The 143038-nt window shown below is 44.6% G+C and overlaps 8 protein-coding genes and 1 pseudogene across 11 annotated transcripts; 3 read left to right on the plus strand and 6 right to left on the minus strand.

Moving 5' to 3' along the window:
- Positions 1 to 6345: 6345 nt before the first annotated feature.
- On the minus strand, positions 6346 to 10101 carry mab21l3 (mab-21-like 3). Its single transcript, XM_041883392.2, has 8 exons — positions 9705 to 10101; positions 9479 to 9619; positions 9310 to 9381; positions 9036 to 9227; positions 7801 to 7900; positions 7318 to 7499; positions 7040 to 7234; positions 6346 to 6864 (listed from the first exon to the last, which is right to left on the minus strand). Exons 1-8 carry the CDS (start codon positions 9750 to 9752, stop codon positions 6631 to 6633), a joined length of 1164 nt encoding a protein of 387 aa, XP_041739326.1. The 5' UTR covers positions 9753 to 10101; the 3' UTR covers positions 6346 to 6630.
- Positions 10102 to 10336: 235 nt separating this feature from the next.
- On the minus strand, positions 10337 to 18068 carry LOC123482226 (serine/arginine repetitive matrix protein 2-like). The gene is made up of 4 exons (XM_045209173.1): positions 15480 to 18068; positions 11776 to 12437; positions 11358 to 11465; positions 10337 to 11257 (listed from the first exon to the last, which is right to left on the minus strand). The coding sequence occupies exons 1-4, from the start codon at positions 17833 to 17835 to the stop codon at positions 11255 to 11257; spliced, it is 3129 nt and encodes a 1042-aa protein (XP_045065108.1). The 5' UTR covers positions 17836 to 18068; the 3' UTR covers positions 10337 to 11254.
- A 2-nt stretch (positions 18069 to 18070) lies between these two features.
- On the minus strand, positions 18071 to 21412 carry LOC121571738 (peptidyl-prolyl cis-trans isomerase CYP95; the record flags this gene model as incomplete). The annotated part of the gene is made up of 5 exons (XM_041883393.2): positions 21310 to 21412; positions 20540 to 20648; positions 19736 to 19943; positions 19120 to 19196; positions 18071 to 19017 (listed from the first exon to the last, which is right to left on the minus strand). Coding segments are annotated over exons 2-5 (1260 nt in total), but the record flags the coding sequence as incomplete, so codon positions are not given.
- A 46320-nt stretch (positions 21413 to 67732) lies between these two features.
- On the plus strand, positions 67733 to 95551 carry LOC121571741 (WD repeat and FYVE domain-containing protein 2). Of its 3 annotated transcripts, none has more exons than XM_041883396.2 (13): positions 67733 to 68008; positions 69434 to 69501; positions 75375 to 75448; positions 76078 to 76132; positions 76480 to 76630; positions 78134 to 78246; positions 79080 to 79206; positions 81512 to 81617; positions 82302 to 82403; positions 83053 to 83183; positions 83311 to 83419; positions 84685 to 84762; positions 95476 to 95551. In XM_041883396.2, exons 1-12 carry the CDS (start codon positions 67872 to 67874, stop codon positions 84712 to 84714), a joined length of 1203 nt encoding a protein of 400 aa, XP_041739330.2. In that variant the 5' UTR covers positions 67733 to 67871; the 3' UTR covers positions 84715 to 84762; positions 95476 to 95551. The 3 variants fall into 3 exon arrangements, with proteins under 3 accessions (XP_041739330.2, XP_041739329.2, XP_045065111.1); XM_041883395.2 differs by lacking the exon at positions 95476 to 95551 and adding an exon at positions 93126 to 93209; XM_045209176.1 differs by lacking the exon at positions 95476 to 95551 and adding an exon at positions 93129 to 93208.
- Positions 89813 to 97654, minus strand: LOC121571740 (guanylate-binding protein 1-like). 2 transcript variants are annotated; one of them, XM_045209174.1, is made up of 11 exons: positions 97166 to 97653; positions 96657 to 96880; positions 96377 to 96504; positions 96132 to 96241; positions 95460 to 95674; positions 94715 to 94957; positions 94324 to 94604; positions 94002 to 94214; positions 93619 to 93721; positions 90795 to 90919; positions 89813 to 90624 (listed from the first exon to the last, which is right to left on the minus strand). In XM_045209174.1, the coding sequence occupies exons 2-11, from the start codon at positions 96826 to 96828 to the stop codon at positions 90130 to 90132; spliced, it is 2085 nt and encodes a 694-aa protein (XP_045065109.1). In that variant the 5' UTR covers positions 96829 to 96880; positions 97166 to 97653; the 3' UTR covers positions 89813 to 90129. The 2 variants fall into 2 exon arrangements, with proteins under 2 accessions (XP_045065109.1, XP_045065110.1); XM_045209175.1 differs by lacking the exons at positions 89813 to 90624; positions 90795 to 90919 and adding an exon at positions 92505 to 93334 and having other exon boundaries at positions 97166 to 97654.
- A 3389-nt stretch (positions 97655 to 101043) lies between these two features.
- Positions 101044 to 104849, plus strand: LOC121572534 (WD repeat and FYVE domain-containing protein 2-like). The gene is made up of 4 exons (XM_045208968.1): positions 101044 to 101073; positions 103173 to 103278; positions 103963 to 104064; positions 104715 to 104849. The coding sequence occupies exons 2-4, from the start codon at positions 103258 to 103260 to the stop codon at positions 104847 to 104849; spliced, it is 258 nt and encodes an 85-aa protein (XP_045064903.1). The 5' UTR covers positions 101044 to 101073; positions 103173 to 103257.
- Positions 104850 to 106006: 1157 nt separating this feature from the next.
- Positions 106007 to 113029, minus strand: LOC123481192 (guanylate-binding protein 1-like). The gene is made up of 10 exons (XM_045208969.1): positions 112910 to 113029; positions 112656 to 112765; positions 111985 to 112196; positions 111250 to 111492; positions 110859 to 111139; positions 110537 to 110749; positions 110156 to 110258; positions 107351 to 107449; positions 106696 to 106721; positions 106007 to 106525 (listed from the first exon to the last, which is right to left on the minus strand). Exons 1-10 carry the CDS (start codon positions 112988 to 112990, stop codon positions 106007 to 106009), a joined length of 1887 nt encoding a protein of 628 aa, XP_045064904.1. The 5' UTR covers positions 112991 to 113029.
- A 7800-nt stretch (positions 113030 to 120829) lies between these two features.
- LOC123482184 (WD repeat and FYVE domain-containing protein 2-like) lies at positions 120830 to 128083 on the plus strand. Its single transcript, XM_045208970.1, has 7 exons — positions 120830 to 120836; positions 122592 to 122718; positions 124934 to 125039; positions 125721 to 125822; positions 126472 to 126602; positions 126730 to 126838; positions 128054 to 128083. The coding sequence occupies exons 1-7, from the start codon at positions 120830 to 120832 to the stop codon at positions 128081 to 128083; spliced, it is 612 nt and encodes a 203-aa protein (XP_045064905.1).
- A 5075-nt stretch (positions 128084 to 133158) lies between these two features.
- On the minus strand, positions 133159 to 137996 carry LOC121571739 (annotated as a pseudogene).
- Positions 137997 to 143038: the final 5042 nt, after the last annotated feature.

A 143038-nucleotide genomic window follows, 5' to 3' on the forward strand; every position in this document is an offset into this window, starting at 1 on the left:
GTTCTACAAGCAGTTGTTACAACAACAAGAAAATGGCTTCAAGTGTTTTGTCCAAATACTGGTGGATTCAACTAATAAAAGAATGGACAACCTGACCAGAGAGGTCCAGGACCTGAAGAACAGTTTGCAGTTCTCCCAGTGTCAACTCGATGAGTTGAAACAGGAGAACGGCAAGATGACAGCAATCTGTAAGTCATTGAGAGAGGACATCAGTTCTGTGTGTGAATCCATGATAACAATGACGGATAAATCAGACTCTCGAGGGAAAATCAAGGTGGAACAACATGGTTGTGGACGGAATTGCAGAATCTCCACATGAGACCTGGACGGAATCTGAGGACAAAGTGAGGGAAATGATATCTGAGAAATTGAAGATGGACCACAGGAAGATTGAGGTGGAGCACACCCACAGGACTGGAAAACCCACCACCGGCCCAGGTGACAGGCCCAGGCCGATAGTGGTCAAGTTCCTGAGGTTCAAGGACAAGGTAGCTGTTCTGGAAAGAGCCAAGAACTTGAGAGGAACGTATATCTTCCTCAACGAGGACTATCCTGAAGCTGTGCGCCAGAAGAGGAAAGAACTTGTCCCAGCCATGAAAGCTGCCAGAGCGCGTGAGGACATTGCTTACTTCCGCTATGACAGGCTCATTGTCCACCCTCCCTCCCAGAAGCCTGGAAGGGATGAGAGAGCCAAGCCTATGGATCCTTAGTTTCAACCCCACAGCACACACCCACACCAATTAATTAATGGACTGCTGAATGTATATTTTTTTCATATTATGTCTATCTCTGATAAGATACCCATGAAAGGGCTGAAAATAGCCCATATTAATAAATGTAGCCTTAGAAATAAGGTTCATGAAATCAATAACTTGCTAACATCAGATAACATTCATATATTAGCCATTTCTGAGAGTCACTTAGATAAATCATTTGATGATACAGCAGTTGTAATACAAGGATATAACATCTATAGAAAATACAGAAATGCTTATGGGGGAGGTGTTGCTGTATATATTCAGAGCCATATCCCTGTAATGCTTAGAGAAGATCTTATGTCAAGTGTTATTGAAGTGTTGTGGTTGCAGGTTCCCTTGGCACATCTAAAGCCTTTTCTTTTGGGGTGTTGCTATAGGCCACCAAGTGCTAACAGTCAGCATCTAAATAATATGTGTGAAATGATTGATATAGTATGTGATGTAAACAGAGAGGTCTACTGTTTTGGGGACCTGAATATTGACTGGTTTTCATCAAGCTGTCCGCTCAAGAGGAAGCTTCGCACTGTAACCTACCAGGGTGTTTACAAACACTACAGGAACAAGATCATCCACATGTATAGATCACATTTTTGCTAATACTGTAGAACTTTGTTCTAAAGCTGTATCCATACCCATTGGATGCAGTGATCACAATATAGTGGCTTTATCCAGGAAAGCCAAAGTTCCAAAAGCTGGGCCTAAAATAGTGTATAAGAGATCATACAAAATATTTTGCTGTGACTCTTATGTGGATGATATTAAAAATATTTGTTGGTCTGATGTGATTAAAAAGGAGCATCCAGACGCTGCACTTCATGAATTTATTAAATTGCTTCTTCCAGTTATTGATAAACATGCACCTGTTAAGAAACTGACTGTTAGAACTGTTAAGGCTCCATGGATTGATGAGGAATTGAAAACATTTATGGTTGAAAGAGATGGGGCAAAAGGAGTGGCTAATAAGTCTGGCTGCACATCTGGCTGGCTGACTTACTGCAAATTGAGAAATTACGTGACTAAACTCAACAAAAAGGAGAAGAAACTGTATTATGAAGCCAAGATAAATGATATAAAGAATGATGGAAAAAAACTTTGGAGTACTTTAAATGAAATTATATTTATAGAATCAGATGGCTTATTCATCACAAAACCATTTGATGTTGCCAATTATTTGAATGATTACTTCATTGACAAAGTGGGCAAACTAAGGCAGGAAATGCCAACAAAGAACAGTGAGCCATCGTATTCATGCATAAAAAAACAAATAATGAAAGAAAAGCATTGCAAGTTTGAATTTTGTAAAGTTAGTGAGAGAGAGGTGGAAAAATTATTTTTGTCGATCAGTAATGTCAAACCTCCTGGCATTGACAACTTAGATGGAATGCTACTGAGGATGGTAGCTGACTCTATAGCCACTCCTATCTGTCATATCTTTAATCTGAGCCTAGAGGAAAGTCTTTGTCCTCAGGCCTGGAGGGAAGCAAAAGTAATTCCGCTACCCAAGAGTGGTAAAGCGGCCTTTACTGGTTCTAACAGCAGACCTATCAGTTTGCTGCCAGCTCTTAGCAAACTGTTGGAAAAAATGGTGTTTGACCAAATACAATGCTATTTCTCTGTAAACAAATTAACAACAGACTTTCAGCATGCTTATAGAGAAGGGCACTAAACATGTACTGCACTTACACAAATGACTGATGATTGGCTGAGAGAAATTGATGATAAAAAGATTGTGGGGGTTATTTTGTTAGACTTCAGTGCGGCTTTTGACATTATCGATTATAGTCTGCTGCTGGAAAAACGTATGTGTTATGGCTTTACACCCCCTGCTATATTGTGTATAAAGAGTTACCTGTCTAACAGAACACAGAGGGTGTTCTTTAATGGAAGCCTCTCCAACATAATCCCCTTTTTTCAATCTTTACTAACGACATGCCACTGGCTTTGAGTAAAGCCAGTGTGTCTATGTATGCAGATGACTCAACACTATACACGTCAGCTACTACAGCAACTGAAATGACTGCAACATTTAACAAAGAACTGCAGTTAGTTTCAGAATGGGTGGCAAGGAATAAGTTAGTCCTACATATTTTACAAAGCTAAAAGCATTGTATTTGGGACAAATCATTCACTAAACCCTAAACCTCAACTACATCTATATGTAGTAATAAAGAATGTGGAAATTGAGCAAGTTGAGGTTACTAAACTGCTTGGAGTAACCCTGGATTGTAAACTGTCATGGTCAAAACATATTGATACAACAGTAGCTAAAATGGGGAGAAGTCTGTCTATAATAAAGCGCTGTTCTAACTTCTTAACAGCACTATCAACAAGACAGGTCCTACAGGCTCTAGTTTTGTCGCACCTGGACTACTGTTCAGTCGTTTGGTCAAAGAGGACATAGGAAAATTGTATTTGGCTCAGAACAGGACAGCACGGCTGGCCCTTGGATGTACACAGAGAGCAATCTCTCCTGGCTCAAAGTAGGCTCACTACTTGTATTTGTGAGAGGTATTGACATGTTGAAAGCACGAGCTGTCTGTTTAAATTACTAGCACACAGCTCAGACACCCATGCATACCCCACCAGAGGTCTCTTCACAGTCCCCAAGTCCAGCACTGACTATGGGAGGCGCACAGTACTACATAGAGTCAGAATCTGCAACACCACTAAGCAAGCGGCACCATGAAGACCAAGGAGCTCTCCAAACAGGTCAGGGACAAAGTTGTGGAGAAGTACAGATCAGGGTTGGGTTATAAACAAATATCTGAAACTTTTAACATCCCTTGGAGCACCATTAAATCCATTATTAAAAAAATGGAAAGAATATGGCACAACAACAAACCTGCCAAGAGGTGAGGCAACAAAGAGACCAAAGATAACCCTGAAGGAGCTACAAAGCTCCACAGTGGAGATTGGAGTATCTGTCCATAGGACCACTTTATGCCTACACTCCACAGAGATGGGCTTTATGGAAGAGTGGCCAGAAAAAAGCCATTGCTTAAAGAAAAAAATAAGCAAACACGTTTGGTGTTCGCCAAAAGGCATGTTGGAGACTCTCCAAACATATGGATGAAGGTACTCTGGTCAGATGAGACTAAAATTGACCTTTTTGGCCATCAAGGAAAACGTTATGTCTGGCGCAAACCCAACACCTCTCATCATCCCGAGAACACCATCCCCACAGTATAGAATGGTGGTGCCAGCATCATGCTGTGGGATGTTTTTCATTGGCAGGGACTGGGAAACTGGTCAGAATTGAAGGAATGATGGATGGCGCTAAATACAGGGAAATTCTTGAGGGAAACCTGTTTCAGTCTTCCAGAGATTTGAGACTGAGACTGAGGTTCACCTTCCAGCAGGACAATGACCCTAAGCATACTGCTAAAGCAACACTTGAGTGGTTTAAGGGGAAACATTTAAATGTATTGGAATGGCCTAGTCAAAGCCCAGACCTCAATCCAATTGAGAATCTGTGGTATGACTTAAAGATTGCCGTACACCAGTGGAACCCATCCAACTTGAAGGAGCTGGAGCAGTTTTGCCTTGAAGAATGGGCAGCTGTAATTGCTGCAAAAGGTGGCTCTACAAAGTATTGACTTTGGGGGGTGAATAGTTATGCACGCTCAAGTTTTTGTTTTTTTTGTCTTATTTCTTGTTTGTTTCACAAACCCCTCAAAAATCCATTTTAATTCCAGGTTGTAAGGCAACAAAATAGGAAAAATGCCAAGGGGGGTGAATACTTTCGCAAGCCACTGTATGTGGTAGTGGAGTATGGGCCTGAGGGCACACACTTAGTGTGTTGTGAATTCTGTAATGTTGAGACTAATTTACTTGGCGTTACCTTAGATTGTAAACTGTCATGGTCAAAACATGTAGATTCAATGGTTGTGAAGATGGGGAGAGGTCTGTCCGTAATAAAGAGATGCTCTGCTTTTTTGACACCACACTCCAAAAAGTCCTGCAGGCTCTAGTTTAGTCTTATCTTGATTATTGTCCAGTCGTGTGGTCGAGTACTGCAAGGAAAGACCTAGTTAAGCTGCAGCTGGCCCAGAACAGAGCGGCACGTCTTGCTCTTCATTGTAATCAGAGGGCTGATATAAATACTATGCATGCCAGTCTCTCTTGGCTAAGAGTTGAGGAGAGACTGACTGCATCACTTCTTCTTTTTATAAGAAACATGAATGTGTTGAAAATCCCACATTGTTTGCATAGTCAACTTACACACAGCTCTGACACACACACTTACCCCACCAGACATGCCACCAGGGGTCTTTTCAGTCCCCAAATCCCGAACAAATTCAAGAAAGTGTACAGTATATATAGTACCATTATTGCATGGAACTCTGTTCAATCTCATATTGCTCAAATGAACAACAAACCTGGTTTCAAAAAACAGATAAAGCAACACCTCACAACGCCTCCCCCCAATTTGACTTAGATAGTTTGTGTGTATGTATTGATATGTAGGTTACGTGTGCCTTTAAAAAAATGTATAATAATTGATGTAGTTCTGTCCTTGAGCTGTTCTTGTCTATTAATGTTCTGTATTTTGTCATGTTTTGTGTGGACCCCAGGAAGAGTAGCTGCTGCTTTTGCAACATGTAATGGGAATCCTAATAAAATACAAAATATGTTGGCCAAGCCTTATTAGCGTAAAATAAATATGCTGTAGGCTATGCAGAGCCGTGGTCGGGTCCATTCGGGTCGATCAGCTGTAGTTACATAGACCCGAGAACCGATGACAATCAAACAGGACCGGACCCGGACCCGAGGGAAAAGTTAGAATGTTGGACAAGGTCCCGCTCAAGTCCCAGTTATTCGGGTGGACCCGTAAAGACCTCTACTCTGCAGTCATTCTGTCAGTGTGTTTAGGAACATTCATCACGTCAACTGGCAGCTACAGACACATTTATTTTCCTCCACAAGTTACCTCCATCCTCTCAGGAAAACAAAACAAAAACTGGATATGCATACATCAGCCCAATACATTACAGTGCATGAGGGTAAATTTATAAATCCACAAATCCCTAAAACAGGTACCTAGGAGGACAGTGCAGCCCTTGCCATTCAGTCAGATACTGTATGCCTTCCAAAATAAAGCATGCATCAGGTGTCTGCTGTGAGTAGGGTTGCAAAGCTACCGGTAATTTACCAAAGTTACCAGAACTTTGTAATTGTGTTAATTAACAGTTAATCTCTGGTATCTTTTTTTTTTATATGATAAGGCCACACAGAGGGCCAGCGATAATTAGACACCTGTGATAATCTGAAGTAACCTAAAAAGGCCACTAGATGTCATGCGATAGAATCCCCCCCAAAAACGTAAAAGTTACCCAAATTCTGGTAGTTTACTGGTAAACGTAAAAAGTTACCAGTAATAAACCCTCCCTTTGCAACCCTACCTGTGAAGCACTGTGAAGTCTAGCTCCCTCCTGTGGTCTTTTTAGACACACACAAACACACACAGGGAGTGGAGCGATGCTGCCCTCTGCTGGATCATAAACGTAGAGGCAGTTGTTCTAAATGTGTTTTATGGAAATAACCTATAACCCGTTTTAACCACAATTTCAACAGAAGCAACAATGTATGCAATATAATAAACAACTTTATTTAGGTACAGAATAAAAAACACTTGTTCATTACCTGATGCAAAATGCTTTGCTATGCTGTGAATCAGAATCATCTTTATTCACCATAGACATTTTCATGTACAGGAATTTGACTCAGTAAAATCGTACTGCTACAAATGTTTTGGTATGCTGTGCCCTACAGAACACAACCTTGTATTGGTTTTATGTTTGCGACATTAGGATAGACAAGTATAATAGTAATAAAAGCATCACGCTAGAAGAGTAGTGTTAATAATCAGTGTTTAGTGGACATAGAGGCTGGGGTTGGCTATAAAGTCATTGATCTTCTGGGCTGTGTGGTCTAACTCTGTGGTGTTACTGTACTTCAGCAGGTTGTAGGAGCGGACAAAGTAGTGTCTCAGGTAGCGTTGGCTCACACACTTCAACAGCTTCCTGGCTACACGCAGCACACACTCCTTTATACAGTGCCAGTCACGCCCACATGGAAACTTCTCACAGCACCAGAACAACAGAGTCTGCAGAGGGAGAGAGGGGGGGACAGAGAGACACAGAGAGAGATGACTATGTACACCACAAATATATAATATAACTTCTGAACATCTGAAAGGGTGAGAGTTGATTGGTTAACTGAGGCTGTATGATGAGGAGGGGGCAGTCCTTTGGCAGAGACGCTGTGTTGTGATTGGGTACCTGCAGGTGGAAGGCTGTGATGACAGGCTTGGTGCCGGGACACCAGGCGTCCTCCTTCAGCTGTCTGACAACACGGTAACACTTCCTACGGCAACCACCGTCCTCGTCAACGCCCACTAGCAACGCCTGCTCCGCCCGAGAGAACGACAACAGCCAGTGGTAGTTAGACGTTGCCATGAGGTTAAACCCAAACGACTGGAGAGAGGGAGAGATAGAGAGAAAGTAAGTTAGGGTGTAGAATGTTATAGGGGTTAGAAAGCATGATTCCCAGCTGAGACCTTGATGCAGCGAGCTCTCTCTGTGGTTGGCCAGCGCTGCAGAAGGCGGGGCCAGCGGGCCTTCTTCGGCCAATAGTTGATCAGCTCCACTGTGGGAACAAGTTCTGCCTCCATCACACCCTCCGCCGTCTCTATGGCAACACGCACTACAGAACCCACAGACTCCAAGATGCTGACCTTACCTGCGCGCACACACACACACACACACACAGGATCAGGTTAGAATGTGTGCGTGTGCACTTTTGCTACGAGGGAAGCCTTTGACCTCAGTGTCCGTGTGGCCTGGTCAGTATATAGATTTTACTCTGGCCCAACACCTATCATTAACACTGTGGCCAGTGTGTGTGTGTGTGTGAGTGTATGTTGCTTGTGGCGGTAGAGGTATTCGATGTGACTGAAAGCTTTTCCAGTGTGTGGGAGGTCTGATCAGTCTAATGCCCGGCCTGCCCTGCCCCATTCCGTCCCGTCCCGCCACACACTCACCACTGAAGCTGCATGTCAGTATGGCGGTCTCTAGTTGTTCTCTGAAGAGACTGACCACCTTGGCCGGTACAATGTCTCCCTCCACACACACTTTGGCATCCTGTAAAACAGTGGTCACCAACCTTAGAGTGAAGATCACTTTCTCAGTCAAAAAGCAAACTGAGATCTACTGCTCAGATTTTAAACAAGCCTATGCAACATTAACCTAATAAAAAGTTTGGTAGGAATGAGGTTTGTGCAGTAGGCCTAATACATCATCACAGCATATTGGCATATGCTTGGCCTGCCAATATTGATCTTCTCAGACCATATTATATTTCAAAACTCGAGCTTTGATAAGAAAATAGATCAGTTGGTATATCACTTGCGAGGAACAACTGAGCATAAATTGAAATAATTTGCTTTTTTATATGACTGGACTGATTGTACCTGCATCTGATGGTCAGTCTCAGCAGAGAGAGGGAGGGAGAGAGCAGCAGAGGGTCCGCCTCTCAAGGTCCATGCTCTTTCCTTTCCTCTAGTGAGACTGACCAGAGAAAGGGGAACACCGTCTTCCACCTGATTGGGAAACTCGAGTCGCACCGCATCTGCCTCATGCACAAATTCATGTTGTTCCTATGACCAGAACATATGAAAAATTCCTCGATATTAAAATAGACATGACGAACTGCTAATTATAAAAATGCAGCACATTCGATACACTCGGCTACTCATTCATTGCAGCTGCAGTGCGAGAGGAAGTAGGGAGAAGCAGGTTTTATGTTTTGTAAAAGTGTTGAATAAAAACTTAAACATTAACTCACTCATAAAAACAGCAGCTCTTTGATGTGTTCTTCGACAGTCTCTCTCTGGTCATAGATTTAAAAGTTACAAAATCTCACGTAGGCTAGTATCAAACTTTGCTGTGAGGTCGTCAGGTAGGCGGGGTTTGTCCCTTCAGACAAATGAAATGGTTCAAAATGGGAACACTTGCCTACCCACTGCGCAGGGCTTCTGAATCAAGTGCATCTACCACCAACCGCGCAAGACAAATAATTGTATTTAAAAAGGAGTGCAAGCCTTTGTCGTTGGCTTTTCTACAGAAATGTTTGGTGATCGACTAGGAATACCTTGAAGATCGACTAGTGACCACTGCTGTAAAAGACATACACACACACACACAAAATATTGCATTATTTAAGAATATTTAGAACATTTAACTGGCTAACTATTTGCACTGCTCTATGACGTCCCACCTGCCAGTCCTGGGCGGGGCTTGTGAAGCTATCCAGCTCCAGCCATTGGTGGAGTTTCTCTGGCTCGCGGACAGGAGTGGGGAGAATGGAGCCAGTCAGAGAATAGTATCTCCACTGACGAGTCACATGCTCATGATATCCAATCAACCCCCTCACCGGAACACTCACCAAAACCAGGCTGGGAGTCAGGACCTACACACAAATGCACATACAACCATCAGATCCCTCACAGACACACACAGAATATTAATACACCGAGCACAGTGGGCCTTACCTGGATGGCTGGGTTGAAGGAACATCTGCCTCTCAGGAGGGCTGCCCATTTAGACACCATGGCAGGCTGGTCCTGTACACACACACACTGAGCTGGGATCCCATAATTCTGTAGATTGACAGACATACTGAATACCCATCTGTGTAAGAAATGAAAGTCGTTGTGTTACCTTGAGGTTCTCGTTGTTGACTCCAGCGTGGGCGATGGACTGGAAGCGTCCGTCTTTCTTGCTGACCTCATCGGTCAGATCTCTGACCACCATCAGAACCTCCTCAACACGCCTGCCGACTGTACGGTGCCGCAGGTCCACCTAACACACAACCACAATTCCACACATACATGATAATCAACACGATAACCACGACACACACTACGTAGCAGCATATGATCCTCACTTGATTCAGTAGGTAGTGGTCCAGCCCTTCCTCAGAAAAGTCTGGCATTTTCTCTCTTTCTACTTTTCAACTGAAACCAGTTCAGCTCTGATCTCTCCACCAGAACTCAGCGGATAGACTAAGGAGTGTGTGACCCCTTTTCCTAGCACTATGGTCAGGCTGTCAAAAACATTCCACCATCGATCTCCCATCATTGATTTCCGATGCTAAAGAGCTCCCATGAGCCTTTGGGCCACCATGGTCCAAACAACATGATCATAGCTGGCACAGCTCTGAACGTGCAGTCTGAAAAGCCCAAATAAGGGACAGTAACAATCAACTGTGGGATCTTTAGGACCCAGCAAAGTGCCAGGCAGCAGGAGCTCCAGTGCCTCAGGACCCATTAGCAGTAGATCCCTGGCTGAGGTCAATAGGGTTCTGTCCATGTGGAATGAATGGGAGAGAGGTTAAACTTAGTCACACGGCTCATAGCTAGTCATATAGCTGTAAGAGGCCAGAGAGAAGTCTCACCTGGTGTCCCAGGTCTGATCCAGTCTCTGATTAGAATGAAATAATATACATCATCAGTACTTCTATTAAGAATCTGAAAAAACGGGACATTAACGGCTCCTACATAAAGAACACAAGACAGGTAATTTTCTGGTTTCCTTTAATAATCGTCAATACATTATGTACAAAGCCAGCCAAATAATATCCTACTGACCAAGGAAATCCTAAAATGTATTTTAAGTCATTAAAATAGCTAAAGATTACATTAGGAATTTAACAGAAAAACACCAGAGAAATACTAGAAGTGACAAAACATTAAGAGTGGATCCTCCAAAGCCCTGATCAGTTTGTCTTCTCAATGGAGACACCTGGTCGGTCTGCCCGTCACTACAGACACAGCTGACCATCATATTACTGAAATCTGTGTGTGCGAGCGCCGAGGGCAGTCCTAGCAGTTCACTCAATTACAGGTTAAAATGTCACTAAAGGAACCGTGAGCTGGTAATTTAATCACTGAACACAAAAAATAAACAGAAAAGTTTAACATTAGAAAGGGTCGACAAAACTTTGAAAGTGTGTTCCTTCTTTCATTTATCTTCAGTCATTGTCCAGAGCTCTGTCTGACCAACGTGTAGAAGCTAGGAGTAACCACACTGTACACTCCAATCTGTCATCACTAGCATCCATAGCCTCAAAGTCATAATTATGGCTAAACCCCACCCATTTATACAATTGATCTTCGTAAAATGTTAACTGAAACCTATTCCTAACCTTAACCACACTGCTAACCTTATGCCTAACCCTAAATGAAGACCAAAAAGCTAATTCTTGTAGCCAATTTTGACTTTGTAGCTGTGGAATCTGACTGTGGCTTTGGAAGCTAGTGGAAACCCAGACAGCTAGAGCACTGATGCTGGGGGAGGGAATGATTGTCCAGGGAAAAGGGGCTGGCAGTATCTGATACTGTTCCTTCTCTGTAACCACAACAACCCGCACTTCAGTCCGCCGGTGATGTTTCTATGGGGAGCCTCTCGCCTCATGTGATGCGCCCCAAATAGAAGTTACTGCAGAAGAGAGAAAAGTCAAAGTTACAATGTCATCACTGTACTCTTCATCATGCCACGAATGTGTGTGAATGTTAGGATGAAGGTTGTGAGTTCTTACACTGAGGAAGCTCTTGCCGCGAGGCTTCCTGTCCTCATCCTCGTCATCAGACACGTGTGGCTTCGCTATGGCCATCTCCTCTTTACTCGCTGCGATCATCTTACATTTCTAAACACATATACACACACATAGATTGATTTTTAAAACATACACAAATCATTGTAAAGTGAACAGTCAGAGTAATACAAGAGAACGCCCCAAACAACACAGTAGTCTTGTATTTCTAACCTCAAATACACAACTACATAAAACAAAGACTAGGTGTCTGAGCTAAAGTTTGATGCTTGCTGTAATCCATATGGGGAGTCTACAGTTTGATGCTTGCAGGAATCCATATGGGGGGGGTCTACATCCACAATGCATTAAGTAGATCTTTGTTATTACATACATTGCAAGTGAAGTCTCTTGTATTTCTTACCTCAGTGAGCTCCTTGATGCTGTAGATGTTGGCCTGCTGAGTCACCTTCCTCTTCACCTCCTCTATGTGGTCCAGGTTGAGGGGGGGAAGGGTTGTTTGGGGAGCCTGGCTAGGAGGGGGCTTGTTGGTGATGGTGGGGAGGGGGGCCATCTGGGGCTTGTTGGTGATGGTGGGGAGGGGGGCCATCTGGGGCATGTTTGACATCTGGGCCATGTTGGTGAGGGCTGCAGTCATGGTGGCAGCTGTCATACTGGCCATGGCAGCACTCATGGCCATATTGGACATATTGCCCATATTGGACATATTAATATTGGACATATTAATATTGGGCATATTCATATTGGGCATATGCATGTTCATGTTGGGCATGTTCATGTTGGGCATGTTCATGTTGGGCATGTTCATGTTGGGCATGTGCATGTTGGGCATGTGCATGTTGGGCATGTGCATGTTGTGCATGTTGGGCATATTGGGCATGCCCATGCCGGGCATGTTGAGAGGCAACGGCAGGGGAAGAGGCAGATTCAGGGGAGTTGGGGCTGGGTTGGGCAGGGGCAGCTGGAGGATGGCCTTGGGTCTCAGACTCTCTGGGATGGGCACACCTGCTTTAGCACACATGGCTGCTGCATTGGCCTTCGCTATCTCCAGGAGCTGGTCTTTGTCTGTGAATAGAGAAAGGAGAGAGGAAAGAGAAAGGAGGGAACAGACATCTGTCAACAGTGGAATTTCGGACGACATCCTCACACCTAATCTGTTCTAAGGTGCCTAGAACAGCCACCATTAAACTGAGGGTACTAAACAATAACAGTACATTGGATATTATACCCAGGGTTGGGTAGTAACTGATTACATGTAACTTGGATTACGTAATCTGATTACAAAAATGAAGTAACTAATCAATTCGGATTAATTTTGAAAAGCGTGTAATCGGATTACAGTTACATTCTTAAAAAAGAGCTGATTACTTTTGGGATTATGTCATCTAATATCAAGAGGAAAATTTGATAAAACTGTCATCATCGCTGTCATTTAGCACAACATCAAGACTTCTCACATGCTCTCAGAGATTCTATTGATCGCCCATCAAGGGTGGATGGCTTCCTTTTTGATTGAATTAATAGATAAGGCTTCCAAAACATTTACAACTGGCCCACTGGTCAATCACACAGTCATCTGGACCAGAGTTTCCCAAAATCGGTCCTGGGGCACCCCCTGGGTGCACATTTTGGTTTTTGCTCTAGCACTACACACAGCTGAACCAAATAACCAACTCATCATCAAGCTTTGATTATTTCAATCAGCTGTGTAGTGCTAGGGCAAAAACCTGGACTAGAGTTCCTGATTGCTGCTTTGAAACAGTGCAGTTTCACTCTCTCCCTCGTGAAATGCTTTCTGATTGCACAATATAAAAAAATGTAGGTCTAATCGAGGGGAAAACACAGTATTGACAGCACCGTTGTTAATGTTGAAGAGAAAAGGGTCCCAGATTTCTAGTCTGAATTGTATTTAATATTGAACAAAGGGCACTCACGCCGGCCATTCAAGGTGGGTGCCTAGATCTATGCATTAAATGTACTGTTATACAGCCCCTTCAGAAAGTATTTACAACTCGACTTTTTCCACAAAGTGGGATTTAAATGGATTTAATTGTCTTTTTTTTTTGTCATCAATCTACACAAAATACGCTGTAATTTCAGTGGAAGAAAAATTATAACATTTGTAAAAAATAAATGTATGAAAAATAAAACACTAATATATCTTGATTAGATAAGCATTCAACCTCCAGAGTCAATACATGTTAGAATCACCTTTGGCAGCGATTATAGTTGTGAGTCTTTCTGGGTAAATGTAAGAGTTTTGTACATCTGGACTGTAAAAAATGTGCACATTCTTTTTTAAATTCTTCAAGCTTTGGTTGGTTGTTGATCATTGCTAGACAGCCCTTTTCAAGTCTTGCCATAGATTTTCAAGCCAGAACTGTAACTAGGCCACTCAGGAACATTCAATGTCGCCTTGGTGAGCAACTCCAGTGTAGATTTGGCCTTGTGTTTTAGGTTATTGTCCTGCTGAAAGGTGAATTTGTCTCCCAGTGTCTGTTGGAAAGCAGACTGAACCAGGGTTTCCCTCTAGAATTTGCCTGTGCGTAGCTCTATTCCATTCCTTTTTATCCAAAACAGCGTCCTAGTCCTTGCCAATGACAAGCATAACCAGAACATGATGCAGCCACCACCATGCGTGAAAATATGAAGAGTGATACTCAGTGATGTGTTGGATTTGCCTCAAACATAACGCTTTGTAATCAGGACAAAGGTAATTTCTTTGCCACATTTTTTGCAGTTTTACTTTAGTGCCTTATCGCAAACTGGATACATGTTTTGGAATATTTTTATTCTGTAAAGCCTTCTTTTCACTCTGTCATTTAAGTTAGTATTGTGGAGTAACTACCATGTTGTTATTCCATCCTCTGTTCTACCACAGCCATTAAACTCTAACTGTTTTAAAGTCACCATTGGCCTCACTGACCACGTTTACATGCGCACCAATATCCTGTTATTATTCGGGATATTCAAGTATTCTGTTTTTGAGTTGACGCATATAAAAACGTCATTTCCCGTTTACATTTACATGTGTCATTTAGCAGACACTCTACTTTATAAGACGACGATCGAAACTGAAATGTTTTATATGGAGCCCTGTGACTATGCTCTTACACATAAAATAGAACATGTGAATTATAGGTTTTTTAAGCTATGCTCCCACACTAGTTCCCATTTGGAAATACTCATGTTACTAAATGAAAAAATGCTATATTAGATTTAACTTTTAACTTTTTTAAATATGTCTTGGTGTTTAGGGCCCTATTAAATCTGCGTTGTGGAAAACACGGACGGAATCCAGACATTAAAATGCATTGAACTTAGTAGGAAATCAACTAAATGTATTGAACTTATTCTAAAATTCATTTATTTGCCCAAGTTAATCATAAGACATTAACAAAATGTATCAGTGATTCGTATTATCCTGCAACTTTCTGAAATGGCACAGGAATGCACGTCTGTGTGTGTTGTGTGATGCGTGCATGTGTAGTCTACACTTTGTGTTGCCGTTAGCGATAATGCTAATGATAACAGTCTACTGGTAAATGGAAAGGCTTTCCCAAAAACCTTCTCAATTAAAATGTTAACTACAAAGTAGCCTATGCCTACCTGGCAGAATGATATGATTATTTGCATAAATCGAGTTATCATTTATTTAGCCAACTCTGCAATCACATGAGCACTACAGAAACACTGCTAACCAAACAATTGTCTCTGGCTGGTGCACTTGCATTAAAGGATAACTACACCCACAATGAAAACATTTCTAAAAAATGTCCCAGACCTCAAAAGTGGTCCCCTGATGTGGTTTAAGCATTGTTGTGGACTTAGAACATCCAATTTAGATTTTTTGTCTTTTACAAAATAAGTGTGATTTTGAGAGCAAAAACCTGAAAAAATGTAAACTTGGAAAAGCTAAACGAATACCAATTTTATAGGGCCCTAGGTGTTAGAAGTGAAAGTAATCCAAATGTAAATCGATTATGTTACTAATTTTGAGTAATCCAAATTATTACTTAATTTTTCATGCAACTAATTGGTAACGGATTACATGTTTCAATTAATCCACACAATACTGATTATACCATAGGTGTAGTGTAGTCTTACCCAGCTCAGTGAGACGAGGAGGGGTCTTGCTGGCACTGCGGCGGCCTCGAGATGTGGAACGGCGCTTGCGGAGGATGAGGATTGGCGAGTGGCTTGGTTCCCGTTTCCATCGGTCGCGTCGGTCAAACGAGCGATTCCGCATGACGGGCCGGCGCCGCCGCGACCCGGAGCGGGACCTTCTCCTCCGGCCTGGAGAACGAGACTTGGAGCGTTTGCTCCTGTCTGCTGACTTGGACCTCTTCCTTCTTGCCGGAGAGCGGGACTTTGAGCGCTTGGTCCTGGTTCTGGACTTGGAACGTGACTTCCTGCGCCGTGCCGGTGACTTAGAGCGTGATCTCCTGCGCCGGGCAGGACTTCTGGACTTAGACCTCTTCTTCCGTCTGGCAGGCGGGGAGACAGACTTCCTTTTTCTGGCTGGGGACTTGGAACGTCTCCTTCTGGAGGCAGACTTGGACTGAGAGGGAGAGATGGACTTGGACCGGGAGCGCCTCCGTGAGGGAGAGGTGGACATCTTCCTGCCGGCAGGTGATCGGGACTTCCTGGTAGGAGACGCTGACGTTGAGGACTGCCGTTGTTTTGGGGATGTCTTCTTAATGGGAGATTTAGAAGGTGAGGACCTGGAGCGGCGATCAGCAGGAACGGTCTCTGGTGAAACAGACCTGGAGGTAGCATGCTCATCTGGCTCTTCTTCAGAGGAGCTTGTTGGGCTTCTTTCCCCCTTTGGCTCTTCTGCTGCTGAGTCATGGTCTTCAGATGGAATCTCAGAGCTGCTCTCTTCAGCCTGCCCAGCCACTGGCTTGCCCTGTGTGGTAGATTTGGAGGCAGCAGCCAAAGCGAGGGGCTTCCAGGGCTCTGCTGCAGCTGCTGCTACAGCTTCCGCAACAGGCTTAGTAGACGCTTCATTATTCACAGTCGTGTCTGTAGTATGCTTGTCAGCCATTTTCGGAGACTTTATGTCCTTGGCAGTAGACCTGGATCTTGAGCGTTCTGGGGATACGCTCTCAGATTGCCTGTCGCTTGAGACAGACTTGGATTTGTCACTGATGGGCGATTTTGACATTGAACGCTTGTTTCTTTTCTGGGATTTGGATTTAGGAGTATGAGACTTGGACCGGTTACGTGGCGATAGTGATCGTGATGTTGATGGTTTACTGAGTCCTGGGGATCTGGACTTTGTCCTGCTCTGCTTCGGTGATCTAGAACGTATTTTCTTAACTGGTGACCTGGATATCCTGTGGCTCCTGGAGCGGGACTTGTTGTCCTTGCCCCGTGGGGATTTGGACCGTGAGCCTTTCCTGTTCCTCTTCAGGATCACGACGGAGCGGGAGCGAGTCCGCCTGCCTCTCCTGACCGGAGACCGGGACCGTCGTGTCCTTGGGGGGGACCTCTTCCTGCGAGACAGGGAGCTGCTCTGGGAACGCCGGCCTCTCCTCAGCGACCGGGAGCGATGGAGCCGTCTAGATCTAGAGCGTGAGCGGCAAGTCGGCCTCACAGGAGAGCGGGACCACGGACGTCTACCACGACGAGGAGGAGGGGTTCTGGTCCTCGACCTCCTGACAGAGCCACGTGGCCTGGACTCAGACCGCCGCCCTCGTCTGGGAGACGGAGACGGTTTGCGTCCTCTCCTAGGGGACAGAGGAGACGGTTTGCGTCCTCTCCTAGGGGACAGAGGAGATGACTTGCGTCCTCTCCTAGGGGACAGAGGAGATGACTTGCGTCCTCTCCTAGGGGACAGAGGAGATGACTTGCGTCCTCTCCTAGGGGACAGAGGAGATGACTTGCGTCCTCTCCTAGGGGACAGAGGAGAGGACTTGCGTCCTCTCCTAGGGGACAGAGGAGAGGACTTGCGTCCTCTCCTAGGGGACAGAGGAGATGACTTGCGTCCTCTCCTAGGGGACAGAGGAGATGACTTGCGTCCTCTCCTAGGGGACAGAGACGGGGACGACTTGCGTCCTCTCCTAGGGGACAGAGACGGGGACAACTTGCGTCCTCTCCTAGGGGACAGAGACGGGGACAACTTGCGTCCTCTCCTAGGGGACAGAGAAGGGGACAACTTTCGTCCTCTCCTAGGGGACAGAGAAGGGGACAACTTGCGTCCTCTTCTAGGGGACAGAGAAGGGGACAACTTGCGTCCTCTTCTAGGGGACAAAGGAGACAACTTGCGTCCTCTTCTAGGGGACAAAGGAGACAACTTGCGTCCTCTTCTAGGGGACAAAGGAGACAACTTGCGTCCTCTTCTAGGGGACAAAGGAGACAATTTGCGTCTTCTTCTAGGGGACACAGAAGGAGACTTGCATCCTCTCCAAGGGGACAAAGGAGACTTGTGTCCTCTCCTGGGGGACAGAGAAGGAGACATACGTCGTCTCTTAGGGGACAGAGAAGGGGAATTATGTCCTCTCTTAGGGGACTTGCATCCTCTCTTGGGAGATAGAGAAGGGGACTTCCGTCCCCTCTTGGGGGACAGAGAAGGAGACTTGCGTCCTCTTCTGGGGGACAGAGAAGGAGACTTGCGTCCTCTTCTGGGGGACAGAGAAGGAGACTTGCGTCCTCTTCTGGGGGACAGAGAAGGAGACTTGCGTCCTCTTCTGGGGGGACAGAGAAGGAGACTTGCGTCCTCTTCTGGGGGACAGAGAAGGAGACTTGCGTCCTCTTCTGGGGGACAGAGAAGGAGACTTGCGTCCTCTTCTGGGGGACAGAGAAGGAGACTTGCGTCCTCTTCTGGGGGACAGAGAAGGAGACTTGCGTCCTCTTCTAGGGGACAGAGAAGGGGACTTGCATCCTCTCCTAGGGGACAAAGGAGATTTACGTCTTGTCCTTTTGGGGGACTTGGACTGCTTCCTCTTGGGAGTCATGCTTTTTGAGCCGGATCGAGACCTGCCCCTGCCAGACACAGGCTGACCAGACAATCGCGTGGGGCTTTGTGAACGACTGCGGCTTGATCTGGACTGCTTGGGGCTTGGTGAACGACTAAGACTTGATCTAGCGGTTTTAGTGTCTGTCAGCGACCGTGACCTTGACCTGGAGGGAGCCTGGTTCTTCACCTTTGACCTCTGCCCTGCGTTGGTTTCCTCCTTCTGGCCATCCTGCTTGGGGATGATGTCAGGAAGTTCCTGGGTGTGGCTGAAGCTCCCCTCGCTCCGTGGATCTTCTGCCTTTATGACAGAGACGGTTTGGTCCTCCCTGTTAGCAGGGGGCGCCTTCTCTTCTGCCTTCCCTCCTTCATCCACAGACTCATCATCTGAGGGTTGACACATCATTTTCAGAGATTCCTCTTTTTGGGCCAGAGTTTTGCATAGGGAGGGCACTCTCTCCACTTGCCTGGCCTTAGACGGCATGGGAACAGCCTGCACTACCATGCCAGCTGGCTTCCCCTCAGACTCAGAATCTGTCCCTGACATAGATTCGCTCTCTGATAGGGAGTGTGAAGAAGAGTTCTTCTCCTGCTTTTCTTCCCCTTTTCTCCTCCTTTTTCTCTTCTTTTTCCCAGCATGTCTTTTGTGTTTTCTGGCTTTAGCGTCACCTTCTACCTCAGGTTTATCTGTGTGGACAGGTACACAAGCATCAGTAACAAATCACTTCGCATCTGTTCCGTTTCCTACACCCTAACCACTACACCCCACCCCAGAGCCACACCCCTTACCTGTGATCAAGTCCTTTGTTGCCTCCTCTTTCGTGTCTGCTCCTGCATCAGAGGCCACTGGGCCAGCACTCCTCAAGCTAAAAACAGCAGCAAATATATTGATTATAGCAGCAAATATAATGAATACTATATTCACAATTGCCCAAACGGTATAGAGCCAAACAAACAAGAGCCTGTTGGCTGAACATTTCTGCTGCTTTATCTCCTAAATTCCAGTGTGGAAACCATCTAGAGGTGACCAAGCAACACCCTGTTCTGTCTATTCAGTACATACAAACGTAATAGAACATTCAATTGAACGGAAACGGTGCTGTACTGAACGTCAGTTAAAAAATGGGGAGGGGTTGGGTTGTGGCATCAAAATGCACCTCTTCCCTATAAATACATCAGTCATTGCTTCAAGCCACACCCACCGAACGGAGCAAACATACCACAGAGTCTGTTCAAGAAGTTTTGGGGAAATGTGTTGTTCAGTACAAGCCATTCCGCAACATAGCAAACGTTCAAGCGAACTGAACGCACCCCTGGTCTGGTTGTAATGGGCGGAATCTAGCAGAGTTATGGTTCTCATGGGACGAGTCAAACAATGTTCTGGTTCTAATGGGAGGAGCCTCACCCTGCTCTGGTTCTGATTGGCGGCTTTTCTACGTCGGACTCTGGGGCCGACTCTGAGCTGGTCTCTCGCTCTCCCTTGCCACGTTTCTTCTTCTTCTTCTTGCTCTTGTGTTTTTTGTGCTTCTTGTTCTTCTTCTGCGGCGTCACACTTCCTTCCTTTGCAGACGTTTCCTCCAGAGTGTGCTCTCGCTCTACTGCCTCGTCCCCGCCTGCACAGATTAATCAATCACATTACTCATTTAAAGATTAGCCAACCACATTCTTTAGTCACAGATTAACCAATCACATTTCTTTGTTATGCTAGATTCGGAGTATGGGGAGTTCTCATCAGCAACGTGTGACATCAATTCTTAACGAAAGGGTGGCCAGGAAGAGGAATGGCAACCTCTGGTGTGTGTGTCGTTGGCATATCATGATCTAGCCAATCCAGTATGAACCTCCAGCGGCATAGCTATAGCTAGTTTATGTTTGAGGTCGAGCCGATGGTCTATTTAAAGCACGGTAAAAAGTATGCTGGTGAAATTGATAAGAATATCCCCAAAAATATTTTATCCACAAAAAGAGGGCTTAATATCTTTCTGAATATTTCCTTGTTTTTCAGAGTTCCACCAGCAACCAATAACAGGAGTTTATAAGTCGCTGGTACCTTCCAAATGATAATTAAGGAAGTATCAACAAGTAAAGGTCGGTTGAACATTTATTGGTCCATGAATTTCCCATAATTTCCCAAATGTAGGTATAACCCTATGTGAGAATAACCATCCTTCACATTACAGGGATGTTTCTGCAAATCATGATCACAAACCTGGCTGAGTGTCAACTGCACACTCCATTTTATCAGCTCTGTTGGGGTGAGTGATGGCCTAAAAACCGCTGGCCCTGGCACAGTCCACCGTTCACTTGGCCCCCTGTCACTATTTGGAAAAACAGAGCAGTTACTCCAGGGCACTCAACAAGTTGTTTCAGAATGTCAAGACAATACAGATTAATTACATTAACTACTAACGACGTTAACGTTAAACAAACAGCCATGAGTGTCCACAGGGTTACACTAAGTCTACGAACACAACAAAAATAAAAACACACTCTCTGCAGCAGCATTACATAACCAATGACCCACTTACAGAGACAGGCAACAGTTTTGTAATCGTCCATCTCAACTGGCAATAACACTTGATAGATAACCAGGCAGATCACTGGCTACGAATTAGCTTAGCTAACTACATAGCAACCAAAGTAGCTAAGTAACGTCACCTCGCTAGTGCTACCTAGTTAACTTCATATAGCTTGCGTAGCTCGCTAATGATCACTAGTTATCAACGAGGGTGCAACAAGTTAGCTAGCTTTAGCTTAACTACTTGTAATACTTGTGTGAAAATTAAAATGCTAGCTAGCCACTTCAGGTTAGCTAACAAAGACACGCCGTAATCAGCACACGGCCTCACTCGACTAACGTTAGCCAGCTTGCTAGCAGTCGGTAGATTATTTGTCTCGACTCGTCGCAAAAATATATATATATATATCTGTAGACAACCGATTGTTGTTGTACAACACACATTTACACCGTTTTCTTACCTAGCTATGTCTCCAATTCCTCGAATTTAAATGGTTAGATACTCCAGGAAAGCCTGCTGAATGGCAGTCGCCATCTTCCTAGGACGCCATGACAGTTTGGGGGACCCAGTAATCCCAGAATGCCCTGCTGGGCGGCAATTGCGAGCGGAAATTATCTCCATGGAAACTCAAAGGTGACAAGCCCTCTGCATTAACCATAAAAATCATACATTTGGGGCCATAGAAATGTCAACTTTACCTAAACACTTTAGCTGAGACAAGTAGTAAGGTTTTTTTTCTCCACAACCCCAAGGGTTAACGTTAGTGCTATCACATATCCTTGGGACGTTCCTACCCTAAACCCTTGATTCAACCCTTACCTAACTCCAACCTTAACCCTTATGTAACCATTTTACATTTAAACTTCAATTGGGTAGGGATGTCCCAAGGATCTCTGATAGCAAGGACCCAGCTTGTAGTCCTAAAAAACGGAAATAATTGAGTTTTGGGATAAACGCTGAATAAAAGCTCTGAGGTTAATTTAGATTTAGGAGATCTTATACGGTTTGATCAATGAGATAATATCAGTCAGTTAACATGACCTTTATGAATTATGAAGCCTTAATGTGCTTTTTTAAATTACATAAATGCTTCAAATTTCACATAAGGTGACGTTAGCTGATTAAGCTTATTTTCTGCGTTTATCGAAAAACCCTACAAAATATCCATTCCTTTCCCCATATAGGCTTTGTCCAACGAACCAGTTAGTGCCTACAAAAAGATGCCATTACTGTTGCTTTCTATTGCATTGGGGCAGGGGGCAGAGTAAAAAGCTACGCAGCAGGTCGTGCTATACAGTCCCCCTCAAAAAGGAAATATTTGGTTAGTAGAGTAGAGACCCTACTGAGTATTCCACCCCACTTTGGCTGGGAAAGAAAGTACGTTTTTTTTCTCGACAGCAACGTTCATTGGGGGCAATGGAGGGGGCTGGGTAAAAAGCCAGCAGCAGGCGGTGCAACACAGCCCTCCTAAAAACAAAACATACAGTGCCTTCAGAAAGTATTCACACCCCTTGAATTTTTCCACATGTTGTTGTGCTACAGCCTGAATTTAAAATAGATTACATTGAGTTTTTTTCCACTGGCCTACACACAATACCACATAATGTCAAAGTGGAATAAGGTTTTTAGAATGTTTTACAAATTGATAAAAAATGCAAAGCTGAAATGTCTTGAGTCAATAAGTATTCAACCCCTTCCTTATGGTAAGCCTAAAGAAGTTCAGGAGTAAAAATTCCCATAATAAGTTGCATGGACTCAATAATAGTGTTTAACATGATTTTTGAATGACTACCTCATCTCCATACCCCACACATATAATTATCTGTAAGGTCCCTCAGTCAAGCAGTACATTTCAAACACAGATTCAATCACACAGACCAGGAATGTTTTCTAATGCCTCGCAAAGAAGGGCACCTATTGGTAGATGGGTAAACATTTAAAAAGCACACATTGAATATCCCTTTGAGCATGGTGAAGTTATTAATTACACTTTGAAAGGTGTATAAATACACCCAGTCACTACAAAGATACAGGCGAAACTGCTCAGGGATTTCACCATGAGGCCAATGGTGACTAAAACAGTTACAGAGTAAATGGCCATGATATGAGAAAACTGAGGATGGATCAACAACATTGTAGTTACTCCACAATACTATCCTAATTGACAGAGTGAAAAGAAGGACACCTGAACACAATACAAATATTCCAAAACATGCATCCTGTTTGCAACAAGGCACTAAAGTAATACTGCAAAAAATGTGTCCTGAATACATTTACATTTACATTTTAGTCATTTAGCAGACGCTCTTATCCAGAGCGACTTACAGTTAGTGAGTGCATACATATTTTCATACTGGCCCCCCTGGCCTCCCGTGGGAAATGAACCCACAACCCTGGCGTTGCAAGCGCCATGCTCTACCAACTGAGCTACACAGGGCCAAAGTGATACAGTGAAGGAAAAAAGTATTTGATCCCCTGCTGATTTTGTAAGTTTGCCCACTGACAAAGAAGTTATCAGTCTATAATTTTAATGGTAGATTTATTTGAACAGTGAGAGACAGAATAACAACAAAAACATCCAGAAAAACGCATGTCAAAAATGTTATAAATTGATTTGCATTTTAATGAGGGAAATAAGTATTTGACCCCCTCTCAATCAGAAAGATTTCTGGCTCCCAGGTGTCTTTTATACAGGTAACTGAGCTGAGATTAGGAGCACACTTTTAAAGGGAGTGCTCCTAATCTCAGTTTGTTACCTGTATAAAAGACACCTGTCCACAGAAGCAATCAATCAATCAGATTCCAAACTCTCCACCATGGCCAAGACCAAAGAGCTCTCCAAGGATGTCAGCGACAAGATTGTAGACCTACACAAGGCTGGAATGGGCTACAAGACCATCGCCAAGCAGCTTGGTGAGAAGGTGACAACAGTTGGTGCGATTATTCGCAAATGGAAGAAACACAAAATAACTGTCAATCTCCCTCGGCCTGGGACTCCATGCAAGATCTCACCTCGTGGAGTTGCAATGATCATGAGAACGGTGAGGAATCAGCCCAGAACTACACGGGAGGATCTTGTCAATGATCTCAAGGCAACTGGGACCATAGTCACCAAGAAAACAATTGGTAACACACTACGTCGTGAAGGACTGAAATCCTGCAGTGCCCGCAAGGTCCCCCTGCTCAAGAAAGCACATATACAGGGCCGTCTGAAGTTTGCCAATGAACATCTGAATGATTCAGAGGAGAACTGGGTGAAAGTGTTGTGGTCAGATGAGACCAAAATCGAGCTCTTTGGCATCAACTCAACTCGCCGTGTTTGGAGGAGGAGGAATGCTGCCTATGACCCCAAGAACACCATCCCCAACGTCAAACATGGAGGTGGAAACATTATGCTTTGGGGGTGTTTTTCTGCTAAGGGGACAGGACAATTTCACCGCATCAAAGGGACGATGGACGGGGCCATGTACCGTCAAATCTTGAGTGAGAGCCTCCTTCCCTCAGCCAGGGCATTGAAAATGGGTCGTGGATGGGTATTCCAGCATGACAATGACGCAAAACACACAGCCAAGGCAACAAAGGAGTGGCTCAAGAAGAAGCACATTAAGGTCCTGGAGCGGCCTAGCCAGTCTCCAGACCTTAATCCCATAGAAAATCTGTGGAGGGAGCTGAAGGTTCGAGTTGCCAAACGTCAGCCTCGAAACCTTAATGACTTGAAGAAGATCTGCAAAGAGGAGTGGGACAAAATCCCTCCTGAGGTGTGTGCAAACCTGGTGGCCAACTACAAGAAACGTCTGACCTCTGTGATTGCCAACAAGGGTTTTGCCACCAAGTACTAAGTCATGTTTTGCCGAGGGGTCAAATACTAATTTCCCTCATTAAAATGCAAATCAATATATAACATGCCGGTTCCGCATGCCGAAACCAGTCGTCCACCACAGGAGCTTCGGTCTGGCTCGGATGCCACGGTGCCAGAACCGGCTGATACCCTAAGACACATTGAAAGGGAGTTAGGTTAGTGGAGGAGTGGCGGAGAGAGTTCTGGGCATATTCGGCCCATGGCAAGAACACTGACCACTCCCCCGGCCGGTCCTGGCAGTAGGACCGTAGGAACCTACCCACATCCTGATTCACCCGTTCCACCTGTCCATTAGACTCGGGCTGAAACCCAGAGGTCAGGCTGACCGAGACCCCCAGACGTTCCATGAACGCCTTCCAGACCCTGGATGTAAACTGGGGACCCCGGTCAGACACTATGTCCTCTGGCACCCTGTAGTGCCGGAAGACGTGAGTAAACAGGGCTTCCACAGTTTGCAGGGCCGTGGGGAGACCAGGCAGAGGAAGGAGGCTGCAGGCTTTAGAAAAGTGGTCCACAACGACCAGGATGGTGGTGTTACCCTGAGAGAGAGGAAGATCAGTGAGAAAGTCAATTGACAAGTGGGACCATGGCCGTTGTGGAACTGGTAAGGGATGTAACTTACCCGCTGGGAGGTGCCTAGGTGCCTTCCTCTGGGCGCACACCTAGGTGCCTTACTCGTGGAGCTATATCGTATTTTGTATCGCCGGGATAGTCACCCGTGTGCCTTGTTTAATCCAGTGTGCCGTATTACCCCACTGGAATGTTTTATGCATTGCTGCGTACCTCTGTGTTACGGAATAAACCATTTATTCTGTGATTTACCCGCCTGCGCCTGACTCCGTCCAAATCACCCGCCACAGAATCACACACCTGCATCATAGAGTCAGCAGGAAACAGGAATATGCCTGGAGTCGTGGAGCGGGTTCCAACACTTCCTGTGCAACCTGCAGGAGGACATCCGAAGGGAGCTAGCCTGCAGGGATACAACGTTGACTTTCAACCAGCCTTTCAACCAGCTGGTGGACATGGCCATCCGGTTGGACAACCTGCTGGCTTCCAGAGGACATCCTGGAAGGGGCCTTCCCGTTTCGGAACTGCAACCCGGATTACGTTCCGATGGAGCTGGGTGGTGCAGTGATCCGGGAGAACGGAGGACGACAGATCCAGTGTCACTCTTGTGGCAAGAGAGGACATTCTGCTGCACGCTGTCGTCAGAGTTTTTCTGGGTCTAAAGGCGGCAGGCAGGGCACTCTCGCGTCACCCCAGGTAGCGCAAACCCACACTCGTTCAGAGCCATCTGCTGCGCACTTCACCATACACGTCAACTTCCCTGAGCACACGGTAGTTCCCCAGTGTAAGGTGCTGGTCGATTCAGGCGCAGCTGGGAACTTTATGGACAGGACTTTAGCTAATAGGTTATGAATCACATTGGTTCCCCAACCCATTCCATTGCCCATCAAAGCACTTGACAGTCGACCATTAGGGTCAGGTTTTGTTAGGAGGGTTACCGCACCAGTCACAATGATTATGCAGGAGACCCATAGGGAGCAAATCGCTTTTTATATTATTGAGTCCCCTGATTTCCCTGTGGTGTTGGGTCTTCCCTGGCTTGCACTACACGACCCCAACTTTTCAGAGGGTTCTCATGGGGTGGTCGCCAGAGTGTCAGGGTAGGTGTCTAGCTGTTTCCGTTGGTGCAACCACGGTGGAAAGTACAGACACTACCTCCACAGTGCGCATTCCCCCCGAATACCTCGACTTGGCGCACGCGTTTTCCAAAACACAGGCGACCAAATTACCACCTCATCGGGCAGGAGATTGCGCGATAAACCTCCGGTTAGACGCTGTGCCTCCCAGGAGTCATGTCTATCCCCTGTCGCAGGCTGAAACGGAGGCTATGGAGACATACGTCTCCGAGTCCCTGCGCCAGGGGTTCATACGTCCCTCCACTTCGCCCGCCTCTTCGAGTTTATTTTTCGTGAAGAAGGAAGACGGAGGTCTGCGCCCTTGCATTGATTACCGGGCACTTAATCAAACAACCATTAGTGAGGGGTTACAGTGCAGTTACAGTTTGGACTTAAATCTACTTGAAAATCTATGGCAAGACCTGAAAATGGTTGTCTAGCAGTGATCAACAACCAATTTGACAGAGCTTGAAGTATTTTGAAAAGAATAATGGGCAAATGTTGCATAATCCAGGTGTGGAAAGCTCTTAGAGACTTACCCAGAAGGACTCACATCTGTGATCACTGCCAAAGGAGCTTCTACAAGGTATTGCCTCAGGGGTGTGAATACTTATTTCATTTTTCAATAAATTTGCAAACATTTCTAAAAACATGTTTTCACTTTGTCATTATGGGGTATTGTGTGTAGATGGGTATGTAGGATACATTTGAATTCAGGCTATAACACAACAAAATTTGGAATAAGGGGAATTAATACAAGTGGTCCTCTGTAGCTCAGCTGGTAGAGCACGGCGCTTGTAACGCCAAGGTAGTGGGTTCGATCCCGGGGACCACCCATACACAAAAATGTATGCACGCATGACTGTAAGTCGCTTTGGATAAAAGCGTCTGCAAAATGGCATATTATTATTATATTATTACATTCTGAAGGCACTGTGTTTAGCTGAGACAGAGCTAATCAAATTGTATTTGTCACATGCGCCAAATACAACGGGTGTAGAGTCTACAGTGAAATGCTTGCTTATGAGCCCTTCCTCATGATGCAGAGTAAAAAAAATTGTAACACAAGAGGAATAAAATACACAAAAATTGAGCTATATACAGGGAGTACCAGTACCAGATCAATGTGCAGGGGTACAAAGTATTTGAGGTAGATATGTACATGAAGGCAGGGTAAAGTGACTATGCGACATCAGGATAGATAATAATAAGAGTAAAATATTAAGCTGATCCAATCCCCCCGAAAAAAAATTAAAATAAAAAATAAATAAAAAAGAGTAAAATAGAGAACAGAGTAGCAGCAGAATATGATGAGTGTAAAATCAAATCAAATCAAATTGTATTGGCAACATGCGCCGAATACAACAGGTGCAGACATTACAGTGAAATGCTTACTTACAGCCTTTAACCAACAGTGCATTTATTTTTTTATAAAAAAGTAAAATAAAACAACAACAAAAAAGTGTTGAGAAAAAAAGAGCAGAAGTCAAATAAAATAACAGTAGGGAGGCTATATATACAGGGGGGTACCGGTGCAGAGTCAATGTACGGGGGGCACCGGCTAGTTGAGGTAGTTGAAGTAATATGTACATGTGGGTAGAGTTAAAGTGACTATGCATAAATAATTAACAGATTAGCAGCAGTGTAAAAAGATGGGGTGTGGGGGCAGTGCAAATAGTCCGGGTAGCCATGATTAGCTGTTCAGGAGTCTTATGGCTTGGGGGTAGAAGCTGTTGAGAAGTCTTTTGGACCTAGACTTGGCATTCCGGTACCGCTTGCCGTGCGGTAGCAGAGAGAAGAGTCTATGACTAGGGTGGCTGGAGTCTTTGACAATTTTGAGGGCCTTCCTCTGAGACCGCCTGGTATAGAGGTCCTGGATGGCAGGAAGCTTGGCCCCAGTGATGTACTGGGCCATACACACTACCCTCTTTAGTGCCTTGCGGTCGGAGGCCGAGCAGTTGCCATACCAGGCGGTGATGCAACCAGTCAGGATGCTCTCGATGGTGCAGCTGTAGGATTTTTTGAGGATCTGAGGACCCATGCCAAATCTTTTCAGTCTTCTTAGGGGGAATAGGCTTTGTCGTGCCCCCTTCACGACTGTCTTTGTGTGTTTGGACCATGATAGTTCGTTGGTGATGTGGACACCAAGGAACTTGAAGCTCTCAACCTGTTCCACTACAGCCCCGTCGATGAGAATGGGGGCGTGCTCAGTCCTCTTTTTTTTCCCCTGTAGTCCACACAATCATCTCCTTTGTCTTGGTCACGTTGAGGGAGAGGTTGTTATCCTGGCACCACACGGCCAGGTCTCTGACCTCCTCCCTATAGGCTGTCTCATCGTTGTCGGTGATCAGGCCTACCACTGTTGTGTCATCGGCAAACTTAATGATGATGTTGGAGTCGTGCCTGGTCATGCAGTCATGAGTGAACAGGGAGTACAGGAGGGGACTGAGCACGCACCCCTGAGGGGCCCCCGTGTTGATGATCAGTGTGGCAGATGTGTTGTTACCTACCCTTACCACCTGGGGGCGGCCCGTCAGGAAGTCCAGGATCCAGTTGCAGAGGGAGGTGTTTAGTCCCAGGATCCTTAGCTTAGTGATGAGCTTTGAGGGCACTATGGTGTTGAATGCTGAGCTGTAGTCAATGAATAGCATTCTCACGTAGGTGTTCCTCTTGTCCAGGTGGGAAAGGGCAGTGTGGAGTGCAATAGAGATTGCATCATCTGTGGATATGTTGGGGCGGTATGCAAATTGGAGTGGGTCTAGGGTTTCTGGGATAATGGTGTTGATGTGAGCCATGACCAGCCTTTCAAAGCACTTCATGGCTACAGACGTCAGTGCTACGGGTCGGTAGTCATTTAGGCAGGTTATCTTAGTGTCCTTGGGCTAGGGGACTATGTTGGTCTGCTTGAAACATGTTGGGATTACAGACTCAGTCAGGGACATGTTGAAAATGTCAGTGAAGACACTTGCCAGTTGGTCAGCACATGCTCGGAGTACACGTCCTGGTAATCCGTCTGGACCTGTGGCCTTGTGAATGTTGACCTGCTTAAAAGTCTTACTCACATTGGCTACAGAGAGCGTGATCACATAGTCATCCGGAACAGCTGGTGCTCTCATGCATGCTTCAGTGTTGCTTGCCTCGAAGCGAGCATATAAGTGTGTATGTGTGTGTTTGTAGTGTATGTGAATGTGTGTAGGTTTGTGTGAGAGTGTCAATGTAGTGTGTGTGAGTATATAGTGTGTATATATAGTCTTGTGAGTGAGCATAGAGTCAGTGCAGATCGTCCGGGTAACCATTTAATTAACTATTTAGCAGTCTTATGGCTATTTAGCAGTCTCATTGCTTGGGGGTAGAAGCTGTTTAGGAGCCTGTTGGTCCGAGAGCCGATTCTTCGCTACCATTTGCTGGATGATAGCAGAGTGAACAGTCTATGGCTAGGGTGGCAGAAGTCTTTTTTTTCGGGCCCTCCTCTGGCACCTGATATATAGGTCCTGGATGGCAGGGACCTCAGCCCCAGTGATGTACTGGGATGTCTGCACCACCCTCTGTAGCGCTTTGCGGTCGAGAGTGGTGCATTTGCCATACCAAGCAGTGATGCAGCCAATCAAGATATTTTTTTCTTTTTATTTATTTTTGTCATTTAGCAGACGCTCTTATCCAGAGCGACTTACAGTTTTAGTGAGTGCATTCATTTTTCATACTGGCCCCCCGTGGGAATCGAACCCACAATCCTGGCGTTGCAAGCGCCATGCTCTACCAACTGAGCTACAGGAGGCTACAATATGCTCTCGATGGTGCAGCTGTAGAACATTTTGAGGATCCGAGGGCCCATGCCAAAGCTTTTCATCCTCATGCTGAGGAAGAGGCGCTGTTGTGCCCTCTTCACGACTGTGCGGGTATGTGTAGACCATGTTAAGTCCTTAGTGATGTGGGCGCCAAGGAACTTGAAGCTCTAGACGCGCTCCACTACAGCCATGTTGATGTGGATGGGGGCGTGCTCTCCCCTTTTTCTCCTGTAGTCCACGATCAGCTCCTTGGTCTTACTGACGTTGAGGGAGAGGTTGTTGTCCTGGCACCACACTGATAAGTCTCTGACCTCCTCCCTATAGGCTGTCTCATCTCCGCCGGTGATCAGGCCTACCACCGACGTGTCGTCAGCAAACTTGATGATGGTGTTGGAGTCGAACGTGGCCACGCAGTCGTGGGTGAATAGGGAGTACAGGGGGGGACTAAGCACACACCCCTGAGGGGCCCCCGTGCTGACGGTCAGTGTGGCAGAGGTGTTGTTGTCTACCCTCACCGCCTGGTGCCGGCCCGTCACGAAGTCCAGGATCCAGTTGCAGAGGGAGGTGTTCAGTCCCAGTGTCCCCAGCTTGGTGATAAGCTTGGAGGGGTCTATGGTGTTGAACGCTGAGTTGTAGTCCATGAACAGCATTCTCACATAGTTATTTCCCCTCTTGTCCAGGTGGGAGAGGGCAGTGTGAAGTGCAATTGAGATTGCGTCATCTGTGGATCTGTTGGGGTGGTATGTGAATTGGAGAGGGTCCAGGGTGTCTGGGATGATGGTGTTGATGGGTGTCATCATGACCAGCCTTTCAAAGCATTTCATAATTACAGATGTGATTGCTACAGAGCGATAGTCATTATTCCATCTGGCCTGGCAGGCCTTGCAAGTGTTAACCCATTTAAAAGTTTTACTCACATCGGCCACAGAGAGCGAGATCACACAGTGATCCGGAACAACAGTGGCTTTCACGCAAGACTCAGTTTTGTATTCGTCGAAGCGAGCATAAAAGGCATTTAGCTTGTTTGGGAGTTCTGATTCACTAGGCATCTCACAGCTGGGTTTCCATTTGTAATTCATTATCGTCTGCAAGCCCTGCCACATACGATGAGTATAGGAACCGGTGTAATAGGATTCCACCTTCCTCCTATATTGTCCTTTTGCATGTTTGATGTCTCGTCGGAGGTCGTAGCAGGCTTTCTTGTATGCGTCCATGTCCGTGTCCTGTTCCTTTTAAGTGGTAGCTCTAGCCTTTAGCCCAGTGCGGATATTGCCTGTAATCCATGGTTTTTGGTTTGGATAATCACTTATTGATGAAGACCGTGACTGATATGGTAAACTCCTCAATGCTATCAGATGAATCCTAGAACATATCCAAGTCTGTACTAGAAAAACAATCTTGTAGTCTCGCGTCTGCTTCATTGGACCACTTCTGTATTGAGCGTGTCATTGGTACTTCCTGTTTGAGCTTTTGTTTGTAAACAGGAAGAGGGAGAATAGAGCCATAGTCAGATTTGCCGAAGGGAGAATGAGGAAGGGCCTTGAATGCGTTTCTGTGGGTAGAATAAAAGTGGTCTAGAGTTTTAGCGCCCCTAGTGGCGCAGGAGACATGTTAAAAGTGAAGTCGAATGGTTTTAAGTCTGCCCGCGTTAAAGTCTCCGAACACCAGAAACGCTGCCTGAGCGGTTTCTTGTTTGTTTATGGCCCCATACAGTTCGTAGAGTGCCGAAGTGGTGTTGGTTTGTGAAGGGATGTAGACAGCCGTGATAATTACGGATGAGAACTCTCTTGGTAGATAAAAAGATCTGCAGCTTACCACAAGGTATTCTATATCAGGTGAGAAAAGGCTAGAGATTTCATTCACACTGCAAGCAGTGCACCAGTTGTTGTTTATGAAGGGGCACACCCCTCCCTCTTGGACTTGCCCGAGGCCACCTTTGTCCGATTGTGCCGCTGCATGGAGAAACTACTGAGTTCTACATACAGTTGAAGTCGGAAGTTTACATACACTTAGGTTGGAGTCATTAAAACTTGTTTTTCAACCACTCCACAAATGTCTTGTTAACAAACTATAGTTTTGGCAAGTCGGTTAGGATGTCTACTTTGTGCATGACACAAGTAATTTTTCCAACAATTGTTTACAGACAGATTATTTCACTTATAATTAACTGTATCACAATTCCAGTGGGTCAGAAGTTTACATACACTAAGTTGACTGTGCCTTTAAACAGCTTGGAAAATTCCAGAAAATGATGTCATGGCTTTAGAAGCTTCTGATAGGCTAATTGACATCATTTGAGTCAATTGGAGGTGTACCTGTGGATGTATTTCAAGGCCTACCTTCAAACTCAGTGCCTCTTTGCTTGACATCATGGGAAAATCAAGAGAAATCAGCCAAGACCTCAGAAAATAAATTGTAGATCTCGACAAGTCTGGTTCATCCTTGGGAGCAATTTCCACGCCTGAAGGTACCACGTTCATCTGTACAAACAATAGTACGCAATTATAAACACCATGGGACCACGCAGCTGTCATACCGCTCAGGAAGGAGACGCGTTCTGTCTCCTAGAGATTAATGTACTTTGGTGCGAAAAGTGCAAATCAATCCCAGAACAACAGCAAAGGACCTTGTGAAGATGCTGGAGGAAACAGGTACAAAAGTATCTATATCCACAGTAAAACGAGTCCTATATCGACATAACCTGAAAGGCCGCTCAGCAAGGAAGAAGCCACTGCTCCAAAACCGCCATAAAAAAGCCAGACTATGGTTTGCAACTGCACATGGGGACAAAGATCGTACTTTTTGGAGAAATGTCCTCTGGTCTGATTAAACAGAACTGTTTGCCCATAATGACCATCGTTATGTTTGGAGGAAAAAGATCAAGGCTTGCAAGCCGAAGAACACCATCCCAACCGTGAGGCACGGGGGTGGCAGCATCATGCTGTGGGGGTGCTTTGCTGCAGGAGGGACTGGTGCACTTCACAAAATAGATGGCATCATGAGGAAGAAAGATTATGTGGATATATTGAAGCAACATCTCAAGACGTCAGTCAGAAAGTTAAAGCTTGGTCGCAAATGGGTCTTCCAAATGGACAATGACCCCAAGCATACTTCCAAAGTTGTGGCAAAATGCCTTAAGGACAACAAAGTCAAGGTATTGGAGTGGCCATCACAAAGCCCTGACCTCAATCCTATAGAAAATGTGTGGGCAGAACTGAAAAAGCGTGTGCGAGCAAGGAGGCCTACAAACCTGACTCCAGTTACACCAGCTCTGTCAGGAGGAATGGGCCAAAATTCACCCAACTTATTGTGGGAAGCTTGTGGAAGGCTGCCCGAAACGTTTGACCCAAGTTAAACAATTTAAAGGCAATGCTACCAAATACTAATTGAGTGTATGTAAACTTCTGACCCACTGGGAATGTGATGAAAGAAAGAAAATATTAAATAAATCATTCTCTCTACTATTATTCTGACATTTCACATTCTTAAAATGAAGTGGTGATCCTAACTGACCTAAGACAGGGAATTTTTACTAGGATTAAATGTCAGGAATTGTGAAAGACTGAGTTTAAATGTGAATGTAAACTTCCGACTTCAACTGTAGATAGAGTCATCCAGCCACGTCTCTGCAAGGCATATAATATTGCAGCTTTTCAAGTCTCTCTGTTAGGAGACTCTCGAACAAAGCTCATCTATCTTATTCTCAAGTGACTGGACATTTGCCAAAATGCACAGAGAACCTGGTTGCTGTTCTGCTTCAGCAGGCAAAAGTGCCGTTTTGTCGATTCTTACACAGCCAGTCTTTCAGGACACCGATTGCCCATGTTGTATTGTTTGTTGTGTTTTTTTCATGTCTTCAATCCTCTCATCAACTTCAGCATCACTGACAGTTTAATGTCTCTTGGATGAAGGTTGATCATCATCCTCGCAAAATAAATCAAAAGATATATCAAAATCCTCCATCTTACCAGCTACTGTTAGCTATGGTTTTTATTCCAATCAACAGTTTCTTTGATGTGTTCTTTTGAATGAATCATAGAATTCTATAGCCATTGAATTCTACCATGCCGATATACCATGCATTATAGTGAAAATGCACGCTCTAGAATACCCTTCAAGCCAATCAGAAACAAGTATTCAACAATGCCATGGTATAACAGGTTGTATGTTTCAAAGGCAGCAATGAGTTTGTTTTTAACAAATCTTAATGATTGCACCAAAATATGAAGCTCTCTTTCAAAAATCAATAATAAGTGGGTAGTCTTCAAAAATCTACATTTGTATATAAAACATTTGGCTAATACAAATAAATTGACATGGGCTCTGTTTCCGATAGCGATGGAACTTAGGTTTACGAGTGTTTTAACGATGCATCTTTTCTACAACGGCCGAAGATGTAACATTTCCCAAAACACCACGCAGAGCTAAGTGCGTCGTTGAGGCATGTGTCGATACTGATAGGATCGAAAGAAAGGCAAGGCTGCTCTCGGATCAGCTTTCTCCATTCAAATCTTACTTTAACAGTAGAATTATTCCATAATACTGATGACGGACCAGCTTCTAGAACGATATTATCACCTATGGCTGCAAATATTGAGGCGGCATGTGCTTACTTAAATCAAGATTTGGCACATCATTGCGCAAGTTAAGCTAAATCGTGAAATATATGGAGACAAATTACAGTAGCATAAAAGTCGCAAAATAGAACTCAATTGATTGAACGTGAAATCTAGGCTATTTCAATTTGAAAGAAATAGGCCTATAGCCAACTGTAGGCTATTTATATTTATTGCAGTCATCTCTGTTTTAATTTGAAGCATATTTTAGACGTTGTTTGTTTGTAACAATTGCAAAGATATTGGTAACTTTGTACAGTGGGGAAGCCACCGATTGTGCAAGTTCTCCCACTTAAAAATATGAGAGAGGCCTGTAATTTTCATCATAGGTACACGTCAACAATGACAGACAAAATGAGATTTTTTTTTCCGGAAAATCACATTGTAGGATTTTTAATGAATTTATTAGCAAATTATGGTGGAAAATAAGTATTTGGTCAATAACAAAAGTTTCTCAATACTTTGTTATATACCCTTTGTTGGCAATGACACAGGTCAAACGTTTTCTGTAAGTCTTCACAAGGTTTTCACACACTGTTGCTGGTATTTTGGCCCATTCCTCCATGCAGATCTCCTCTAGAGCAGTGATGTTTTGGGGCTGTCGCTGGGCAACACAGACTTTCAACTCCCTCCAAAGATTTTCTATGGGGTTGAGATCTGGAGACTGGCTAGGCCACTCCAGGACCTTGAAATGCTTCTTACGAAGCCACTCCTTCGTTGCCCGGGCGGTGTGTTTGGGATCATTGTCATGCTGAAAGACCCAGCCACGTTTCATCTTCAATGCCCTTGCTGATGGAAGGAGGTTTTCACTCAAAATCTCACGATACATGGCCCCATTCATTCTTTCCTTTACACGGATCAGTCGTCCTGGTCCCTTTGCAGAAAAACAGCCCCAAAGCATGATGTTTCCACCCCCATGCTTCACAGTAGGTATGGTGTTCTTTGGATGCAACTCAGCATTCTTTGTCCTCCAAACACGACGAGTTGAGTTTTTACCAAAAAGTTATATTTTGGTTTCATCTGACCATATGACATTCTCCCAATCCTCTTCTGGATCATCCAAATGCACTCTAGCAAACTTCAGACGGGCCTGGACATGTACTGGCTTAAGCAGGGGGACACGTCTGGCACTGCAGGATTTGAGTCCCTAGCGGCGTAGTGTGTTACTGATGGTAGGTGTTACGCACGCCTCTCGGAAGAGGGAACGCAACACCCTGCTACAACTCAACTCTCCGTGGTGTGAAAGAGGTATGGGACTGTAGGTGTGAGTAAGGATGACAAAAGGCAGAGAATACCGTTAACAGGGAATTTATTCCTTCGCACGGTAAGTTTGGGGAAAAGGGGCTGGACGGAACCAAAGCAAAGAAAGTAAATATCAAAGCACCCTCTCCTACCTTACCTGCCTACCCACTACTTACTTATCTAGCACCACCTGGTGCACTAACCAAAATACAAGGGATGGTCCGCCCAGCTCTTTCCTAGTGTGCATAGACAGTCAACTTCTACGGGTAATGTATGCCCGCTGGCCTCTTGCCTAAGCACTCCCTAGGTGCCTTCCCCTTCCCCCCTTGGGAACAAATGATTCAAAAATAGCACAAACTGGTTCAACAACAAAAACCTGAGAAAAAAACTAACTCAGAACATTAAAGAAACTCTGAGCCACAAACTAACACAAAACATTACAATTGGTTCTCAGAGCAACAACAACACAGTACATACCAAACTCTTAGCATACAACCAACATGCTGTAACTCTCAGCAATTCTGGTTCCCCTCTTTCCTCCTCTGAGCAACAGAACTGGGGCTTATATAGCTTCAGAAGGAGTTGGTAATCGGAGACAGCTGCGTCCTGATGAAGGCGCAGGGTCAGCTCTCCAATCATCAATGTTCATTGACCAATCAGCTGCTTGTTGGGGAATTTCAGGAACCCATTTCCTGAAATACATACATGAAAATACACAACCTACAACACAGAAACTGGGGAACGTAACAGTAGGCTTTGTTACTTTGGTCCCAGCTCTCTGCAGGTCATTCACTTGGTCCCCCGTGTGGTTCTGGGATTTTTGCTCACCGTTCTTGTGATCATTTTGACCCCACGGGGTGAGATCTTGCGTGGAGCCCCAGATCGAGGGAGATTATCAGTGGTCTTGTATGTCTTCCATTTCCTAATAATTGCTCCCACAGTTGATTTCTTCAAACCAAGCTGCTTACCTATTGCAGATTCAGTCTTCCCAGCCTGGTGCAGGTCTACAATTTTGTTTCTGGTGTCCTTTGACAGCTCTTTGGTCTTGGCCATAGTGGAGTTTGGAGTGTGACTGTTTGAGGTTGTGGACAGGTGTCTTTTATACTGATAACAAGTTCAAACAGGTGCCATTAATACAGGTAACGAGTGGAGGACAGAGGAGCCCCTTAAAGAAGAAGTTACAGGTCTGTGAGTGCCAGAAATCTTGCTTGTTTGTAGTTGACCAAATACTTATTTTCCACCATAATTTGCAAATAAATTCATAAAAAATCCTACAATGTGATTTTCTGGATTTGTCTGTCATAGTTGACGTGTACATATGATGAAAATTACAGGCCTCTCTCATCTTTTTAAGTGGGAGAACTTGCACAATTGGTGGCTGACTAAATACTTTTTTTCCCCACTGTATTTGTAGTCAACTTTGTTCTGAAGTTATCGGAGGTCACGGAGAGGCAGATAAACCATGTGATTCTAATAGCGAAGATCTCCTGTGTATAAAGTAACGCGGCAGAGCAAAAAAGCTTCTAACGACGCACTTAGCAGTTCCGAACGGTCTGAGGCAGGCGTTAGATTACGAGCGTTTTCAAGTGCAACGTTAATGACGATGGTTTTGAGAAAAAGCTCAGAGATTTAACGATGCTCCTACAAAGGTTCTAACGATGAACTTAGCCTTAAGATGCTTTTGGGAAACCGGGCAGTGGAAATTGTAATCAATATCGTCTTGGAATAAGGCAATGTCTAGATGGGATACAGCTTTTGTCAAAGTGACAACAAAAGTGTATTTGTTTTTGCATTTTAGCTAACCCTAACCCTTTTCCTAACCTTAACCTAATTATTCTAACCTGCTACATTAATTATCCTAACCTGCTGCGTAAGTTCTCCTAAACCTGCTACGAAAAGTCAATTTTAACAAAAGCTCTTCTAGACAAAACCTGGGAATACCAAGCGCTATCAGGCCTTCTGTCTACAGTTGGTCGAGCATGGCGCTTGCACGCTTGCAACGCCAGGGTTGTGGGTTTGTTTCCCACGGGGGGCCAGTATGAAAAATGTATGCACTTACTAACTGTAAGTCGCTCCTGATAAGAGCGTCTGCTAAATGACGTAAATGTAAATGTATTTATGATAACTTCCGCAATAATGTTGCAACAGACTGAGGAGACCCTGTCTGTCCTTTTGAGTTTTGATGCAGAGTGTTTGCTGGATAATATCATGTGAGGGTATATACACTGACTATACCAAACATTAGGAACACCTTCCTAATATTGAGTTGCAGCCCCCCTCTTTTGCCCTCAGATCAGCCTAAATTCGTCGGGACATGGACTCTACAAGATGTCGAAAGCATTTCACAGGGATGCTGGCCCAAGTTGACTCCAATGCTTCCCACAGTTGTGTCAAGTTGGATGGATGTTGTAGTGTCTAAACAATTTATGACTTTGCTGATGTTTGCATATGGTGTGTTAGAGGAAGTTGACTCAGCTTGTGGAAGCATCTGGAGAGCATTACTATAGGGGCACCCTAAAACAGAGGAAGTCTGTTATGTGGCGTCCTGGGATTGGTTTAGGGGGAAACCACCCATATCATGTTACAGATTATAAATACCATGGTTGAAACAAAGGACGGGGAGGAACAACATATTAGAGATTGGGTCAGTTGTTCTCCAGATGTCTGCAGAAATCTGTAAATTGACGCTGAAATCTTTGATGTAATAAATTATTATAATCAAGGACAGTGTCAGCGGATTTCTTGTCATCACAGCATCTCAGCATCGTTATCTCGACACTACATTAATTGCGACGAGGAATTTGGTCCGTGTTGCGTCTTTTCTCAGCGTTCCATTCATGGGCGCCGAGCTGACTCCCGCTCAAGAGGCATGCAGAACGGTGAGCTTTCTCACAAACTTTGGGCGCTGGTCAGTTCGTGTGCTTGTGTGTGTGTGTGCGTTGAAAGACTGCACCGTCAACGGACTTATGTGTGCGCTTTGCTGTTATTTGCTGTGTGATGAGAATCCGTTCTAAATTTCTAATTTTGTTTGCGTTGAAAGCAACGCAAACAGGGGGGAGTGTCTATAGGAATTGATAACACTTGGCACAGGGATATTTGGCTTGAATAGAATGAAGGAATAAGGCCAGGAACTAAGGAAAATGTATACTAATTAGGACGTCGTTGATCTATGGAAGCCCTCAAACGAGGCGATCATTAGGATGGGCCGAAAATCCTGAAAACTCACTAGGTTGATTTTTAAGGTCAGTTCCGGGGACTGGAATTTGTGGTAGATACATTCGGTTGCAAGTTACCCCTCGACTTATAGTTGACGAGGTATATGTTCGATGTAACCGCTCATTGAATATCTGCAAACTCGAGGTAGCATAAATTTAGGAAGGAATAATGAAAAATAAGGAACGATGGTAGCATGCTTTAGAGGACCGTAGGAACGGATACATTCCTCTTGAATTGTGTGTGTGTGTGTGAGAAAAGAGAGCCTGTGTGTGTGTGAAAAAAGGGGAGGTCTCTGCTGTGTGTCGACTAAGGCTATGACAACAGGGGTTTTAGTTTTTTGTAAGGAAATATGTTAGTTAAGGTTAAAATCTTATGAGTCTCTATAAAAAGAGAACGTTTAATAACTGTTAAAATATTATGAGCCTACAGGGAGGAGGATTATTTGTAATGGATAAGAAAATAACTATAAATCTGCAGATTAGGATAAGTAAAGATAAGAAACTTCGAAGTAGGATTTGTGTTCTATGTTTTGTGTTGGTTTGTGAGTTCTGTTAAGTGTTACTGTTTGTCTGAGTGGGGAAATAACGGAGGGACAGCTGGTATGTCTACTTTCTGTTGTTTAGCTTGGAGAGAGCTGCTTGGGAGCTCTTCTCACTCTGAAATCGCACTGGTGAATGAACTACGCATGTGTGGGATTTTATGAGTTTAGAGTTACGTAGAGTAAATATGCCACTCCCCTGCCTGCACTGAGCTGCTGGGAGATGCAGACTCAGAGCAGACAGAGAAGGAGGGGGAGACTTACACACGAATAAAGTATTCTGTTTGTTAAATCGGCTGTTGCTTAACGATGAAACTATTTGATTGAGATCTATTGAATGTATAAATGAGAGATATGGTGACGGATTAAAAATAAAATAATTAAATAAATAAATAAAATAAAATGTTATTGAGCTATTTATAATATTCCTGAGTTAAGCTGTTTGCTTATTTCTTAGCGCGAGTGTGAACATAGGTATTTCTAAAAGGGTATTGTATGGTTGAAATAACCCAGTGAATGCATAAAATACAAAATTATTGTATTTTCCTTTGTTCTTCTGTGATATGAGAGACGAGAAGGAGGAGACAGAGAGAGAGAGGAGGTGCTGACGAGTGTGTCACGCGACAGTTTGTGCTGCAACGGATCAAGTCCAATCAAGGCTAGTACTGTTCTGTTCACAAAACTTACCTTCCCATAGAGGATATTGTGTGTGCCTAGCATATTTCATGTTGTGACAATTTGACAGGGACTTGGCAACAGACTGATCAATTGATGTAATTATGAATTGCATATTGGAGTTTTTGTGCATGAGTTGGTTTGATTAGAGTTGTGTTGGAAATCCGACACTGACATTATTCTGTAAAATTAAGTGTTGCTGGATTACAGGTCTTTCTTTTTTTGGATTGCTCTGAAGTTGACTACTTTCATTTAATTTTCCTGATCGGATGTGGTAGGATTGCCACTAATCAATAATTTGGTAAAATAAAATAAATAAATAAATAATACATTAATACAAATAAATTGATATATTGATAAATTGATTAATTGCTTGATTAATTAATTGATTAATTAATTGATTAATTTGGGGAAGAAAAGGGGGAAAAAGGAGGGAAACATAAGCTACATAGTCTAAAGTATTTTTGGTTTACAAATTAATTGGTTTAAAATAATAATAATAATAAAATAATTCACAATAAAGGAATATAAAAGAGTTGTTACAATGGGGAAAAAGGACATCAAAACTATGAAAGTAATTACTCCTGTTGATGTAGTAGAAAATAGTAATCCTCTAGTTAATGGTATTGCAAGGTTATCTGGAAAATGGAATAAACGTTGGCCTGACATTGAACAACCATGGCTAGTGGAAGGGACTCTTAACCCAGACGTCATCAACATAATGAAAGTCCTTGTATAATAGAGAGAGGAAAAGCAGAAACGACCATAAAGATGAATCCAAAACTCAAAAAGTAAGAAGAAAATGAGATGTCTGGAAACTAAGGGTGGAGTGAGGTTCAGGAGGATGGAACTTGAAGATGATGATGATGATGATGATCAGAGTGATTCAGAAGAGATCATGGGTGGATATGACCCTGTGATCAGATGGAGGTTGGCAAGAGAGGAAAGAAGGGGTGATGGAAGTTGGAAGGAGAAGAAGTAAGAGATTCGATCTCTGATGAAAGTGAAGATGGAGAAAGCGATGAAGATTTGGAGATTAAAGGTGCTTCACATTCAAGAGGATTTTATTCTACAATGATTAGCACAGAAGAAATAGAAAGAGATATAGATCATATAGCCCATCAAGTGGATCTATATAGGAAAAAGGAACACAACCAGAAAGAACAGGACCAAGAAACTCTCAGAAAACTCAATCAAATACAACTGGTGGAGAATAAGAAGGAGAAGAAATAAGCTTTGGTTATGAAGAATCAGTGTGCACCAAATCAACAATCACTGCTACAGCTTCAACCGAACCAGGTCAAATGCAATTGTACCAGCCACCAATAGCGGTACCAGTTGTTTCATATCCACAGCCAGTTTTTGGACAGACACAGAATTGGAGAGGAAGAGGACGAGAAGGCTTAGGAAGAGGAAGAGGAGGAAGATTTAAGCCATACTTCCAGCAATCTTCAGAAGGGTGTTATGATTGTGGATAGGTTGGTGACTTTGCTGTGAGTGTAATGGGCCAGGAGGAAACACCAGAGGGAATTTCAGAGGAAGATACAGGGGCCAGTCAAGATCATCTGGAGGACAGGTGAACCCTTATAGGGGCCTGGAGCAAAGATTCTAGGGGTGCCCAGAAGATCCGAAAGGGGGGTGTCAGCTGGTAGCATCAGGACCGGAAAATGATCCAACAATTGAGGTGAAAATAAACAACCGACCATTGGAAGTGATGGTGGATAGCGGAACTGCTTTTATCTGTGTTGGGCCTGAAGATGTTTCACATCTCACTATGTCAAATCAACTAATTAGGACAAGGATTTGAGGGAGTGAAACAGTTGATTCCTCTTACGGAACCAATTGAGCTCTGCTATGAAAATCAGAAAATTACAATACCCATACTGGTATCAGAACATACACCTATTGCATTGTTGGGAAGAGATGCATTGTGTAAGTTGAACTGTACAATAAAATGTACACCAGACGGCTGTCTGGTAGAAGTGCCAAAGGAAAAGGTTTACCAATTGTTGATGATGACAGAGATGGATTCGTCTACAGTATTCTGGATTGGAAATCTCAGTGAAGATTTTTTTAAGCAGGCTAAGATATGGGAGAAATTCATTGGGGAAAATATGCCAGATGCGAGGCTTCTGGAATATCAATTTCAACTCAGCTCAAGTATTTCAAGAATGCTGCCCAATCGAACTTAGAGGAATGGTTGAGTCATCAACCAAATAAAGTTAAACTCAGCTTATGTTGTATAATTTTAGGACCACAAGGAGCAGCTATGAAGATAAACACAGACGATTATCTGGATAAAGAATTGGAGATTGAGAAGAGTGTGCCACATATGACCTTGTTGGTTTCTGAAGGCTATGAGCAGAAGCAAATAGGAGAAATTATGACAGAAGCAGAGAAAGCTGTTTTCGTACTGATGAAAGAGAATTTGGGGATTTGGAGGAGTGAAGATCAGCGATTTCTCAAAATAATGATTTTGGCTCAAGGACAAGGAGAGCCACAAGCTGTATGGATGACACATGAATCTATTTGCAGTGTGAAGATGGATTCAGACCCTATGAAAGAGGAGATGTTGCAACAAGTTCCAGAATGTTTGTGGTCTCAACACAGTACCGATATTGGACTTGTGAAATCAGCCCAATTGAGGTGAAAGTTGAACTTCGACCAGGAGCCAGACCTCCTTGGAAGAATCAGTATCCATTGAAAGATGAAGCAATCCAAGGTATTGAACCATAAATTGAAGGACTTTCGAAAGCAGGTGTTTTGAAGACAATAAAAAATCCTCAGAGTAACAATCCTTTGTTGTCTTTGGAGAAACCATGAGGGGGTGATAGTAGCGCCTCTAGACCTATTAGGTCTGATGATTTAGGAAGCACATGGGTTAGCTAATGTTGCAAGGGGGGAGGTTAGGAGAAAGATGACAAAGGAGTATGGTATTTGTGTCACGATCGTTGGAGGAAGTGGACCAATGCGCAGCGTGATGAGTGAACATACTTTTTATTTTATTCACCACACGAAACGAAACAACAAAACGATACGTGAAGTCCTAGGTAACAGACACAAACCATACACGGAACAAGATCCCACAAAACACTGTGGAAAACAGGCTGCCTAAGTATGGTTCTCAATCAGAGACAACAAGCAACAGCTGACACTCGTTGCCTCTGATTGAGAACCACCCCGGCCAACACAGAAACACATGAGCTAGATAAAGAATCTAGAACACAAATACATAGAAACTACACACCCTGGCTCAACATAACAGAGTCCCAGAGCCAGGGCGTGACAGTACCCCCCCCTCCAAAGGCGCGGACTGTGACCGCGCCAAACATAAACCGAACAGGGGAGGGCCGGGTGGGCATTCCTCCTCGGAGGCGGTTCCGGCTCCGGGCTTGACCACCACCCTCCAACAATCCCCCCGTAGCGCCCCTGGTCCGGTCTGGCCCCGCTGGCTGGAGCTGGATTTGACATCGGTGGAGCGGATTGCTTAGGCTCCGATGTGGAGCAGCTGACCGGTACCTGACCAGGCACCGGTGACCCAGGCACGGGCTGTGCCGGACTGACGACGCGCACCACAGGCTTGGTGCGGGGAGCAGGAACGGGCCGGACCGGGCTGACGACGCACACCACAGGCTTGGTGCGGGGAGCAGGGACGGGCCGAACCGGGCTGACGAAGCGCACTACAGGCTTGGTGCGGGGAGCAGGAACAGGCCGGGCCGGGCTGGCGACGCGCACCATTGGCTTGGTGCGGGGAGCAGGAACAGGCCGGGCCGGGCTGGCGACGCGCACCATTGGCTTGGTGCGGGGAGCAGGAACAGGCCGGGCCGGGCTGGCGACGCGCACCATTGGCTTGGTGCGGGGAGCAGGAACAGGCCGGGCCGGGCTGGCGACGCGCACCATTGGCTTGGTGCGGGGAGCAGGAACAGGCCGGGCCGGGGTGGCGACGCGCACCATTGGCTTGGTGCGGGGAGCAGGAACAGGCCGGGCCGGGCTGGCGACGCGCACCATTGGCTTGGTGCGGGAGCAGGAACAGGCCGGGCCGGGGTGGCGACGCGCACCATTGGCTTAGTGCGGGGAGCAGGAACAGGCCGGGCCGGGCTGGCGACGCGCACCATAGGCTTGGTGCGGGGACCAGGAACAGGCCGGGCCGGGCTGGCGACGCGCACCATTGGCTTGGTGCGGGGAGCAGGAACAGGCCGGGCCGGGCTGGCGACGCGCATCACAGGCTTGGTGCGAGGGACAGGAACAGGCCGGACCACACTGGGAACACACACCACTGGCCTTACCCGGGAGCTCAGGAACGGGCCGGACCGGACTGGCAACACACCTCAGTACCTCTCGCCGTGCCTCTACATTTTCCTTCCCTCTACTCGCCAATGGCTCCCGTAACCCGGTGGCCTTCTCTCCTCGTCCACTAACTCGCCCCTTATCTGCCTCCAGCAGTCCCGTCATCCACGGTGTGAGCCCCCCACTAAAAATGTATTGGGTTCGTCTCTCCCCCGTGTCTATGGCCTCCATGGCTCTCGCCAGACTCTCCAGCCTCTGCTCCCAAGTCCAACCTCTCTCCTCCTCACGCGGCTTGACCCAGTCGAGGTGGATATCCGCTAGAGGTACCTCTGGCGTTGGCTCCTGGACACACTGCTTGACCCAGTCGAGGTGGATATCCATTAGATTCACCTCTGGCGTTGGCTCCTGGACACGCTGCTTGGTCCAGTTATGGTGGGATCTTCTGTCACGATCGTTGGAGGAAGTGGACCAATGCGCAGCGTGATGAGTGAACATACTTTTTATTTTATTCACCACACGAAACAAAACAACAAAACGATACGTGAAGTCCTAGGTAACAGACAGAAACCATACACGGAACAAGATCCCACAAAACACTGTGGAAAACAGGCTGCCTAAGTATGGTTCCCAATCAGAGACAACAAGCAACAGCTGACACTCGTTGCCTCTGATTGAGAACCACCCCGGCCAACACAGAAACACATGAGCTAGATAAAGAATCTAGAACACAAATACATAGAAGCTACACACCCTGGCTCAACATAACAGAGTCCCAGAGCCAGGGCGTGACAATTTGGGAATTTGCTTGAACAGGTTGACTATGTCATAGGCAGGTGAACAATCTGTCTGAAAAATAATGTTCGCAGGGGTGTGACTGTTATTCTTGGTTACATTCCTACACCAAGAGGTGCATAGGATGTCCAACTAAGCTAAAATATGCTCAATCGTTTGCCAAGTTCTTGTGTAAAGAAGTCATAAGCAGGTGGGGACTACCCGATTGAAATATCCTCAAATTAGTGGGAAGGAATTTGTGGATAAATCAGTGAAATGGTTTTTGAAAAAGTTAGGAGAAAAGTCAGACTAAAAACGTTACGAAAACTAGGGTTGAAGTAACTCTAGGAAAGTCAGCTCAGCTTCAATGTAAGTGCACAAGAGAGAACAGTGGTGAAGGGAAATTTTGAGTTCAGTGGGAAGATAGATATGGCAGGAGTTTAGATCTGTTAGGAGCAGTTGAATTGAGGAAGTATGCGTTGCTGAATGATAAGAGAAGAATGAAGATTGAGGGTGATTGTAGTCTCTATGTGTACAATTCCCAGCAGGAGGATCAAGGTGATTATAAATGTAATTTTTGTAATCCACAGTTTGAAAGTGAGGGATTAGAGTTGGGACTGAGAGTTAATGTAGTGACACTAGTGGTGATAGATGGAAATACAAGTAAAGAGCTCAAAGCTGTAGGGAAAATAGATGAATCAACAACAATGACATCAACACTTCAGCCTAATACAACAACAGTGAGAAGCAATTTAACTCTTTCAACATTGACAGTTATTAAAGCTATAAATGTATCACATTTGATTACAATGGCGCATCAGAAAATCGCTCCAACACCAATTTTAGAAGAAAAGACTGTCATTAGGGTTAGGATGGGTGTTACAGCTCATCTTCCTTGTAGATGTGAGAGAAGGAGTGGGGGTGGTGACATTCCTCCCACGTGGAGAGATAATTATGGAGAAGAAGTGTTGTTATCAGGACCAGAAGTAGAAGCTGTTTCATCTAGTCAAAGGAAGTATATTTTGTACAACGATATGAAGTGGAAGAGGGTTATGAGTGATTGCTCACTTATTTTGCGTAATGTTACATGGGTAGATCAGGGAGAATATATGTCTATCAAGTACGTGTCAATCTTATGCTTTATCATGGCTGTTGTATCAGCAACAATCATTAACAGATATAATGATGTCGTTGTCGAAGCATTTGTTTAGGCATAGGTTTAAGTGTTCTTGGTTAAATGAATTACCCTATGTGAATTTGTTAGATCAGAAGGAAAATCAGTTAACAGCGATTCTTGAAGCATTGGAGGTGAAACCCGTGAGGGCTAAAAGCTGTTTTTGTTAAAATAAAACATATGATGGACAGGGTATGTTTATGGGAATATCAGATTGTGATGATTATATGATGACTTTGGATAAACATGAACGTAAGGTTAGTAATGAGAAATATAATGTAACTTTTTATGTTCCATTTAGTAAGAAGAGAAGGACTTTGATGGTGAAAGATCAGCTTTTGCATGGCAATGTGACTATTGGGAATTTTAGAGATATTTGGGGGGTTTGTGGTGATAAAGCATATATATTCTTACCCTATGGATGGATAGGATGTTGTTACATGTCGACGTTGAAGCTTCCATATGAAGTTTTTACCATTCAAAGAGGGGAAGCACCGGATAGAGATAAATCTGATTCTAGGTCTGGAAATAGGGTGAAAAGGGAAATGGAGAAATTTCATAGTCTGGAAGCCTACCATTGGAGGATAAGTCTAGGAGAGAAGTGGGGACTTTTTCCATGGTATGGTGTAACATTTTTGGCAGATCACATTGATAATATTACCTACACTTTGCAGGGTTTTGCAAATGAAACGATAAGAGGGTTTAACCTTCTGTCAAATACTCAAATAAGTCACAGACTGACGCTGTTGAAACATGAAATGGCTCTTGACTATATTTTAGCAAAACAAGGTGGCTTATGTTTGGCTATGAACTTGACGAGGGATGATTGTTATACTTTGATTGCCGATAGTTCCGATAATATCACTAGTGTTATAGATGCATTGAAGAATATAAGGGATGCGTTTGGTAGATCTGAAGGAGCTGGATGGTCAGCGAAGGCTTGGTTGCAAGATCAGTTAGGCCAAGTGGGAGCAGTGATAGTTCAGATTTTAGTGGGAGTTCTTATTTACATTTACATTTTAGTCATTTAGCAGACGCTCTTATCCAGAGCGACTTACAGTTAGTGAATACATATCTTTTTTTATTTATTTTTTTTATTTTTATACTGGCCCCCCGTGGGAATCGAACCCACAACCCTGGCGTTGCAAACGCCATGCTCTATCAACTGAGCTACATCCCTGCCGGCCAATCCCTCCCCTACCCTGGACGACGCTGGGCCAATTGTGCGCCGCCCATGAGTCTCCCGGTCGCGGCCGGCTGCGACAGAGCCTGGATTCGAACCAGGATCTCTAGTGGCACAGTTAGCACTGCGATGCAGTGCCTTAGACCACTGCGCCACTCAGGAGTATAGCGCTGTGTGTGATGTTTTGCTTTTGTACTTTGTTATTGACTTTTGCGAAGGCTATGATATTGAGATGGGTTGGAGTTGTGATGCCTGGAGAAAACACTCAGATGCAGTTGTTAACTGTTACTGATCTAGATGGAGATGAACAAGTGGGACTGGATGGAGTATTGATGGATAGATATCCATTTTGAATATCCGATCATTTTTCATGTCTTTACATATTATTGTGATATTTAGTATTTTGTTATGAATCAAAGGGGGGAAATGGAATGTGATTCATTTTATATATCATTTTTATATTATTGTTGATATTGATGTTTTAATTTGCATGTGTTGTTTTGCAAAAGATACTGTTTGGTCTTTTCTTTTCTTCCAGAAGCATATGGGGGAATGTGTAGAAGGGATTCAAATACTCAAACATGGACAATATGAATGGACTGGAGGAAGTGGAACAAGGAAGGTGTGGAAATGTTCAGATTCCATCATCGACGCTGCATTGAAAGTCGACACTGCTGAGGAGATGCAGTGTAGTGGACTACATTCCAGTGTCTGCAATGATATATAGGCATATTTGCATGTGTAATACATAATTTGTGTCATATTCTTTCTGTATTAATTTTTGAAGAATGATGTCTTCTGTTGTTGGGTACATGTGGGGATCTCAGATGTTTTTGTTTATTTCGTGGATGCTTAGGGATATTGGGTCTAGGCATGGACAGAGAGAATACACAGGAGGGTCCGATGGGTCGACCAGCCTGAATGTGGACATTTTTGATTGTATTTTGTTTTCTGAGGCTTTCAGGTGTATTCAATTGCATCATAGTTTAAAATGCATTGATAAAGATTTATGAATTGATCTGGAGTACTTAGGTGGTTGCCTGGGGCAGAGGGGCCGTGAGAGAATTTTACTGTCTTGATTGATTGATGGATATTTGGAAAGAAAGCTGCCAGACAGGTTTTTCGCTCTCACACTCCATAAAGATTTGTTCATATTTCATAGAAATATATTCACACTCCATAAAGATTTGTTCATATTTCATAGAAATGTATTTACACTCCATAGAAAAATGTGTTTACTCTCCATACATTTTGGTTTATTGCTAAAGTTACTCAATAAGATAAATTGTTATTTGTCATAATCCTATTATTTTTGTTTTCGAGACTTAATTAGTCTCGAAGGGGGGAAATATGTAGTGTCTAAACAATGTATGACTTTGCTGATGTTTGCAAATGGTGTGTTAGAGGAAGACCCTGTCTGTGCTTTTGAGTTTTGATGCAGAGTGTTTGCTGGATAATGTCATGTGAGGGTATATACACTGACTATACCAAACATTAGGAACACCTTCCTAATATTGAGTTGCAGCCCCCCTCTTTTGCCCTCAGATCAGCCTCAATTCGTCGGGACATGGACTCTACAAGATGTCGAAAGCATTTCACAGGGATGCTGGCCCATGTTGACTCCAATGCTTCCCACAGTTGTGTCAAGTTGGATGGATGTTGTAGTGTCTAAACAATTTATGACTTTGCTGATGTTTGCAAATGGTGTGTTAGAGGAAGTTGACTCAGCTTGCGGAAGCATCTGGAGAGCATTACTATAGGGACACCCTAAATCAGAGGAAGTCTGTTATGTGGCGTCCTGGGATTGGTTTAGGGGGAAACCACTCATATCATGTTACAGATTATAAATACCATGGTTGAAACAAAGGACGGGGAGGAACAACATATTAGAGATTGGGTCAGTTGTTCTCCAGATGTCTGCAGAAATCTGTAAATTGACGCTGAAATCTTTGAAGTAATAAATTATTATAATCAAGGACAGTGTCAGCGGATTTCTTGTCATCACAGCATCTCAGCATCGTTATCTCGACACTACAATGTCCTTTGGGTGGTGGACCATTCTTGATACACACAGGAAACTGTTGAGCATGAAAAACTCAGCAGCATTGCAGTTCTTGACATAAACCGGTGCACCTGGCACCTACTACCATACCCCGTTCAAAGGCACTTAAATATTTTGTCTTGCCCAATCACCCTCTGAATGGCACTCATACACAATCCATGTCTCAAGGCTTAAAAATCCTTCTTTAACCTGTCTCCTCCCCTTCATCTACGCTGATTGAAGTGGATTTAACAAGTGACACCAATAAGGGATCATAGCTTTCACCTGGTCAGTCTGCCATGGAAAGAGCAGGTGTTCTTAATGTTTTGTACACTCAGTGTATTTTCACTATCAACAGTTTCTCGTGTGCATCAAGAATGTTCCACCACCTAACATCCAGCCAACTTTACACAACTGTGGGAAGCATGGAGACAACATGGGCCAGCATCGCTGTGGAACTCTTTCGACACCTTGTAAAGTCCATGCCCCCCTGATAAATAAAAAAGTATATCAGTTTCACTTAAGGACCAAAGGATTGACAGCCGTCCCATATAGATTGCAAAATAGTTGGGAAGAGATCTTTGACGTACCGATCCCATGGCATAGTGTTTATGAACTGACATGCAAAAACGACACCGGATTCAAAAATTAGAATCTTTCAATTAAATTATTATATAAAATTCTTGCTACCAATAGAATGTTATTTATATGGGGGATACAATCTTCCCAGCTCTGCAGATTTTGCTGTGAAGAGATAGAATCATTAGATCATTTGTTTTGGTTCTGTCCATTTGTAGCTTGTTTTTGGACACAGGTCCAGGAATGGCTAAAGGATTGCAATATTTACCTGGAACTAACCTTGCAGATAGCATTACTGGGTGATCTGAAAAGTCATAGTCAATCAATCAATAATATAATAATACTTTTAGCAAAAATTGTTTATTTTTAATTCACAATCTGTAGAAGCAATGAGAATAGAAAGGTTCAGAACTTTTGTAAAACATCACAGTACGGTTGAAATATATATGGCAAATAGAAATCCTATATGGATGGTGTTAAGAGATAGATGGGAGGTATTGAATAGAGTTGAAGGATGGGACTAATAACAAATAACAACAAATAATAACAAAGATAGCTAATAATGTAAGCATACTGTGTCCATAATAAGTATATAGGTTGTATGTTGGGAGGTTTTGGGAAAGAGCACAGTTAGAAAGATATGGCATTTAGAAGCAAACCGGATGGACATCATGAAAATGATCGGAGAGGTTGAGAGTAGAAGAAGTTCAGGAGCAAAAAAAAATAAATTATATATATATATATATATATATATATATATATATAGAATTATTGTAAAATTAACTCTGTCCATAAGGTGTAGATAGTAAGTATAGACCGGAAGTAGAGGCCTGGGCGTTGTTGTTCACTAATTTACTCCAAGTAGGGAAAGGATGGTGGGGTTGAAAAGTAATAAAGGGGAATATATATATAAAAAATAAATAAAAACATGGGGGATTGGAAGTGATGCAGACAATTACATTGATAGAAGATGCAATCTATCTGCAATATTAAGCTGATCCATCCCCCCCCCAAAAAATAATAATAAATAAATAAATAAAAATAAAAATAAAAAATAATTATATATATTAAAAAAAAAAAAAAAAGTCCATGCGCCTACAAATTGAGGCTGTTCCGAGGGCAAAATAATGTGGTGCAACTCAATATTAAGAAGGTGTTCCTAATGTTTGGTATACTCAGTGTAGTGTTAGATGGTGGTGCAATTTCCTATTTTCCCTAATTTCCCTTTTCCCTTTTTTGTGAACAATGCACTTTCCGAACTGTGAAAGGCAGCAATACGCAACAAAGCATCTAGTCTGCTGGAAAATTACATGAAGAAGAAGGTGATAATGGGCTTGTTTGAGTGGTAAGGCTAAAGCAACCAACTGTAGCCAAAAGTAGAGGAGTGAAGTCGGGGGAGCTGCATCTGCGACAGCCGAAAGTCGGACACTAAAGTTGTTTTCCAACAGCAAGGTTCAGATCAACATGGCAGTATTGCCATTGTTTATGAAAGTATTTCTTTATAATGTCTAAATAAACATGTCTCCAACCCCATATCACACACTTGCAAACTGAAATCATATGTGTGTTTACATTCAGGGCCGGATTAATTCAGGGGCATTACCGGGGCTGAAGCCGCTGGGCCCAGGCCTGTGGGAGGCCCAAGAGGCAGCAAAAAATAAATAAATAAAAGGAAATATATACAGTATATATTGTATATATTATATATGTAATATATATGTTATATATTTTTACTGCAACCGCCAACCACAGGAGGATTCAGGAGCCCGCTCTCAATGAGTGTAGACAGCCTGCTGCCTCTCTGCTAATCATCAGATGGGGGAGGAGAGGAGGTAGGATGTATGTTTGTGACTGACCCAAAATTAAGGAAAGCTTTGACTATGTACAGACTCAGTGAGCATAGCCTTGCTATTGAGAAAGGTCGCCTTAGGCTCTCAAGAGAAGACAGGTTATGTGCACACTGCCCATAAAATGAGGTGGAAACTGAGCTGCAGTTATAGGCCTATAGCGCTGACATCCAACATGTGTAAATTGATGTAAAAGACTATAGTGAGCAGGATGATGTATCTCTTGGAAGTTAGGGGTTTGATGAGCGTAGCACAGAGTAGGTTCAGGAAAGGGAGGTCTGCCCTGGATGCCTGGTGACAGTTAGTACAGAGATAGCCAAGGCCCTGACAATAAAAAAGGTGATGAGTGTGGTATTTTTTTTTTTACATTGAGAAGGCTTACGATACCATGTGGAGGGAAGGGTTGTTGGTCAAGTTGAGTGCATTGGGCATTAGGGACGTCTGTGTAACTGGATCATGAAATTCCTGTTTGATCTAGTCATACGGGTGAGGGTGGGGTCAGAATTGTCAATGCGGTTTGAAGTGGACAATGTTACTCCTCAGGGAAGTGTGGTTAGTCTGGTGTTGTTCACCCTGATGATAGATTACATATTTAAGGATGTGGGTGTGGCCTTGTATGCTGATGATGGGGCTGTATGGAAGAGAGGTGGGAATGTGAAATATGTGATGAGGAAGATGCAAGAAGCTGTGGAAGTTGTGGAAGATTGCTTTCTAACATGGGGGTTTATGATGTCTGTGGCCAAGTCTTGCTTTATGGTGTATTCTAGGAGGAAGGTAAAAATTCCCCATATTTGGAGACCCTATTAGATTTTTTTTATTCAATTCAGTCTGGTATGAGAACGGTAGCCCCTATCTGCAAAAGCAGGGTGTCTGCAGAAAGCTGAGTATCTTGGTTATTGATTGGCGCCTTCAAATCTTTGGTGTGTCTTACTACCATATATGGGCATAAGACTTTATAAGGGCAGGCCGAGCCGATGACCTCATTTCAAGGTGGCTGCTACCTACGTTCTGGTTAGCGTTGTGAAGCATAAACGAAATAAACATGGAATACGTTGATACACACCGAAAGCCGGGACTCCACAGATCATGAGGATATCATATTTGTCTGCCTGTGACCTAGCGTTATTGGCGCCGGAGAGGATGGCTGCCGTTCTATGGACTCTTAACCAACCGTGCTATTTTGTGTGTTTTTTCGTATTGTTTGTAACTTATTTTGTACATAATGCTGCTGCTACCGTCTCTTATGACCAAAAAGAGCTTCTGGACATCAGAACAGCGAGTACTCACCTTGAACTGGATGAATAATCTTTATTTTATGAGTCGGACGAGAGGAATTTGCTCCAGACACCTGACAGGGCCCTCATCGCCGTCATTCGCAGTAGGAAAAAAAAGAGATATAGCGGAAGGAAATCGGGGTGCTTGGTAAGGAGCCGGCGACGAGTGGCTAATCTGCCTTTGCCATCGATACTATTGGCCAACTTACAATCGCTTGATAATAAAATGGACGAACTACAGGCACGAAAATACTACCAACGGGACATTAAAAACTGTAATATCTTATGTTTCACCGAGTCGTGGCTGAATGATGACATGAATAACATACAGCTGGCGGGTTATACACTGTATCGGCAGGATAGAACAGCAGCCTCTGGTAAGACAAGGTGTAGTGGTCTATGTATATTTGTAAACAACAGCTGGTGCACGATATCTAAGGAAGTCTCGAGGTTTTGCTTGCCTGAGGTAGAGTATCTCATAATAAGCTGTAGACCACACTATCTACCAAGAGAGTTTTCATCTATATTCTTCGTAGCTGTCTATTTACCACCACAAACTGATGCTGGCACTAAGACCGCACTCAATGAACTGTATACGGCCATAAGCAAACAGGAAAACGCTCATCCAGAGGCGGCGCTCCTTGTGGCTGGGGACTTTAATGCAGGGAAACTTAAAAATGTTTTACCTCATTTCTACCAGCATGTTAAATGTGCAACCAGAGGGAAAAAAACTCTACACCACCTTTACTCCACACACAGAGACACGTACAAAGCTCTCCCTCACCCTCCATTTGGAAAATTTGACCATAATTCTATCCTCCTGATTCCTGCTTACAAGCAAAAACTAAAGCAGGAAGCACCAGTGACTCGGTCAATAAAAAAGTGGTCAGATGAAGCAGATGCTAAGGTACAGGACTGTTTTGCTAGCACAGACTGGAATATGTTCCGGGATTCTTCCAATGGCATTGAGGAGTACACCACATCAGTCACTGGCTTCATCAATAAGTGCATCGACGACATCGTCCCTGTCACGACTTCCGCCGAGGCTGCCCCCCTCCTGGTTCGGGCAGGCTTCGGTGTTCGTCATCACCGGAGTACTAGCTACTGCCGATCCCATTCTCATCACTCCACTTGTCATGTCTTGTCAATCACACACACCTGGTGCTCATTCCCCTAATTAGTATGTGTATAAGTGTTCCCTCTGTTCCCCTTGTCTTTGTGAGTGATTGTTTGTTGTGAGAGCGTGTAGCTCGGTTGAGCTACTATTATTAGTGTTTATGCCAAGGTGGATCTGTTCCCTTGTTAGTTTTGTTTTGACGCTTGGAGCGTTTGATTTATGTAAACGGAATAAACTCTGGACTTCGGTATTTTACCTCCTGCGCCTGACTCCTTCCTTCACACCTCGTCACAGAATCACTCACCCACTGAATGGAGTCAGCAGGAGAAGACCGCATGCCTGGAGTTGTGGCAAGGGTCCAGGAGCACTCCTCGATGCTGGCCAGCTTGGGGGAAGCGATGGATCGGGTTCTTCAGGTAGTAGAACGCCTGGAGAGGAGAGGACCCGATCTATCGAGACCAGCTGGTCAGCCGGATCCAGCCACCTACACCCCAGCCCATGGAGGGATCCAAATATCCCGGCCACCGGCGTTTGATGGGACTGCTGCACGATGTAAGGGATTTATGCTCCAACTCGAGCTGTATTTCTCCAGCATCAGGCCGGCACCCCGGGAGCGGGAGAAGGTATCCGTCCTCGTTTCCTGGGTGGTACCGCGTTGGAGGACTACGGGGAGTTTGCTCGCCTCTTTCGGGCAGTTTTTGATCACAAGCCTGAGGGTCGAGAGGCTGGCGAAAGACTGGTTCATCTGAGGACCGCTCAGGACTACGCGCTGGAGTTCCGGACGCTGGCAGCGGGGTCCGGGTGGAACGAGCTGGCCCTGATCGACCATTTCCGGTGCCACCTAAGGGAGGACGTCCGACGGGAGCTAGCCTGCCGGGATGCCATGCTATTGTTCTCCCAACTGGTGGACATGGCCATCCAGCTGGACAATCTGCTAGCAGCCAGAGGACGTCCTGGTAGGGGTCTCCCCGTTCCCACTCCGGACGACTCTGACCCCGAGCCGATGGAGCTGGGAGGAGCCGCCGATCGAGAGAGCGCAGGAGGACAGCGACAGTGCCACTCTGGTGGCACGAAGGGACAATCCACCTCACGTCGCAGTCAACGTTATTTTGGGTCTGGAGGCGGTAGGCAGGGTACTCACGCATCACCCCAGGTAACGAACACCCAAACATGTTCAGAACCCTTTGCGGTGCACTGTACTTTATCTACCTCCTTTCCAGATCACTTGGTAGGTTCCCAGTGTAAGGCACTAGTCGATTCAGGTGCAGCTGGGAATTTTATGGACAGGGCATTTGCACACCGTCAAGGCGTTTCATTGGTTCCCCTAACCATTTCACTCCCTATCAGAGCACTAGATAGTCGACCATTAGGGTACGGGTTGGTGAAAGGAAGTTTCTGTACCAGTCACCATGGTTACGCAGGAGACACATGTTGAGCAGATCACCTTTATGATTATTGAGTCTCCTGCTTACCCTGTAGTCTTGGGTATCCTGTGGTTAGCCCTTCACAACCCCAATTTCTCATGGCCGCAGAGGGTTCTTATGGGGTGGTCGCGTGAGTGTCCGGATAGGTGTCTAGGTGTTTCCGTTGGTGCGACCACGATGGAATGTCCAGACGGTACCCCCACCATGCGCATTCCCCCCGAATACCATGATCTGGTGCTCGCGTTTTCCAAGATGCAAGTGACTAAATTACCACCTCATCGGGAGGGGGATTGCGCGATAAACCTTAGGGTAGATGCTGTACCTCCCAGGAGTCATGTGTATCCCCTGTCGCAGGCTGGAACGGAGGCTATGGAAATATACGTCACCGAGTCCCTGCGCCAGGGGTATATACGTCCCTCCACTTCACCTGCCTCCTCGAGTTTCTTCTTTATGAAGAAGAAAGATGGTGTTTTACGCCCGTGCATTGATTATCGACCACTGAATAATGTGACGGTACGATTTAGTTATCTTCTTCCCCTCATTCCTTCAGTGATTGAGTGAATGCATGGGGCCCGTTTTTTCACCAAATTACAACCTGGTGCGTATTCGGGAAGGGGATGAGTGGAAAACAGCATTCAGCACAACCTCAGAGCATTATGAATACCTGGTGATGCCCTACGGTTTGATGAATGCTCCATCCGTTTTCCAGTCCTTTGTGAACGAGGTGTTTCGGGACATGCTTGGTCGTGGTGTGGTGGTCTACATCGATGACATCCTGGTGTATTCCGCTACACGCGCCGAGCATGTGTCCCTGGTTCGTAAAGTACTGGTCGGACTGCTGGAAAATGATCTTTATGCCAAGGCAGAGAAGTGTGAGTTTTTCCAGCAGTCAATCTCCTTCCTCGCATATCGCATTACCACCACAGGTGTGGAGTATGGAGGGAGACCGCATTGCAGCAGTGGGTAATTGGCAGACTCCAACCACGGTAAAGGAGGTGCAACGCTTCCTTGGCTTTGCCAACTACTATCGAAGGTTTATTCAGGGTTTTGGCAAGGTCGCAGCTCCCATTACCTCCTTGTTGAAGGGTGGGCTGTCCCGGCTCCGCTGGTCTGCTGAGGCTGATTTGGCATTCAGTAGATTGCGGGGTCTGTTCACCTCAGGTAGGGACTGGAGCTGTCTTATCCCAACGCTCAGGCACGCCACCCAAGCTCCGACCCTGTGCCTTCTTTTCCAAGAAGCTCAGCTCGGCGGAGCAGAACTACAGCGTTGGTGATCGGGAGCTGTTGGCTGTTTTCCGAGCTTTGACGGTGTGGAGACATTGGCTCGAAGGGGTGAAACACCTCATCTGGACAGACCACCGTAACCTGGAGTACATTCGGGCAGCGAGGAGACTGAATCCTCGCCAGGCCAGATGGGCCCTCTTCTTCACCCGGTTTGATTTCACACACTCATACATTCCGGGTACGAAGAACGTGAAGGCAGACGCACTGTCTCGGCTGTATGACACAGAGGAGAGGCCCAGAGACAACACCCCCATACTCCCGGCCTCATGCGTTGTGGCGCCGGTAGTATGGGCGATGGACACATATATAGCGCAGGCATTACGCACAGATCCATCTCCACCGCAGTGTCCAGCTGGCCTGCAGTACGTGCCTGCGCTTATCCGTGATCGTCTAATCTATTGGGCACACACGTCACCCTCCTCTGGTCATCCAGGTATCGGTCGTACAATGCGCTGCCTGACCGAGAAGTACTGGTGGCCTACCTTGGCTAAGGACGTGAGGGTGTATGTTTCCTCCTGCTCAGTGTGCGCCCAGAGTAAGGCACCTAGGCACCTCCCAGCGGGTAAGCTACAACCTCTACCAGTTCCACAACGACCATGGTCTCACCTGAGTATAGATTTTCTCACTGATCTTCCCCCCACCCAAGGTAACACCACTATCCTGGTCGTTGTGGACCGCTTTTCAAAGTCCTGCCGCCTCCTTCCTCTGCCCGGTCTCCCCATGGCCCTACAAACTGCAGAGGCTCTGTTTACTCACGTCTTCCGGCACTATGGGGTACCAGAGGATATAGTGTCCGACCGAGGTCCCCAGTTCACGTCTAGAGTCTGGAAGGCGTTCATGGAACATCTGGGGGTCTCGGTCAGCCTGACCTCTGGATTTCACCCCGAGAGTAATGGGCAGGTGGAGAGGGTGAATCAAGATGTGGGTAGCGTCCTGCAGACCTACTGTCAGGACCGTCCGGGGGAGTGGTCGTTGTTCCTGCCATGGGCAGAATATGCTCAGAACTCTCTCCGCCACTCCTCCACTAACTTAACACCCGTACAATGTGTTTTAGGTTACCAACCGGTCCTGGCACCGTGGCACCAGAGCCAGACCGAGGCTCCTGCGGTGGATGACTGGATTCGGCGCGCGGAGGAGACGTGGGACGCTGCCCACGTTTGCCTCCAGCGCGACGTGCGTCGTCAGAAGGCCAACGCTGACCGCCACCGCAGGGAGGCCCCGGTGTTCGTACCGGGGGATCGGGTCTGGCTCTCGACCCGGGCCCCCCCTCCTGACGCGCGGCTCCAGCAGTGCATCGACCCCGGCCTCGGGGACGGCCAGGACTATGCGGAGCAGGGCAAGTCAGATGGTGATGGTGGAAATCCCTCAACAGGGAGGGATCGAGGATGTCCCCCTCCTGGTTCGGGCAGGCTTCGGTGTTCGTCGTCACCGGAGTACTAGCTACTGCCGATCCCATTCTCATCACTCCATTGTCATGTCTTGTCAATCACACACACCTTGGTGCTCATTCCCCTAATTAGTATGTGTATAAGTGTTCCCTCTGTTCCCCTTGTCTTTGTGAGTGATTGTTTGTTGTAAGAGCGTGTAGCTCGGTTGAGCTACTATTCTTAGTGTTTATGCCAAGGTGGATGTGTTCCCTTGTTAGTTTCGTTTTGACGCTTGGAGCATTTGATTTATGTAAACAGAATAAACTCTGGACTTCGGTATTTTACCTCCTGCGCCTGACTCCTTCCTTCACACCTCGTCACAGTCCCCACAGTGACTGTACGCACATACCCCAACCAGAAGCCATGGATTACAGGCAACATCTGCACTAAGCTAAAGGGTAGAGCTGCCGCTTTCAAGGAGCGGGACTAACCCGGAAGCTTATAAGAATTCCCGCTCTGCCCTCCGACAAACCATCAAACAGGCAAAGCGTCAATACAGGACAAAGATCGAATCGTACTACACCGGCTCCGACGCTCGTCGGATGTGGCAGGGCTTGCAAACTACTACAAAGGGAAGCACAGTTGCGAGCTGCCCAATGACACGAGCCTACCAGACGAGCTAAATTACTTATATGCTCGCTTCGAGGCAAGTAACACTGAAACAGGCAAAAAGCATGATGTTTCCACCCCCATGCTTCACAGTAGGTATGGTGTTCTTTGGATGCAACTCAGCATTCTTTGTCCTCCAAACACGACGAGTTGAGTTTTTACCAAAAAGTTATATTTAGGTTTCATCTGACCATATGACATTCTCCCAATCCTCTTCTGGATCATCCAAATGCTCTCCAGCAAACTTCAGACGGGCCTGGACATGTACTGGCTTAAGCAGGGGGACACGTCTGGCACTGCAGGATTTGAGTCCCTGGCGGCGTAGTGTGTTACTGATGGTAGGCTTTGTTACTTTGGTCCCAGCTCTCTGCAGGTCATTCACTAGGTCCCCCCGTGTGGTTCTGGGATTTTTGCTCACCGTTCTTGTGATCATTTTGACCCCACGGGGTGAGATCTTGCGTGGAGCCCCAGATCGAGGGAGATTATCAGTGGTCTTGTATATCTTCCATTTCCTAATAATTGCTCCCACAGTTGATTTCTTCAAACCAAGCTGCTTACCTATTGCAGATTCAGTCTTCCCAGCCTGGTGCAGGTCTACAATTTTGTTTCTGGTGTCCTTTGACAGCTCTTTGGTCTTGGCCATAGTGGAGTTTGGAGTGTGACTGTTTGAGGTTGTGGACAGGTGTCTTTTATACTGATAACAAGTTCAAACAGGTGTCATTAATACAGGTAACGAGTGGAGGACAGAGGAGCCTCTTAAAGAAGAAGTTACAGGTCTGTGAGAGCCAGAAATCTTTGTAGGTGACCAAATACTTATTTTCCACCATAATTTGCAAATAAATTCATAAAAAATCCTACAATGTGATTTTCTGGAAAAAAAAATCTCTATTTGTCTGTCATGGTTGACGTGTACCTATGATGAAAATTACAGGCCTCTCTCATCTTTTTAAGTGGGAGAACTTGCACAATTGGTGGCTGACTAAATACTTTTTTCCCCCACTGTACACTAAGTTGACTGTGCCTTTAAACAGCTTGGAAAATTCCAGAAAATGATGTCATGGCTTTAGAAGCTTTTGATAGGCTAATTGACATCATTTGAGTCAATTGGAGTTGTACCTGTGGATGTATTTCAAGGCCTATCTTTGCTTAACATCATGGGAAAATCAAAAGAAATCAGCCAAGACCTCAGAAAAGAAATAGCAGACCTCCACAAGTCTGGTTCATCCTTGGGAGCAATTTCCAAGCGCCTGAAGGTACCACGTTCATCTGTACAAACAATAGTACGCAAGTATAAACACCATGGGACCACGCAGCCGTCATACCGCTCAGGAAGGAGATGTGTTCTGTCTCCTAGAGATGAACATACTTTGGTGCGAAAAGTGCAAATCAATCCCAGAACAACAGCAAAGGACTTTGTGAAGATGCTGGAGGAAACAGGTACAAAAGTATCTATATCCACAGTAAAACGAGTCCTATATCGACATAACCTGAAAGGCCGCTCAGCAAGGAAGAAGCCACTGCTCCAAAACCGCCATAAATAAGCCAGACTACGGTTTGCAACTGCACATGGGGACAAAGATCGTACTTTTTGGAGAAATATCCTCTGTTCTGATGAAACAAAAATAGACTCTTTGGCCATAATGACCATCGTTATATTTGGAGGACAAAGGGGGTTGCTTGCAAGCCGAAGAACACCATCCCAACCAAGAAGCACAGGGGTGGCAACATCATGCTGTCGGGGTGCTTTGCTGCAGGAGGGACTGGTGCACTTCACAAAATAGATGGCATCATGAGGAAGGAAAATGATGTGGATATATTGAAGCAACATATCAAGACATCAGTCAGGAAGTTAAAGCTTGGTCGCAAATGGCTGTTCCAAATGGACCCCAAGCATACTTCCAATGTTTTGGCAACATGGCTTAAGGACAACAAAGTCAAGGTATTGGAGTGGCCATCACAAAGCCCTGACCTCAATCCTATAGAAAATGTGTGGGCAGAACTGAAAAAGTGTGTGCGAGCAAGGAGGCCTACAAACCTGACTCAGTTACACCAGCTCTGTCAGGAGGAATGGGCCAAAATTCACCCAACTTATTGTGGGAAGCTTGTGGAAGGCTACTCGAAACATTTGACCCAAGTTTAAAAATGTAAAGGCAATGCTACCAAATACTAATTGAGTGTATGTAAACTTCTGACCCACTGGGAATGTGATGAAAGAAATATAAGCTGAAATATATAATTCTCTCTACTATTATTCTGACATTTCACATTCTTAAAATAAAGTGGTCATCCTAACTGACCTAAGACAGGGAATTTTTACTAGGATTAAATGTCAGGAATTGTGAAAAACTGAGTTTAAATGTATTTGGCTAAGGTGTATGTAAACTTCCGACTTCAACTGTACATACTTACTTACAAATACACATACATAAACAACAACACTTAGGCTTTTACTTCCAGCTTATACACACTATATACCTTTTACGGACACAATCTATTTTACAATAAAAAATGTTTTCCTGTCCTTCCTCTACCTTCAACCTCTCCCATCTATTTCTGATGTCCATCCAGTTTGATTTCTATTTGCCATATATTTTTAACTGTGCTGTTGCACAAAAGTTCTGAACCTATATACATTATACAGACACAGTATAATTTACATTTGTTATTAGTCCCACCCTTGAGCTCCATTCAACTCCTCCCATCTATCTCTTAACACAATCCATATTGGATTTCTATTTGCAATATCTTTCTCAACTGAGCTGTGATGCTTCACAAATGTTCTGAACCTTTCTATTCTCATAGTTTCTACAGATTGTAAATTAAAGATAAACATTTTTGCTAAAGGTTGAATTATATTATTGATCGATTGACCATGACTTTTCAAATCACCCAGTATTGCTATCTGCAGCATTAGCTCCAGCTAAATGTTGCAATTCTTCAGCCATTCCTGGACCTGTGACCAAAAACAAGCTACATATGGACAGTACCAAAATAAATGATCTAATGACTCTGTCTCTTCGCAGCAAAATATTTTGCACCTTTTTTAGTGAAGGACACGTGTGTAACCAAGTTTGTGTTTGATAAGACATTTTAATATATTTTTAATGTGTATCTGTTGCTTTTATATTGTTTTTGTAAACAGTTCATTTGTATGTGGGACCAATACATTGGATATGCCTAGGCTAAACGTTCAGGCACTTTGGAGAGGTTGAAGAAACACTATCCCCTGTATTTCCCCCGACACCACCACAATGTTTGAGAGAGGTTGGTGTTGTAGAAATGTAGTTTTTATAGTGAACAATAACTTTTAGGCACATCCAGTGTGCAAAACAGTGCAATTACCACATTCGGACACTTTGGAGAGGTTGAAAGGACACTTGAATGTACCCTGGATACCCCATAACACCACCACAATGTTTGAGTGAGGTTGATATGGTAGATATTGTGTTTTTATACTGAACAAATAGCATTTAGGGATTGCAAATATGTAATAGCACTGGAATTATCTCATTTACAGACACATGCCACTTTGGAGAGGTTTAGGGACACTTGGAAACATCCCGTGACCACAACTGACATCACTTATGAAAATATCTGCCCATTTCTAGTTGTTAGGTCTATCAATCTCATTTTTTTTCTGATATTGCTCACATGTTGTGGAAGCCATCTGATGTGTTTCCAGCTCTAGTCATAAATAATTCACTTATAGCTTGTACAATGAAAGATGACTTTCAAAATAAGAAAACTGTTATTTTGTGTGTGCTTGATCTTGTGTATTCTGAACTATGTAACTCCTATCTATCTTCTGATAAGTTCCCCATAATATCCCAGATGTCTTCTTTCCAAATATACCTAGTTTTTGCGTGTCAGAATCATGTAATTACACATGAATAGCAGTTACCTTTGGGTATGCATATTTAGGCGGAAATCTACATTTTGCCATTACATTTAAGAGGTTAAAGATGTTAGACTGCAAATATACGGTCAGGATCTAGGTAGGGTGTCTGAGTTTAAGTATTTATGTATGTGGTTTGATGAGAGGCTTACGTGGAAGAGACATGTTGAGCATATTGAAATTAAGTGTAGGAAGGTCTGAACCTCATGAGGGCAGTGGCAGGATATGATTAGGGGTCGGATAGACAAACACAGTTGTATATGTACCAGGCATTGATCAGATCATTTTTGGATTATGGGTGCTTTGTATATGGATCGGCAGCCAAAACGGTACTACAGGTCCTGGATAGAATACAGTCAAGGGCCCTGAGATTGTGTGTGGGTGCCTTCAGGACAACACCTGTTGAGGCGTTGCAGGTGGATAGTGAGGAACTGCTACTGAGTATAAGGCAGGACAAACTTGCATTAGCGTACTGGGCGAGGTTGAAAGGGAGTTCAGAAGGACATCCTACAGTCAGGGTAACTGGGAAATGCTGGGAGCGAGGAGTGGGTAAGCAGAGGGCGTATGGGTGGACAATCGGGCAGAAGGTGGTAGAATATGGACTGGGGGAGAGAGAGATAGGGCTGGCAATTGCATTGGGGAACATTCCTCTGTGGCTGTTTTCGAAACCAAGTGTAGATGTGGACATGATTGAGGGCAGGAGAGAATGGGAAGAGGACGTGAGATGGTGTGTGGAGAGATACTTTTGGTCATGTAGTGTATGTAGACACCTGCTCGTCAAACATCTAATTTCAAAATCATGGGTATTAATATGGAGTTGGTACCCCCTTTGCTTCTATAACAGCCTTCATTCTTCTGGAAAGGCTTTCCAATAGATGTTGGAACATTGCTGCGGGGACTTGCTTCCATTTAGCCACAAGAGCATTAGTGAGGTCAGGCACTGATGTTGGGCGATTAGGCCTGGCTCGCAGTCAACGCTCCAATTAATCCCAAAGGTGTTCGATGGGGTTGAGGTCAGGGTTCTGTGCAGGCCAGTCAAGTTCTTCCACACCGATCTCGACAAACCATTTCTGTATGGACCTCGCTTTGTGCACGGGGTATCGTCATGTTGAAACAGGAAAGGGCCTTGCCCAAACTGTTGCCACAAAGTTGGAGGCACAGAATCGTCTAGAATGTCATTGTATGCTGTAGCGTTAAGATTTCCCTTCACTTGAATTAAAGAGCCTAGCCCGAACCATGAAAAACAGCCCCAGACCACTCTTCCTCCTCCACCAAACCCAGATTCGTCTGTCAGACTGCCAGATGGTGAAGCGTGATTTATCCCTCCAGAGAATGAGTTTACACTGCTCCAGAGTCCAAGGGTGGCGAGCTTTATACCACTCCAGCCGACGCTTGGCATTGTGCATGGTGATCTTAGGCTTGTGTGCGGCTGCTTGGCCATGGAAACCCATTTCAAGAAGCTCCCGATGAACAGTTCTTGTGCTGACATTGTTTCCAGAGGCAGTTTGGAACTCGGTAGTGAGTGTTGCAACCGAGGACAGGCGATTTTTATGCGCTACGTGCTTCAGCACTCGGCGGTCCCGTTCTGTGAGCTTGTGTGGCCTACAACTTTGTGGCTGAGCCATTGTTGCTCCTAGAGGTTTCCACTTCACAGTAACATCACTTACAGTTGACCAGGGCAGCTCTAGCAGGGCAGAAATTTGACGAACTGACTTGTTGGAAAGGTGGCATCCTATGACGGTGCCACGTTGAAAGTCACTGAGCTCTTCAGTAAAGCCATTCTACTGCCAATGTTTGTCTATGGAGATTGCATGGCTGTGTGCTCAATTTTATAGACCTCTCAGCAACGGGTGTGGCTGAAATAGCTGAATCCAATAATTTGAAGGGATGTCCACATACTGTTGTGTATATACAGTGGGGTTAAAAAAGTATTTAGTCAGCCACCAATTGTGCAAGTTCTCCCACTTAAAAAGATGAGAGAGGCCTGTAATTTTCATCATAGGTACACGTCAACTATGACAGACAAAATTAGAAAAAAATATCCAGAAAATCACATTGTAGGATTTTTTATGAATTTATTTGCTAATTATGGTGGAAAATAAGTATTTGGTCAATAACAAAAGTTTCTCAATACTTTGTTATATACCCTTTGTTGGCAATGACACATGTCAAACGTTTTCTGTAAGTCTTCACAAGGTTTTCACACACTGTTGCTGGTATTTTGGCCCATTCCTCCATGCAGATCTCCTCTAGAGCAGTGATGTTTTGGGGCTGTCGCTGGGCAACACAGACTTTCAACTCCCTCCAAAGATTTTCTATGGGGTTGAGATCTGGAGACTGGCTAGGCCACTCCAGGACCTTGAAATGCTTCTTACGAAGCCACTCCTTCGTTGCCCGGGCGGTGTGTTTGGGATCATTGTCATGCTGAAAGACCCAGCCACGTTTCATCTTCAATGCTCTTGCTGATGGAAGGAGGTTTTCACTCAAAATCTCACGATACATGGCCCCATTCATTCTTTCCTTTACACGGATCAGTCGTCCTGGTCCCTTTGCAGAAAAACAGCCCCAAAGCATGATGTTTCCACCCCCATGCTTCACAGTAGGTATGGTGTTCTTTGGATGCAACTCAGCATTCTTTGTCCTCCAAACACGACGAGTTGAGTTTTTACCAAAAAGTTCTATTTGGTTTCATCTGACCATATGACATTCTCCCAATCCTCTTCTGGATCATCCAAATGCACTCTAGCAAACTTCAGACGGGCCTGGACATGTACTGGCTTAAGCAGGGGGACACGTCTGGCACTGCAGGATTTGAGTCCCTGGCGGCGTAGTGTGTTACTGATGGTAGGCTTTGTTACTTTGGTCCAGCTCTCTGCAGGTCATTCACTAGGTCCCCCCGTGTGGTTCTGGGATTTTTGTTCACCGTTCTTGTGATCGGGAGAGTGCGTGAGCGGAAATATAATAATGCTCCAAGTATTAAAAGGTATTGCAGTTAGTCTTAGCGGTGCAGGTCTACACTGTCTGGGTTTTGAAGCTTTTGGTCGGCGGGGGGGGTGTGACTGGGGGCAGGGTCTACTGATAAAGTTCAAACAGGGCCACAGGTAAGAGTAGAGGACAGAGGAGCCTCTTAAAGAAGAAGTTACAGGTCTGTGAGAGCCAGAAATCTTGCTTGTTTGTAGGTGACCAAATACTTATTTTCCACCATAATTTGCAAATAAATTCATAAAAAATCCTACAATGTGATTTTCTGGAAAAAAATATCTCAATTTGTCTGTCATAGTTGACGTGTACCTATGATGAAAATTACAGGCTTCTCTCATCTTTTTAAGTGGGAGAACTTGCACAATTGGTGGCTGACTGAATACTTTTTTCCCCCACTGTATAGTGTATATAGATAATCGTGATTATTTGTTTTTAAGGATATATACAGATGGTTCAAAGGATCCAGTCAGTGGTAGGGTGGAGGCAGGGGTGTATATCCCAGATTTCAATGTTAGAGTATGTAAGCCGAGTTGATGGCCATGATTGTAGGTTTGAGATGGGTGGAGGAGGTGAAACCACTCAGAGTGGTGATCTGTTCTGATTTGGCTGCAGTGTTGAGTAGTGTGAAGACGGGCAGGTTGGATAGGGGAGACTTGTTTGTGGAGATGGTGGTGCTGTTAATGGGATTGTAGAGGATGGGAGTGGTGGTAAGCTTTTGCTGGGTTCTAGCCTATGTGGGTGTGGAGGGTAATGAGAAGGCCAATGTGGTGGCTAAGAGTGCTGTGAGGAGAGAGGGGGTAGATATTCATGTCCCGCTGGGCCGCAGGGAAGTCAAGTCCTTGATCCGGGCAAAAGGGTTCGATCTTTGGCAAAGGGAGTGGGATGCTAGTAGTAAGGGGAGGCAATTTTATCGCTTGCACCGGTCAGTAAAGGAAGAGGTGGGGAGTATGGGATGTAGGAGAGAGGAAGCTGTGTGGAGTAGACTACGGTTTGGGCACACAGGTTTGAATGCCACGTTGTGGATGATAGGGACACATGAAACAGGTCTGTGTGATGAGTGTTAAGTGGAGGAAATGGTGGAGCATGTGTTGATATTTTGTGAACTGTATGACTTAGATAGGGAGAGATTGTGTGAAAGGGTTTGATAGGCTGGACGGGGTTGGGGTTTGTGTGGTGTAGTGGGGGGAGGGAAGTGGTGTCTAGGGCTCTATTTCACTTTCTTAGAGGAACAGGAATAATGAAGAGAATTTCATGTAGGTATGACTGGCCTCACACTCCAGTACAATAGGTGGCGGTGTTTGCCCCATAAAAGTTGGATGCGATCCGCAAACCCAATCCTAAAGAAGAAGAAGAACTCAGTGGTCAGCTGACTAGCAGCATCTTTGGCTGTCACAACACACGGTGTGCTGTGTTCAAAGTGCTGTTACAATCTCGAATACCTATGCGGCTCGACTAGGGTGTTATGTTACGGATAGCCAAAACCGGCGAAGGAGCTAGGCCTATACCTCCGGCATGGCGGCAGAAATACAACCCAAACCGCAGACTCGGACGCCTGTTCTGCTCAACAAAATCGAGGCTTCCCAAGATGTTGTGAACACGGCGGTCATAATTCCAAAGGAGGACGGGGTGATCAGCGTCTCCGAGGACAGGTAGGATGATACTGTTTGAGACCATGTTGTCAAATACGTGACTACAGTAGGTAAAATATAATATTACATAGATTTTGCACTATAAGCTCCCTATCGCTAATAAGTGGCTTTTGTCATTGCTCGAGTTTGTTGTATTTACGTTACGGTCGTCATGGCTGGCTGGTCGTTGTCACCCCGCGTTAAAACTAAGTCACAGTCTTTTCACGCCACTAAGATACTAAATCATTTTCGTAGCAGGTTAGGAGAGGATTTTCGCTAGGCCTAAACCTAACCATTTCCATAAACATAACCTCAGTCTTCTAACTAGCCGAGCAACGCTCAACTCTGTTCTTACATCGAGGCGGAGTTGAGTATTGATAACTGGTCGCGCCATTTACTAACAACAACATTGCGTCACCACCAGTCGATACTTGTAAAAATGTCAATTCTGAAAACTGTTAGGCCTGCCTGTACCTACAATTGCGGTCTTTCCGCGGGGTTCTGAAATTCATACTTTTAATAACAACTTTTATCAAATACAACCACCGACTTATGAGGAAAAAGTCCGTGGTTTTATTCGCTAAAAGTTGTTATTAAAAGTATGAATTTTAGAACCCCCGCAGTTGTACAGGACAAGCATATATACAAGAGTTTTCAGAATGTACATTTTTACAAGTATCAACTGATGCTGACTCAATGTTGTTGCTAGCAAATCGCGCGACCAATTATCAATACTCAACTCCGCCTCGATATACGATAACGGAGTTGAGCGTTCCTCACCTATCTTCTAACCTGCTGCATAAGTTCTCATAACCTGTTACGAAAAAGTCACTAAGGTATCGAAGTGGTGTGAAAATAGTTTCTCTTAACTAAAATACGCAGAGATATCTTATCAACTAAACTCAACTCGCCATTTACGATGGAGTTGAGTGGCAACTAGTGTGGGCGGATTTGAGCTCCGACATCACATAAAACAATGTCGTTACAGAACAATGTCTTGTGTAATTGCGGGCTATTCTTTGGGTGCTGCCATCAAGGATGAAGGAATCTCAAGGATGATCAATGGAAGCAGCATGCACCTGAGCTCAATTTCAAGTCTCATTGCAAAGGGTCTGAATACTTATGTAAAAAAGGTATTTCAGTTTTTTATTTGTAATACATTGTAATACAATCAGTAGTTTTTGATAAAACGTAGTTTTATATGGAGTTGAATTTAATCGGCAAAGATCGCTGACTTCCACATCGTCTGTCTATCGACTACACTGATATACTGTCATGCAGACTACATAAAAACAGCTAGGCTTGTCAAAGTCAGCTGACATAAAATCCCACTGGTAATCTCTCTGTTAGTGCGCAGTAAAATTCTCACCCACAGGCTGATTCCAGTCATGGCAGTTTGATAGTCCCGACCCATACATAAACAGAATGGCTTTATGTGACCCGCAGGACGATCCGGATATGGCTGAAGAGAGACAGTGGCCAGTACTGGCCCAGCGTTTACCACACAATGCCAGGTGAGTCATCACCTCTCATTACATTTATATTTACATTTGAGTAATTTAGCAGACGCTCTTATCCAGAGCGACTTACATTTAGTGAGTGCATACATTTTTCATACTGCCCCCCCGTGGGAATCGAACCCACAACCCTGGCGTTGCAAGCGCCATGCTCTACCAACGGAGCTACAGGAGGCCCAATTACCTACAGGAGCAGAGCGGAAAATATGTTTGGGATCTCCGATTGTTCTGGCAATTCTCACATAAGAACTTAATTGGGAGTCACATTTGTATCCCACATTTTTTTGGGGGGAAATCATAATGAAATGTGCCATTTTAGGCCCATTTTAGACCTATACATGCCTCCTGTAAGACTTGTTCAATAGAATAATGTGTATTTAAGAATCTAGACCTACTCCATATTTCAGAGCACACTATAAGGAGTATAATGACACCAGGATGTTGTCTGTATCATGTACAAATCACGCATCATAGGGTCTTACAGGAGGCATGTATAGGTGTAAAAAGGACCTAAAATAGAGCCCCACAGTGGAGGTGTCATAATACCCATAAAACCTAGCGGTCAAACTGGGAAATGGTTCCAATCGTTTTTCCAACATTCATTTTTCCCATTGGGGATTTTAGAAACACTTAAAATAAGGGCTGTGTTTTATGGAGGCTTACCCTTGTGATGTTTTGATAACCATGTAAATCTCTCTCGGACAAGGTGACTTTTATCAATATATTCGACTCTATTTATTCTCATATTCGAAAATGCTAATTAGCATCAAAGTAGACATGCAAGACTACAAATCCCTGCAAGATCCTGCACATCATCTCTAGCTGAAACCTTTGCTAAACAGGTATTGTGTCAATTTAAAATTTGCACAAGACAGTTCACGGAATTGTACATTTAAAGAAATGTAGCTAATTTATTCATTACTACATTTAGCTAACATTAGATACAGTGGGGGAAAAAAGTATTTAGTCAGCCACCAATTGTGCAAGTTCTCCCACTTAAAAATATGAGAGAGGCCTGTAATTTTCATCATAGGTACACGTCAACTATGACAGACAAATTGAGAATTTTTTTCTCCAGAAAATCACATTGTAGGATTTTTAATGAATTTATTTGCAAATTATGGTGGAAAATAAGTATTTGGTCACCTACAAACAAGCAAGATTTCTGGCTCTCACAGACATGTGACTTCTTCTTTAAGAGGCTCCTCTGTCCTCCACTCGTTACCTGTATTAATGGCACCTGTTTGAACTTGTTATCAGTATAAAAGACACCTGTCCACAACCTCAAACAGTCACACTCCAAACTCCACTATGGCCAAGACCAAAGAGCTGTCAAAGGACACCAGAAACAAAATTGTAGACCTGCACCAGGCTGGGAAGACTGAATCTGCAATAGGTAAGCAGCTTGGTTTGAAGAAATCAACTGTGGGAGCAATTATTAGGAAATGGAAGACATACAAGACCACTGATAATCTCCCTCGATCTGGGGCTCCACGCAAGATCTCACCCCGTGGGGTCAAAATGATCACAAGAACGGTGAGCAAAAATCCCAGAACCACACAGGGGGGACCTAGTGAATGACCTGCAGAGAGCTGGGACCAAGGTAACAAAGCCTACCATCAGTAACACACTACGCCGCCAGGGACTCAAATCCTGCAGTGCCAGACGTGTACCCCTGCTTAAGCCAGTACATGTCCAGGCCCGTCTGAAGTTTGCTAGAGTGCATTTGGATGATTCAGAAGAGGATTGGGAGAATGTCATATGGTCAGATGAAACCAAAATATAACTTTTTGGTAAAAACTCAACTCGTCGTGTTTGGAGGACAAAGAATGCTGAGTTGCATCCAAAGAACACCATACCTACTGTGAAGCATGGGGGGTGGAAACATCATGCTTTTGGGGCTGTTTTTCTGCAAAGGGACCAGGACGACTGATCCGTGTAAAGGAAAGAATGAATGGGGCCATGTATCGTGAGATTTTGAGTGAAAACCTCCTTCCATCAGCAAGGGCATTGAAGATGAAACGTGGCTGGGTCTTTCAGCATGACAATGATCCCAAACACACCGCCCGGGCAACGAAGGAGTGGCTTCGTAAGAAGCATTTCAAGGTCCTGGAGTGGCCTAGCCAGTCTCTTTGGAGGGAGTTGAAAGTCTGTGTTGCCCAGCGATAGCCCCAAAACATCACTGCTCTAGAGGAGATCTGCATGGAGGAATGGGCCAAAATACCAGCAACAGTGTGGTGTGAAGACTTACAGAAAACGTTTGACCTGTGTCATTGCCAACAAAGGGTATATAACAAAGTATTGAGAAACTTTTGTTATTGACCAAATACTTATTTTCCACCATAATATGCAAATAAATTCATTAAAAAATCCTACAATGTGATTTTCTGGATTTTTTTTCCTCATTTTGTCTGTCATAGTTGACGTGTACCTATGATGAAAATTACAGGCCTCTCTCATCTTTTTAAGTGGGAGAACTTGCACAATTGGTGGCTGACTAAATACTTTTTTTCCCCACTGTAGTTAATCCAGAGATTCTTACCTTTGCCTCGATTCGGCTGTCTCGTCCAGATCACCGTGGTATTTGTAGTTATTGATTGCCACATTAGCAATTAGCATTTTTTGGGGAGGGGGGGGAAATTTACCAGCAAATATATTGATAAAAGTCAACTTGTCCTAGAGATTTACACGGTTATCAAAACGTCACACCAGGGTAAGCCTACACGAAACACAGCTCTTATTTGAAGTGTTTCGAAAATCCCCCATGGGGAAAAATGAATGGTGGGAAAACAATTGGAACCATTTCCCTGTTTTTATGGGTATTATGACTCGTACTGTGGTACTGTATGGCCACTTTTATCATGATTTTCTCAAAAATGGTTTGTGATACAAATGTAAAAAGGATGTTAAACATACTTCCTCCCAGTGAAGTTTCTATGTGAGAATTGCTAGAACAATCTGAGATACCAAAATATTTTCTGCCTACGCTGGCATGGATTCGCCCTACTTATAAAAAATGATTAGTCGCGTACACATATTTTGCAGATGTTATCGCTGGTGTAGCAAAATGCTTATAAAAGCCTAGCTATTCCATTGGCCTCATTTTGTGAACAGTCAGCTCTTCTGCCAGTATGGAATCTGTTTTAACATCTGTTCCAGTTTGAATGAGGTAAACAACCATTTAGTCTATATTTCAGTTTGACCCAATGTTTAAAGGTCCAATGCAGCCGTATTTATCTCTATCAAATAATTTCAGAGTAATTCAATCAAGTAATTCTAAATAAATTAAAATAGTCAAAAAATAAATATTCTTAGCAAAGAGCAATTTCTCAAGCAAGAATTTTGCTAGGACTGTCTGGTAGTGGTCTGCATGGGGAGAATAAAACTAGCTGTTATTGGCAGAGAGGTTTGGAACTCTTTCTTATTGGTCTATTAACTCATTTACTGCCTGGTAGAGCTGGGCAATATGGACAGAAATCCATATCAAGTTAAATTGACTGAATATCACGATAACGATACATTTAACAATATGTTTATAACATTAATGTGCACCATAGTTTTTTAATTTTGTATATTACCCTTAAAACTACTACTACTTTGAATGTTGCAGCTATCAATTGTCCCATTAACAATCACCCATATTAGCTAACTTATTTCATTTCGAGCTTCACATATCTCTAGTAGGGCCCTATAGGTTATTTATCGTAATGAACAATATCAGTAAAATGTCCACGATACAGTGCATTCATAAAGTATTCAGACCTCTTGACTTTTTCCACATTTTGTTAATTACAGCCTTATTCTAAAATTGATTTTTTTTTAAATGTTTGCTCATCAATCTACACACAATACCCCATAATGACAAGGCAAAAACAGTTTTTTTTATTTTCTTCTTTGCAAAAAAAAATTAAATACAGTAAAAACAGAAATAGTATTCAGACCTTTTACTCAGTACTTTGTTAAAGCACCTTTGGTAGTGATTACAGCCTAGAGTCTTCTTGGGTATGACGCTACAAACTTGGCACACCTGTATTTGGGGAGTTTCTCCCATTCTTCTATGCAGATCCTCTCAAGCTCTGTCAGGTTGGATGAGGAGTGTCGCTTCACAGCTATTTTCAGGTCTCTCCAGAAATGTTAGATCAGGGTTCAAGTCCGGGCTCTGGCTGGGCCAGTCAAGGACTTGTCCCGAAGCCACTCCTGCATTGTCTTGGCTGTGTGCTTAGGGTCGTTGTCCTGTTGGAAGGTGAACCTTCGCCCCAGTCTAAGGTCCTGTGCGCTCTGGAGCAGGTTTTCATCAAGGATCTCTCTGTACTTTGCTCCGTTAATCTTTCCCTCGATCCTGACTAGTCTCCCAGTCCCTGCCGCTGAAAAACATCCCTACAGCATGATGCTGCCACCACCATACTTCACCGTAGGGATGGTGCCAGGTTTCCTCCAGACGTGATGATTGGCATTCAGGCTATCATGTGCCTTTTACTGAGGAGTGGCTTATGTCTGGCCATTCTACCATAAAGGCCTGATTGGTGGAGTGCTGCAGAGATGGTTGTCCTTCTGGAAGGTTCTCCCATCTCCACAGAGGCACTCTGGAGCTCTGTCAGAGTGACCATCGGGTTCTTGGTCACCTCCCTGACCAAGGCCCTTCTCCCCCGATTGCTAAGTTTGGTTGGGCGGCCAGCTATAGGAAGAGTCTTGGTGGTTCCAAACTTCTTCAATTTAAGAATGATGGAGGCCACTGTGTTCTTGGGGACCTTCAATGCTGCAGAAATGTTTTGGTACCCTTCCACAGATCTGTGCCTCGACACAATCCTGTCTCGGAGCTCTACGGACAGTTCCCCTCGACCTCATGGCTTGGTTTTTGCTCTGACATGCACTGTCAACTGTGCAACCTTTATATAGACAGGTGTGTGCCTTTCCAAATCATGTCCAATCAATTGAATTTACCACAGGTGGACTCCAATCAAGTTGTAAAAACATCTCAAGGATGATCAATGGAAGCAGCATGCACCTGAGCTCAATTTCAAGTCTCATTGCAAAGGGTCTGAATACTTATGTAAAAAAGGTATTTCAGTTTTTTATTTGTAATACATTTGCAAAAATTTCTAAAAACCTGTTTTTGCTTTGTCATTATGGGGTATTGTGTGTAGATTGATGAGGAAAAAAATTGATGAAGTCCATTTTAGAGTAACAAAACGTAACAAAATGTGGAAAAAGTCAAGGGGTCTGAATAATTTCCGAATGCACTGTAAGTGGTCGGTTTGGTTGGTGTCGATCATTTTCGGTTTATCGTCCTAGCTCTAGTCACCAGCCAGGCCAAATCTCCATCCCAACAAAACTGGCTGACATTTCAGACGGTCTTTTCAAACAGCTCTTACACTAATCGGACATTATCATAATGTTCACAATTTCACAGTATTAGGCTATTCCAACCTCCATAGTGTGGAAATGTATAAAACACAGGAAAATCACTTTTGACTTACTGGGCCTTTAATGAATAACTGATGCATCTTTACTGCTGGGTTTATTGTACCTGGCAGGCTTTTACGTTTTAAATGCATTCCACATTGTGATTCCAATAGAAATGCATGTGCCTGTCTGGAAAGGCTGTCTTCAGTCATTCATAAAGTCACCACCCTCTTCAGTTTCATTTCCTAAAGTGTACTGCAAGTAATCATCTTCCTTTTGACATGTTCCCTACTTCCCTTGTGTTTTCTCTCTGCATGTTGTGCAAGACATTCCATCATGTAGTCACTAGCCCAGTCAGTGATTTTCCCCTCAAAGCACATTGCAATGGCACTGGAGAGTGGAGACACCCCACACTTGTATACGTTGCACACATTTTCTTAGACTTGTCATTTCCTTTCTCTTCTTAGCTTCTTGCTCCTGTATGTCCTTTAACCCAGAGACCAGGAGGCTGTCTGTGGGGATGGAGAATGGAACCATCTCTGTAAGTGACTGTTTCTGTTGTCTAAGATACACTCATGATTGGGTGTGACATACTTTTATACCAAGCATCCAGCCTTATCCCACAGTCAAGCTTGATACACATACCAAAGCCCATACCCCAGGGCCAGATTGGGGGCTGGTTGGGCTGGTTCAATTCATGATTTCATGTTTAACATTTAGTGGGTCACTGAGTAGCTAGCTACTGTCTCTCTTACTCTCTCGCTCTGAATCTTTGCTTCTCCAGACACCAGCACTGATCGATACTGCCAAAGGGGTTGCGTCTCTGAGTAGCCTAATCTTCCGCATGATTGGCTAAGCAGTTAGGTGGATCAATCAACACAGGGATACTAAATATGTCTAATCTACTGGAATGGCTTGGTCACCCAGGCAGTTGCACTGTGAAATTGAGTCTAGATGGGTTATTATAGAATAATTGCATTCATTTTTTATTAATTGGCTAAATAGCCTAAAATTAACATGGATATACTTTGCTAAACCTAAGCACTTCCTTTTGCATCAGAAGGTAATTTCAAGCATTGTGTAACTTTGACCTAAAAGTATGTCCATATCAAATAAATATTGTGCTTTTTCTTGGGAAAACCAGTGAGTGACATACTTCTTGTGTTTCAGGAGTTCATCCTGTCAGAAGACTACAACAAGATGACCCCGGCACAGACCTATCTGGGTGAGATGGGAAGTGTGGGCACAGGCTGTGTTCTTTGTGTGACTCAGCTGACTCTGGTCAATGGCAGGAAGGGTTGAAACCTGGCAAAATAATGGATGTTTTTTCTATTCATGGTGCTTTGGTTGGTTTTAGCTACAAGGCCTCTAAAGGCAATATACTAAGATTGAGCTTGCTGCCAACAGTTCTACTGTACGACTGCAATCTTGTCTGTTTTGATCAATTTTAAAGGATGCGAAGAACACCAATCTGTCTACTGTTATACTATGTACAGTATATGACAGTGTATGGTCATATTTACACCAGTATCTTTTGTTTATTAACATGACATTGTGTGTGTTCTGTGTCAGCCCACCAGGGCAGAGTGACAGTGGTGCTGTTTGTGTTGGAGATGGAGTGGGTCCTCAGTACAGGACAGGACAAGAACTTCACCTGGCACTGCTCTGAGAGTGGAACAAAGCTTGGGTTATACCGCACCACCGCCTGGGTCTCTGGACTACAGTATCCTTCGGCTGTTACAAACCATATTTCTCTATTCTATTTTATTCTATTCATTCTGTTCTATTCACATGCTGTTGCTATTAGTGATTGGGGGAAATCATTACAGTTACATATCGCAAAATGAGTTTTGAATGATATTTGATTCCAAGTATCGATTTGTCAAAAATAAATAAATACATTTTTATTTTTTTTGAATAATATGCTACTGTAGGTAGCGTTAGCTAGCGCTAGTCGGCTGTATGAAAAATTCAGGTATTTTTCATCCCTTCTTTTTAAATACTGAGCCAACATGATTTCAGCACTTTTTTATTTCCCTGACTGATCAAAACTAGTTTTCTCGTGCTCTCTCTTGTCTCTCTGCAGAAGACGTATAGTGAGCAATATGTTTGGAACATCAAGTCGCAATAAAATATCGTATCGGCACCCAAGTATCGTGATAATATTGTATCGTGAGGTCCCTGGCAATTCCAGCCCTAGTTGCTATGTCACAAATATCTTAACAAATACTACCTGTGTGTGAAGTGTAAAGCCACAGACAATATTTCAAGTGATAACAGCACTTGACTGTGTCTCCTTCACCTCAAACAAGTGTATTTTTTTATGACAACAAGGCGCTATGGGGGGACATGGCCCTCTGCCGCTTTCTCCCACGATGCAGTAGACCAGAGAGGGAGCCAGATAAGCGTCCCAGTAGCTTTTCTTAATGGGGGAGGCTAACGATAGACTTCAGTCATGCAGTCCAAGGCAATGGTCCGGGAGATTTCTGTAATGGTCGAGATAAAAGGTTTGGGTCCACTCCGCTGTGGAGGGCTCTCAATACCAACTAGCTCTGTGAGGTCTTAAGACTGACTTATGCTTCAAAGACAGGGATAAACAATTCCAATGTTAAATACAACAAACAAAACGATGTTCGGACATATGGCAGCCATCTTGTTTGTTTTGGCTTTGTATGCCTTTTTACAAACCCAGAGCAGTCATTGTATGTTATTCAAAATTGTTGAAATGAAAGAACTACTTGGAATGTGTATTTTCTGTCTAAACAACCACAGTTCTGAGTTAGCCTGGAATCAGATTAGTACAGCAACCCTTTTCAGAAGGAGGAGAAATTAGATTATGCTCTGTGAAAAGATTTGTCTTATTTTTTTCTCTCTGTTGATTGCTTTGTTATCATTCTGGCCTCTCACTGAAAGGTCTCTCTTGAGATCTGAGACTAAATACATATGATTTTGTAGCTAATGAACAGTTAACTGTGGTGGTAAGTTTACTGATGTGGATTGTTTTTGTTGGAAATTAAGAAGTATAATGCAGTCAGTCCTTCACTGAATAGAATGAACCACATACAGATCAGATACGAGTAGGTTTCAACCAGTTAACACTGATTGAATAGAATAAATACAGTGTGTGCAAATCCGTCAAGTTGCTCAGATGCAAACAGTTGAGTTAAACGGTCATTGCCACTATCATGTTTTTGCTGCAGACCATCCTTGACCGTGCCCCTCCCAGGTTCGACGTGGAGACGAGGCACGCCTTTGTGGGTGACTACTCTGGTCAGGTGACCATCCTAAAGCTGGAGCAGGACAGCTGTAGTCTGGTCACCACCTTCAAAGGACACACAGGTACTACTACTACGCCCCATGTTACAAAACAACACTCGTCCCCTACCTATAGTACCCCATAGTACCCCATCCTCCCCCAGCCTCGAAACACCACCTTTTGGGACTACTCCATTGGTTCCAATACGCAGAGGAAGCAAAATAAAGCCCCTAAATATTTGAAAGAAAACACATACTATTTTAGACCCAGGTCTTCAAAAATCATGGAGATTTTATAAATCGGTCTATTACCCACTTTATTTATTTCCATGTTTTCACCCCAACTGACTGTCCCTCCTGGCCACTCGGCCACTCGCCAGCAGTGACAGAGGTGTAGTGTGGGACATTGTACACTCCAGAGGACAACCCTCACAGCTATTTATAAACCCTCTGTTCTGATCTGGGGTCAGTTGTTTTAGCACTCTCACATCTCCTCTACTTCCTATATTGACAGAAGAGCGTGTGACTGACAATGTTGCTGACATCACCACTATTCCAGGCCTGTCTGTTATCAGTAGGGTTACAAATGTTTGTCATTATGCAAATATCTGCCTGTGAAAAGCACTGGAACATATTTCCCTTTGAATTAGACATAAGGGGGTGCTCTAGCATGGCTCAAGAGGGATGAATTGTGGTTCATTAAAAGCAAAAGACTTGGCAATTATTGAGAAAGTCTGTTCATTGAATTTGCTTTCTTAAAATTCAACTTTGTCTAAATCAACTTGAATTTGCTCAGAGTCACTTTTGTCCACTTTCTAATCATTGAGGCCTTTTAGTTTATTGTGTTTGTTCCACTTGACCAGGTCAAGTTTAAGATCCAGTGATGGAATGTGTGTTATGTGTTCTGCTCTCTTTAGGCAATGTGACAGCGCTGTGTTGGGACCCGGTCCAGAGAGTGTTGTTTTCCGGCAGCTCCGATCACTCCATCATCATGTGGGACATCGGGGGACGCAAAGGTACCGCCATCGAACTTCAGGGACACAAGTAAGATTCACACGCTGAACCTCAACAGAGTCCTCCAATACAGTCTTCAAATGTAGTCTCCATTGTAGTATTAAAACCCCAATATACACTGCTCAAAAAAATAAAGGGAACACTTAAATAACACAATGTAACTCCAAGTCAATCACACTTCTGTGAAATCAAACTGTCCACTTAGGAAGCAACACTGATTGACAATAAATGTCACATGCTGTTGTGCAAATGGAATAGACAACAGGTGGAAATTATAGGCAATTAGCAAGACACCCCCAATAAAGGACTGGTTTTGCAGGTGGTGACCACAGACCACTTCTCAGTTCCTATGCTTCCTGGCTGATGTTTTGGTCACTTTTGAATGCTGGCGGTGCTTTCACTCTAGTGGTAGCATGAGACGGAGTCTACAACCCACACAAGTGGCTCAGGTAGTGCAGCTCATCCAGGATGGCACATCAATGCGAGCTGTGGCAAGAAGGTTTGCTGTGTCTGTCAGCGTAGTGTCCAGAGCATGGAGGCGCTACCAGGAGACAGGCCAGTACATCAGGAGACGTGGAGGAGGCCGTAGGAGGGCAACAACCCAGCAGCAGGACTGCTACCTCCGCCTTTGTGCAAGGAGGAGCAGGGGGGAGCACTGCCAGAGCCCTGCAAAATGACCTCCAGCAGGCCACAAATGTGCATGTGTCTGCTCAAACGGTCAGAAACAGACTCGAGGGTGGTATGAGGGCCCGACGTCCACAGGTGGGGGTTGTGCTTACAGCCCAACACCGTGCAGGACGTTTGGCATTTGCCAGAGAACACCAAGATTGGCAAATTCGCCACTGGCGCCCTGTGCTCTTCACAGATGAAAGCAGGTTCACACTGAGCACATGTGACAGACGTGACAAAGTCTGGAGACGCCGTGGAGAACGTTCTGCTGCCTGCAACATCCTCCAGCATGACCGGTTTGGCGGTGGGTCAGTCATGGTGTGGGGTGGCATTTCTTTGGGGGGGCCGCACAGCCCTCCATGTGCTCGCCAGAGGTAGCCTGACTGCCATTAGGTACCGAGATGAGATCCTCAGACCCCTTGTGAGACCATATGCTGGTGCGGTTGGCCCTGGGTTCCTCCTAATGCAAGACAATGCTAGACCTCATGTGGCTGGTGTGTGTCAGCAGTTCCTGCAAGAGGAAGGCATTGATGCTATGGACTGGCCCGCCCGTTCCCCAGACCTGAATCCAATTGAGCACATCTGGGACATCATGTCTCACTCCATCCACCAAGGCCACGTTGCAACACAGACTGTCCAGGAGTTGGCGGATGCTTTAGTCCAGGTCTGGGAGGAGATCCCTCAGAAGACCATCCACCACCTCATCAGGAGCATGCCCAGGCGTTGTAGGGAGGTCATACAGGCACGTGGAGGCCACACACACACTACTGAGCCTAATTTTGACTTGTTTTAAGGACATTACATCAAAGTTGGATCAGCCTGTAGTGTGGTTTTCACTTTAATTTTGAGGGTGACTCCAAATCCAAACCTCCAGATTTCCATTGATAATTTTTGTGTGATTTTGTTGTCAGCACATTCAACTATGTAAAGAAAAAAATATTTAATAAGATTATTTCATTCATTCAGATCTAGGATGTGTTATTTTAGTGTTCCTTTAATTTTTTTGAGCAGTGTATTAAAGGCCCAATGCAGCAGTTTTTATCTCAATATCAAATCATTTCTGGGTAACAATGACGTACCTTACTGTAATTGTTTTCAATTAAAATGGTCAAAAAGAAGCAAAAATAGCTTCTTAGCAAAGACCAATTTATCAAGCAAGAATTTAGCTAGGACTGTCTGGGAGTGGTCTGAGTGGGGAGGAGAAAATGGAAAAGTAGCTGTTATTGACAGAGGTTTGGAACTCTCCTTCTTATTGGTCTGTTAATTAATTTACCGCCTGGTGATCTCACCAGGCAGGCCAAAATCCATCCCACCAAAACAGGCAGAAATTTCAGGCGGTCTTGTCAAACAGCTCTTACACTCAAAGGGCATTATCATAATTTTCACAGTATTATTCCAACTTCATAGTGTGGAAATGTATAAAAAAAACATGGGCCTTTAATCTATATGATACGGTCTTAGAAACTGTTGAAATGCCCCTAGTAGTCTCCTTTTGGGGCGCTTCTGTTCAGTCATTATCCATAACTCCAGGCTGTTTAACGTTCAGTCATGTTGTTGGAGAGTTGTAAAGTAGGGGTAAAGTGACTCATGTCACAACCAGGGATGTCATTGTACCACATACTCTTAGGTGTGTTCCACTGCCTGTGTGTGTGTGTTAACAATGCAGTGAGAAGGTCCAGGGCCTATGCTACGCGCCACACACACGTCAGCTGATATCCTGCAGCTCAGATGGTGGCATCGTCATCTGGAACATGGACTTGACCAGACAGGAGGTGAGGGAGGAATGGACTGATAAAGATGGAGGGATGGAGAAAAAGGAGGGAGGAAGACAAAACCTCAAGGCAGTGAGATGTGTGTGAAGTAGAAAGGTTCAAAGGTTCACACCCCACAAACCTTAAGGAGCTTGGATGCAATAGGACTTTCAGGGAGAGAGTGGGTGAGGGAAGGAGAATGAGCGGCATAATGTATGTGCTATGGAGCTAAGTCTGCAGTGAGGCCTGAGTGTTGGGCAGGGCTGTGTATAGGATTAGCTGGAGCACAGGGCAGCGTTGTGTCCCTCAGACACATGCACACCTTTCTTCCATAGAATCTGTCTAGCCCTAGATATGGGCCAGTCACAGCTCTGTGAGTGCATTGTCACCTCTGTCATTGACCACATGGTATGGAAGAGTGCTTTGTCGGGCTGTTTCTGTCACAATGGAGGGGTACCTGAAATGGACTGATTTAAACCACAGCCATAGGAACACGTACAGAGAGAGTATGACAAACTCTGAATTAAATTAGTGTTCCGTGTAGACTACCTATGGCTCTTTCTCTCACTTAGGTTATACCGAAGCGCTGAATCTGGGTTACTTTCCTTTTAAAACTCCTGATGGTTAAAGGTAGGATTGAGAAAGGAGAAGCTGACTCTAGAGCAGTATTTATGGTCTGTTTTCAACCTGTCTGTCTTCCCTCAGACCCCAGAGTGGCTGGACAGTGACTCGTGTCAGAAGTGTGAGCAGCCATTCTTCTGGAACTTCAAACAGATGTGGGACAGTAAGACGATCGGCCTGCGCCAGGTACAGTGGGCTCCATACTGTCACTGTGGGGTGTAGTTCACCTATTGTCCACAAGAGGGCAGGAAAAAAATATAGTTAATGTTGTTCCTGTAAATGGGTTAGCTGAGAACATCACGAAAACAATGCTCATGCTTCAATGGGGCACAAGTTTGTTGTTGTGATTCTGGATGGCCAGATGACTAGCAACAATGACAATAAGCTGCCATGCGGGGAATCATGGCTTGTTTCAGCTAGTTTTATCTTGTTCTTGATACCATGTCTTGTTTTGACTGATGTCATGTCTATGCTAATATGGCAAAACATTTGCTAGCAAACCAACAACCGTAACGATGTATTTGAAAGACAACAAGTGCTCATTGTGCAAATGAATTTGTTTTCAATAAATATTGGAGACAAAATATAGTTTACATGTTGTGAACAATCTAAGCCAACCCCGCCTGTTTTGCCCCATAATTGCGCACACTCGTCCGTTTTGTTGCTAAACAACCAAACCCTCTATGGCAGTGTGAAATGCAGAATATAGCCCTGGTGTGGCCTCCGCTGATTGACTACATGAGTGAGGGCAAGTGAGATGGATGCACAATGGCCTTATCTGCAAGCCGAGTAGGCCGAACCCAAGGCTCAGTGTCTCCTATCTCCTCTCCCCCAGCACCACTGCAGGAAGTGTGGGCAGGCAGTGTGTGGGAAGTGCTCGGCCAAGCGCTCCACCATCCCTCTCATGGGCTTCGAGTTCGAGGTGCGGGTGTGTGACAGCTGCCACGAGTCCATCACGGACGAGGAGTGAGTAACACGCACGCACACACGACTGCACAAAAAATCCTCAAATAACATCCTCTGGTCATCACATCTTTTCCTATAGTTTGTTCCCATGGTGATAAGTGTTTTCCCCCCACCCCCTGTCTTACAGCCGGGCGCCCACGGCGACATTCCATGACAGCAAACATAGCATAGTTTACATGCACTACGAGCCTACCACAGGCTGGCTGCTGACCTCTGGGGCAGACAAGGTTGTCAAGGTGAGACAGACACTATGTCTTTAAGGCAGCGTTTAGACAAGGCAGCCCAATTCTGATGTTTTTTCCACTAACTGGTCTTTTGACCAATCACAGATCTTTTCACATCAGATATATTTTTTTGAGTTGAGCTGATTGGTCTAAAGGCCAATTAGTGAAGAAAATATCAGAATTGGAATTGCCTGTGTAAACGTAGCCTAATACAGGAAATGGGATGCATTGATACAATGACCTTTAATGACAGTGCGTATACGTGTATGAAGGAGGCAGTGTTTTTTTTGTACACCTTAGTTTCAGGAAACTAGGCGTATGTCGCGGGTCACTACTTCACAGGAAACTTTTTTTTATTTTTATCAAAATGTGTTTATTGGCAGAAATGCCTTCTGGAACGTGAACTTTAATGTGCCTTAATAACAGACTTGTATGCCATCTGTAAATACTAATAAAATGGTTAAATTACGAGCCTAGTTGGTTTAGCCACAGAAAAAGACAGCAACCTTCCCGCTAGCCATGATTGGCTGAGATAATGAGTGACCTGGACATGCAGAGAGATGAGTTCAGATTGGTCTGCCATATAGCATGCTTCTGTCTATTTGAGCTGGTCAGTATGTGTAGGTAATTATGTCTGATGCGGCTTAAAAAAAAAAGATTGCTTAGTAGAACTGCATAAGTGTTGCTCTCCACTTTCTGGAGGACCGAGTTTTGAAATCAGTGGAATTAGGGTATGATAGCTAAGGAGACACCTGTCTCCGGATTACATCTTCAAACTAAGGGCAACCATGGCATCCGTGACAGGGAGAAGCATCCAACCATGATGTATACGGGTAAGATAGTCTAGCTAGCTACATTTTCAGATATTACACGTTTCTGATTTTGACAGTCGTTTTCATTTCATGTTAAAGTGTACTGTTAGATAGCTAGCTAACGTTAGCTGGCTGGCTCACTAGGTAATGTTACGTGTATGATCTTATTATTCGTATCTCAGAGCCATTTGCTTGGCTAGTTATAGTCTAATGTTAGCTAGCTAACATTGAACCTGGTTGGTTAGCTACCTGCAGATTCAAAGGCCATTTTCTCAAAAGTGAGGTTACAAGTTTATCAACTTTCATGACATAATTACTTTCCCATTGTTCCTCAACTGTAGTGTATGATATACCATTTTCTAGCTCTGAGTCTCTACTTTTATTCAATGTAAAAAGCACAATTTCAAATGTTGCTACATAAAACCGAATCGAGCCGGTCGGTCACCTTTATGCTTGTGTCTACAGCTCTGGGACATGACTCCAGTGGTGTCCTGAAGGTCATCGTTGACATTGGAGCATCATGGAGCTCCATCCACCTATCAGGTGAGCGCTTACATCCTGGTGGCAATCATACTGAGAGGAGGAGGTAATGTCCACAAGAATAACAACAACCTAAAGAACCTACAACAACAGCTGAGCAACATCCACAGAACCTATAAATACCAGGCCTTTCTTGCCTGCCCTTGTCCCTCTTGGTGACTAAATGTGCAGAGGAAGAGATCTACACTGGCTGCTGATATGGATGGAAAGAATTTCAGTGGAGACACCTTAAAGAGGACAAAGGTGTGCATGCTGTATCAGGACTATGAAAGAGCAGTTTTTTTTGTTTTATGGATCCCCCTTACCTACAGTATGTCAAACTCTGGAAATCAATTTTAGAACGTGAACGAAAATGTTATTGTGCATACATAATTCCCTATATTCTTTGGTTTATTATATTTATAACAATGGGTCCGTAGTAAAGGGAACTCTGTGTAGGCTACCTGCTGAACAACAAATACAGCTAGTCGGGCAATTATAAAGATTATATTTAAGTGCCTTCCTCGTAATCATATTGTAGCTTTCACTACGGCAAACGGAAAGCATGAAAAAATAGGTTTGTAAACCAATTGTAAAATAACATTTTTTGACAATTTACTGGGTTGTTCTATGAATATCAGTGAGCTATGTAACCTGGAGTATGTACAGTAGCAAGATGGAATACTCTAATATAATCATGCAACTCAAGAAGGTCCCAAAGTTTATACCACTCATCCTGTTGTTTGGATTGTCTCTTTGCTTGTTAGCTGCTGGACATAGCAGCAGCATGTGGAGGGCAGAATAGCCCTGTCTCTGGGTGGACCCTGTTTCAGTTGAGGTGTCAGAAGGGTCATAGCCTACTGTACATACAGATAACTGCCAAAATAAAGGAAACACCAACAGTGTCTTAATAGGGCATTGGGCCAACAAGCTGCCAGAATAGCTTCAATGCACCTTGATATAGATTATACATGTTCTAAGTGTCTAGAACTCTATTGGAGGGATGCAACACCATTCTTCCACAAGAAATTCCATAATTTTGTGTTTTGTTGCTGGTGGTGGAAAACGCTGTCTCAGACGCCGCTCCAGAATCTCCCATAAGTGTTCAATTGGGTTGAGATCTGGGGATTGAGACACACACACTTTAATATGCTCATTTGAGACCCCTCTTTCAAAGGCACTGAGATCTCTTCTAGCCATGGTAGCCAAAATAATGGGCAACTGAGCATTTTTATACATGACCCTAAGCATGATGGGATGTTAATTGCTTAATTAACTCAAGAACCACACCTGTGTGGAAGCACCTGCTTTCAATATACTATGTATCCCTCGTTTACTCAAGTGTTTCCATTTATTTTGGCAGTTACCTGTACCTTATAGGATCCTAGAGTCATCAAACATACACACAACTGGTGAACAAGTCAACATGTGGTATCTCACTGTCGGGTAACGGTTGACTAGCACAGATGTAGGAGACAAGGAGGAAAAAATGTAGTTATTTAGTATTTTTATTTTCTATGAATATTGTATTGCAAACTGAAGTTCTTGATTAGGCTTGCCAATTGAAATGATAAATTGTAAAGAACAAGTACATTCCAATCATCTTTTTATGATTTTTTTTTTTTACACTATTGAGCTATTGAAATGTCACTTACTACTCTTTGGACTTTGGTGGTGGACTAAAACATTATTCACCACTGTAGTCTCTAGGTTATGCACTTCAGTTGTTACGGTTTGATTTCTAAGAGAACAAAATCATAGCTAAGCACTTTTTATTGTCCAATACATACTTACAATATGTTGTTGTCTACAAATGACACAGGGTTGTAGACTGAAAATATTTGAGATGTTCTTTTGAGGTGTATGTATACCAAACTGGTGATATGTTAGTGGCTGTGTGTGTCATACATGGATTTGTGTTATGATGAGTTTATTTATTGCAGTGTGTTACTGTTGCCTCAAAGCTAGACATCTCTCATGTAGCCTACTACATGTGTCATCAAGGTCATAATCATTGACTGATAGTGTGGTAATGAATCAGGACTTTTGTGTAATATATATTATTTTTACGCTTTAACATTCTCAAAGTGTATTGATGGTTATGATAGGGGTCATCATGGATATACTATAGTTCAAGTTAAGTTCATGCACTGGATTTGTTTTTAGGCGGAACCACTATTGTAAAACAACAATCTGTCTGCATGTTGATAACCTAATTACCCATGGTCGTTTTTCATGAGTACTAGCATGTTGATTTAATAATCAGTGAAGCCACACATCTTGGGCCTAGGCTAATACATATCTACTGGTGGAGAATGGCTGTATCATGCTCTAATGCTATTTACAGTAGTAGTCAACCACTGGCTTAAAGAATTATACTATCGCTATCCGTTTCCTCATTGAATGCCCTCTGTACAGTAAAGAACAATATCTGTTATCATTGGAGGTAAACATACAGTGGGGAAAAAAAGTATTTAGTCAGCCACCAATTGTGCAAGTTCTCCCACTTAAAAAGATGAGAGAGGCCTGTAATTTTCATCATAGGTACACGTCAACTATGACAGACAAAATGAGAAAAAAAAATCCAGAAAATCACATTGTAGGATTTTTAATGAATTTATTGGCAAATGATGGTGGAAAATAAGTATTTGGTCAATAACAAAAGTTTCTCAATATATACCCTTTGTTGGCAATGACACAGGTCAAACGTTTTCTGTAAGTCTTCACAAGGTTTTCACACACTGTTGCTTGTATTTTGGCCCATTCCTCCATGCAGATCTCCTCTAGAGCAGTGATGTTTTGGGGCTGTCGCTGGGCAACACAGACTTTCAACTCCCTCCAAAGATTTTCTATGGGGTTGAGATCTGGAGACTGGCTAGGCCACTCCAGGACCTTGAAATGCTTCTTACGAAGCCACTCCTTCGTTGCCCGGGTGGTGTGTTTGGGATCATTGTCATGCTGAAAGACCCAGCCACGTTTCATCTTCAATGCCCTTGCTGATGGAAGGAGGTTTTCACTCAAAATCTCACGATACATGGCCCCATTCATTCTTTCCTTTACACGGATCAGTCGTCCTGGTCCCTTTGCAGAAAAACAGCCCAAAAGCATGATGTTTCCACCCCCATGCTTCACAGTAGGTATGGTGTTCTTTGGATGCAACTCAGCATTCTTTGTCCTCCAAACACGACGAGTTGAGTTTTTACCAAAAAGTTATATTTTGGTTTCATCTGACCATATGACATTCTCCCAATCCTCTTCTGGATCATCCAAATGCACTTCAGACGGGCCTGGACATGTACTGGCTTAAGCAGGGGTACACGTCTCGCACTGCAGGATTTGAGTCACTGGCGGCGTAGTGTGTTACTGATGGTAGGCTTTGTTACTTTGGTCCCAGCTCTCTGCAGGTCATTCACTAGGTCCCCCCGTGTGGTTCTGGGATTTTTGCTCACCGTTCTTGTGATCATTTTGACCCCACGGGGTGAGATCTTGCGTGGAGCCCCAGATTGAGGGAGATTATCAGTGGTCTTGTATGTCTTCCATATCCTAATAATTGCTCCCACAGTTGATTTCTTCAAACCAAGCTGCTTACCTATTTCTTCAAACCAAGTCTTCCCAGCCTGGTGCAAGTCTACAATTTTGTTTCTGGTGTCCTTTGACAGCTCTTTGGTCTTGGCCATTGTGGAGTTTGGAGTGTGACTGTTTGAGGTTGTGGACAGGTGTCTTTTATACTGATAACAAGTTCAAACAAGTGCCATTAATATAGGTAACGAGTGGAGTACAGAGGAGCCTCTTAAAGAAGAAGTTACAGGTCTGTGAGAGCCAGAAATCTTGCTTGTTTGTAGGTGACCAAATACTTATTTTCCACCATAATTTGCAAATAAATTCATAAAAAATCCTACAATGGGATTTTCTGGATTTTTTTTTCTCAATTTGTCTGTCATAGTTGACGTGTACCTATGATGAAAATTACAGGCCTCTCTCATCTTTTTAAGTGGGAGAACTTGCACAATTGGTGGCTGACTAAATACTTTTTTTCCCCACTGCATGTATGAGTTACATGCTGATTCATACACCAAGACTGATTTACATTATCTGAATGACTGCCCCTATGATTTGAAATAAACTTGACCATATTTTTTTCTTTTTTGTAGCCTGGATACCAGTCTGTCTTTCTCTGCTTATGTCAGCGTGTTGTCATTGGCAACAGTGTTGTTAATGCAGGAACTGTCAGTCTGGCTCCCAGACTAGTGCTTCTGTGTGGTGTAGTATGATTCTTACAGGTTGCTGTACTGTGTGTGTAACTCCAGGGGGGTTTATCACAAAGCCGGATCTGGAACCAGAAAATCAAGAGCTACAGTATATCTGTTTATCAAAGTTAGGTGGCTAACTCCTTAATCGTGCTTTGTGACATTCGCCTCAAGTGTGTGTGTGTGTGTGGTGTGTCCAAGCAGCAGACTATTGGAGATCTCTAGCTGATAGGAATATCATTCCTGCATTTATCATCCTGGCCCTAAAGCTGATCTGGGTACAGGTAATCTGAGTAGAGATATGTGTTCATATCATTCCATAATTACAGTTCCTCTTCTTGTCTTGCTGCTGATGTACTCATGTTTGTATTTGATTAAATTGATAGGTGACTGAAAGACAGGATGTCTCTTTTTCATGTGAATGCTTGTGCTTATGTTTCCATGTAGAGATTCAGCTCATCAGTTTTCCCCATTGATCAATATCTCTATTAAAACAAGTTTAGCTTTATCCTTAACCCTATCAGAGAAAATGTGAAAAGTTATCGAATAGAGATGAATCAAGGTTTATTCAAACAATCACAATTACAAAAGATAATGGTCAACCCTTATGTGAAAAGCGCATTGAATATGAGCAGTTCCATTCTAGCCTTGCGTTGGTAGAGCATGGCGCGTGCAACGCCAGGGTTGTGGGTTCGTTTCCCACGGGGGGCCAGTATGAAAAATGTATGCACTCACCAACTGTAAGTCGCTCTGGATAAGAGCGTCTGCTAAATGACTAAAATGTAAAATGTAAATGTAATATATAACAAATTTGACCTCTAGACAAGTTCAGCATGCTCATTTATTTTACCCTTCATCCAAGAACAAAAGAAAGCACAAATCTTAACTCTCCAATTCTAAGACTGATCTATAATAACATTTAATAATATTTAAAGGTTATCAGAATGAGAAATGAATGGTTATAAACTGAGGAACTGACTTCTGTGAAGTGACAGCTGGTTTGGCCCCATTGTACCATTGTTGCACAGCAGTGTTTCTGTTGCACTATTTCCTAGTAGTTTTACTGGGCTCTTCTGGTTAATGATGAGACTGGAGAAAGGTGTGGCTGCTGATCTGGACCATTAACTAATCTCTGGCGCATCCTTTAGAACTCTGAGCCAGGGCTTTTGCTAGTTGTACCTGTGTTGACTTTGGGCAGAGTTTTATTATCTTTAGAGTTGCCAACGGCTCCCATTTTGAGTTTGGGCGTGGTCGTCTCGTCTTGCTTGAGTGTCATGCGCTCCATATCAGGGATACTGCCAACACTACCTGATTTGAGTTTGGGAGGGGATCTGACCCGCTCCTTGAACACAATTGCCTTGCGTTCCTCACGGGCTTTCCTATAGTTATAGTAATGACCTAAGCCATTGCTGACACTCTCTATGACACCCTGTGCTATGGCTCTGAAGTTACGAGACTGCTCTTCCTTCTCCTCGCGCTTGGCCTCCTCCTTCTCTCTCAGGCTCTGTATCTCTTCCTTCATGGCTGCCTCTTTCTCTGTGAAGCCCTTAGCCATCAGCTTTTCCTGCTCATGGAGCTTGCTATCTAGTGCTCTCTCCAACTCCTGTTGCTTCTCCTTTGCCTCCTGGACCATCTTAGCCTAGAATCGCAGAGGGACAACATAACAAGCAAGCTGCATTTTCTCAAAGACTACTGTGTTCACCTCCCTCAGTTACTACAATCTGTGGTTATAGTTAAAAAATATTAAATATTATTATTTTATGAGACATGGTATACAAAAAAAAAAAGGTTTAAAGTGTCCATACATACCTCTAGCTGACGGATGCCCTCCTGATGACTCCTCTCCCTCTCCTGGATCAGTTTCTCTAACTGGTGCTGTTTCTCTGCCTCCATCTTCACTGCCTGTTCAGCCAGGGCTCTCTTCTCTTGCTCCTCTGTGTCAGAAAAGACAGTAGCCAATGGCTATTTCTCAAGTGCAAACTGATTCGTGGCCTGAAAACCCTTTGAACATCAAAATGTGGCCCAGTATCTGAGATAAAAGTAAGAGGAGCGTCCTTGATGTATTTTGTGTTTGCAATGAGGTTTTCTGTTGTTTTCCCTTGTTTTTCTCTTTTGTTCATTTTGGTGGTGCATTGGGGGACGGTGGCTTTTGGGGGGGTTTGGCCTGGCGGTGGCCGATAGGTCGCTGGTTCGGGTCCCCATTTTGACTTGGTGGAAGATCTGTCGACGTGCCCTTGGGCATGGCGTTGACGCTGATTGATTTTGTGGGTCGCTGTGGATGGGAGTCTGTTAGATGACTGAATGTAATGTAAATGTTGAGTGGCTTCACTGCAGGTAGATTGTATGTTTTAATATTCAATATATATATATATATATATATATATATTTTAATAACAAAAAGGGGAGCGTCAGGCCACGAAGGCATAAATGGGGTTTTCCAGATGCGTGTCAGTAAGACTACTACTACTTACATAAACACTACAGATTAAAAGTGGATTCAAAACAATTTATTTATAAACTGATATGCATTTTATATTCAACTTCAGAGATTGGTTATGTTTTCAAATGATATAATATCCATATTCATTATATTTTGCTTCAATAGACAACGTTCTCAAAGAATATAAGACATAAAAAGTATACTGAACAAAAATATGAACGCAACATTTAAAGTGTTGATCCCATATTTCATGAGCTGAATTAAAAGATCCCAGAAATTTTCCATATGCACAAAAATCTTATTTCTCTCAAATTGTGTGCACAAATGTGTTTACATCCCTGTTAGTGAGAATTTCTCCTTTTCCAAGATAATCCATCCACATGACAGGTGTGGCATATCAAGAAGCTGATTAAACAGCCTGATCATTACAGAGATGCATTTTGTGCTGGGGGCAATAAAAGGCCACTCTAAAATGTGCAGTTTTGTCACACAACACAATGCCACAGATGTATCAAGTTTTAAGGGATGGCCACTGGCACGCTGGAGAAGTGTGCTCTTCACGGATGAATCGTGTCGGCGAGCGGTTTGCTGATGTCAACGTTGTGAACAGAGTGCCCCATGGTGGCGGTGGGGTTATGGTATCGGCCGGCATAAGCTACTGACAACAAACACAATTGCATTTTATCTATGAAAATTTGAATGCACAGAGATACTATGACGAGATCCTGAGGCCCATTGTTGTTCCATTCATCCGCCGCCATCACCTCATGTTTCAGCATGATAATGCATGGCCCCATGTCGCAAGGATCTGTACACATTTCTTGGAAGCTGAAAATGTCCCTGTTCTTCCATGGCCTGCATAATCACCAGACATGTCACCCATTGAGCATGTTTGGGATGCTCTGGATCGACAGCACGTTCTAGTTCCCGCCAATATCCAGCAACTTCGCACAGCCATTGAAGAGTGGGACAACATTCCACAGGCCACAATCAACGGCCTGATCAACTCTATGCGAAGGAGATGTGTCACGCTGCATGAGGCAAATGGTGGTCACACCAGATACTAACTGGGGGTTTTTTTTATCCACGCCCCTACCTTTAAAAAAAAAAGGTATCTGTGACCAACAGATGCATATCTGTATTCCCAGTTATGTTAAATCCATAGATTTCTTTCAGTTGATTGATTTCCTTATATGAACTGTAACTGTAGTAAAATCTTTGAAATTGTTTCATGTTGAGTTTATATTTTTGTTCAGTGTATATTATGATTAAAGAAGTCTTCGTTATAGTCCAGAAATGTTTGTATTAAAGCCCCTAGATTGAAGCGCTATACTAGTACAGTGTTAATTTCACTAAAAAAATCTGTAAATACATATGTTGTATAAGACAAATAATACATCATTATTGCATATAAAGCTTATACAGATTCTAAGCATGGCTATCAATTTGACTTTTCACTTTACATTGCTAGAAAATGTGTACATATGCTCAAGTAATACACATTGTCTCTACTTCATAAAAGCTGCCTTCATGAGCTTATATTGAAAGAAAGTGTTGGCAGTGTCCATTCCAAGTCGAAAAATAGGCATGACTGTAGACTCAAGGAAACCACCTCCTTCCTTCTCAGGTTTGTTGCTCTTCTTGAACTCCTCTATCTCCTGTCTCATTAAGTCAGCCTTCTCCTTGTGGCCCTTCTCCAGCAGATCCTTCTGCTCCTGCATCTTGCACTCCAAGGCCCTGTGGAAGTCTCGTTCCTGTTGCTTCATCTCCTCCTTCATCTTCTCTTCCATCTGCCTCAACTTCTCGTCTTTGCTTCTGCGATCGTCCTCCATGGTGCGCTCCATCTCCACCCGTTTCTCTTCAGCAGCCTTCTTCTCCTGCTCCAGCACAGCTGATCTCTCCTTCTCCTCTGCATGGTCCAAAGGAACATTTGAGGTAGGAAAACACTCTAGCTTCTAGACTACTCATGTTCTCTCTCATATTGACGCAACAGACAGCCCCTGATCTTTTCCAAGTTCTGGAGTAGGCCTTAAGTTCTAGGTTAAACTTTAGCCCGCATCCGTACTCTTTCAAACATCCCACATCTATGTTGACTTAGTGCAAGATTATCACCAATATATTGTGAGAAGTCACTCCAACCAGAAACCTGAATTCAACCAGAAAATAACATCCCATGCTATATTTTGGACTTACCGTGGATCTTTTTCTCATTTTCAGTCAATTTTTTGTCAGCTTGCAGGATGGAATTCTTTTCTAGACTCTTCTCCTTCAGGAACTGCTCCAGAATCTCCTCAGCCTGCAGAAACCCCCCCCCCAAAGGCTACATGTTTTATCATTGTTTGATGGCAATCTAAAACCGGTTGGATGTGTTTCTGGTATGATGCTGTAGATGCCTAAAAATACTTTATGGAAGCTAATGTGAATCATAACAGTAACTGAGGTTGATAGAAACAGCAACCTATCTACGACATTGAAACTAAGTGGATCGGCCTGAAAGATGAGAACAGCTCCAGTGTTCAATATGGAATTTTGATGTATGTTCCAGCCCTAGCAAGGATTCAGCTTGAAGCTCTTACCCTAACTCCTTTTGCGGGCTCGGCCCGGTACTGTGCCACCATGTTGTCATGGTGATTGCAGTAAAGCTCATATCCTCCAGGTGTGGCGTAGATCCCCTCCTTAATCTTCTGGGCCATCGGAGCAGACAGCTTCTCCAGAAGGGCCGCACACTTCTTCTCTGAGGCATCCTCGTTCTGGATGAGAAGGTCAGCGTAGTGCTTTGCAATGGCCACCTGCAAGAGTTGAGACTTTAGGGAAGCATTTGTAAAAAGTGGTCCTTGACAGAGTTAAGAAATAAGTCAGTGTTTGTACCAGGCACAGATCTCAAATGATGACCCTTACCGCCAATGCTTTCAAGAAATCCCCATTTCCGTCTTTGAAGGATCGGTTCATGAATGCCTGTGTGGCCTGGTGGTCGGAGCGGAGGTGATGACTTGAAATCTGACCCATGTCCACCGGGAATAAGGCCTTTACCTCCTCCATGCCCCTCTGGTACACCGCCAGGCCCTCATCCACAGCAGCCTGGTTCTCAATTTGAGCCATGGCCAGCACTGCATTCTCCAGACAGGGCACAGAGCCTTTGGCAATGGTCTCCACATAGGTGTTAACCAAGTGGCCGAGCACTGAAATCAGATAGATGCAGGAAGAAAAATATAAGTGTATACATTTGGTGGTACAATAATATAGGCTACATTCAATACATCTGTGCAGAATCTTCAGATATTTGACTTACTTCTCCCGGTTACTTTGTGGCCCCCTTTGACAGTTTTTGTACGGCTCTCCTGGAAAATGAAGCGGCAAAAAGTATCTGCAACCTTTCGGAAGCTTCCACAGAGGTCAGCCTCATCCATGGAATCCAGGTGGGGCATGTTGGCAGGAGTTGTAGGGGTGGGGAATACAAAGCACTTGCGCGAGGGGAAGTAGTTCCGGATGCACTCTCGTGGGAGGTTGTACATCAGGTTCTTTCTACCCCCACCTGAATGATAGTCAGCATTCACCATTATAGCAGACATTACAACATTTTTAGGGCTGGTTTCCCAGATACAGATTAGGCCTTGTCCTGGGCTGGACAAAAAAGTGTGTTCAATGGAGAATCTCGTCTGGGAGGCCTAATCTGTGTCTGGGAGACAGGCCCTTAGAGTTCACCATCCAAACACACAATCATTAACAGAAAAGCATATCAAGAGATATGCTTAAATTAACATTATGACCAATAAATTGGATAAAATAATTATGTCACTTGGTTTATGAGTCTGTTTGATTATGAGTCTAATCCTAGAATACATTTTCATAGGAATGATTTTATAATGTGTAATTTAGCAAGCGTTAGAGCCAATATCAATCATCTTGTTTTTCAACCCCTATGTTCTTTGTGAGATAATGATTATTCCAACTGTATAACTGTTCATGGTGCACTATTCAATGGAGAGACATTGTGCACAGTTGATCATTGGGGTGGTGGCTAGTGCTAATGTCACCTTTTCTGAGTTCCAGGGAATGCTCCAGATACCCATCTTCGGTGACGTTTCTGCCATCGATCTCGAGTAGTAGAGTGAAATCTCTGATGGCCCACACAAAATTTGGAAAGAACTGGACAAACTGGGCGTCCCCTCCTTCCTCCTCCTCATCGTGAGAGGATGAAGCTGCACTGGAAGAATTCACCTTGATCCGCTCTGTCAGCTCACTCACATATCTTTAGAGCCGGTTGAGGATTGACTGATAAAAGCTACAAAACTATGTGGGTCCGAATTGTAATGCGCCTGCTACAGTTGTACAAGGACTTGCTGTACAACAGTTATAGCATACGAGTAGTTTCAGTTTCTTTTTGAATGACTGTGTCCACATGCACGGACTGACCCCTAAGGGAATGGATCCAACAAAGTACAGTGTGTTCCAACATTCTGCAAACATGTAATTAACGCTGTCAGTAACAATTTATTGCTCCGGGTCTATAAGGACATATTGCTCAGCGTCAAATAAATATACAAAACATACAGCACTTTCACTTTCAATATGAGAGGGACTTCCAAGAAATGGCCCGGTTGGGGGAAATATCCCCCACACATGTGACATGTACACCTGTTAAAGTCAATAGGAGAGAAAACAGGGGAGGATTGCCATGGGGAAATTGATTTAGGTTGAAAGGATACTGGAGGTTCTCCACGGCTTGATTGTCGATGGTCCCTCGACTGTTGTAGACCAGAGTACTGCTTAACAGAATGGCCAGGGAGAAGATCCAGGCATCATTCTTAGAATCCCCCTGAAACAAGTATGACAACAGCAACATGTATTGGTGATCTGGCTAAATGTAATTAAAATATGTGTGTTTAGATAGGTGTTCACTGTGCTGGATTATTCATGTGAAATGTAAAGAGACTGAATTTTGACCTCCCACCTTCTCCACATCCCCCAGCCCCTCTGTATCCAGCAGCACCAGGGTGTGGTCTCTTTTTTCAGGATGAGGCACACACCACATCCAGATTCCCTTAGTCTTGGATTGGATGGTGGCTCCCAGGGCAAAACCTAAATTAATATTTCAAAGACCATTTTAAGAAGAAAAAAATGTAATACATTTGCAAAATATATTTTTAATGAATTGGGCATTGACTATTGAGATACAGCTGATGCCCAAACCAGTTTGCAAATTCTCATTTGTCTCTCAGCATCAGTCTCACCCTTTCTCTTTCCAGCCAGCTTGTTCATGAGGTAGGACTTGCCAGTGCGGTACAGCCCTACCACTGCCACCACTACGACTTGCTGGTTCAGTCCCATCAGGTACTTGATGGCCCCAGGAACTACATGAAGCTCGCCGTCTGCGTTTTCGACCAGGCACATTGGGGAATCCATAGTCAAGTGGCTTCACAGGATGATTAGCCTACAGCTCCCAGAAATATTAAATCTATAATAAAATGATTAATTAAATATAGTTCAGGTGAATGATTGAGATAAGTTAATTATCGATTCCTTCTATAAATTAAGCTCACAATGTGAATATAGCCTATGTAAATATATTATTAAAAAGATCTGCACAATTAAACAGCCTAGCCATATGCATACAACATTTAGTTAAAGTGAAGTTAAAATATTGTCCAATGTCAGCTTCAATTTCATTATGAAATTCGTCTTCAAAAATGTAATTGTTTTCCTGTTATGGTACATCATTCGCTGGTCGTAACCTACTTACATAGACGACTTCTCCAAAAGTCCTCTCCAACCCAACTGAGGTTAATGGCAGAAACAACACCCTGCAAGCTATATATTTGCTGCGATACAGAAAGTGAAAGTTGCCTAGGCTATATTTTTTCTTCACTTATTTTCACCAGTCCAATATGAGATGGAACTGACGCAAACTACTTTTTAATTAATCAACAAAATCTTTCTAAATATCAGAAGGAAATGCAATAGAAATATTCAATTGCGAATTGCGTTATTGAGCCAATTATCGGGCTATTGTTCAACTAGGAATAGTGCCACGTGGTAGTTGGAACTAGAAACTCTGGTTTAAAAAAATAACTGGAAACTCTGAAATCTCCGACGAGCTCCGACTTGATTATTTTTTTTGAACGGTCATCCATATCGGAATTCCAAGTCGCGAACTTGGGCCTCTTTCTAGAGCTCCCACTTTCCAACATGAAGATCACTGACGCCATGCATGACATGTTTTGACCTCGTTTTTTTTTTTTTTACCGAATTCCCATTTCGGCATTTCCTAGTTCCGACTAGCACGTGATCGCGGCATGTAATGAATCACTGCGCAGAGCAGGGACTTTTAATATTTGTTTGGAAGCTTCATTTTAAACTGAAGAAGCTTTCACTTTCAATATCATCACATACAGTGGGGAGAACAAGTATTTGATACACTGCCGATTTTGCATGTTTTCCTACTTACAAAGCATGTAGAGGTCTGTAATTTTTATCATAGGTACACTTCAACGGTGAGAGACGGAATCTAAAACAAAAATCTAGAAAATCACATTGTATGATTTTTAAGTAATTAATTTGCATTTTATTGCATGACATAAGTATTTGATCACCTACCAACCAGTATGTCACGATCATTTACGAACGAGAAGGACCAAGGCGCAGCGTGATATGCATTCATGTTTATTAATGACTAAACACACAACAAAATTACAAACGAAACGTGAAGTCCAAGGTAGCATACAAACAACATACCTTAACTGGAACAAGATCCCACAACTAACAGGTGCCAAAAGGCTGCCTAAGTATGGACCCCAATCAGAGACAACGAGCAATAGCTGCCTCTGATTGGGAACCACTCAGGCCAACATAGATATATACATACTAGTTCAGGGGTGTCAAACGTCCGGCCCGCGGACCGGATCCGCAAACGGGTTTAATCCGGCCCGCGAGATGATTTTGTAAAGTATAAAAATGAGCTGCAATTTTTCAATAAAAGAAACTGCTGTTCCAATTGTGTCCACTGGATGGCGCAATAGCAATTGTGTTAAGCAAGCAAACTGTTTATACTGGGGCAGAGCAAATAGGTCAAGCAAGTGCAGCCAATCCGGATGAGCTACTTTGTTTTGCCCGCAATATTTATTACGGCTTCTACTTTTAACATTATGTGCTTTGGCACCCTCATTGCCCCAATATGTCTCTGTTCAAAAAGAGAAAAGTGGACGCAGAGTGCAGAGTGTTCCAAGAAAAATTGTCATCCTTCTATTTATTCACGGAATTGAATGGGAAAGCTGTATGTTTGGTGTGTTCACAGCATGTTGCAGTGCTGAAAGAATATAACCTTCGTCGCCACCATGTGAGTCTTCATGCTGACAAATATGACAACTTTCAAGGACAGCGGAGAAGAGAGAAGGTGAATGAACTGTTGGTGGGTCTGAAGAAACAGCAGTCTGTGTTTACTCACAGCCGAGACATCAGTGACGCTGCAGTGAAAGCTAGCTACCTCATTGCTAATGAAATCGCAGTGGCTTCAAAACCATTTAGTGAGGGTGAATTTGTAAAAACATGCATGATGAAGGCAGCAGAGATTGTGTGCCCTGAAAAGCACCAGGCTTTTGCAAATATCAGCCTGACAAGAAACACAGTTGCAGACAGGATTTCCGATCTTTCAGTGAATTTGGACAGCCAGTTGAAGCAAAAAGTAAAGTCATTTATTGCGTTTTCGGTTGCAATTGATGAAAGCACGGACATTACAGATGTTGCACAACTGGCCATTTTCGTCCGCGGAGTTGATGACACATTGACCGTCACCGAGGAGTTCGTGGAGTTGGTGCCGATGACAGATACAACGACAGCAGCTGATATTTTCACTGCACTCGTCGGCGCGCTGGACAGGGTCGGAGTGGACTGGTCCCGCGCTGTCAGCCTGGCTACAGATGGTGCGCCCTCAATGATTGGGAAAAAAACAGGCGTTGTGACAAAGTTCAGAGAGAAAGTGCAATCTGCAAATGGAGGACGTGATTTTTGGACTTTTCACTGTATTTTGCACCAGGAGGCTTTGTGTTGCAAGTCATTAAAGATGGATAACGTCATGAAGGTGGTCATCCAAACTGTTAATTTAATCCGATCCAGAAGCCTGAATCACCGTCAGTTTGACAGCCTTCTCAGAGAGAAAGACCACATCTATGGCCTGCCCTACCACACTGAGGTAAGATGGTTAAGCCGAGGTGCTGTGCTGAGGCGTTTCTTTGATTTACGAGAAGAAATGGAACAGTTCATGGAAGAAAAGGGCAAACCAGTGTTAGAATTTCATTCCGCAGAATGGATGCAGGACCTTGCATTTATGGTGCATGTTACAGAGCACCTGAATAACTTGAACAAACAGCTGCAAGGGCGCAACAAAGTTGCCACGCAGTATTATGACAGCATACGTTCTTTCAAGTTGAAGCTGTCATTGTGGGAGACGCAACTCGCCGGTGGTGATGCAGCTCACTTCCCCTGTCTGAAAAATGTGTGCGCGACCCAACATGTGGCAGACATGAAGCGGTTCAAAGATAAAATAACGGGACTGTTAAGGGAGTTTGAGCAACGCTTTCAGATTTTTGGTGAACTGGAGAAAGACTTCAAAGTTTTTTGTTCGCCATTCACCGTGAATCCCTCTGATCTGCCCGTCAGCATCCAACTTGAAATAATAGACTTGCAGTGTGACTCGGATTTGAAGGGCAAATTTGCCGCAGCTGGCTTGGACACATTTTATCAGAATCTCTTGCCAGGTTACCCCAACTTGACAGCCCTCGCTGCAAAACTGTTGTGCATGTTTGGAACCACATATCTTTGTGAGCAAGTTCTCTGTAATGAGCATAAATAAAACAAAGCTGCGCTCAAGGCTCACGCACAAGCACTTGAATCACACCCTGAAGTTGGCTGCCACTCAGGATGTGACGCCTGATATTGATGCGCTGGTGAAAGCTAAAGATGCCAGGTATCAGGAGTCAAATAAACTATGCAACCCCACTTAAAGTGCTGCATGAGACACCCTGATATAGTTCTGTGATCTGCTCCAGCTTTATGTTTATATGTTTTTATGTTGATGTGCTATTGTTTTTAATTGATTTTATTTTATTTGTATATTTAACCTATTCTTGACTCTGTGGTTCTTGCACTTGTTTGGGGAACAGGATTTCATTATTTGTATCTACATTTCTGCCTGAGAAATGACACCCTGATATAGTTCTGTGATCTGTGAAACAGTTCTGTGAATCACTGAGGCATTGTGTGTTTGTGTGTTCTTTTTCTTTAGAATTTTCAAATAAACTTGAGGTGTTTTATGATTAATAGTGATGTTGTGCTTGTACTATTTTGGACACACTGTCATCAGGTTCCAGCTTTATGTTTTATGTTGATAGTATTAAAACAAAGAAAACAATCTGAAGTTGGTGTTTTTAAGTTATATATGCCATGATTTTACCGGTCTGGCCCACTTGGGAATAGATTTTCCTCCATGTGGCCCCTGAGCTAAAATGAGTTTGACACCCCTGCTTTAGGCAATGTGACAGCGCTGTGTTGGGACCGGTCCAGAGAGTGTTGTTTTCCGGCAGCTCCGATCACTCCATCATCATGTGGGACATCGGGGGAACGCAAAGGTACCGCCATCGAACTTCAGGGACACAAGTAAGATTCACACACTGAACCTCAACAGAGTCCTCCAATACAGTCTTCAAATGTAGTCTCCATTGTAGTATTAAAACCCCAAAATACACTGCTCAAAAAAATAAAGGGAACACTTAAATAACACAATGTAACTCCAAGTCAATCACACTTCTGTGAAATCAAACTGTCCACTTAGGAAGCAACACTGATTGACAATACATTTCACATGCTGTTGTGCAAATGGAATAGACAACAGGTGGAAATTATAGGCAATTAGCAAGACACCCCCAATAAAGGACTGGTTTTGCAGGTGGTGACCACAGACCACTTCTCAGTTCCTATGCTTCCTGGCTGATGTTTTGGTCACTTTTGAATGCTGGCGGTGCTTTCACTCTAGTGGTAGCATGAGACGGAGTCTACAACCCACACAAGTGGCTCAGGTAGTGCAGCTCATCCAGGATGGCACATCAATGCGAGCTGTGGCAAGAAGGTTTGCTGTGTCTGTCAGCGTAGTGTCCAGAGCATGGAGGCGCTACCAGGAGACAGGCCAGTACATCAGGAGACGTGGAGGAGGCCGTAGGAGGGCAACAACCCAGCAGCAGGACTGCTACCTCCGCCTTTGTGCAAGGAGGAGCAGGGGGAGCACTGCCAGAGCCCTGCAAAATGACCTCCAGCAGGCCACAAATGTGCATGTGTCTGCTCAAACGGTCAGAAACAGACTCCATGAGGGTGGTATGAGGGCCCGACGTCCACAGGTGGGGGTTGTGCTTACAGCCCAACACCGTGCAGGACGTTTGGCATTTGCCAGAGAACACCAAGATTGGCAAATTCGCCACTGGCGCCCTGTGCTCTTCACAGATGAAAGCAGGTTCACACTGAGCACATGTGACAGACGTGACAGAGTCTGGAGACGCCGTGGAGAACGTTCTGCTGCCTGCAACATCCTCCAGCATGACCGGTTTGGCGGTGGGTCAGTCATGGTGTGGGGTGACATTTCTTTGGGGGGCCGCACAGCCCTCCATGTGCTCACCAGAGGTAGCCTGACTGCCATTAGGTACCGAGATGAGATCCTCAGACCCCTTGTGAGACCATATGCTGGTGCGGTTGGCCCTGGGTTCCTCCTAATGCAAGACAATGCTAGACCTCATGTGGCTGGAGTGTGTCAGCAGTTCCTGCAAGAGGAAGGCATTGATGCTATGGACTGGCCCGCCCGTTCCCCAGACCTGAATCCAATTGAGCACATCTGGGACATCATGTCTCACTCCATCCACCAACGCCACGTTGCACCACAGACTGTCCAGGAGTTGGCGGATGCTTTAGTCCAGGTCTGGGAGGAGATCCCTCAGAAGACCATCCGCCACCTCATCAGGAGCATGCCCAGGCGTTGTAGGGAGGTCATACAGGCACGTGGAGGCCACACACACTACTGAGCCTCATTTTGACTTGTTTTAAGGACATTACATCAAAGTTGGATCAGCCTGTAGTGTGGTTTTCACTTTAATTTTGAGGGTGACTCCAAATCCAAACCTCCAGATTTCCATTGATAATTTTTGTGTGATTTTGTTGTCAGCACATTCAACTATGTAAAGAAAATAATATTTAATAAGATTATTTCATTCATTCAGATCTAGGATGTGTTATTTTAGTGTTCCCTTTATTTTTTTGAGCAGTGTATTAAAGGCCCAATGCAGCAGTTTTTATCTCAATATCAAATCATTTCTGGGTAACAATGACGTACCTTACTGTAATTGTTTTCAATTAAAATGGTCAAAAAGAAGCAAAAATAGCTTCTTAGCAAAGACCAATTTATCAAGCAAGAATTTAGCTAGGACTGTCTGGAAGTGGTCTGAGTGGGGAGGAGAAAAGGGAAAAGTAGCTGTTATTGACAGAGGTTTGGAATGCCCCTAGTAGTCTCCTTTTGGGGCGCTTCTGTTCAGTCATTATCCATAACTCCAGGCTGTTTAACGTTCAGTCATGTTGTTGGAGAGTTGTAAAGTAGGGGTAAAGTGACTCATGTCACAACCAGGGATGTCATTGCGGTGGTGGGGAGAATCTACAATGTTTGTGTACCACATACTCTTAGGTGTGTTCCACTGCCTGTGTGTGTGTTAACAATGCAGTGAGAAGGTCCAGGGCCTATGCTACGCGCCACACACACGTCAGCTGATCTCCTGCAGCTCAGATGGAGGCATCGTCATCTGGAACATGGACTTGACCAGACAGGAGGTGAGGGAGGAATGGACTGATAAAGATGGAGGGATGGAGAAAAAGGAGGGAGGAAGACAAAACCTCAAGGCAGTGAGATGTGTGTGAAGTAGAAAGGTTCAAAGGTTCACACCCCACAAACCTTAAGGAGCTTGGATGCAATAGGACTTTCAGGGAGAGAGTGGGTGAGGGAAGGAGAATGAGAGGCAGAATGTATGTGCTATTGAGCTAAGTCTGCAGTGAGGCCTGAGTGTTGGGCAGGGCTGTGTATAGGATTAGCTGGAGCACAGTGCAGCGTTGTGTCCCTCAGACACATGCACACCTTTCTTCCATAGAATCTGTCTAGCCCTAGATATGGGCCAGTCACAGCTCTGTGAGTGCATTGTCACCTCTGTCATTGACCACATGGTATGGAAGAGTGCTTTGTCGGGCTGTTTCTGTCACAATGGAGGGGTACCTGAAATAGACTGATTTAAACCACAGCCATAGGAACACGTACAGAGAGAGTATGACAAACTCTGAATTAAATTAGTGTTCATTGTAGACTACCTAAGGCTCTTTCTCTCACTTAGGTTATACCGAAGCACTGAATCTGGGTTACTTTCCTTTTAAAACTCCTGATGGTTAAAGGTAGGATTGAGAAAGGAGAAGCTGACTCTAGAGCAGTATTTATGGTCTGTTTTCAACCTGTCTGTCTTCCCTCAGACCCCAGAGTGGCTGGACAGTGACTCGTGTCAGAAGTGTGAGCAGCCATTCTTCTGGAACTTCAAACAGATGTGGGACAGTAAGACGATCGGCCTGCGCCAGGTACAGTGGGCTCCATACTGTCACTGTGGGGTGTAGTTCACCTATTGTCCACAAGAGGGCAGGAAAAAAACATAGTTAATGTTGTTCCTGTAAATGGGTTAGCTGAGAACATCACGAAAACAATGCTCATGCTTCAATGGGGCACAAGTTTGTTGTTGTGATTCTGGATGGCCAGATGACTAGCAACAATGACAATAAGCTGCCATGCGGGGAATCATGGCTTGTTTCAGCTAGTTTTATCTTGTTCTTGATACCATGTCTTGTTTTGACTGATGTCATGTCTATGCTAATATGGCAAAACATTTGCTAGCAAACCAACAACCGTAACGATATATTTGAAAGACAACAAGTGCTCATTGTGCAAATGAATTTGTTTTCAATAAATATTGGAGACAAAATATAGTTTACATGTTGTGAACAATCTAAGCCAACCCCGCCTGTTTTGCCCCATAATTGCGCACACTCGTCAGTTTTGTTGCTAAACAACCAAACCCTCTATGGCAGTGTGAAATGCAGAAATATAGCCCTGGTGTGGCCTCCGCTGATTGACTACATGAGTGAGGGCAAGTGAGATGGATGCACAATGGCCTTATCTGCAAGCCGAGTAGGCCGAACCCAAGGCTCAGTGTCTCCTATCTCCTCTCCCCCAGCACCACTGCAGGAAGTGTGGGCAGGCAGTGTGTGGGAAGTGCTCGGCCAAGCGCTCCACCATCCCTCTCATGGGCTTCGAGTTCGAGGTGCGGGTGTGTGACAGCTGCCACGAGTCCATCACGGACGAGGAGTGAGTAACACGCATGCACACACGACTGCACAAAAAATCCTCAAATAACATCCTCTGGTCATCACATATTTTCCTATAGTTTGTTCCCATGGTGATAAGTGTTTTCCCCCCACCCCCTGTCTTACAGCCGGGCGTTATAGATATAGTATATCTGTTTATCAAAGTTAGGTGGCTAACTCCTTAATCGTGCTTTGTGACATTCGCCTCAAGTGTGTGTGTATGTGTGTGTGGTGTGTCCAAGCAGCAGACTATTGGAGATCTCTAGCTGATAGGAATATCATTCCTGCATTTATCATCCTGGCCCTAAAGCTGATCTGGGTACAGGTAATCTGAGTAGAGATATGTGTTCATATCATTCCATAATTACAGTTCCTCTTCTTGTCTTGCTGCTGATGTACTCATGTTTGTATTTGATTAAATTGATAGGTGACTGAAAGACAGGATGTCTCTTTTTCATGTGAATGCTTGTGCTTATGTTTCCATGTAGAGATTCAGCTCATCAGTTCTCCCCATTGATCAATATCTCTATTAAAACAAGTTTAGCTTTATCCTTAACCCTATCAGAGAAAATGTGAAAAGTTATCGAATAGAGATGAATCAAGGTTTATTCAAACAATCACAATTACAAAAGATAATGGTCAACCCTTAAGTGAAAAGCGCATTGAATATGTGCAGTTCCATTCTAGCCTTGCGTTGGTAGAGCATGGCGCGTGCAACGCCAGGGTTGTGGGTTCGTTTCCTACGGGGGGCCATTATGAAAAATGTATGCACTCACCAACTGTAAGTCGCTCTGGATAAGAGCGTCTGCTAAATGACTAAAATGTAAAATGTAAATGTAATATATAACAAATTTGACCTCTAGACAAGTTCAGCATGCTCATTTATTTTACCCTACATCCAAGAACAAAATAAAGCACACATCTTAACTCTCCAATTCTAAGACTGATCTATAATAACATGTAATAATATTTAAAGGTTATCAGAATGAGAAATGAATGGTTATAAACTGAGGAACTGACTTCTGTGAAGTGACAGCTGGTTTGGCCCCATTGTACCATTGTTGCACAGCAGTGTTTCTGTTGCACTATTTCCTAGTAGTTTTACTGGGCTCTTCTGGTTAATGATGAGACTGGAGAAAGGTGTGGCTGCTGATCTGGACCATTAACTAATCTCTGGCGCATCCTTTAGAACTCTGAGCCAGGGCTTTTTGCTAGTTGTACCTGTGTTGACTTTGGGCAGAGTTTTATTATCTTTAGAGTTGCCAACGGCTCCCATTTTGAGTTTGGGCGTGGTCGTCTTGTCTTGCTTGAGTGTCATGCGCTCCATATCAGGGATACTGCCAACACTACCTGATTTGAGTTTGGGAGTGGATCTGACCCGCTCCTTTAACACAATCGCCTTGCGTTCCTCACGGGCTTTCCTATAGTTATAGTAATGACCTAAGCCATTGCTGACTCTCTCTATGACACCCTGTGCTATGGCTCTGAAGTTACGAGACTGCTCTTCCTTCTTCTCGCGCTTGGCCTCCTCCTTCTCTCTCAGGCTCTGTATCTCCTCCTTCATGGCTGCCTCTTTCTCTGTGAAGCCCTTAGCCATCAGCTTTTCCTGCTCATGGAGCTTGCTATCTAGCGCTCTCTCCAACTCCTGTTGCTTCTCCTTTGCCTCCTGGACCATCTTAGCCTAGAATCGCAGAGGGACAACATAACAAGCAAGCTGCATTTTCTCAAAGACTACTGTGTTCACCTCCCTCAGTTACTACAATCTGTGGTTATAGTTAAAAATATTAAATATTATTATTTTATGAGACATGGTATACAAAAAAAAAATATGTTTAAAGTGTCCATACATACCTCTAGCTGACGGATGCCCTCCTGATTGTAAGGGATCGGGGGTTGGCTGGGTCTAGACAGAGACTGACACTTCCCCGATCTACTGAGAGGGGGAGTCATCAGACTCGATCTGGTTCACCTGAGTTCTGAGCACACCTGTCCGTAATTAGGTAGGATATAAGGTGTGCTCAGAAGTTCAGTCAGTGCGAGGTATTGTTCCTTTGTGACTTGCTAAGCGTTTTGTTCCGAGAGAGAGAGAGAGAGAGAGAGAGAGAGAGAGAGAGAGAGAGAGAGAGAGAGAGAGAGAGAGAGAGAGAGAGAGAGAGAGAGAGAGAGAGAGAGAGAGAGAGAGAGAGAGAGAGAGAGAGAGAGAGAGAGAGAGAGAGAGTTTGCTGTTTTGATTACCCATGTATCCGACCTGTGCCTTGTTTGACTCCCCGAATTGCTTAATCCTCTGCTTGTCTACCCCAGTGATTACCGTGCTCTGATCCTGTGCCTGTGCCCTCGACTACGACTAAGCCCGCTCCTTTGGTACCTCTGCCTGTCTATGCCTTGCCCGGTTTTGACCACAGCTCGCCCGACCACGATTAAGCTATACCCTTGTCTGTACTCTAATAAAGCATCGCTATTCTGCGATTGGATCTTACCACTCTGTCCGAGTATTCATTACACTGATGACTCCTCTCCCTCTCCTGGATCAGTTTCTCTAACTGGTGCTGTTTCTCTGCCTCCATCTTCACTGCCTGTTCAGCCAGGGCTCTCTTCTCTTGCTCCTCTGTGTCAGAAAAGACAGTAGCCAATGGCTATTTCTCAAGTGCAAACTGATTCGTGGCCTGAAAACCATTTGAACATCAAAATGTGGCCCAGTATCTGAGATAAAAGTAAGAGGAGCGTCATTGATGTATTTTGTGTTTGCAATGAGGTTTTGTTGTTTTCCCTTGTTTTTCTCTTTTGTTCATTTTGGTGGTGCATTGGGGGACGGTGGCTTTGGGGGGTTCATCTTGGAGGGTTGTTTGGCCTGGCGGTGGCCGATAGGTCGCTGGTTCGGGTCCCCATTTTGACTTGGTGGAAGATGGCATGGCGTTGACGCTGATTGATTTTGTGGGTCGCTGTGGATGGGAGTCTGTTAGATGACTGAATGTAATGTAAATGTTGAGTGGCTTCACTGCAGGTAGATTGTATGTTTTAATATTCAATATATATATATTTATATATATATATATTTTTTTAATAACAAAAAGGGGAGCGTCAGGCCACGAAGGCATAAATGGGGTTTTCCAGATGCGTGTCAGTAAGACTACTACTACTTACATAAACACGTAACAGATTAAAAGTGGATTCAAAACAATTTATTTATAAACTGATATGCATTTTATATTCAACTTCAGAGATTGGTTATGTTTTCAAATGATATAATATCCATATTCATTATATTTTGCTTCAATAGACAACGTTCTCAAAGAATATAAGACATAAAAAGTATACTGAACAAAAATATGAACGCAACATTTAAAGTGTTGATCCCATATTTCATGAGCTGAATTAAAAGATCCCAGAAATTTTCCATATGCACAAAAATCTTATTTCTCTCAAATGGTGTGCACAAATGTGTTTACATCCCTGTTAGTGAGAATTTCTCCTTTTCCAAGATAATCCATCCACATGACAGGTGTGGCATATCAAGAAGCTGATTAAACAGCCTGATCATTACAGAGATGCACTTTGTGCTGGGGGCAATAAAAGGCCACTCTAAAATGTGCAGTTTTGTCACACAACACAATGCCACAGATGTATCAAGTTTTAAGGGATGGCCACTGGCACGCTGGAGAAGTGTGCTCTTCACGGATGAATCGTGTCGGCGAGCGGTTTGCTGATGTCAACGTTGTGAACAGAGTGCCCCATGGTGGCGGTGGGGTTATGGTATGGGCCGGCATAAGCTACTGACAACAAACACAATTGTATTTTATCTATGAAAATTTGAATGCACAGAGATACTATGACGAGATCCTGAGGCCCATTGTTGTTCCATTCATCCGCCGCCATCACCTCATGTTTCAGCATGATAATGCATGGCCCCATGTCGCAAGGATCTGTACACATTTCTTGGAAGCTGAAAATGTCCCTGTTCTTCCATGGACTGCATAATCACCAGACATGTCACCCATTGAGCATGTTTGGGATGCTCTGGATCGACGTGTACGACAGCACGTTCTAGTTCCCGCCAATATCCAGCAACTTCGCACAGCCATTGAAGAGTGGGACAACATTCCACAGGCCACAATCAACGGCCTGATCAACTCTATGCGAAGGAGATGTGTCACGCTGCATGAGGCAAATGGTGGTCACACCAGATACTAACTGTTTTTTTTTTATCCACGCCCCTACCTTTTAAAAAAAAAGGTATCTGTGACCAACAGATGCATATCTGTATTCCCAGTCATGTTAAATCCATAGATTTCTTTCAGTTGATTGATTTCCTTATATGAACTGTAACTGTAGTAAAATCTTTGAAATTGTTTCATGTTGAGTTTATATTTTTGTTCAGTGTATATTATGATTAAAGAAGTCTTCGTTATAGTCCAGAAATGTTTGTATTAAAGCCCCTAGATTGAAGCGCTATACTAGTACAGTGTTAATTTCACAAAAAAATCTGTAAATACATATGTTGTATAAGAAAAATAATACATCATTCTTGCATATAAAGCTTATACAGATTCTAAGCATGGCTATCAATTTGACTTTTCACTTTACATTGCTAGAAAATGTGTACATATGCTCAAGTAATACACATTGTCTGTACTACATAAAAGTTCCCTTCTTGAGCTTATATTGAAGGATAGTGTTGACAGCGTCCATTCCAAATCGAAGAACAGGCATGACTTTAGACTCAAGGAAACCACCTCCTTCCTTCTCAGGTGTGTTGCTCTTCTTGAACTCCTCTATCTCCTGTCTCATTAAGTCAGCCTTCTCCTTGTGGCCCTTCTCCAGCAGATCCTTCTGCTCCTGCATCTTGCACTCCAAGGCCCTGTGGAAGTCCCGTTCCTGTTGCTTCATCTCCTCCTTCATCTTCTCTTCCATCTGCCTCAACTTCTCGTCTTTGCTTCTGCGATCGTCCTCCATGGTGCGCTCCATCTCCACCCGTTTCTCTTCAGCAGCCTTCTTCTCCTGCTCCAGCACAGCTGATCTCTCCTTCTCCTCTGCATGGTCCAAAGGAACATTTGAGGTAGGAAAACACTCTAGCTTCTAGACTACTCATGTTCTCTCTCAAATTGACGCAACAGACAGCCCCTGATCTTTTCCAAGTTCTGGAGTAGGCCTTAAGTTCTAGGTTAAACTTTAGCCCGCATCCGTACTCTTTCAAACATCCCACATCTATGTTGACTTAGTGCAAGATTATCACCAATATATTGTGAGAAGTCACTCCAACCAGAAACCTGAATTCAACCAGAAAATAACATCCCATGCTATATTTTGGACTTACCGTGGATCTTTTTCTCATTTTCAGTCAATTTTTTGTCAGCTTGCAGGATGGAATTCTTTTCTAGACTCTTCTCCTTCAGGAACTGCTCCAGAATCTCCTCAGCCTGCAGAAAACCCCCCCAAAGGCTACATGTTTTATCATTGTTTGATGGCAATCTAAAACTGGTTGGATGTGTTTCTGGTATGATGCTGTAGATGCCTAAAAATACTTTATGGAAGCTAATGTGAATCATAACAGTAACTGAGGTTGATAGAAACAGCAACCTATCTACGACATTGAAACTAAGTGGATCGGCCTGAAAGATGAGAACAGCTCCAGTGTTCAATATGGATTTTTTGATGAATGTTTCAGCCCTAGCAAGGATTCAGCTCAAGCTCTTACCCTAACTCCTTTTTCGGGCTCGGCCTGGTACTGTGCCACCATGTTGTCATGGTGATTGCAGTAAAGCTCATATCCTCCAGGTGTGGCGTAGATCCCCTCCTTAATCTTCTGGGCCATCGGAGCAGACAGCTTCTCCAGAAGGGCCGCACACTTCTTCTCTGAGGCATCCTCGTTCTGGATGAGAAGGTCAGCGTAGTGCTTTGCAATGGCCACCTGCAAGAGTTGAGACTTTAGGGAAGCATTTGTAAAAAGTGGTCCTTGACAGAGTTAAGAAATAAGTCAGTGTTTGTACCAGGCACAGATCTCAAATGATGACCCTTACCGCCAATGCTTTCAAGAAATCCCCATTTCCGTCTTTGAAGGATCGGTTCATGAATGCCTGTGTGGCCTGGTGGTCGGAGCGGAGGTGATGACTTGAAATCTGACCCATGTCCACCGGGAATAAGGCCTTTACCTCCTCCATGCCCCCCTGGTACACCGCCAGGCCCTCATCCACAGCAGCCTGGTTCTCAATTTGAGCCATGGCCAGCACTGCATTCTCCAGACAGGGCACAGAGCCTTTGGCAATGGTCTCCACGTAGGTGTTAACCAAGTGGCCGAGCACTGAAATCAGATAGATGCGGGAAGAAAAATATAAGTGTATACATTTGGTGGTACAATAATATAGGCTACATTCAATACATCTGTGCAGAATCTTCAGATATTTGACTTACTTCTCCCGGTTACTTTGTGGCCCCCTTTGACAGTTTTTGTACGGCTCTCCTGGAAAATGAAGCGGCAAAAAGTATCTGCAACCTTTCGGAAGTTTCCACAGAGGTCAGCCTCATCCATGGAATCCAGGTGGGGCATGTTGGCAGGAGTTGTAGGGGTGGGGAATACAAAGCACTTGCGCGAGGGGAAGTAGTTCCGGATGCACTCTCGTGGGAGGTTGTACATCAGGTTCTGTCTACCCCCACCTGAATGATAGTCAGCATTCACCATTACAGTTGACATTACTCTATTTTTAGGGTCAATTTCCCAGACACAGATTAGGCCTTGTCCTGGGCTGGACAAAAAAGTGTGTTCAATGGAGAATCTCGTCTGGGAGGCCTAATCTGTGTCTGGGAGACAGGCCCTTAGAGTTCACCATCCAAACACACAATCATTAACAGAAAAGCATATCAAGAGATTAACATTATGACTAATAAATTGGATAAAATAATTATGTCACTTGGTTTATGAGTCTGTTTGATTATGAGTCTAATCCTAGAATACATTTTCATAGGAATGATTTTATAATGTGTAATTTAGCAAGCGTTAGAGCCAATATCAATCATCTTGTTTTTCAACCCCTATGTTCTTTGTGAGATAATGATTATTCCAACTGTATAACTGTTCATGGTGCACTATTCAATGGAGAGACATTGTGCACAGTTGATCATTGGGGTGGTGGCTAGTGCTAATGTCACCTTTTCTGAGTTCCAGGGAATGCTCCAGATACCCATCTTCGGTGACGTTTCTGCCATCGATCTCGAGTAGTAGAGTGAAATCTCTGATGGCCCACACAAAATTTGGAAAGAACTGCACAAACTGGGCGTCCCCTCCTTCCTCCTCATCGTGAGAGGATGAAGCTGCACCGGAAGAATTCACCTTGATCCGCTCTGTCAGCTCACTCACATATCTTTAGAGCCGGTTGAGGATTGACTGATAAAAGCTACAAAACTATGTGGGTCCGAATTGTAATGCGCCTGCTACAGTTGTACAAGGACTTGCTGTACAACAGTTATAGCATACGAGTAGTTTCAGTTTATTTTTGAATGGACTATGTCCACATGCACGGACTGACCCCTAAGGGAATGGATCCAACAAAGTACAGTATGTTCCAACATTCTGCAAACATGTAATTAACGCTGTCAGTAACACAATTTATTGCTCCGGGTCTATAAGGACATATTGCTCAGCGTCAAATGAATATACAAACATACAGCACTTTCACTTTCAATATGAGAGGGATTTCCAAGAAATGGCCCGGTTGGGGGAAATATCCCCCACACATGTGACATGTACACCTGTTAAAGTCAATAGGAGAGAAAACAGGGGAGGATTGCCATGGGGAAATGGATTTAGGTTTAAAGGATACTGGAGGTTCTCCACGGCTTGATTGTCGATGGTCCCTCGACTGTTGTAGACCAGAGTACTGCTTAACAGAATGGCCAGGGAGAAGATCCAGGCATCATTCTTAGAATCCCCCTGAATCAAGTATGACAACAGCAACATGTATTGGTGATCTGGCTAAATGTAATTAAATTATTTAAAATATGTGTGTTTAGATATGTGTTCACTGTGCTGGATTATTCATGTGAAATGTAAAGAGAGTGAACTTTGACCTCCCACCTTCTCCACATCCCCCAGCCCCTCTGTATCCAGTAGCACCAGGGTGTGGTCTCTTTTTTCAGGATGAGGCACACACCACATCCAGATTCCCTTAGTCTTGGATTGGATGGTGGCTCCCAGCGCAAAACCTAAATTAATATTTCAAATACCATTTTAAGAAGAAAAAAATGTAATACATTTGCAAAATATATTTTTAATGAATTGGGCATTGACTATTGAGATACAGCTGATGCCCAAACCAGTTTGAAAATTCTCATTTGTCTCTCAGCATCAGTCTCACCCCTTTCTCTTTCCAGCCAGCTTGTTCATGAGGTAGGACTTGCCAGTGCGGTACAGCCCGACCACTGCCACCACTACGACTTGCTGGTTCAGTCCCATCAGGTACTTGATGGCCCCAGGAACTACATGAAGCTCGCCGTCTGCGTTTTCGACCAGGCACATTGGGGAATCCATAGTCAAGTGGCTTCACAGGATGATTAGCCTACAGCTCCCAGAAATATTAAATCTATAATAAAATGATTAATTAAATATAGTTCAGGTGAATGATTGATATAAGTTAATTATCGACTCCTTCTATAAATTAAGCTCACAATGTGAATATAGCCTAGGACTACTGCATAGGCTATGTAAATATATTATTAAAAAGATCTGCACAATTAAACAGCCTAGCCATATGCATACAACATTTAGTTAAAGTGAAGTTAAAATATTGTCCAATGTCAGCTTCAATTTCATTATGAAATTCGTCTTCAAAAATGTAATTGTTTTCCTGTTATGGTACAGCATTCGCCGGTCGTAACCTACTTACATAGACGAATTCTCCAAAAGTCCTCTCCAACCCAACTGAGGTTAATGGCAGAGAAACAACGCCCTGCAAGGTATATATTTGCTGCGATACAGAAAGTGAAAGTTGCCTAGGCTATATTTTTCTTCACTTATTTTCACCAGTCCAATATGAGATGGAACTGACGCAAACTACTTTTTAATTAATCAACAAAATCTTTCTAAATATCAGAAGGAAATGCAATAGAAATATTCAATTGCGAATTGCGTTATTGAGCCAATTATTGGGCTATTGTTCAACTAGGAATAGTGCCACTTTCACGTGGTAGTCGGAACTAGAAACTCTGGTTTAAAAAAATAACAGGAAACTCTGAAATCTCCGACGAGCTCCGACTTGATTATTTTTTTGAACGGTCATCCATATCGGAATTCCAAGTCGCGAACTTGGGCCTCTTTCTAGAGCTCCCACTTTCCAACATGAAGATCACCAACATGACATGACCTCTTTTTTTTTTTTTTTACCGAATTCCCATTTCTGCATTTCCTAGTTCCGACTAGCACGTGATCGCGGCATGTAATGAATCACTGCGCAGAGCAGGGACATTTTATATTTGTTTGGAAGCTTTAATTTTAAACTGAAGAAACTTTCACTTTCAATATCATCACATACAGTGGGGAGAACAAGTATTTGATACACTGCCGATGTTGCAGGTTTTCCTACTTACAAAGCATGTAGAGGTCTGTAATTTTTATCATAGGTACACTTCAACGGTGAGAGACGGAATCTAAAACAAAAATCTAGAAAATCACATTGTATGATTAAGTAATTAATTTGCATTTTATTGCATGACATAAGTATTTGATCACCTACCAACCAGTATGTCACGATCGTTCTGAACGAGAAGGACAAAGGCGCAGCGTGATATGCATTCATCTTTATTAATGACTAAACACACGACAAAATAACAAACGAAACGTAAAGTCCAAGGTAGCATACAAACAACATACCTTAACTGGAACAAGATCCCACAACTAACAGGTGCCAAAAGGCTGCCTAAGTATGGTCCCCAATCAGAGACAACGAGCAATAACTGCCTCTGATTGGGAACCACTCAGGCCAACATAGATCTATACATACTAGATCAGGGGTGTCAAACGTCCGGCCCACGGGCCGGATCCGCAAACGGGTTTAATCCGGCCCGCGAGATGATTTTGTAAAGTATAAAAATGAGCTGCAATTTTTCAATAAAATAAACTGCTGTTCCAATTGTGTCACTGGATAGCGCAATAGCAATTGTGTTAAGCAAGCAATCTGTTTATACTGGGGCAGAGCAAATAGGTCAAGCAAGTGCAGCCAATCCGGATGAGCTACTTTGTTTTGCCCGGCAATATTTATTACGGCTTCTACTTTTAACATTATGTGCTTTGGCACCCTCATTGCCCCAATATGTCTCTGTCAAAAAGAGAAAAGTGGACGCAGAGTGCAGAGTGTTCCAAGAAAAATTGTCATCCTTCTATTTATTCACGGAATTGAATGGGAAAGCTGTATGTTTGGTGTGTTCACAGCATGTTGCAGTGCTGAAAGAATATAACCTTCGGTCGCCACCATGTAAGTCTTCATGCCGACAAATATGACAACTTTCAAGGACAGCGGAGAAGAGAGAAGGTGAATGAACTGTTGGTGGGTCTGAAGAAACAGCAGTCTGTGTTTACTCACAGCCGAGACATCAGTGACGCTGCAGTGAAAGCTAGCTACCTCATTGATAATGAAATCGCAGTGGCTTCAAAACCATTTAGTGAGGGTGAATTTGTAAAAACATGCATGATGAAGGCAGCAGAGATTGTGTGCCCTGAAAAGCACCAGGCTTTTGCAAATATCAGCCTGACAAGAAACACAGTTGCAGACAGGATTTCGATCATTCAGTGGATTTGGACAGCCAGTTGAAGCAAAAAGTAAAGTCATTTATTGCGTTTCGGTTGCAATTGATGAAAGCACGGACATTACAGATGTTGCACAACTGGCCATTTTCATCCGCGGAGTTGATGACACATTGACCGTCACCGAGGAGTTCGTGGAGTTGGTGCCGATGACAGATACAACGACAGCAGCTGATATTTTCACTGCACTCGTCGGCGCGCTGGACAGGGTCGGAGTGGACTGGTCCCGCGCTGTCAGCCTGGCTACAGATGGTGCGCCCTCAATGATTGGGAAGAAAGCAGGCGTTGTGACAAAGTTCAGAGAGAAAGTGCAATCTGCAAATGGAGTACGTGATTTTTGGACTTTTCACTGTATTTTGCACCAGGAGGCTTTGTGTTGCAAGTCATTAAAGATGGATAACGTCATGAAGGTGGTCATCCAAACTGTTAATTTAATCCGATCCAAAAGCCTGAATCACCGTCAGTTTGACAGCCTTCTCAGAGAGAAAGACCACATCTATGGCCTGCCCTACCACACTGAGGTAAGATGGTTAAGCCGAGGTGCTGTGCTGAGGCGTTTCTTTGATTTACGGAAGAAATTGAACAGTTCATGGAAGAAAAGGGCAAACCAGTGTTAGAATTTCATTCCGCAGAATGGATGCAGGACCTTGCATTTATGGTGCATGTTACAGAGCACCTGAATAACTTGAACAAACAGCTGCAAGGGCGCAACAAAGTTGCCACGCAGTATTATGACAGCATACGTTCTTTCAAGTTGAAGCTGTCATTGTGGGAGACGCAACTCGCGGTGGTGATGCAGCTCACTTCCCCTGTCTGAAAAATGTGTGCGCGACCCAACATGTGGCAGACATGAAGCGGTTCAAAGATAAAATAACGGGACTGTTAAGGGAGTTTGAGCAACGCTTTCAGATTTTTGGTGAACTGGAGAAAGACTTCAAAGTTTTTTGTTCGCCATTCTGCCCGTCAGCATCCAACTTGAAATAATAGACTTGCAGTGTGACTCGGATTTGAAGGGCAAATTTGCTGCAGCTGGCTTGGACACATTTTATCAGAATCTCTTGCCAGGTTACCCCAACTTGACAGCCCTCGCTGCAAAACTGTTGTGCATGTTTGGAACCACATATCTTTGTGAGCAAGTTCTCTGTAATGAGCATAAATAAAACAAAGCTGCGCTCAAGGCTCACGCACAAGCACTTGAATCACACCCTGAAGTTGGCTGCCACTCAGGATGTGACGCCTGATATTGATGCGCTGGTGAAAGCTAAAAGATGCCAGGTATCAGGAGTCAAATAAACTATGCAACCCCACTTAAAGTGCTGCATGAGACACCCTGATATAGTTCTGTGATCTGCTCCAGCTTTATGTTTATATGTTTTTATGTTGATGTGCTATTGTTTTTAATTGATTTTATTTTATTTGTATATTTAACCTATTCTTGACTCTGTGGTTCTTGCACTTGTTTGGGGAACAGGATTTCATTATTTGTATCTACATTTCTGCCTGAGTGTCACGGTTTCGGCCGAGGCTGCTCCTCCTCCTGGTTCGGGCAGGCTTCGGCGGTCGTCGTCCCCGGAGTACTAGCTGCCACCGATCTATGTTTCATGTTCTTTTGTTTTTGTCTTGATGTTGTACACCTGTGTCTAGTTAGTCCTCGTTAGTGTCGTATTTAGTTCTCGTTGTGTGTGTCTGTGTTTGTGTGTGATTGCTCTTCTGTTTTGGTGTTTGAGCTACGTACTTCCCTCCAGTGTTTGGGAGAGGTTTTCGCACATGTTAGTGCGCCGTTTGTTTGACGCCTGTGTGCGCTGTTATTTCGCCTCCGGGCTTATTGTGCTCATTTACTACTTGAATATTTCACTAAAGTCTTTTGGACTGAGCTTCATGCCTGCGCTGATTCCTGCACCACACCCACCTTCAGCACCCCTTGACAGAATCACACACCCATTGAATGGAATCCGCAGGGATCAACAGTCATGCCTGAGTCGCTCGAGGAGCATGTCCGCGGCCAGGATGACCAGATACGACAACTGGGGACCGCTCTACAGGACGTCATCAACACCCTGCACCGATGGGAGGCCAGAGGGGTACCCACACCTCCACCTACCCTGCCAACCCCATCGGCCGATCCACCAGTCCCAGGTCCGGAACCCAGGGGGATTCGGCTCGCGCTCCCGAGGGCGTATGACGGAACAGCTGCCGGGTGTCAGGGGTTCCTCCTGCAGGTGGAGCTCTACCTGGCCACTGTACACCCGGTGCCCTCGGGACACGAGAGCGTTTCCGCCTCATCTCCTGTCTCACGGGCAAGGCGTTGGAATGGGCCAACGCCGAGTGGAGGAAGATGGACGCCACCACCATCTCCTACTCCGAGTTCTCCCGTCGCTTCAAGGCCGTGTTCGACCATCCACCTGAGGGCAAAGCGGCGGGGGAGCATCTAGTCCACCTGAGACAGGGAAGGAGGAGCGCACAGGCGTTTGCGCTGGAGTTCCGGACTCTAGCGGCGGACGCAGGGTGGAATGAACGGGCCCTCATCGACCATTTTCGATGTAGCCAATGGGAGGACGTTCAACGTGAGTTGGCCTGCAGGGATACCAATCTCACCTTCGACCAGTTGGTCGATATGTCCATCCGTCTGGACACCCTGCTGGCCACCTGTGGACGCCCCGAGGGGGGTCCGTCCATTTCCGCCCTCCGGCACCTCCGAGCCGAGCCCCATGGAGCTCGGGGTGCCGGCGCTAGAGAAAGGAGGAGGAGGAGCCTGAGGGGGCCTGTCTCCTGCACCAAGTGCGGTCGTGGAGGGCACACTGCGGCCAGGTGCTGGGGAGGGTTCTCCGGGGGTCGAAGACGACAGGCCACGCACTGGGGAGCCCTCCCAGGTGAGTAGACGCCCCACTTACCCAGAGCTCTCTGTTTTTGCACTTTTGTATACCTGTTTGTTTTCCACAGGTTGCATCTCATATCCAGCATAAGGCGCTAGTAGATTCAGGCGCAGCTGTGAATTTTGTTGATCGGAAGTTTTGTTTAGATTTAGGGATCCCTCTCCTACCTGTTGACAAACCTTTTTCCCGTTCATGCCTTAGATAGCCGCCCGTTGGGGTCGGGGTTGATTAGGGGAGATCACAGCACCACTTAGGATGTGTGCGCAGGGGGTCATGAAGAGACTATACAGCTGTATCTGATCGACTCTCCTGCGTACCCAGTGGTGCTGGGAATTCCCTGGTTAAGCACCCATAACCCTGCAATTTCGTGGCAACAGAGGGCTCTCGATGGGTGGTCTGCTCAGTGCGAGGGCGATGTCTGGGTGTTTCCGTGGGGGCGACTTCGGTGGAAAGTCCAAACCAAGTGCCCGCACTGCACATTCCGCCTGAATATGGGGATTTAGCTCTCGTGTTTAGTAAAACTAGGGCGACGCAGTTGCCTCATAGACAGGGGGATTGTGCGATTGATCTCCAGGCAGGAGCAGCGCTCCCACGGAGCCACGTGTATCCTTTGTCTCAAGAGGAGAGAAAAGCTATGGAGACTTACATAGCCGAAATCTTTGAGACAGGGATACATTCGGCCCTCCACTTCTCCCGCCTCCTCAAGCTTCTTTTTGTGAAGAAAAAGATGGAGGGTTGCGCCCGTGCATTGATTACCGTGGTCTCAATCAGATTACTGTGAAATACAGTTATCCACTCCCTCTGATTGCGACCATGACGGAGTCATTGCATGGAGCGCGGTTTTTCACAAAACTGGATCTCAGGAGCGCGTATAACTGGTGCGCATTAGGGAGGGCGACGAATGGAAAACAGCGTTTAGTACCACGTCAGGTCATTTCTGAGTATCTCGTCATGCCATATGGGTTGATGAATGCTCCATCAGTCTTCCAATCCTTCGTAGATGACATTTTCCGGGATATGCAGGGGCAAGGGTGGTGGTGGTACATTGATGACATTCTGGTGTACTCGTCTACCCGAGCCGAGCATATAACCCTGGTGCGTCGTGTATTGAGGAGGCTGTTGGGCACGACCATATGTCAAGGCAGAGAAATGTCTGTTTTTCCAGGAGTCGGTCTCCTTTTTGGGTTATCGGTTGTCCGCGTCAGGGGTGAGAATGGAGGTGGATCGTGTGTCCGCTGTGCGTAATTGGCAAACCCCAACCACTGTCAAAGAGGTGCAGCAGTTCTTGGGCTTTGCGAATTACTAGCGGAGGTTTATCCGGGGTTTTGGACAGGTGGCAGCTCCCATCACGTCCCTTCTGAAAGGGGTCCGGTGCGCCTGCAGTGGTCAGCTGATGCGGACAGGGCCTTTAGGAGACTGAAGGACCTGTTTACGTCGGCTCCGGTGCTGGCGCATCCGGATCCCGACCCTTTCAGGTTGAGGTGGGACGCGTCTGAGGCTGGTATAGGGGCCGTTTTCTCTCAACGGTCCGGCATGCCACTAAACTCCGCCCCTGTGCTTTTACTCAAAAGCTCAGCCCGGCGGAGCGTAATTATGAAGTCGGGGACAGGGAGCTGTTAGCTGTAGTTCAGGCCCTTAAGGTGTGGAGGCATTGGCTTGAGGGGGCTCAACACCCTTTCCTCATTTTGACTGACCATCTGAACCTGGAGTACATTCGGGCAGCGAGGAGACTGAACCTCGCCAGGCTCGATGGAGTATGTTTCTCACCAGGTTCGTATTTAAAATCACGCACATCCCTGGGTCCCAGAATGGTAAAGGCAGATGCGCTGTCCCGGTGGTATGACACGGAGGAGAGGTCCGTTGAGCCTACTCCCATACTACCGGAGTCTTGTCTTGTGGCACCGGTGGTGTGGGAGGTCGATGCCGAAATCGAGCAAGCGTTCTGCACGACCCCAGCCCTCCACAGTGTCCTGAGGGTCGGAAGTACGTTCCGCTCGAGATTCGGGATCGACTAATTTACTGGGCTCACACGTCACCCTCCTCTGGACATCCGGGTATTGGCCGGACAGTGCATTGTCTTAGCACTAAATACTGGTGGCCCACGTTAGCCAGGGATGTGAGGGTTTATGTCTCCTCCTGCTCGGTGTGCGCCCAGTGTAAGGCGCCCAGACACCTGCCCAGGGATAAGTTACAACCCCTGCCCGTTCCACAACGACCATGGTCCCACCTCTCGGTGGATTTTGTGACAGACCTTCCCCTCTCTCAGGGGAATACCACCATCCTGGTCGTTGTGGACCGGTTCTCTAAGGCCTGTCGTCTTCTCACTATGTCGGGTCTGCCTACTGCCCTACAAACCGCAGAGGCCCTATTTACCCACGTCTTCGGCATCACGGGGTACCCGAGGATTTAGTGTCTGATCGAGGCCCCCCAGTTTACCTCCCAGTATGGAGAGCGTTCATGGAGCGTTTGGGGGTCTCGGTTAGCCTTACCTCAGGGTACCACCTGGAGAGTAACGGGCAGGTAGAACGTGTCAACCAGGATGTGGGTAGGTTTCTGAGGTCGTATTGCCAGGACCGGCCTGAGGAGTGGGCTCGGTACATTCCCTGGGCCGAGATGGCCCAGAACTCTCTCCGCCACTCCTCTACCAACCTAACCCCCTTCCAATGTGTGTTAGGTTACCAGCCGGTTCTGGCACCTTGACAGCAGAGCCAGATCGAGGCCCCTGCGGTGGATGATTGGATGAGGCGCTCGGAGGAGACGTGGAACGCTGCCCACGTCCACCTGCAGCGGGCCATCCGTCGTCACAAGGCGAGCGCCGATCTCCACCGCAGTGAGGGGCCGGAGATCGAGTCTGGCTCTCTACCAGAAACCTACCCCTCCGCCTGCCCTGCCGGAAGCTGGGTCGGCGGTTTGTGGGGCCTTTTAAAGTCCTGAGAAGATTGAACGAGGTGTGTTATAGGTTACATCTACCTGTTGAATATAATAATATTAACCCTTGTTCCATGTGTCTCTTCTCAGGCCGGTGGTGGCTGGTCCACTCCAGGAAGGTGAGATAGGAGAGACTCCTCCGCCCCCACTGGACATCGAGGGGCTCCGGCATATACCGTTCGGTCCATCTTGGACTCAAGACGCTGGATGGGGGTCTCAGTATCTCGTGGAGTGGGAGGGTACTGGCCCGGAGGAGCAGTGCTGGGTGCCGCGGAGGGACATCCTAGACCCATCTCTCCTGTCGGAGTTCCACCGGGACCATCCCGCGCGCCCTGCTCCGCGTCCTCTGGTCGTCCCGAGGCCGGGGTTGGCGCACGGCTAGAGCCGCGCCAAGGGGGGGTCTGTCACGGTTTCGGCCGAGGCTGCTCCTCCTCCTGGTTCGGGCAGGCTTCGGCGGTCGTCGTCCCCGGAGTACTAGCTGCCACCAATCTATGTTTCATGTTCGTTTGGTTTTGTCTTGATGTTGTACACCTGTGTCTAGTTAGTCCTCGTTAGTGTCCTATTTAGTTCTCGTTGTGTGTGTCTGTGATTGTGTGTGATTGCTCTTCTGTTTTGGTGTTTGAGCTACGTACTTCCCTCCAGTGTTTGGAGAGGTTTTCGCACATGTTAGTGCGCCGTATGTTTGACGCCTGTGTGCGCCGTTATTTCGCCTCCGGGCTTATTGTGCTCATTTACTACGTGAATATTTCACTAAAGTCTTTTGGACTGAGCTTGCGTCCTGCGCTTGATTCCTGCACCACACCCACCTTCAGCACCCCTTGACACTGAGAAATGACACCCTGATATAGTTCTGTGATCTTGAAACAGTTCTGTGAATCACTGAGGCATTGTGTGTTTGTGTGTTCTTTTTCTTTAGAATTTTCAAATAAACTTGAGGTGTTTTATGATTAATAGTGATGTTGTGCTTGTACTATTTTGGACACACTGTCCTCAGGTTCCAGCTTTATGTTTTATGTTGATAGTATTAAAACAATCTGAAGTTGTTGTTTTTAAGTATATATATATATATATACCATGATTTTACCGGTCTGGCCCACTTGGGAATAGATTTTCCTCCATGTGGCCCCTGAGCTAAAATGAGTTTGACACCCCTGCTTTAGGCAATGTGACAGCGCTGTGTTGGGACCCAGGCCAGAGAGTGTTGTTTTCCGGCAGCTCCGATCACTCCATCATCATGTGGGACATCGGGGGACGCAAAGGTACCGCCATCGAACTTCAGGGACACAAGTAAGATTCACACACTGAACCTCAACAGAGTCCTCCAATACAGTCTTCAAATGTAGTCTTCATTGTAGTATTAAAACCCCAATATACACTGCTCAAAAAAATAAAGGGAACACTTAAATAACACAATGTAACTCCAAGTCAATCACACTTCTGTGAAATCAAACTGTCCACTTAGGAAGCAACACTGATTGACAATACATTCCACATGCTGTTGTGCAAATGGAATAGACAACAGGTGGAAATTATAGGCAATTAGCAAGACACCCCCAATAAAGGACTGGTTTTGCAGGTGGTGACCACAGATCACTTCTCAGTTCCTATGCTTCCTGGCTGATGTTTTGGTCACTTTTGAATGCTGGCGGTGCTTTCACTCTAGTGGTAGCATGAGACGGAGTCTACAACCCACATAAGTGGCTCAGGTAGTGCAGCTCATCCAGGATGGCACATCAATGCGAGCTGTGGCAAGAAGGTTTGCTGTGTCTGTCAGCGTAGTGTCCAGAGCATGGAGGCGCTACCAGGAGACAGGCCAGTACATCAGGAGACGTGGAGGAGGCCGTAGGAGGGCAACAACCCAGCAGCAGGACTGCTACCTCCGCCTTTGTGCAAGGAGGAGCAGGGGCAGCACTGCCAGAGCCCTGCAAAATGACCTCCAGCAGGCCACAAATGTGCATGTGTCTGCTCAAACGGTCAGAAACAGACTCCATGAGGGTGGTATGAGGGCCCGACGTCCACAGGTGGGGGTTGTGCTTACAGCCCAACACCGTGCAGGATGTTTGGCATTTGCCAGAGAACACCAAGATTGGCAAATTCGCCACTGGCGCCCTGTGCTCTTCACAGATGAAAGCAGGTTCACACTGAGCACATGTGACAGACGTGACAGAGTCTGGAGACGCCGTGGAGAACGTTCTGCTGCCTGCAACATCCTCCAGCATGACCGGTTTGGCGGTGGGTCAGTCATGGTGTGGGATGACATTTCTTTGGGGGGCCGCACAGCCCTCCGTGTGCTTGCCAGAGGTCGCCTGACTGCCATTAGGTACCGAGATGAGATCCTCAGACCCCTTGTGAGACCATATGCTGGTGCGGTTGGCCCTGGGTTCCTCCTAATGCAAGACAATGCTAGACCTCATGTGGCTGGAGTGTGTCAGCAGTTCCTGCAAGAGGAAGGCATTGATGCTATGGACTGGCCCGCCCGTTCCCCAGACCTGAATCCAATTGAGCACATCTGGGACATCATGTCTCACTCCATCCACCAAGGCCACATTGCAACACAGACTGTCCAGGAGTTGGCGGATGTTTTAGTCCAGGTCTGGGAGGAGATCCCTCAGAAGACCATCCGCCACCTCATCAGGAGCATGCCCAGGCGTTGTAGGGAGGTCATATAGGCACGTGGAGGCCACACACACTACTGAGCCTCATTTTGACTTGTTTTAAGGACATTACATCAAAGTTGGATCAGCCTGTAGTGTGGTTTTCACTTTAATTTTGAGGGTGACTCCAAATCCAAACCTCCAGATTTCCATTGATAATTTTTGTGTGATTTTGTTGTCAGCACATTCAACTATGTAAAGAAAAAAATATTTAATAAGATTATTTCATTCATTCAGATCTAGGATGTGTTATTTTAGTGTTCCCTTTATTTTTTTGAGCAATTTATTAAAGGCCCAATGCAGCAGTTTTTATCTCAATATCAAATCATTTCTGGGTAACAATGACGTACCTTACTGTAATTGTTTTCAATTAAAATGGTCAAAAAGAAGCAAAAATAGCTTCTTAGCAAAGACCAATTTATCAAGCAAGAATTTAGCTAGGACTGTCTGGCCAAAATCCATCCCACCAAAACAGGCAGAAATTTCAGGCGGTCTTGTCAAACAGCTCTTACACTCAAAGGGCATTATCATAATTTTCACAGTATTATTCCAACTTCATAGTGTGGAAATGTATAAAAAAAACATGGGCCTTTAATCTATATGATACGGTCTTAGAAACTGTTGAAATGCCCCTAGTAGTCTCCTTTTGGGGCGCTTCTGTTCAGTCATTATCCATAACTCCAGGCTGTTTAACGTTCAGTCATGTTGTTGGAGAGTTGTAAAGTAGGGGTAAAGTGACTCATGTCACAACCAGGGATGTCATTGCGGTGCTGGGGAGAATCTACAATGTTTGTGTACCACATACTCTTATGTGTGTTCCACTGCCTGTGTGTGTGTTAACAATGCAGTGAGAAGGTCCAGGGCCTATGCTACGCGCCACACACACGTCAGCTGATCTCCTGCAGCTCAGATGGAGGCATCGTCATCTGGAACATGGACTTGACCCGACAGGAGGTGAGGGAGGAATGGACTGATAAAGATGGAGGGATGGAGAAAAAGGAGGGAGGAAGACAAAACCTCAAGGCAGTGAGATGTGTGAAGTAGAAAGGTTCAAAGGTTCACACCCCACAAACCTTAAGGAGCTTGGATGTAATAGGACTTTCAGGGAGAGAGTGGGTGAGGGAAGGAGAATGAGAGGCATAATGTATGTGCTATGGAGCTAAGTCTGCAGTGAGGCCTGAGTGTTGGGCAGGGCTGTGCATAGATTAGCTGGAGCACAGTGCAGCGTTGTGTCCCTCAGACACATGCACACCTTTCTTCCATAGAATCTGTCTAGCCCTAGATATGGGCCAGTCACAGCTCTGTGAGTGCAATGTCACCTCTGTCATTGACCACATGGTATGGAAGAGTGCTTTGTCGGGCTGTTTCTGTCACAATGGAGGGGTACCTGAAATAGACTGATTTAAACCACAGCCATAGGAACACGTACAGAGAGAGTATGACAAACTCTGAATTAAATTAGTGTTCAGTGTAGACTACCTATGGCTCTTTCTCTCACTTAGGTTATACCGAAGCACTGAATCTGGGTTACTTTCCTTTTAAAACTCCTGATGGTTAAAGGTAGGATTGAGAAAGGAGAAGCTGACTCTAGAGCAGTATTTATGGTCTGTTTTCAACCTGTCTGTCTTCCCTCAGACCCCAGAGTGGCTGGACAGTGACTTGTGTCAGAAGTGTGAGCAGCCATTCTTCTGGAACTTCAAACAGATGTGGGACAGTAAGACGATCGGCCTGCGCCAGGTACAGTGGGCTCCATACTGTCACTGTGGGGTGTAGTTCACCTATTGTCCACAAGAGGGCAGGAAAGAAACATAGTTAATGTTGTTCCTGTAAATGGGTTAGCTGAGAACATCACTAAAACAATGCTCATGCTTCAATGGGGCACAAGTTTGTTGTTGTGATTCTGGATGGCCAGATGACTAGCAACAATGACAATAAGCTGCCATGCGGGAATCATGGCTTGTTTCAGCTAGTTTTATCTTGTTCTTGATACCATGTCTTGTTTTGACTGATGTCATGTCTATGCTAATATGGCAAAACATTTGCTAGCAAATCAACAACCGTAATCGATGTATTTGAAAGACAACAAGTGCTCATTGTGCAAATGAATTTGTTTTCAATAAATATTGGAGACAAAATATAGTTTACATGTTGTGAACAATCTAAGCCAACCCCGCCTGTTTTGCCCCATAATTGCGACACTCGTCAGTTTTGTTGCTAAACAACCAAACCCTCTATGGCAGTGTGAAATGCAGAAATATAGCCCTGGTGTGGCCTCCGCTGATTGACTACATGAGTGAGGGCAAGTGAGATGGATGCACAATGGCCTTATCTGCAAGCCGAGTAGGCGAACCCAAGGCTCAGTGTCTCCCTATCTCCTCTCCCCCAGCACCACTGCAGGAAGTGTGGGCAGGCAGTGTGTGGGAAGTGCTCGGCCAAGCGCTCCACCATCCCTCTCATGGGCTTCGAGTTCGAGGTGCGGGTGTGTGACAGCTGCCACGAGTCCATCACGGACGAGGAGTGAGTAACACGCACGCACACACGACTGCACAAAAAATCCTCAAATAACATCCTCTGGTCATCACATCTTTTCCTATAGTTTGTTCCCATGATGATAAGTGTTTCCCCCCCACCCCCTGTCTTACAGCCGGGCGCCCACGGCGACATTCCATGACAGCAAACATAGCATAGTTTACATGCACTACGAGCCTACCACAGGCTGGCTGCTGACCTCTGGGGCAGACAAGGTTGTCAAGGTGAGACAGACACTATGTCTTTAAGGCAGCGTTTAGACAAGGCAGCCCAATTCTGATGTTTTTTCCACTAACTGGTCTTTTGACCAATCACAGATCTTTTCACATCAGATATTTTTTTGAGTTGAGCTGATTGGTCTAAAGGCCAATTAGTGAATAAAATATTAGAATTGGAATTGCCTGTGTAAACGTAGCCTAATACAGGAAATGGGATGCATTGATACAATGACCTTTAATGACAGTGCGTATACGTGTATGAAGGAGGCAGTGTTTTTTTTGTACACCTTAGTTTCAACTTCACAGGAAACTTTTTTTTTAAAAATCAAAATGTGTTTATTGGCAGAAATGCCTTCTGGAACGTGAACTTTAATGTGCCTTAATAACAGACTTGTATGCCATCTGTAAATACTAATAAAATGGTTAAATTACGAGCCTAGTTGGTTTAGCCACAGAAAAAGACAGCAACCTTCCCGCTAGCCATGATTGGCTGAGATAATGAGTGACCTGGACATGCAGAGAGATGAGTTCAGATTGGTCTGCCATATAGCATGCTTCTGTCTATTTGAGCTGGTCAGTATGTGTAGGTAATTATGTCTGATGCGGCTTAAAATATATATATTGCTTAGTAGAACTGCATAAGTGTTGCTCTCCACTTTCTGGAGGACCGAGTTTTGAAATCAGTGGAATTAGGGTATGATAGCTAAGGAGACACCGGTCTCCGGATTACATCTTCAAACAAAGGGCAACCATGGCATCCAACCATGATGTATACGGGTAAGATAGTCTAGCTAGCTACATTTTCAGATATTACAAGTTTCTGATTTTGACAGTAGTTTTCATTTCATGTTAAAGTGTACTGTTAGATAGCTAGCTAACGTTAGCTGGCTGGCTCACTAGGTAATGTTACGTGTATGATCTTATTATTCGTATCTCAGAACCATTTGCTTGGCTAGTTATAGTCTAATGTTAGCTAGCTAACATTGAACCTGGTTGGTTAGTTACCTGCAGATTCAAAGGCCATTTTCTCAAAAGTGAGGTTACAAGTTTATCAACTTTCATGACAGAATTACTTTCCCATTGTTCCTCAACTGTAGTGTATGATATACCATTTTCTAGATCTGAGTCTCTACTTTTATTCAATGTAAAAAACACAATTTCAAATGTTGCTACATAAAACCGAATCGAGCCGGTCGGTCACCTTTATGCTTGTGTCTACAGCTCTGGGACATGACTCCAGTGGTGTCTTGAAGGTCATCGTTGACATTGGAGCATCATGGAGCTCCATCCACCTATCAGGTGATCAGGTATCCCTCGTTTACTCAAGTGTTTCCATTTATTTTGGCAGTTACCTGTACCTTATAGGATCCTAGAGTCATCAAACATACACACAACTGGTGAACAAGTCAACATGTGGTATCTCACTGTCGGGTAACGGTTGACTAGCACAGATGTAGGAGACAAGGAGGAAAAAATGTAGTTATTTAGTATTTTTATTTTCTATGAATATTGTATTGCAAACTGAAGTTCTTGATTAGGCTTGCCAATTGAAATGATAAATTGTAAAGAACAAGTACATTCCAATCATCTTTTTATGATTTTTTTTTACACTATTGTAGAGCTATTGAAATGTCACTTACTACTCTTTGGACTTTGGTGGTGGACTAAAACATTATTCACCACTGTAGTCTCTAGGTTCTGCACTTCAGTTGTTACGGTTTGATTTCTAAGAGAACAAAATCATAGCTAAGCACTTTTTATTGTCCAATACATACTTACAATATGTTGTTGTCTACAAATGACACAGGGTTGTAGACTGAAAATATTTGAGATGTTCTTTTGAGGTGTATGTATACCAAACTGGTGATATGTTAGTGGCTGTGTGTGTCATAAATGTATTTGTGTTATGATGAGTTTATTTATTGCAGTGTGTTACTGTTACCTCAAAGCTAGACATCTCTCATGTAGCCTACTACATGTGTCATCAAGGTCATAATCATTGACTGATAGTGTGGTAATGAATCAGACTTTTGTGTAATATATATTATTTTTACGCTTTAACATTCTCAAAGTGTATTGATGGTTATGATAGGGGTCATCATGGATATACTATAGTTCAAGTTAAGTTCATGCACTGGATTTGTTTTTAGGCGGAACCACTATTGTAAAACAACAATCTGTCTGCATGTTGATAACCTAATTACCCATGGTCGTTTTTCATGAGTACTAGCATGTTGATGTAATAATCAGTGAAGCCACACATCTTGGGCCTAGGCTAATACATATCTACTGGTGGAGAATGGCTGTATCATGCTCTAATGCTATTTACAGTAGTAGTCAACCACTGGCTTAAAGAATTATACTATCGCTATCCGTTTCCTCATTGAATGCCCTCTGTACAGTAAAGAACAATATCTGTTATCATTGTTGGAGGTAAAAATATGTATGAGTTACATGCTGATTCATACACCAAGACTGATTTACATTATCTGAATGACTGCCCCTATGATTTGAAATAAACTTGATCATATTTTTTTCTTTTTTGTAGCCTGGATACCAGTCTGTCTTTCTCTGCTTATGTCAGCGTGTTGTCATTGGCAACAGTGTTGTTAATGCAGGAACTGTCAGTCTGGCTCCCAGACTAGTGCTTCTGTGTGGTGTAGTATGATTCTTACAGGTTGCTGTACTGTGTGTGTAACTCCAGGGGGGTTTATCACAAAGCCGGATCTGGAACCAGAAAATCAAGAGCTACAGTATATCTGTTTATCAAAGTTAGGTGGCTAACTCCTTAATCGTGCTTTGTGACATTCGCCTCAAGTGTGTGTGGTGTGTCCAAGCAGCAGACTATTGGAGATCTCTAGCTGATAGGAATATCATTCCTGCATTTATCATCCTGGCCCTAAAGCTGATCTGGTTACAGGTAATCTGAGTAGAGATATGTGTTCATATCATTCCATAATTACAGTTCCTCTTCTTGTCTTGCTGCTGATGTACTCATGTTTGTATTTGATTAAATTGATAGGTGACTGAAAGACAGGATGTGTCTCTTTTTCATGTGAATGCTTGTGCTTATGTTTCCATGTAGAGATTCAGCTCATCAGTTCTCCCCATTGATCAATATCTCTATTAAAACAAGTTTAGCTTTATCCTTAACCCTATCAGAGAAAATGTGAAAAGTTATCGAATAGAGATGAATCAAGGTTTATTCAAACAATCACAATTACAAAAGATAATGGTCAAACCTTAAGTGAAAAGCGCATTGAATATGAGCAGTTCCATTCTAGCCTTGCGTTGGTAGAGCATGGCGCGTGCAACGCCAGGGTTGTGGGTTTGTTTCCCACGGGGGGCCAGTATGAAAAATGTATGCACTCACCAACTGTAAGTCGCTCTGGATAAGAGCGTCTGCTAAATGACTAAAATGTAAAATGTAAATGTAATATATAACAAATTTGACCTCTAGACAAGTTCAGCATGCTCATTTATTTTACCCTACATCCAAGAACAAAAGAAAGCACAAATCTTAACTCTCCAATTCTAAGACTGATCTATAATAACATTTAATAATATTTAAAGGTTATCAGAATGAGAAATGAATGGTTATAAACTGAGGAACTGACTTCTGTGAAGTGACAGCTGGTTTGGCCTCATTGTACCGTTGTTGCACAGCAGTGTTTCTGTTGCACTATTTCCTAGTAGTTTACTGGGCTCTTCTGGTTAATGATGAGACTGGAGAAAGGTGTGGCTGCTGATCTGGACCATTAACTAATCTCTGGCGCATCCTTTAGAACTCTGAGCCGGGGCTTTTTGCTAGTTGTACCTGTGTTGACTTTAGGCAGAGTTTTATTATCTTTAGAGTTGCCAACGGCTCCCATTTTGAGTTTGGGCGTGGTCGTCTTGTCTTGCTTGAGTGTCATGCGCTCCATATCAGGGATACTGCCAACACTACCTGATTTGAGTTTGGGAGTGGATCTGACCCGCTCCTTGAACAGATACATTGCCTTTATGCGTTCTCACGGAGGGCTTTCCTATAGTTATATCGTAATGACCTAAGCCATTGCTGACAGCTCCTATGAGGACCCTGTGGCCTATGGCTCTGAAGTTACCTAACTGAGACTGCTCTTCCTTCTAGAGACCGTGGCTCTTTCCTTCTTTCTCAGGCTCTGTATCTCCTCCTTCATGGCTGCCGCTTTCTCTTTGAAGCCCTTAGCCATCAGCTTTTCCTGCTCATGGAGCTTGCTATCCAGCGCTCTCTTGAACTCCTGTTGCTTCTCCTTTGCCTCCTGGACCATCTTAGCCTAGAATCACAGAGGGACAACATAACAAGCAAGCTGCATTTTCTCAAAGACTACTGTGTTCACCTCCCTCAGTTACTACAATCTGTGGTTATAGTTAAAAAATATTAAATATTATTATTTTATGAGACATGGTATACAAAAAAAAAAAAGGTTTAAAGTGTCCATACATACCTCTAGCTGACGGATGCCCTCCTGATGACTCCTATCCCTCTCCTGGATCAGTTTCTCTAACTGGTGCTGTTTCTCTGTCTCCATCTTCACTGCCTGTTCAGCCAGGGCTCTCTTCTCTTGCTCCTCTGTGTCAGAAAGACAGTAGCCAATGGCTATTTCTCAAGTGCAAACTGATTCGTGGCCTGAACCATTTGAACATCAAAATGTGGCCCAGTATCTGGAGATAAAAGTAAGAGGAGCGTCCTTGATGTATTTTGTGTCTGCAATGAGGTTTTCTGTTGTTTTCCCCTTGTTTTCCTCTTTTGTTCATTTTGGTGGTGCATTGAGGGACGGTGGCTTTGGGTGGGGGAGGGGGGCATCTTGGAGGGTTGTTGGCCCGGCGGTTGGGAGCTTGGCGCTGTGGCCGGAGTCGCTGGATCGGGTCCCCATTTTGATTTGGTGGGAGATCTGCTCGACGTGCTGGGCATAGGGTGACCCTGGTTGATTTTGTGGGTCACTGTGGATCGGGAGTCTGTTAGATGACTGAATGTAATGTAAATGTTGAGTGGCTTCACTGCAGGTAGATTTGTATGTTTTAATATTATATATATTTTAATAACAAAAAGGGGAGCGTCAGGCCACGAAGGCATAAATGGGGTTTTTGAGATGCGTGTTAGTAAGACACTACTACTTACATAAACACGAACAGATTAAAAGTGGATTCAAAACAATTTATTTTATAAACTGATATGCATTTTTGTATTCAACTTCAGAGATTGGTTATGTTTTTCAAATGATATAATATCCCATGGAGCATTCATTATATTTTGCTTCAATAGACAACGTCTCTCAAAGACATAAAAGACATAAAAAGTATACTGAACAAAAATATGAACGCAACATTTAAAGTGTTGATCCCATATTTCATGAGCTGAATTAAAAGATCCCAGAAATTTTCCATATGCACAAAATCTTATTTCTCTCAAATTGTGTGCACAAATGTGTTTACATCCCTGTTAGTGAGAATTTCTCCTTTTCCAAGATAATCCATCCACATGACAGGTGTGGCATATCAAGAAGCTGATTAAACAGCCTGATCATTACAGAGATGCACTTTGTGCTGGGGCAATAAAGGCCACTCTAAAATGTGCAGTTTTGTCACACAACACAATGCCACAGATGTATCAAGTTTTAAGGGATGGCCACTGGCATCGCTGGAGAAGTGTGCTCTTCACGGATGAATCGTGTCGGCGAGCGGTTTGCTGATGTCAACGTTGTGAACAGAGTGCCCCATGGTGGCGGTGGGGTTATGGTATGGGCCGGCATAAGCTACTGACAACAAACACAATTGCATTTTATCTATGAAAATTTGAATGCACAGAGATACTATGACGAGATCCTGAGGCCCATTGTTGTTCCATTCATCCGCCGCTATCACCTCATGTTTCAGCATGATAATGCATGGCCCCATGTCGCAAGGATCTGTACACATTCCTTGGAAGCTGAAAATGTCCCTGTTCTTCCATGGCCTGCATAATCACCAGACATGTCACCCATTGAGCATGTTTGGGATGCTCTGGATCGACGTGTACGACAGCACGTTCTAGTTCCCGCCAATATCCAGCAACTTCGCACAGCCATTGAAGAGTGGGACAACATTCCACAGGCCACAATCAACGGCCTGATCAACTCTATGCGAAGGAGATGTGTCACGCTGCATAAGGCAAATGGTGGTCACACCAGATACTAACTGTTTTTTTTTTTATCCACGCCCCTACCTTTAAAAAAAAAGGTATCTGTGACCAACAGATGCATATCTGTATTCCCAGTCATGTTAAATCCATAGATTTCTTTCAGTTGATTGATTTCCTTCTATTTATATGAACTGTAACTGTAGTAAAATCTTTGAAATTGTTTCATGTTGAGTTTATATTTTTGTTCAGTGTATATTATGATTAAAGAAGTCTTCGTTATAGTCCAGAAATGTTTGTATAAAAGCCCCTAGATTGAAGCGCTATACTAGTACAGTGTTAATTTCACACAAAAATCTGTAAATACATATGTTGTATAAGAAAAATAATACATCATTCTTGCATATAAAGCTTATACAGATTCTAAGCATGGCTATCAATTTGACTTTTCACTTTACATTGCTAGAAAATGTGTACATATGCTCAAGTAATACACATTGTCTCTACTTCATATACTTATATTGAAAGAAAGTGTTGGCAACGTCCATTCCAAATCGAAGATCAGGCATGACTGTAGACTCAAGGAAACCACCTCCTTCCTTCTCAGGTGTGTTGCTCTTCTTGAACTCCTCTATCTCCTGTCTCATTAAGTCAGCCTTCTCCTTGTGGCCCTTCTCCAGCAGATCCTTCTGCTCCTGCATCTTGCACTCCAAGGCCCTGTGGAAGTCCCGTTCCTGTTGCTTCATCTCCTCCTTCATCTTATCTTCCATCTGCCTCAACTTCTCGTCTTTGCTTCTGCGATCGTCCTCCATGGTGCGCTCCATCTCCACCCGTTTCTCTTCAGCAGCCTGTTTCTCCTGCTCCAGCACAACTGATCTCTCCTTCTCCTCTGCATGGTCCAAAGGAACATTTGAGGTAGGAAAACACTCTAGCTTCTAGACTACTCATGTTCTCTCTCATATTGATACAACAGACAGCCTCTGATCTTTCCAAGTTCTGGAGTAGGCCTTAAGTTCTAGGTTAAACTTTAGCCCGCATCCGTACTCTTTCAAACATCCCACATCTATGTTGACTTAGTGCAAGATTATCACCAATATATTGTGAGAAGTCACTCCAACCAGAAACCTGAATTCAACCAGAAAATAACATCCCATGCTATATTTTGGACTTTACCGTGGATCTTTTTCTCATTTTCAGTCAATTTTTTGTCAGCTTGCAGGATGGAATTCTTTTCTAGACTCTTCTCCTTCAGGAACTGCTCCAGAATCTCCTCAGCCTGCAGAAAAAACCCCCAAAGGCTACATGTTTAATCATTGTTTGATGGCAATCTAAAACCGGTTGGATGTGTTTCTGGTATGATGCTGTAGATGCCTAAAAATACTTTATGGAAGCTAATGTGAATCATAACAGTAACTGAGGTTGATAGGAAACAGCAACCTATCTCGACATTGAAACTAAGTGGATCGGCCTGAAAGATGAGAACAGCTCCAGTGTTCAATATGGATTTTTTGATGAATGTTTCAGCCCTAGCAAGGATTCAGCTCAAGCTCTTACCCTAACTCCTTTTGGGCTCGGCCCGGTACTGTGCCACCATGTTGTCATGGTGATTGCAGTAAAGCTCATATCCTCCAGGTGTGGCGTAGATCCCCTCCTTAATCTTCTGGGCCATCGGAGCAGACAGCTTCTCCAGAAGGGCCGCACACTTCTTCTCTGAGGCATTCTCGTTCTGGTTGAGAAGGTCAGCGTAGTGCTTTGCAATGGCCACCTGCAAGAGTTGAGACTTTAGGGAAGCATTTGTAAAAAGTGGTCCTTGACAGAGTTAAGAACTAACTAAGTGTTTGTACCAGGCACAGATCTCAAATTATGACCCTTACCGCCAATGCTTTCAAGAAATCCCCATTTCCGTCTTTGAAGGATCGGTTCATGAATGCCTGTGTGGCCTGGTGGTCGGAGCGGAGGTGATGACTTGAAATCTGACCCATGTCCACCGGGAATAAGGCCTTTACCTCCTCCATGCCCCTCTGGTACACCGCCAGGCCCTCATCCACAGCAGCCTGGTTCTCAATTTGAGCCATAGCCAGCACCGCATTCTCCAGACAGGGCACAGAGCCTTTGGCAATGGTCTCCACATAGGTGTTAACCAAGTGGCCGAGCACTGAAATCAGATAGATGCGGGAAGAAAAATATAAGTGTATACATTTGGTGGTACAATAATATAGGCTACATTCAATACATCTGTGCAGAATCTTCAGATATTTGACTTACTTCTCCCGGTTACTTTGTGGCCCCCTTTGACAGTTTTTGTACGGCTCTCCTGGAAAATGAAGCGGCAAAAGTATCTGCAACCATTCGGAAGCTGCCACAGAGGTCAGCCTCATCCATGGAATCCAGGTGGGGCATGTTGGCAGGAGTTGTAGGGGTGGGGAATACAAAGCACTTGCGCGAGGGAAGTAGTTCCGGATGCACTCTCGTGGGACGTTGTACATCACGTTCTTTATACCCCCACCTGAATGATAGTCAGCATTCACCATTACAGTTGACATTACTACATTTTTAGGGCCAATTTCCCAGACACAGATTAGGCCTTGTCCTGGGCTGGACAAAAAAGTGTGTTCAATGGAGAATCTCGTCTGGGAGGCCTAATCTGTGTCTGGGAGACAGGCTCTTAGAGTTCACCATCCAAACACACAATCATTAACAGAAAAGCATATCAAGAGATATGCTTAAATTAACATTATGACCAATAAATTGGATAAAATAATTATGTAACTTGGTTTATGAGTCTGTTTGATTATGAGTCTAATCCTAGAATACATTTTCATAGGAATGATTTTATAATGTGTAATTTAGCAAGCGTTAGAGCCAATATCAATCATCTTGTTTTCAACCCCTATGTTCTTTGTGAGATAATGATTATTCCAACTGTATAACTGTTCATGGTGCACTATTCAATGGAGAGACATTGTGCACAGTTGATCATTGGGGTGGTGGCTAGTGCTAATATCACCTTTTTTGAGTTCCAGGGAATGCTCCAGATACCCATCTTCGGTGACGTTTCTGCCATCGATCTCGAGTAGTAGAGTGAAATCTCTGATGGCCCACACAAAATTTGGAAAGAACTGCACAAACTGGGCGTCCCCTCCTTCCTCCTCATCGTGAGAGGATGAAGCTGCACTGGAAGAATTCACCTTGATCCGCTCTGTCAGCTCACTCACATATCTTTAGAGCCGGTTGAGGATTGACTGGTAAAAGCTACAAAACTATGTGGGTCCGAATTGTAATGCGCCTGCTACAGTTGTACAAGGACTTGCTGTACAACAGTTATAGCATACAAGTAGTTTCAGTTTATTTTTGAATGGACTGTGTCCACATGCACGGACTGAACCCTAAGGGAATGGATCCAACAAAGTACAGTGTGTTCCAACATTCTGCAAATAATTAACGCTGTCAGTAACACAATTTATTGCTCCGGGTCTACAAGGACATATTGCTCAGCGTCAAATAAATATACAAACATACAGTACTTTCACTTTCAATATGAGAGGGACTTCCAAGAAATGGCCCGGTTGGGGGAAATATCCCCCACACATGTGACATGTACACCTGTTAAAGTCAATAGGAGAGAAAACAGGGGAGGATTGCCATGGATTGCCATGGGGAAATTGCCATGGGGAAATTGCCATGGGGAAATTGATTTAGGTTTAAAGGATACTGGAGGTTCTCCACGGCTTGATTGTCGATGGTCCCTCGACTGTTGTAGACCAGAGTACTGCTTAACAGAATGGCCAGGGAGAAGATCCAGGCATCATTCTTAGAATCCCCCCTGAAACAAGTATGACAACAGCAACATGTATTGGTGATCTGGCTAAATGTAATTAAATTATTTAAAATATGTGTGTTTAGATATGTGTTCACTGTGCTGGATTATTCATGTGAAATGTAAAGAGACTGAATTTTGACCTCCCACCTTCTCCACATCCCCCAGCCCCTCTGTATCCAGCAGCACCAGGGTGTGGTCTCTTTTTTTCAGGATGAGGCACACACCACATCCAGATTCCTTAGTCTTGGATTGGATGGTGGCTCCCAGGGCAAAACCTAAATTAATATTTCAAAGACCATTTTAAGAAGAAAAAAATGTAATACATTTGCAAAATGCTAAATATATTTTTAATGAATTGGGCATTGACTATTGAGATACAGCTGATTCCCAAACCAGTTTGCAAATTCTCATTTGTCTCTCAGCATCAGTCTCACCCTTTCTCTTTCCAGCCAGCTTGTTCATGAGGTAGGACTTGCCAGTGCGGTACAGCCCTACCACTGCCACCACTACGACTTGCTGGTTCAGTCCCATCAGGTACTTGATGGCCCCAGGGACTACATGAAGCTCGCCGTCTGCGTTTTCGACCAGGCACATTGGGGAATCCATAGTCAAGTGGCTTCACAGGATGATTAGCCTACAGCTCCCAGAAATATTAAATCTATAATAAAATGATTAATTAAATATAGTTCAGGTGAATGATTGATATAAGTTAATTATCGATTCCTTCTATAAATTAAGCTCACAATGTGAATATAGCCTAGGACTACTGCATAGGCTATGTAAATATATTCTTAAAAAGATCTGCACAATTAAACAGCCTAGCCATATGCATACAACATTTAGTTAAAGTGAAGTTAAAATATTGTCCAATGTCAGCTTCAATTTCATTATGAAATTCGTCTTCAAAAATGTAATTGTTTTCCTGTTATGGTACAGCATTCGCAGGTCGTAACCTACTTACATAGACGAATTCTCCAAAAGTCCTCTCCAACCCAACTGAGGTTAATGGCAGAGAAACAACGTCCTGCAGGCTATATATTTGCTGCGATACAGAAAGTGAAAGTTGCCTAGGCTATATTTTTCTTCACTTATTTTCACCAGTCCAATATGAGATGGAACTGACGCAAACTACTTTTTAATTCATCAACAAAATCTTTCTAAATATCAGAAGGAAATGCATTAGAAATATTCAATTGCGAATTGCGTTATTGAGCCTATTATCGGGCTGTTGTTCAACTAGGAATAGTGCCACTTTCACGTGGTAGTCGGAACTAGAAACTCTGGTTAAAAAAAATAACAGGAAACTCTGAAATCTCCGAAGAGCTCCGACTTGATTATTTTTTTTGAACGGTCATCCATATCGGAATTCCAAGTCGTGAACTTGGGCCTCTTTCTAGAGCTCCCACTTTCCAACATGAAGACATAACATGACATGATTTGACCTCGTTTTTTTTTCGGTTGACCGAATTCCCATTTCTGCATTTCCTAGTTCCGACTAGCACGTGATCGCGGCAAGTAATGAATCACTGCGCAGAGCAGGGACTTTTTATATTTGTTTGGAAGCTTAATTTTAAACTGAAGAAACTTTCACTTTCAATATCATCACATACAGTGGGGAGAACAAGTATTTGATACACTGCCGATTTTGCAGGTTTTCCTACTTACAAAGCATGTAGAGGTCTGTAATTTTTATCATAGGTACACTTCAACGGTGAGAGACGGAATCTAAAACAAAAATCTAGAAAATCACATTGTATGATTTTTAAGTAATTAATTTGCATTTTATTGCATGACATAAGTATTTGATCACCTACCAACCAGTATGTCGCGATCATTTACAAACGAGAAGGACCAAGGCGCAGCGTGATATGCATTCATGTTTATTAATGACTAAACACACAACAAAATAACAAATGAAACGTGAAGTCCAAGGTAGCATACAAACAACATACCTTAACTGGAACAAGATCCCACAACTAACAGGTGCCAAAAAGGCTGCCTAAGTATGGACCCCAATCAGAGACAACGAGCAATAGCTGCCTCTGATTGGGAACCACTCAGGCCAACATAGATCTATACATACTAGATCTAACCATAGACAATAAACATAGCACAACACGACACAGAAAATACACACCTGACTCAACAAATACGTAGTCCTAGAGTCAGGCGTGACAGTACTCCCAAAGGTGCGGACTCCGACCGCGCCACACAAACATAACAGGGTAGGGGCCGGGTGGGCATTCCGCCTCGGAGGCGAATCGGCTCCGGGCGTGACCACCACTTACTCTCCACCTCCCTGTTGTGCCCCTGGTCTGGTCTGGACCTCGACGCGCTGCTTCCCCCTCTCCTTCCTCCCACGGCACACCAAGCCCTGTCTGGACCCTGGTGTGGGAGACCCAAACCTGGAGAGGGGGCTGACGTCTGGGTCTGGACTGGGGAACCGCTGACTGGAGCTGGACCCGACGACGGTGGATCGAACTGCTGTGGCTCCGAGTGGAGCCGCTGACCGAGCTGGATCAGGCACCGGTGGAGCGGATTGCTCTGGCTCCGAGTGGAGCAGCTGACCGGAGCTGGACCGGACCCCGGTGGAGCAGATTGCTCTGGCTCGAGTGGAGCCGCTGACCGAGCTGGACTGGACCCCGGTGGAGCGGATTGCTCTGGCTCCGAGTGGGAGCAGCTGACCCGGTGCCGGACCAGGCACGGTGGAACAGGCACGGGCCGTGCCGACTGGACACACGCACCACTGGCTTGGTGCGGGGAGCAGGAACAGGCCGTACCGGGCTGGCGACGCGCACCACTGGCTTGGTGCGAGGGACGGGAACAGGCCGGACCGGGCTGGCGACGCGCACCACTGGCTTGGTGCGGGGGACAGGAACAGGCCGGACCGGGCTGGCGACGCGCACCACTGGCTTGGTGCGAGGGACAGGAACAGGCCTTGCCGGGGCTGGCGACGCGCACCACTGGCTTGGTGCGAGGGACAGGAACAGGCCGGGCCGGGCTGGCAACGCCGCACCACTGGCTTGGTGCGAGAGAGGAACAGGCCGGACCGGGCTGGGGGCGCGCACCACTGGCCCGAGTGCGAGGGACAGGAACAGGCCGGGGACGGGCTGGCGACGCGCACCACAGGCTTGGTGCGAGGGGCAGGAACAGGCCGGGCCGGGCTGGTGACGCGCACCACTGGCTTGGTGCGAGGGCAGAACAGGCCGGACCCGGCTGGCGACGCGCACCACAGGCTTAGTGCGGGGAGCAGGAACGGGCCGGACCGTACTGGGAACACACACCACTGGCCTTGTGCAGGAAGCAGGAATGGGTCGGGCCGTGCTGGGAACACGCACCACTGGCTTAGTGCGGGGGATCAGGAACGGGCCGGATCGGACTGGCGACACGCACCACTTGCTTGGTGCGAGGAGCGGGACTAGGGTTCCCTTATAAACCCCCGCACCTTCTGCTGCTCTAACTAGCTCCTCTCGCCGTGCCTCTACACTCTCCTTCTCCCTTATAGCCTCCTGTAGCTCCTCCCTCTGACCGTATAACTCCTGCTCCCTCTGAACCAATAGCCCCCGTAACCTGGTGGCCTCCTCTCCTAACCTGCAGAATCGCCCTGTCGCTTCCTCCTGCTGCCTTTGTAGTCCACACCGTGTGCCCCCCCCCATTTTTTTTATTGGGGTTACCTCTCGGGTCTCCGTCGTCTGCACTGTTAGCGCCGTTTCTCCTCTCCTACCTGGGCATCCTCATTCATCGCCCTCCGGTAACGGATGGCCTCTTCCTCCGTAATTCTCCCCCAACCGAGGAGGACATCAACTAATGTAACCTCCCGTTGAATTCCTGGCGTATGCTCCTGAACACACGCTACTTGGTCCTATTTTGGTGGGATCTTCTGTCACGATCGTTTACGAACGAGAAGGACCAAGGCGCAGCGTGATATGCATTCATGTTTATTAACGACTAAACACACGACAAAATAACAATTGAAACGTGATGTCCAAGGTAGCATACAAACAACATACCTTAACTGGAACAAGATCCCACAACTAACAGGTGCCAAAAGGCTGCCTCTGATTGGGAACCACTCAGGCCAATATAGATCTATACATACTAGATCTAACCATAGACAATAAACATAGCACAACACGACACAGAAAATACACACCCTGACTCAACAAATACGAGTCCTAGAGTCAGGTCGTGACACAGTAAGAATTCCGTCTCTCACAGACCTGTTAGTTTTTCTTTAAGAAGCCCTCCTGTTCTCCTCATTACCTGTATTAACTGCACCTGTTTGAACTCGTTACCTGTATAAAAGACACCTGTCCACACCTCAATCAAACAGACTCCAACCCTCTCCACAATGGCCATGTCAAGGTGCTGATGTGGATGCGGTGGTGAAGTCAAGCGCAGGACACAGAGGAATAAGTCAAGACGACTTTACTAATCACCTCTATAGGTACACACAAATAAACGACCTCAAAAACACAAAGAGGCGAATCAAATACGCGAGTCGCGTAAAATCGCCACGAAATGCCAAGGTACCGAACCGATACATTCATGACAGGCGGACAATAACACACAAAATACAAACATAACATAGGGGAACTTATAGGTGACATAATCAATACAGAATAGGAAACAGGTGCACTAACTAGACATGACAAAACAAACATCCGAAACATCAAACGGTAGTAGCTAGTACTCCGGGGACGGACAACGCCGAGCCTGCCCGAGCAAGGAGGAGGAGCAGCCTCGGCGGCATCCGTGACAGGCCAAGACCAGAGAGCTGTGTAAGGACATCAGGGATAAAATTGTAGACCTGCACAAGGCTGGGATGGGCTACAGGACAATAGGCAAGCAGCTTGGTGAGAAGGCAACAATTGTTGGCGCAATTATTAGAAAATGGAAGAAGTTCAAGATGACGGTCAATCACCCTCGGTCTGGAGCTCCACGCAAGATCTCACCTTGTGGGGCATCAATGATCATGGGCGCGCGGGATGGTCCCGGTGGAACTCCGACAGGAGAGATGGGTCTAGGATGTCCCTCCGCGGCACCCAGCACTGCTCCTCCCGGGCCGTACCCTCCCACTCCACGAGATACTGGAGACCCACCATCCGGCGTCTTGAGTCCAAGATGGACCGAACGGTGTACGCCGGAGCCCCCTCGATGTCCAGTGGGGGGCGGAGGAGTCTCTCCTATCTCACCTTCCTGGAGTGGACCAGCTACCACCGGCCTGAGAAGAGACACATGGAACGAGGGGTTAATATTCTTATATTCAACAGGTAGATGTAACCTATAACACACCTCTTTCAATCTTCTCAGGACTTTAAAAGGCTCACAAACCGCCTGACCCAGCTTCCGGCAGGGCAGGCGGAGGGTAGGTTTCTGGTAGAGAGCCAGATTCGATCTCCGGGTGCGTACACCGGCCCCTCACTGCGGTGGAGATCGGCGCTCGCCTTGTGACGACGGATGGCCCGCTGCAGGTGGACGTGGGCAGCGTTCCACGTCTCCTCCGAGCGCCTCATCCAATCATCCACCGCAGGGGCCTCGATCTGGCTCTGCTGCCAAGGTGCCAGAACCGGCTGGTAACCTAACACACATTGGAAGGGGGTTAGGTTGGTAGAGGAGTGGCGGACAGAGTTCTGGGCCATCTCGGCCCAAGGAATGTACCGAGCCCACTCCCCAGGCCGGTCCTGGCAATACGTCCTCAGAAACCTACCCACATCCTGGTTGACACGTTCTACCTGCCCGTAACTCTCTGGGTGGTACCCTGAGGTGAGGCTAACCGAGACCCCAAACGCTCCATGAACGCTCTCCATACTGGGAGGTAAACTGGGGGCCTCGATCAGACACTATATCCTCGGGTACCCCGTGAATGCCGGGAAGACGTGGGTAAATAGGGCCTCTGCGGTTTGTAGGGCAGTAGGCAGACCCGACATAGGGAGAAGACGACAGGCCTTAGAGAACCGGTCCACAACAACCAGGATGGTGCTATTCCCCTGAGAGAGGGGAAGGTCTGTCTCAAAATCCACCGAGAGGTGGGACCATGGTCGTTGTGGAACGGGCAGGGGTTGTAACTTACCCCTGGGCAGGTGTCTGGGCGCCTTACACTGGGCGCACACCGAGCAGGAGGAGACATAAACCCTCACATCCCTGGCTAACTTGGGCCACCAGTATTTAGTTCTAAGACAATGCACTGTCCGGCCAATACCCGGATGTCCAGAGGAGGGTGACGTGTGAGCCCAGTAAATGAGGTCGA

This window comes from Coregonus clupeaformis, chromosome 29, assembly GCF_020615455.1.
Source record: "Coregonus clupeaformis isolate EN_2021a chromosome 29, ASM2061545v1, whole genome shotgun sequence".
NCBI classification, from domain to species: domain Eukaryota; kingdom Metazoa; phylum Chordata; class Actinopteri; order Salmoniformes; family Salmonidae; genus Coregonus; species Coregonus clupeaformis.

Coding starts and splice junctions, on each gene's coding strand:
- LOC121571740 (XM_045209174.1), bottom strand. CDS start 96,828: ATGGATTCCCCAATGTGCCTGGTCGAAAACGCAGACGGCGAGCTTCAT. Junction 96,505..96,656: donor GCTGGCTGGAAAGAGAAAGG/GTGAGACTGATG, acceptor ATATTAATTTAG/GTTTTGCCCTGGGAGCCACC. Junction 96,242..96,376: donor GGCTGGGGGATGTGGAGAAG/GTGGGAGGTCAA, acceptor TACTTGTTTCAG/GGGGATTCTAAGAATGATGC.
- LOC123482184 (XM_045208970.1), top strand. Junction 122,719..124,933: donor ATCGAACTTCAGGGACACAA/GTAAGATTCACA, acceptor TTAACAATGCAG/TGAGAAGGTCCAGGGCCTAT. Junction 126,603..126,729: donor GAGTCCATCACGGACGAGGA/GTGAGTAACACG, acceptor CCTGTCTTACAG/CCGGGCGCCCACGGCGACAT.
- mab21l3 (XM_041883392.2), bottom strand. CDS start 9,752: ATGCCAGACTTTTCTGAGGAAGGGCTGGACCACTACCTACTGAATCAA. Junction 9,620..9,704: donor ACCACTACCTACTGAATCAA/GTGAGGATCATA, acceptor GTTGTGTGTTAG/GTGGACCTGCGGCACCGTAC. Junction 7,901..9,035: donor GCCCCGCCCAGGACTGGCAG/GTGGGACGTCAT, acceptor ACTGTTTTACAG/GATGCCAAAGTGTGTGTGGA.
- LOC123482226 (XM_045209173.1), bottom strand. CDS start 17,835: ATGTCTCCTTCTCTGTCCCCCAGGAGAGGACACAAGTCTCCTTTGTCC. Junction 12,438..15,479: donor TCCTCGTCTCACTGAGCTGG/GTAAGACTACAC, acceptor CTCTATTCACAG/ACAAAGACCAGCTCCTGGAG. Junction 11,466..11,775: donor GCATCAAGGAGCTCACTGAG/GTAAGAAATACA, acceptor ATATGTGTTTAG/AAATGTAAGATGATCGCAGC.
- LOC123481192 (XM_045208969.1), bottom strand. CDS start 112,990: ATGTGGTGTGTGCCTCATCCTGAAAAAAGAGACCACACCCTGGTGCTA. Junction 112,766..112,909: donor GGCTGGGGGATGTGGAGAAG/GTGGGAGGTCAA, acceptor TACTTGATTCAG/GGGGATTCTAAGAATGATGC. Junction 106,526..106,695: donor AGGGCATCCGTCAGCTAGAG/GTATGTATGGAC, acceptor CTGCGATTCTAG/GCTAAGATGGTCCAGGAGGC.
- LOC121572534 (XM_045208968.1), top strand. CDS start 103,258: ATGGACTTGACCAGACAGGAG. Junction 103,279..103,962: donor TGGACTTGACCAGACAGGAG/GTGAGGGAGGAA, acceptor GTCTTCCCTCAG/ACCCCAGAGTGGCTGGACAG. Junction 104,065..104,714: donor AGACGATCGGCCTGCGCCAG/GTACAGTGGGCT, acceptor CCTCTCCCCCAG/CACCACTGCAGGAAGTGTGG.
- LOC121571741 (XM_041883396.2), top strand. CDS start 67,872: ATGGCGGCAGAAATACAACCCAAACCGCAGACTCGGACGCCTGTTCTG. Junction 76,133..76,479: donor CCCGGCACAGACCTATCTGG/GTGAGATGGGAA, acceptor GTTCTGTGTCAG/CCCACCAGGGCAGAGTGACA. Junction 76,631..78,133: donor GCCTGGGTCTCTGGACTACA/GTATCCTTCGGC, acceptor TGCCCCTCCCAG/GTTCGACGTGGAGACGAGGC.